This window comes from Oncorhynchus keta, chromosome 1, assembly GCF_023373465.1.
Source record: "Oncorhynchus keta strain PuntledgeMale-10-30-2019 chromosome 1, Oket_V2, whole genome shotgun sequence".
Taxonomy (NCBI): Eukaryota; Metazoa; Chordata; class Actinopteri; order Salmoniformes; family Salmonidae; genus Oncorhynchus; species Oncorhynchus keta.
Genome location: NC_068421.1, coordinates 73,511,285 through 73,655,463, shown reverse-complemented (window position 1 = coordinate 73,655,463; position 144,179 = coordinate 73,511,285). Strand labels below are relative to the sequence as shown.

At 40.8% G+C, this 144,179-nt stretch overlaps 4 protein-coding genes and 1 long non-coding RNA gene across 28 annotated transcripts in view; 2 read left to right on the top strand and 3 right to left on the bottom strand.

Moving 5' to 3' along the window:
• Window positions 1–14,351: 14,351 nt before the first annotated feature.
• On the bottom strand, window positions 14,352–28,973 carry LOC118393024 (volume-regulated anion channel subunit LRRC8D-like). Its single transcript, XM_035785165.2, has 2 exons — window positions 27,889–28,973; window positions 14,352–21,228 (listed from the first exon to the last, which is right to left on the bottom strand). Exons 1-2 carry the CDS (start codon window positions 27,956–27,958, stop codon window positions 18,686–18,688), a joined length of 2,613 nt encoding a protein of 870 aa, XP_035641058.1. The 5' UTR covers window positions 27,959–28,973; the 3' UTR covers window positions 14,352–18,685.
• A 13,405-nt stretch (window positions 28,974–42,378) lies between these two features.
• Window positions 42,379–125,795, bottom strand: LOC118393002 (volume-regulated anion channel subunit LRRC8C-like). 19 transcript variants are annotated; one of them, XM_052460695.1, is made up of 7 exons: window positions 125,651–125,795; window positions 104,320–104,462; window positions 99,280–99,663; window positions 48,102–48,709; window positions 47,543–47,864; window positions 47,100–47,462; window positions 42,379–46,793 (listed from the first exon to the last, which is right to left on the bottom strand). In XM_052460695.1, the coding sequence occupies exons 2-7, from the start codon at window positions 104,455–104,457 to the stop codon at window positions 46,227–46,229; spliced, it is 2,382 nt and encodes a 793-aa protein (XP_052316655.1). In that variant the 5' UTR covers window positions 104,458–104,462; window positions 125,651–125,795; the 3' UTR covers window positions 42,379–46,226. The 19 variants fall into 19 exon arrangements, with proteins under 19 accessions (XP_052316655.1, XP_052316658.1, XP_052316659.1 ...); XM_052460698.1 differs by having other exon boundaries at window positions 104,320–104,465; window positions 125,651–125,782; XM_052460699.1 differs by lacking the exon at window positions 125,651–125,795 and adding an exon at window positions 110,161–110,303.
• LOC127906949 (uncharacterized) lies at window positions 73,691–76,158 on the bottom strand. Its single transcript, XR_008063075.1, has 3 exons — window positions 75,818–76,158; window positions 74,068–74,251; window positions 73,691–73,963 (listed from the first exon to the last, which is right to left on the bottom strand). It is a non-coding gene; the product is annotated as an uncharacterized LOC127906949 (long non-coding RNA).
• Window positions 125,796–141,018: 15,223 nt separating the features above from the next.
• glrx2 (glutaredoxin 2) lies at window positions 141,019–143,875 on the top strand. 5 transcript variants are annotated; one of them, XM_035785056.2, is made up of 4 exons: window positions 141,019–141,371; window positions 142,187–142,256; window positions 142,333–142,509; window positions 142,936–143,875. In XM_035785056.2, exons 1-4 carry the CDS (start codon window positions 141,358–141,360, stop codon window positions 143,098–143,100), a joined length of 426 nt encoding a protein of 141 aa, XP_035640949.1. In that variant the 5' UTR covers window positions 141,019–141,357; the 3' UTR covers window positions 143,101–143,875. The 5 variants fall into 5 exon arrangements, with proteins under 5 accessions (XP_035640949.1, XP_035640968.1, XP_035640933.1 ...); XM_035785075.2 differs by lacking the exon at window positions 141,019–141,371 and adding an exon at window positions 141,405–141,432; XM_035785040.2 differs by lacking the exon at window positions 141,019–141,371 and adding an exon at window positions 141,439–141,647.
• A 153-nt stretch (window positions 143,876–144,028) lies between these two features.
• uchl5 (ubiquitin carboxyl-terminal hydrolase L5) overlaps window positions 144,029–144,179 on the top strand; it is a 1,000,928-nt gene continuing 1,000,777 nt past the window's right edge. For both annotated transcript variants that reach the window (XM_052460621.1, XM_035785027.2), the window contains exon 1: window positions 144,029–144,179. This exon is cut by the window's right edge and continues 67 nt beyond it. In XM_052460621.1, the coding sequence (XP_052316581.1) occupies window positions 144,171–144,179 (9 nt within the window). In that variant the 5' untranslated portion in view covers window positions 144,029–144,170.

Here is a 144,179-nt window from a genome sequence, read left to right as displayed (position 1 = left end):
TCTACTGGTGGTTTTGTCACAAAAACTGTTGCGTTGCGTTATATAGAAAATGGGCGCACTCTGATCTTGGCACATGCGCTCTAGCCAACACCTCGCAGACACAATGCGGGTTGGCGACCTACATTATGAGATTATTATGAATATTATTTGTAATTTTCAAAACGGCAGGCAAGCAACAATCATCATGTCACCAGAATAAGACCCTCAATATCTATTGGAAAGGAACATCAAGCTCATCACCGTGCACATACACCACCCTGTGACATTCATCATAACATACATTATTTCATCTGTAGCTAAACCAAGATAGAACACAGCCTGCACTTCCAATGCAAACAAATGAGTCACTGTGGGCAGAACAAGCAAGGAGGTGGGCAGAGCCAAGCACGAGCTAGCGAGATCCTATTAGCCCGTTCTAGCATTCATCTGCATATTTCCATTAGGGAAAACCTACTCTGTGAAGTGCGCTTGTGCAATATCTCAATTCGCCTTTGCACTCCTTTTAAACAACGCAAAAAAAACAAACATTTTGCAAAGGTTAAAGTCCACAAAACGTAGTTCCGTCTGTTCATAACAGATTCTAGTTTTGGGAACAGAAAACTGTATTGAGATCAAATGTTTCATTGATGAGAAAATTTGCAGAATGTCGGCGAAAATCCATCTCCTTCCACCATCTCCCACTGCCGGCCACTGGGCTTTCACTACAATGAGACAAATATTCCACCGGATTTATAAATGTGAAGCCTCCGGCTTGGCGTTTACAGTCACTACCAAAACTATTATTTAGTAGTGAGTGGAATCGCCAAGCGGAGGCTTCACATTTATAAATCCGGTGGAATATCTGTCTCATTGTTCTAGCTGTGCCGGCAGGCACAGTGGACGAGTCATAATACCCATAAAACCTAGCGGTAAAACCCGGGTAAAGGTTCCAATCATTTTTTCCCCGTTCATTTTTGCATCTCGAATTTCAGAAGTACTTCATATCAAGTCTGTGTTTCATGTAGCCATGTCAATTCTCTCAGACAAGGTGAGTTCTCAATATATTCACCTCAATTTACTCAAAAAAATGTGAAATGCTAATTAGAAACAGAGAAGACTGTAGCAAGAACACAAATTCCTGCAGGAAGCTCCTGCACATCCTCTATCACCGACACTGTCAGCTACAGTTCACCAGTGTGATCAGAGAGACCTTCGTGCCCAATCGATGAATTTGCATCCCCATTCTTGGTCTTTGCCTGCCACTGACTACACTTTAGCAGAGCAGTAGATCAAAAAAGCATTTTGCTTTACATAGACTTAGATACTTTTTGTACAGTATGTAGACTTTGGTGTCTATTTCAGACATTATGGCATTTTTCAAGGATGAGCATAAGAACATTAAAGGGGAGAACACCACTATAAGTCTGGCCATGTGGAAAAGTGCAGCTATTGCGAGGGGCAACTTACCAGTTTGGTCAGGGCCAGAATGAGGGGTAAAGTTTATCCTGTGTCGGAGAGTGTAGCTATTAGGTTAAGTTTGAGCATCTTAGCAATACAATGCTTTCTAATCAGCTATCAACATTCTACAAGGAAAGAGCCACTTAATAAATTATACTGTATATTCATTAATCAAATTACCCAAAATACCAGACTTCAGTTCTAGAATGTTGTCATTGATAAGAATTCATCTAAAAATCTATTGACATTCAAAATTGACCTTTTTTGACATCCAGCCTGTATTGTAGTTTCATGACCAGAGACAAATCTTCAAAAGGCACAGTATTCATTTGATGTGCTACATGCATTCCCAAGTTATCAATTACAAGTTTATGGAAAAACTGCACTTGTCCTCATGTGAAAATGACAGTTTATTAAATATTCTATAACTGTAATGTCATCAATCAAATCAAACTTCATTTATTATGGCACATTTCTTAGAACGAATGCATTTCAAGGCGTTTACAGTCGTTGGATGGAGTGTTGTCTGTAAAGTGGGGCACCGATAACAATAAGGACATCAAGGCATTACAAATGGCTACAGTGAATGATGTGCAGTGGTCAGGGCTTTAAGTCACAGGGTCTGGGATCCTGAGTGCACTGGATCAGCGTTCTCGTCTTGCCTCCTGTCAGTACCTGTTTTCAGGGAAGCCAATGGTCAAAAAATATTCCACATAGTTCATACAAACACATTAGCCTCCCAGAAAAGGTTATGTTAGATTGCTCAAATCAGCCAACTGAAGTCATGTAGTTAACATTATCATGGGCACATTGGGAATTTATATCTGTGATGTTCAGATCATTTGTTACACCATGTGTCTTACCTCCTGAAGGCCCCAGTCATCCCTGCCTGTACCTAAGTTCAATCACAAAGGCTGGTCTGAGTGCATCTCCTCACAATTTCATTCAGTAGTACAACACAATTCACATTTTATTTTATCATGGGCATACTATGAATATGTATATGTGATGTTTAAATTATTTCTTTGTTGTGTGGAGATTCATTTTATAGTAAATGCAGGGACGGTTTTCTTTTGCAATGGAAAATGGAAGCTTCCTGTGTATTTACATTAATTAAAGTAGTTAGCAGATGTTTCCGCTTAACTCATTTTGACCTTATACCAGGCCATTTTCAAATGTCATAGCACAGCATCATGCCACTTCTCCTCAAACTATTATTTAGCCAGGCGAATTTGTATGTTTGTTAGCCAACTAACCAGCCAGGTTAAGTGGAATGATTAATTCAAATCAAAGGACAACATTTAAATGACAACATTTCAAATTAACTGCCAACAAGAACTCAAAAAGCTCCTTTGCCCATGAGTATTTTTGATTTTCCTCTGGGTATAATAAGTTAAGAAAATAGAGAGAGAGAGATAGGGAGAGAATGTCTTAACTTGTTATACCCAGAGGAAAAACAAATATACTCATGGGCAAAGGAGCAACAGCTCCTCTTGCAGCCAAATAAGTATTCTCCTGCCATAGCCTGAGGGACACTTAATTACAACATCTGCATAGTAAGCAGTAACTTACTTATTATTGTTGTTATTACTATTATTGTTATTATTGTAATCATTGCAAATAGTAGAGGAATGGGTGGTAGGGGCGATGGAAATCATAATTTTATGATGGTGGTGGTAGTAGTAGTAGTAGTAGTAATGATGATGGTAGTTGTGGCACTAATGTAATGGTGAGGGTGACCGTTAGTTATAGTTTCATTTTCCATGTTTAGCCTTTTATATTTCTACTATTGACTTACCATTTTATTGTTGTTATTTTTTAAATGTATTATTATTATTTACTATCATTTTATATTATTATTCTTCATTATTTTATTACGATGTATATTGTATACATTGTTGCTTTGGCAATATTGACGCAATGTTTTTCATGCCATTTTGAGGCAGCTTGAATTTGAGGAATTATCTGGAATGTTCAACGAGATGATCAGGACAGTCTAGGGTACTATTTGCCCGAAGAGAAGAGGTATTGTGATGAGTTAAGACTGTACTTCTAATTCTAATTCTCAAGAGGAAAGTTATAACCCTCAGCCTTGAGGTTCTTGAGGAGGACCAACAGTGACAGGGGGATTGTCTGAAAGGAACTGACATGCAGGGATGTAGGATTAGGGGCACAGCCCAGCAGACCACGATTTATACATTTAGGTCCTATATGTTTGCTGTGTCAGGCTAGTTTGGCACATTTTATACTAGCCCAGTCTGTAAAGTACTAGACTCGGGCTACCTTAATTTCCATCCCTGCTGACTTTGTATAACTGACTTCACAGGTCATTTGATTAGTATTGTACAAAAGACGCACTTGTGGAACAAAGCTGTTTGTGTAAAACATTGAGTCCACAAGTCCTTTGTGAGCTAGCTGGCCAGCTCACAGTTCATCTACATTTTCCACAAGGTGACATGCTAGCTAATGTTAACCCACTAGGGCAGGAATATTTAGCTAACGGTTAGTTGCCTAGTTACATGAGCTCATCGCTAGTATAGTCAGACTTTCCCTCAGACCCCACTGGTAACTAGTCCACGAGGGAAAGGATATTCAACGTTAGCCAGTTAGTGCTAATTGCTAGCATGTCACCGCATGTAGGGAAACTGTCAGGGTTGGGGAGTAACAGATTACATGTAAGGGATTACAAGATCTGTTACTGTAATCCGTTAGGTTACCAGCACAAATATTGTAATCACACTAGATGATTACTTCAAGGATTACTTTTACATTCAGAAAGGAGGTTAGCGAAAAAAAATCTTTGACACTTAATATTAAAATCAGCATTTAAAAAATGGTGCAAATTTCAATTTGTTCCACCTGAGCGAGTCAGAGACCACTATACCAAATGTGTTTGATGGATCGTGGGAAAAGAGCAGAAATAGGCTGTTGTAGGGTACAGTCCAAGTTATGTATTTGGATGCCAACTGCTGTCGGCTCCAAAGATTATCCAACTTGAATAAACGCTTGGAGGTAAGGATGACAGTAGTGGTGTAGTCAGTCTACTGCGATACAGATATCGCTTGTTATTATCTAAATAGAGCATTGATGTGAATCACACTGCTATTCTCTCAACCACGGATTGTGGTTGTTGTGGATGAATGTTCACAAATCTAAATGTGTATTTTAACCCAATAATTGTTGAAATCAAAAAATGTAAACTGCCTATCAATCATTGTTTTTGAAACCAGTGGACAGTCAGTGAAAAATGCGCTTTTGCAACAGCTGCATAGTGTGAATCCCAGCCTATGGAATAAAAGTGGGATTTTTATTGTTCAATCTAATTCATGCTGATAAAAAGATTACATCCATAGACCTAATGGACACATGTTCAAACTCACACACTTTTGAAAGACTTTGAAAGGGGAAATATGTAGTTTCTACATCAATTTTTGGATTTATAAATGATATATATCCATTGATTCTTGAAAAATATAATTTAGAAATGGCTCCATGAGCTTAGTTCAACTATCACACTCCATGAGAACCCAAAATATAAACTTGTTTTTCTCTGATGTTGGTAATCATTGTAAATGTAAATAAACACTGTATTGCCTCATAACATGGTTATAACATAGCTCTGTCTATTAATCTGACAGCAGTTACATTTCTCCAGGCCCATCCCTCAGCTTTTTACCAAAACAGACGCAGGGCAACCGTTGTGTTATTGTTTCATCAATTGAATTGTCCTTTAAACAGCTGCATATTATCAAGATATCAAAGTGTCACCAAAAAATAGTTCAACAATTGGTTTATAGCAAATGAAGCATATGGCTTTCATTTTCAACTCGAATCAATGAGCCCAATCAGTCCTCCATGACAACAAAATCATAAACAGAGTAAGGCTGGCTAATAAATCCTTACTTTTGAGGTTATGCTCAGGTGAAAACAATTTGGATAATCTATACTTCCTTATTTCCAAGTCCTATACTTGAAGATCAAGGGGTATAACATTTATTGGAATGACTGGTATTCTGATATATCTTTACATTAATAACCAAAGTCTAATTTAATCGTATTATATGTAGTAGAAAGCAATGGGTTAGAAAAAGCCTACATAACCAACCCATAAAGTGAAATTTAACATCCATATATGGCCAGCTATGTAAACTAACAGATTTATCCTGCAATAGATGTGGTTCAATTGGTAACATACATTTTTGTCATCTTCTAATGCCTCTTAAGGGGAAAGTAATCTAAAAGTAACTGAATGTAATTAGATTACGTTACTAAATTTGGGTAATCCAAAAGTTACGTTACGGATTAAAATTTTGGGCAGGTAACTAGTAACGGATTACATTTAGAAAGTAAACTACCCAACCCAAACTGTGCAACCAAAGGATTTCATAGCTAAACCTATCTGTGGTGCAACATTAGCTAATATAACCAACTAGCCAACCAAGGTGTCTAACTAGCTATATCCTTTCCCTGGTGGTCTAACGTTAGCTAGCAAGTCACCTCGTGAAAAAGTATGACTACACAAACCCTGAGCTAACGTTAACTAGCTAGCTAGCTCACGAAGGACTCGTCAATAATAAGGTCACAACAGTCATTTTGCTGGTTTTCTTTTTACTTGTCAGGAAGGTAATATGCGTTGTTCACGTAACTACAGTCAGTGGTTATCTAACTAGTTAATATTCACAAGCACCTAACGTTAGATAACAACAGATTTTTTACCTAACCAAAATAGCTTGTTACCAGCTAGCAAACAGGTCTTACCTTATCACACGGCTCCAGCGACGCCTCTCGATTACAGAGGTTGGAAAATGATAACATGCGTGTGTGCTTATTGGAGTAGTGGTTACAATCCGCTACATAGCAAAGAACCATCCTTGCTTCAGATAGACAGAGAGCTAGTTCACTACAAATGGTAGAGGGATGAAATCTAAGCTTGTGACAGGATTTGTAGTTATGTGTGATAGCCACAACAGCGTCTAATTAGCGTTTCATTTTTTAGGGGTAAATACAGGCAAATATATTGATAAAAGATACCTTGTCCGAGAGAGATTTGCGCTGTTATCAAAACATCACGCCGGGGTAAGCCTACACGAAAGTCAAACCTTATATGAAGTAGTTCTAAAATCCCTGACAGTAAAGTTGTCACGGTCGTCATGAACAGGAGACCAAGGCGCAGCGTGGTAAGCGTACATAACTCTTTAATAAAAGAGAGAACACTGAACAGAACTATACAAAACAACAAAATGAACCGTGAAGCTACAGTATATGGCTAGTGCAGAACAGGCAACTAAACATAGAATAACAACCCACAAAATACCAAAGGAATATGGCTACCTAAATATGGTCCCCAATCAGAGACAACGATAAAACAATAAAACCCCCAGACATACAAAGAAAACCTAGACAATACAAAAACGAAACAAACCACCATCGTCCCACCCTGACCTAACCAAAATAATAAAGAAAACAAAGATAACTAAGGTCAGGGCGTGACAAAAGTGAATGGGGGAAAAATTATTGGAACCATTGACGGGTTTTACCACTAGGTTTTATGGGTATTATGACTCATACTGTGCTACTCAATAATATCAATATTTGTTCATATAGGCGTTTCCATCGTGTAATTCATTTTATCGACAAAATGATCCCACCTTGTCAAACGAACAAATTGTCTGCATTTCAAGTTTCCATCAGCTCAGTGGTGACTTTTCTCCTGTGTCAGGTAATTCATCCGCCTGAAATGTTTGGATCTAAAAGTGGTTTATGAAAGACATTGGATGTAAAGGCAACAAGAAGAGAAGCCATAATATCTGAAAAGTTTACTGATACTACCCATCCCGGATCCGGGAGCGTAATCATCGGCTGAAACTAATTAGCATAGCGCAGCGGACATAAATATCCCTAGAAAATGTTCCTATTCATGAAAATCACAAATGAAATATATTGAGACACAGCTTAGCCTTTTGTTAATCACAAAGGCATCTCAGATATTCTAAATATGCTTTACAGCCAAAGCTAGACAAGCATTTGTGTAAGTTTATCATAGCCTAGCATAGCATTATGCCCTGCTAGCAGCAGGCAACATTTTCACGAAAATAAGAAAAGCAATCAAATTAAATCATTTACCTTTGAAGAACTTCGGATGTTTTCACTCACGAGACTCCCAGTTAGATAGCAAACGTTCCTTTTTTCCAAAAATATTATTTTTGTAGGCAAAATAGCTCCGTTTGTTCTTCTCCTTTGGCTGTGAAATCAACCTGAAAAATGTGGTCACTACAACGCTGAACTTTTTTCCAAATTAGCTCCATAATATCGACAGAAACATGGCAAATGTTGTTTAGAATCAATCCTCAAGGTGTTTTTCACATATCTATTCGATAATATATCCACCGGGACAATTGTTTTCTCATTAGAAGAGATTGGAAAAATCGCTACTTCTGTACTTTACGCAAGATTTTCTGCGGGAGCCATCATGTGACCACTTGCTCAATACCTAGAAAGCGTAAGCTCATTCGTAGCCCATTCACAGCCATATAAGGAGTCATTGGCATGCAGCGCTTTCAAAATATGGGGCACTTCCTGATTGGATTTTTATCTGGGTTTCGCCTGTTACATCAGTTCTGTTGCACTCACAGACAATATCTTTGCAGTTTTGGAAACGTCAGAGTGTTTTCTATCCAAAGCTGTCAATTATATGCATAGTCGAGCATCTTGTCTTGACAAAATATCCCGTTTAAAACGGGAGCGTTTTTTATCCAAAAATGTCAATGTTTTTTTTTTTTTTTTTTTAAATGTAAGAGGTTAGAAACCACACATACCATACAGGTACTTGGTGAATGGTCAGTCACACCACTTCATGACAGCATATTCTGTAGAGATTACAAAATAATGTGTCCAGTAATTTGATTCCCTGGAACCACAAAGCAATCACACACTTATAAATATGAATTGATATAGACAACAACATTTGTGAATCTATTCATAATCAAGCTTATCTTTAAAGTAACTACTGTGTTTCCAGATTTCTATGAAATATGACCTATAATTCATTACAATATGAAATAGTATCCTTCCAATTTTTTCACATTAAGTATGTTAAAAAGCAGCTTTTCTGTGTTGGAATGTTGTGAGCGTACCCCAATAACAGAATGATGTGGGTGTACCCCAACAACAGAATGGTGTGGGCGTACCCCAACAACAGAATGGTCAAGCTTATTGTTAAAGTAACTACTTTGTTTCCAGATTTCTATGAAATATGACCTATAATTCATTAGAATATAAGTGAAATAGTATCCTTCCAATTTCTTCACATTAAGTATGTTAAAAAGCAGCTTTTCTGTGTTGGAATGGTGTGGATGTACCCCAACAACAGAATGGTGTGGGTGTACCCCAACAACAGAATGTGTGGTCGCATCCCAACAACAGAATGGTGTGGGTGTACCCCAACAACAGAATGGTGTAGGCGTACCCCAACAACAGAATGGTGTGGGCGTACCCCAACAACAGAATGGTGTGGGTGTACCCCAACAGCAGAATGGTGTGGGCGTACCACAACAACAGTATGGTGTGGGTGTACCCCAACAACAGAATGGTGTGGGCGTACCCCAACAACAGAATGGTGTGGGCGTACCCCAACAACAGAATGGTGTGGGCGTACCCCAACAACAGAATGGTGTGGGCGTACCCCAACAACAGAATGGTGTGGGTGTACCCCAACAACAGAATGGTGTGGGTGTACCCAAACAGCAGAATGGTGTGGGCGTACCCCAACAACAGTATGGTGTGGGTGTACCCCAACAACAGAATGGTGTGGGCGTACCCCAACAACAGAATGGTGTGGGCGTACCCCAACAACAGAATGGTGTGGGCGTACCCCACAACAGTATGGTGTGGGCGTACCCCAACAACAGAATGGTGTGGGCGTACCCCAACAACAGAATGGTGTGGGCGTACCCCAACAACAGAATGGTGTGGGCGTACCCCAACAACAGTATGGTGTGGGCGTACCCCAACAACAGAATGGTGTGGGCGTACCCCAACAACAGAATGGTGTGGGCGTACCCCAAAAACAGAATGGTGTGGGCGTACCCCAACAACAGAATGGTCAAGCTTATCGTTAAAGTAACTACTGTGTTTCCAGATTTCTATGAAATATGACCTATAATTCATTACAATATAAGTGAAATAGTATCCTTCCAATTTCTTCACATTAAGTATGTTAAAAAGCAGCTTTTCTGTGTTGGAATGGTATGGGCGTACCCCAACAACAGAATGGTGTGGGCGTACCCCAACAACAGAATGGTGTGGGCGTACCCCAACAACAGAATGGTGTGGGCGTACCCCAACAACAGAATGGTGTGGGCGTACCCCAACAGCAGAATGGTGTGGGCGTACCCCAACAACAGAATGGTGTGGGCGTACCCCAACAACAGAATGGTGTGGGCGTACCCCAACAACAGAATGGTGTGGGCGTACCCCACAACAGTATGGTGTGGGCGTACCCCAACAACAGAATGGTGTGGGCGTACCCCAACAACAGAATGTTGTGGGCGTACCCCAAAAACAGAATGGTCAAGCTTATCGTTAAAGTAACTACTGTGTTTCCAGATTTCTATGAAATATGACCTATAATTCATTAGAATATAAGTGAAATAGTATCCTTCCAATTTCTTCACATGGACAATTACTTTTAAATTCATCCATACAATGCTTGTTTTGTTTTGACAGAAAACTGAGGACAGCATACAGTAGGTGAAACATGATGTTCTTAGCCCTACAGTTGTACCTCCTCTACAATGTGCCAAGCCTCATCTTGATCTGGGTCTGCTTCATTGGAGCTGCTTTCCTCCTTGTCAACACCTCCTCCTCCTTCCCATATGTCAATTTCAAATGGATCCACTCCCTGGATATATATCACCAATATTTTCTATGAACAGAAATTCTACTCATACTGGTAAATGTTGTAGACCTAAAAACCATTTGAGCCGAGACCTGTTAAGTTAAGGACAACAACTGGAGTAAAGTGTTGAAGACAGGACTGCAGGGAGGTGAATTTCACAGGCAGCACAGTGGACCATCTTGATCTTTCTCATGTCGTCTTCCTCTGTCACTCCTGGTATAGAGGGACAGGCTACTGAAGGAATATTTCCATTACAGACTGATTGTGATCAGACTGACTGACTGACCATCTGATTGACTGGATTATGGATTTTGAATGGGGAGCTATAAAAGGACAGGCTCATTGTAATGGCTGGAATGGCATTCATGGGAGGGTTTTGAACACATCACACATATGAAAACCACATGTTGACTCCATTCAATTGATTCCATTCCAGCCATTACAATTACCATGTCCTCCTATAGCTTCACCCACCAGCCTCCTCTGACATTCACAATCCAGGGCCTGTGGGTATTCTGAAGAAAAGCCATACCATCATACCTTTCATGACTGCTTTTGGGAGCTCCTCTTTTGTCTGCTTAGACAATATTTTCCGAAATTTACTCAACTTGAACTCCTGTACAAAAAACATGAACAAAGAAATCCCAAATGAATACTAGGCATTGGAGAACCCTGGATTTACATGCAAAACCTTGATTACTCCCTTTACATTTGGCTTGCTTCCGGATATAGTCCAGTGTTTCATGATGAGATGACCCTCCGAAGTGTCTTTATTCTCAATGTTTTTATTAAAAATACTTAAGTCACTATTTTTGATGACGAAAATTAACTCTGTGATGATTTTAATAGTACCAGTCAAATAGTTCGCCTACGATGAAACATGCTAATTACCTCAGTTAGGCTACCTGTCTACATGCGTAGCCAGCAACTGGGATGATTGACACACCTGAACACCTGTGGGGCGGGCGGGACCACGCGTAACTTTGATTGCATTATTTGCTATATGGATTAAAAACAGATAATTCAGTTTTATTTGAAGAGAAACATATCTAAATAACAGTAGTGTCAGTGAAGTAAGATTTTAGATTTTGCCATGTAAATAGGCCTATCGACGAGGAAATAACCTGTATTAACATCATCTGCCCACACGATGGCACTCTGAGACAGTTCACCACTAGGCCTGCACTCCATCAGGGACTCCAATAAGCTTTTCTTATGTTTATTTGTTTATTTTATTTAAACTTTATTAACTTTTATGTTGCATCCTCATTCCCAAGAAAAAGTAGAAGTGCAGATCTGAGAACCCCATTCAAAACAGATCGATAAACTGATCATTCATTGAAATAATAAAAAGTAATATTGGTAACTACTGTAAGTGTCAGAAGATGAAACAGGTCAAAAATGTATTTCATTGCGTTTATTGTTCATTGAAAAACATCTCTTGCCTGTAATACATGATCTGAAAATTAAATTGACAGGTAGGCCTAACCAGGAGTAATTTGATTAGGAGTGGTTTGAGAGTGGTGCAGGGATTACATTGTTATCGTCTATCCTAATGGCATTAATCATTGTCAGGTACACAGTGTAATAATAATATTACACAATGACAGTTGTCAAAACGAATAGGATTGCATAACCTGGAATGATCTGTTTGGAAGGAAGTATGTAGTTGTAACTAATGTATTTTTGGTGGTGGTGTAAGTGGACTCAAATGTAGCTTCTGTTGGTTTATCAGATATAGAATAGATACATTAGAATATCAGATGGTTAAAAGACCAAATATTCTATTCAAATGCTTAAAATAATAATAAAAAAAACTAAAATGCAGTTGTTGTTTTTCAGCAACTGTGGAAATACTCCCTTTTTAAAACTATAGAATACTAAACAAAAAATAAAAGCACAATGGCTTCATATGAGACCCCATTATTATTTCTGTTGTTTACAAAACAATGCATATAATTTTTTATTGGAACTTAATCAAGTAATCATTCCCTGCCACACACACACACACACAAAACACACGCACATACACAGACAAGAACACCTAATTTATGGATTGTCAAACATTACAAGTCAGAAATCTAGCTTTGACTAGAGATGGTTGCTGAAGGCCATTACAACAATGAATCACCTGTATCCCTCATACTAACCTTCTGGTTAGACATTATTCTCATGATTTTAAATGTCAATACCTTGGTAAAAACATGTCTACAAATGTATACAATATAAAACAAGGAACAAACATTTCTCTCAAACAATTTTCAAAACACAATCATGGAGAGAATATAGTAAACATTTGGAAATGGTAATGTCATCACATTATTCCATATTAACACTATTAAAATGCAGTTCATCAATAATGCATCAAATATGTACAGTACCTGTCAAAAGTTTGGACACACCTACTCATTCACGAGTTTTTCTTTATTTGTACTATTTTCTACCTTGTAGAATAATAGTTAATAGATCAAAACTATGAAATAAGTTGTGACAAGGTAGGCGTGGTATTCAGATTATAGCCCTGGTAAATGGCCGAGTGCATATTTTGGCAAGAACAGCTCAAATAAGCAAAGAGAAACGACAGTCCATCATTCCTTTAAGACATGAAGGTCAGTCTATCCGTAAAATTTCAAGAACTTTGAAAGTTTCTTCAAGTGCAGTCGCAAAAACCATCAAGCGCTATGATGAAACGGGCGGCAGCGTAGCCTAGTGGTTAGAGCGTTGGACTAGTAACCGGAAGGTTGCGAGTTCAAACCCCCGAGCTGACAAGGTACAAATCTGTCGTTCTGCCCCTGAACAGGCAGAACAGACGGCCACTGTTCCCAGGCCGTCATTGAAAATAAGAATATGTTCTTAACTGACTTGCCTGGTTAAATAAAGGTAAAATTAAAATAAGAAAACTGGCTCTCATGAGGACGCCACAGGAAAGGAAGACCCAGAGTTATCTCTGCTGCAGAGGATAAGTTCACTCGAGTTACCAGCCTCAGAAATTGCAGCCCAAATAAATGCTTCACAGAGTTCAAGTAGCAGACACAGCTCAACATCAACTGTTCAGAGGAGACTGTGTGAATCAGGCCTTCATGGTCGAATTGCTGCAAAGAAACCACTACTAAAGGACACCAATAAGAAGAAGAGACTTGCTTGGGCCAAGAAACATGAGCAATGTCTGTGTAAGACACAGAGTAGGTGAACGGATGATCTCCGCATGTGTGGTTCCCACCATGAAGCATTGAGGAGGAGGTGTGACGGTATGGGGGTGCTTTGCTGGTGACACTGTCAGTGATTAACTTAGAATTCAAGGCACATTTAATCAGCATGGCTACCACAGAATTCTGCAGCGATACGCCATCCCATTTGCTTTGTGGGACTATCATATCTTTTTCAACAGGACAGTGACCCAACACACCTCCAGGCTGTGTAAGGGCTATTTGACCAAGAAGAAGAGTGATGGGAGTGCTTTATCAGATGACCTGGCCTCCACAATCACCCAACCTCAACCCAATTGATATGGTTTGGTATGAAGTGGACTGCAGAGTCAAGGAAAAGCAGCCAACAAGTGCTCAGCATATGTGGGAACTCCTTCAAGACTGTTGGAAAAGCATTCCAGGTGAAGCTGGTTGAGAAAGCCAAGCGCATGCGGAGCTGTCATCAAGGCAAATACTGGCTACTTTGACAAATATAAAATATATTTTGAGTTGTTTAACACTTTTTTGGTTACTACATGATACCATGTGTTATTTCATAGTTTTGATGTCTTCACTATTATTCTACAATGTAGAAAATAGTCTAAATAAGAAAAACTCTTGAATGAGTAGGTGTGTCCAAACCTTTGACTGGTACTGTACATGCTAATATTCTATCATTCTAATCTTTCGATGGTCCACATTGTTGATTGTTTCTGAGACCAAAGTAATACATTTTGATTTTGGGCTCCAAAAATTGAAATCTATACTTTGCAAGTGCAATCTACTACTCCATGAGCTTATCATCAAATCCATGCAAGACTGGACACCGTTGATTTGCTTCGCAATTCCTTTATTGAGTTGCAATTGTCATACCTTAACATTCAAAATAGTTTAACTACACAAGACTCAAATTAAAGGGAACGTTCACCCAAATATCTACGTTTGTCAGATGATACCATGCAACAAAAAAGTGGTATTATGTTGAGGTGAATCCATATTTAACCGCATCTGTTGTGTATAACAACCCAAATGCATTAGGAGATATCTGCAGGTCTGAATCCCAAATTCATGGAAAAGATATGTGCCGTATAACTAAATGTGCACCACCAATGGAATGCAAGAAAATAAGAAACATTTGACTGATTGAAAGGTGCAAAACAATTCAACCTGACCAGGCATGGCCTGCATCACATGCTGGTAGCCTACAACCATATCAGTGGTTGTTGGCTAGTTCAAATGCTTGAAACATATTGTGAAATCACTAGACATACGGGACATGGTTTTATTTGAGTATGAATGCGTCATAGGGTTACGAACATGTCTGCTGACAACAGTTAAATACTTTACTGACACATTTATGGGCAAAAGACTAGGATAGTAAACATATACATGCACAGTCATTTAGTTAGCAGCCAAGACCATATTATAGTACACCAATTATGCATAGGAGTTGTCATATCAAGTGTGCACATTTAGTTTTTTGCCCTAACACTACACAGCCAAATCAAATTATCAAAGCTTGATGATTAGTTGATTATTTGAATCAGCTGTGTAGTGCTAGTGCAAAAAAACAAACGTGAACCCCTTGGGGTCCCGAGGACCGAGTTTGGGAAACCCTGCAATAGTGTTTTATAATCATCCTTGTTGATGGATTCTTCAGTTTGTTCCGTGTGGTTCTGACAGTACAGTACTACCACAATAGGGGCATAGGCAGGCTTGTTGACTGGGTTGTCAAATTTGTCGGAGTTTAGTGGTTCCTTTCACACAGCTGCAGGTAATATACTGAATGAAATATACATAACAAAAGACCAAAGTAAAAATCGAGAGAGGACTCCCAAAACTGCCACATATAGTTACTGTCTGATGAAAACCTTAACATTGTTGTACATTTATTGAAAGCATTAACTCCCCTCAATGTACTCTGAACATTTCATGACAAAACAATGTATTCAAAATAGCTTGTGAAGTTTTATCTTCAAACACACTTTTCAGGGAATAGAAAAAAATGACCCTATTTACCCAATAACGAACATAGAATTATGAGAGGTTTCCATCAGACAGCCATGATATGGACTTTCCTGGATTCAGGTAAAACGTAGAGAAATGTTATGGAACACCGTTTGGGTCTTTATGTGTCAAAAAAGATACACGTCAAATAACACTATAAGCTTTTAAATTTGACATGTCAAATAACACAGTTTAATTGTAGAATGTTGTGTTGGACCGCAACTTCTGGGGTAGCTGGCTAGCTTTAGCTTGGTAACGTAAACTCACTCACTTTTGTACATCGCCCTGGTCCGTACAATTGACCTTATTTTAGCGCCCCAAAAATGTAATACTTCCAGATCAACTGTAATGTCAATACCATTGTAAAGCACAATTTCTCCCCTTTCCAACAGAATCAATTACATGACCCCCACACTGCCCGTTTCTGCATAATTCAAGAAGACAATGAGCCCCGTCAGGTCTTTTTAAAAATGGCAGGTGGGGAAGCGAAACTAATGCGTGATAGTGAGAAGGAGCGATGTGTGGGAAAATTGCTTTTTTTCACTCGATCTGTCCAACTTATCACCTTATCACCTCTAAAATGTAAATAAAACACTATAAAGACTTTATATAGTGTGTCATTACATACCTATTTGAAGGTTTGTGTCGATTTGAATCGGGTTTTTAGGGCGGTGCTAAAGTGATCTTAGAAGTAAAACAGCGGCTTTGAGAATGACGATCGCATGCAATGATGACGCAAAAAATGACAAGGTATCCCCCCTTACCCCCGTCACTGTCCATTTCTTGTTTTTAAAAGATGATAGAAGTGCTACACCTGGTGGAGAGAGATTGCAAGAGTAATTATTAGAGTAATTATTAGCTAGGTAGCCACTTGTTGTTCACCGATTACAACTGAACTTCAGTTCATGTAAATAAATAGCTAGCCAGCTACTAAACCCTGTTGCCAAAAGCTAACATTGTAAGCAGCCAGCTAGCTTCATTAGGCTCGACCTGACCGGGTTGTGTTGTGAAGCTAGCCTCAATAAGGATTAGGCACAATTGTGGAATTTGCGATTTGCCTTCAAAATAAAAGTACCTATTTGAAAGAATGCAGAAGGTTGCAATTGGAGGAATCAAGCCATATTTAGACTAGATCATGTTAAACAAGGTTGGAATGTGAAGCAATCAAATGGGGTATCAGTCTACTTAGTGACACCCATAGAACACAACTGTGAAGAGTTTACGCAAGTATTAGTGTTGTAGCTCTTATCGCAGGAGTGTGACTGTGTGAAATCACCTCCCTAGTCAGCCTATTGTGTGTATTGACATTCATATTGCACTGTACAACTTTACCTAAGGATTGGGGATCAATGAAATGGGGTATCAGTCTACTCAATAAATTTTTTCCCCAACATCCTCCTCAAGAGTTATCAGGCTCAAACATCCACACAGTATTATTTTTCCTATGTGTTCAATAATCATAGGTTGACAATAAATGTGTCTCAATTCACAGTTTCAGAGTCCCACAATAAGAGCTACGATGCTAATGTTCTCTGTGTGTCACTGAGTAGACTGATACCCCATGTCATTGATCCACAATCCTTAGGTAAGGCTGTACAGTGAAATAAGTATGCCCCAAATGAAATTCTAAAGTCTAATACATCCAGTGTGATTTCAACAAATTTTTGTCAAATTAACAAATTATTGTATTTTGTTGATTTTATATACCATTCCAAACTCATTTATCATGATCTATTCAATTATGGCATAATTCTACAATTTGTATTCATTTGCAACACTGTCATTGACATACTTTTATTTTGAAGGCTAACCGCAAAGTCCACTATTGTGGCTAATCCTTATTGTTGCTAGTTTCACATAGATGGGTCCGACTACCATTAATCAAATAAGAACTGTCTTGTAAATTAGGGTTATTTTAGATGATGATACCAAGCTATATAGTTAGCTAGCTAACTATAGCTACTGAAACAGATTGTCGTTTTGCTATGTTTTTGGGGAAGACATTGTTTGCATCCATGAGCTAGCTAGCTTTTTTATGACCAGCACTGTACTAGTATCATAGCATACGTATCGATGAATCGTTGTGACATATGAAATACGAGTGAGTGTAATCAATGTGTAATAACTACGCAAAACAAATTATGAGCACTTTAAATTATTATGTGACGTGCAGTCATATTCAGGTCCTGATTGGTCAACAAGCTTATTTTACACGACAAATAGTGTTATTTGACACGACAAAGTGTTATTTGACGTGCATCTTTTTTGACACGCACATTTTTTCCCCATAAAATGTTGCTATAAAACAAAGAAAACAAAAGAAAACAAACATAAAATCTCATCAGACCATGTATCCCTCACATCTATAAATTCTACACCACCATTCTCTGTTCCATAATTAAGAGGAGCATCCATTTTCCTCAGAACATTGACTAATCATTTTGTGGTCTAACACAAACATGGTCGTCATTCTAGAGCTAGCCCGTCACTCTGGAACCAGACCCTCATTCTGGAACCAGGGATGTAGTCATTACGCCGATTCTGTTGCAAAACATTTCTTAAACAGAAGCAAATGGAATGAAACGGGGAAGGACCTACCTGAATTGTCCAATAGAAACACTAGTTTTAGTTGCAAAATATTCTGTTTTGCAACTGTTTGGACTAATGATTACACCCCAGTCCATCATTCTGGAACCACCCAATCACTCTGGAACCAGACCATCACTCTTGAACCAGACCATCACTCTTGAACCAGACCATCACTCTTGAACCAGACCATCACTCTTGAACCAGACCATCACTCTTGAACCAGACCATCACTCTTGAACCAGACCATCACTCTTGAACCAGACCATCACTCTTGAACCAGACCATCACTATGGAACCAGCCCATAACTGTGGAACTAACCTACCATTTTTTTAACTAGACCATACTTATGGCTTTTTCCACAGTACCTGGGATCTTCTTTCATAATGAGTGATCACAGTGCCATTTTATACCCGTCTAAAACATAATGTTCTTTCACGACGAGTCAGCCCTGAGCAAAAACCTTTCTTTCAGTTAACTTGTTGTAATTACAAACATTGACTGTGGACAGTTGTCTCATTTTTGTAATCCCACTCCTGTATGGGTAAAGTGACTCTCACTGTCCTGCCACACTCACACCCCATTAGCAAAGGGCACGTTGGCTTCCTGATTGATACTCTCCTTGATCTCTAGGGGGAGTGAGTCAAACAGGTGGTCCTCCACCAACAGGCAGTTCCTGCGGAGGAGGTGACACTGGCCTAGCTGGGGCGGCAGGCGGTCCAGACAGTTTCCCTTCAGCTCCAGGTTAGTTAGCTGCACCAGATTGCTGATCTTCTCTGGAAGGACAGCGATACAATTGTGTCCCAGACTTAGTGTCCTCAGTTTGGTGCACTTAAACAGCTGCTTGGGTACTACCTCCACCTTGTTGCCTGTAATGGCAAAGTGCTGGAGGTTCTGCATAAAACCAATCTCCAGCGGAATCACCGCTATGGAGTTGTGGCTAATGTCCAGATACCTCAGCTTGAGCAGGTTAAACAAGGGTACGGGCAGAGATTCAAGTTTATTGTGAGAAAGGTAGAGGGACTCAAGGTTTTTGACATGGCTTATTGACAATGGAATGGTAATGATTTTATTGTGCCACAGTTTGAGGCAGATCAGCCTCTTGAGGTGCTGGAAGCTGATGACCTCCTCAATGGTACGAATGTTGTTGGATTTCAGGTCCAGCTCCTGCAGGTTGGTCAAACTGAAAATAGCATGGGGTATCCTCTCCAGTTCACAGTTGTGAAGCTCTAGTTCAGCTAGGTTCATCATTTTCTTCAAACTGTTCAGTACCAGGAGTTTAGTCCCATCATTGTGTACCACCAGCTTGATCAGGTGTGGAGAGAGATCTGTTATGTTGGTCGGGACCTTCGTCAAATTGCTTTTTAGATGCAGAATCTTTAGATGCCTCAGGTCTCTGAGAGATTCTAAACCGATCATCTTGTTGTTTTCAGAATTCAGATTCCCGACCAAGTACAGCTCCCTCAGACTTTTCAACAGGTACACCCAAGTGGGGATCTCGGCTACATCTGTAAACTTGACATGAAGGCACCGGAGGTGGTCACGAAGGAAACTGAACGCGGTCTGCTCGACTTTGGCAGGACAGTGGTAGAAGTGTAGCTCCTGAATGTTGATCATCTGGGAGATCTTGGCTGTTATCCTGGCCTCTGGGATCAGCTCCAGCTTCAGGATCTCCAGATCTGTCAGGTCAAAGACAGCGTCTGGCAAACCTGACAGCATGAAGAGATGGAGCTCCAGTTTGTCCTGAGCGTTGCGGGTTACATGCTGTCTCAGTTTCTCGAATGTCCACTCGTGATTCAAGCTGATCTCCCGCAGCTTGTTCTCACTGACTTCAGAGAGGAAGACACCAAAACGCTTAGAGTACAGCTGGTCGTACTGATCGACCATGTGCAAGAGAAACGCAAAGTCGTTCTTCACGTCAGGAATGTCACTGAAGCTACTCTCCTCTCTGACTTTCTCGAAAGAGTACTCCTTGAGAGGTCGTCGAAAGAGCCAGAAGAGAGTGTATATACAGATGAGGCCGTATATACAGACGAGGGAAATATAGCTGACAAGCAGCTTCCTTAACATGAATGCCATGTTATGTGTGCATTGGAATTTAGTGTATCCAGTTAAATGTTTTATGTCAGGCTCACACACATGGTCAAAGTCAATGGCAGCAACAAACGTCATTGTGTAACACAAGATCAAAATGAACTTCACAGTTTTGATCACTGTTTGGGCAACGTAGAGCTTGTAGATCAAATCACTGTCTTCCACGTGGGTACGGAATTTCCTAACCTTTTCAAATAGGGCCTTGGCCTGCTCTCCATCTTTATTGTCTAGTATGGTCATGCATGGGACTTCAATGACAGGCTTATCAGCAGTGAACTTGACCCCAGACTTAGCCAGCATCGGGGTGGACTGGTTAGGACTTCCCTCTTCACTGCTGGTTGAGAAATGTTTTGGCAGGAAAGGGGCACCAGTGAGCCTTTGCTTATTCTCCTCTGAGTCCTCACATGCCGTCTCAGATAATGCCTTGGTCGTCCAAGGAGACTCAAAACACTTCCCCAGAATCCCCACAAAATGCTCTATTTTCGAACAAGTCTTTGGATATTTGAACCAGAAGTTACTGCTGACCATGAGGACGATGGTGTGTATGAGAGCAAGGTATGGGAAGTATTTAGAATACCACGGCAGGGCGACATGGTAGCACATCTGATTGACAAAAACATATTGCTGAAAGTCCAGGTTTGTCCTGACGCCTGTTGGCAGAGGCTGCTGTCCAACACCACCAGAATGTGTAAAGTGAATCTGATGAACAACACTATCCGGTAGATCCTTAGTCACTCGGGGAGTGGCGGCTAGCGTCACCCTACTTCCTCCGTTCCCTGACCCAGAACCAGACCCCTCCGCTGGCTGCGGTGTTGTGAAGCCGCTGGGGTCCTCTGAAGCTGGTTCCAGAATAGGAAGGCAAACCACCTGGTCTTTGGTTAACTGCATGGTTCCAGAAAATATGGCTAGCATCAGCATGACGACGCCCAGGTAGTCCATAAAGACGTCCCACCATGGTTTCAGGATCCGATAGGTTGGCTGGATGTCATTCAGGGCGGCTACCTCGGTAAGAGTAAACATCACTGCAACAGAAAGCAGACGTATTAATTAAACAGTGACAAACATAATATACACATGATTTAACAAACAAGTGCAATTAAACCTTCTGAAAATGAATTAAGCCCAAAATGTTAAATCTGCAGGATTTACATTACATTAAATGTCTTGATTAGATTCACTATGGGTCCTAATTTGACTACATGCAAATTTGGAAAATCAGTCATCACTGATAAACTCAGATTTTTGCAATAATAATGCAGAACACACATCATTGAAGAAAAGAACAATACATCTTCAAAAACATGAGGCGGCAGGTAGCCTACTGGTTAGCGAGTTGGGCCAGTAATCGAAAGGTCGCCGGATCAAGCCGACAAGGTAAAAATCTGTCGTTCTGCCACTGAACAAGGCAGTTAACCCACTGTTCCCCGGTAGGCCGTCATTGTAAATAAGAATTTGTTCTTAACCAAATTGCCTAGTAAAGAAAAAAAATGGCATATGTCAACATTCCCTATTATGACTACGGTAGTATTTTTACAACATAGCCTAGAGGCTATCTGCCACTCATTCCTTTCATTACTACATGAACATTTGGGTTGGGACTGGCCAGGGACCTCAAAATACGATATTATTACGATACTTAGGTGCCAATACCATATGTACTGCGATTTTCATGATTCTATATATATTGCGATTCAATACTGTGATTTTATTGCAATTCGATGTGCCAAACATATTGCTCAACATACAGTGCATTCGGAAAGTATTCAGACCTCTTAATTTTTTCCCTCATCAATCTACACACAATACCCCATAATGACAAAGCAAAAACAGTTATTTTATTTTTGCAAATGTATAAAATAAAAAACTGAAGTACCTTATTTACATAAGTATTCAGACACTTTGCTACGAGACCTGAAAATGAGCTCAGGTGCATCATGTTTCCATTGATCATCCTTGAGATGTTTCTACAACTTGATTGGAGTCCACCTGTGGTAAATATAATTGATTGGAAATTATGTTGGAACGACACACACCTGTCTATATAAAGGTCCCAAAAACCAAGCCATAAGGTCGAAGGAATTGTCAATAGAGCTCGGAGACAGAATTGTGTCGAGGCACAGATCTGGGGAAGGGTATCAAACATTTTCTGCAGCATTGAAGTTCTTCAAGAACACAGTGGCCTCCATCATTCTTAAATGGAAGAAGTTAGGAACCACCAAGACTCTTCCTAGAGCTGGCCGCCTGGCCAAAATGAGCAATCGGGGGAGAAGGGCCTTGTACAGGTCGGTGACCAAGATCCCGATGGTCACTCTGACAGAGCTCCAGAGTTCCTCTGTGGAGATGGTAGAACCTTCCAGAAGGACAACCATCTCTGCAGCACTCCACCAATCAGGCCTTTATGGTAGAGTGGCCAGACAGAAGCCACTCCTCAGTAAAAGGCACATGGCAGCCCACTCGGAGTTTGTCAAAAGGCACCCAAAGGACCCTCAGACAATGAGAAACAAGATTCTCTGGTCTGATGAAACCAAGATTGAACTCTTTGGCTTGAATGCCAAGCATCACATCTGGAGGAAACCTGGCACCATTCCTGGGGAGTGTCGTGGTGGCAGCATCATGCTGTGGGGATGTTTTTCAGCGGCAGGGACTGGGAGACTAGTCAGGATCGAGGGAAAGATTAATGGAGCAAAGTACAGAGAGATCCTTGATGAAAACCTGCTCCAGAGCGCTCAGACTGAGGTGAAGGTTCGACTTCCAACAGGACAATGACCCTAAGCACACAGCCATTACAATGCAGGAATAGCTTCAGTACAAGTTTCTGAATGTCCTTCAGTGGCCTAGCCTGAGCTCGGACTTGAACCCGATCTAACATCTCTGGAGAGACCTGAAAATACCTGTGCAGCGACACTCCCCAAGCAACCTGAGAGCGCTTGAGAGGATCTGCAGAAAATAATGGGCGAAACTCCCCAAATACAGATTAGAGGTCGACCGATTAATCGGAATGGTTGATTAATTAGGGCCGATTTCAAGTTTTCATTAACAATCGGAAATCGGTATTTTTGGGCGCCGATTTTCAGATTTATTTAACTAGGCAAGTCAGTTAACAACACATTCTTATTTTCAATGACGGCCTAGGAATGGTGGGTTAACTGCCTTGTTCAGGGGCAGAACGACAGATTTTCACCATGTCCGCTCGGGGGATTCAATCTTGCAACCTTACAGTTAACTAGTCCAATGCAATAACGACCTGCCTCTCTCTCGTTGCACTCCACAAGGAGACTGCCTGTTACGCGAATGCAGTAAGCCAAGGTAAGTTGCTAGCTAGCATTAAACTTATCTTATAAAAAACAATAAATCATAATCACTAGTTAACTACACATGGTTGATGATATTACTAGATATTATGTAGCATGTCCCGCTTTGCATATAATCTGACTGAGCATACAAGTATCTGACTGAGCGGTGGTAGGCAGAAGCAGGCACGTAAAATTCATTCAAACAGCACTTTTGTGCGTTTTGCCAGGAGCTCTTCATTGTGCATCGAGCATGGCGCTGTTTATGACTTCAAGCCTATCAACTCCCGAGATGAGGCTGGTGTAACCGAAGTGAAATGGCGGACGGAAGCTATACTGTTACACTGGCAATACTAAAGTTCCTATAAGAACATCCAATAGTCAAAGGTTAATGAAATAAATATGGTATAGAGGGAAATAGTCCTATAATTCCTATAATAACTACAACCTAAAACTTCTTACCTGGGAATATTGAAGACTCATGTTAAAAGGAACCACCAGCTTTCATATGTTCTCATGTTCTGAGCAAGGAACTGAAACGTTAGCACTTACATAGCACATATTGCACTTTTACTTTCTTCTCCAACACTTTGTTTTTGCATTATTTAAACCAAATTGAACATGTTTCATTATTTACTTGAGGCTAAATTGATTTTATTGATGTATTATATTAAGTCAAAATAAGTGTTCATTCAGTATTGTTGTAATTATTATTAATTATTACAACAACAAAAAAATTAAACAAAACAATTGGCCGATTAATCGGTACCGGCTTTTTTGGTCCTCCAATAATCGGTATCGGCGTTGAAAAATCATAATCGGCCGACCTCTAATACAAATGTGCCAAGCTTGTAGAGTCATACCCAATGAGACTCGAGGCTGTAATCTCTGCCAAAGGTGCATCAACAAAGTACTGAGTAAAGGGTCTGAATACTTATGTAAATGGGATATTTCTGTTTTTATTTTTAATACATTTGCAAAAATGTCTAATAACCTGTTTTTGCTTTGTCATTATGGGGTAGTGTGTGTAGTAGATTGATGAGGGGGGAAAAAGCAATTTAATCAATTTTAGAATAAGGCTGTAACAACAACAAAAAGTTAAGGGGTCTGAATACTTTCCAAAGACACTGTATATCCGCTGCAGAGGGGCAAGAGAAAGCCATGAGAAAACGAGATTTGATCAGTGCTGATAAATTGGCTTCCTATTTAAAAAAGATGGAGAACAAGCTATGAAGAACCAGCAGAACAGCAGAGCTCTGCATTTTTTCCCATTTCTAAAGCTAATCGACATAGGCGTAGTCATGACATGTTCCATATAAAACTCTACTTTATTATCTAATCAAAAACGGTTTGTCATTACTGTCTTTGTTCTTTGTCTTTGCTTGTCTTCGTGATCTCTAGCTTTATACATACCCTTCATCATATGAAACTTATTTGGGCTTCGAAGTGACTAACCCACGCGTTAAGAACAAACCCAAAGCCTTACTAAAAACTGACAGCCAGATAGAAAAGATGGCAGGGGAATTAAGAATGTCTGTCTTGCAGAGAACTAAAAAACAAACAAAGGGTGGTCCCTAATTCTGTCCTTTTGAATAGAGACCTGGAAAGTAAAGTGAACAGTGAGACAATCAGTCACACGTTTGCTATAGGCAGAGTACTCTGTAGCTCATTTGTAATTATGTGCATTTAAGCTAATTGCGGTCTCAAACATCCTGTCTAATTGTACATATTGTCTTCAAATAAATACATACTTCAATATAATGACTATATCATCTGAGATCCTTAAATTCTGATACCCTATAGGATAATTCAACATTCATTCTCAAATGTCATTAATGGGTACCATCATCTTTTAACCTTTATAAATACAGTTTAGTCTCACTGAGTTCAAATCCATTTTGCAAGAGAAACCTGTCCAAGATGGCAGTAGTCTTGGAAGTGAACTGAATACACTTTCATTCATAATACTGTAGGGAAAGGCAGTGCAGTAAAGGGAACCTGGGTTTGCTGGCGTGAAAGGCAAACACCCTACAAATAGGGTTAACCCCCTTGGTGGGAATTGTAACATGGCTCATAGAGCGAGGATCGCTACACTGCCCCCTCCCAATGGTAATGCGTGTCTCCATGCTTCAACTACTCAGCCTCCTCACCAGTCTGGGTAGTGCGTTCCGATGGCCTCACAGCCGCCATCCCACTTCTGGGAATTGTAACATGGCTCATATAGCAAGAATCGCTACAATAAATTCCTCTGAGACCTGCTGTCCAGAGTGATGCACTTGGCCCATGTTATCACCTTCAGTGGTTCATCATTCATTCATCCAGAAGGTAACCTATCGACACAGCCTACAGGAATAGCATGCCACATATTCCCTAGTGCCGTCATAATACCAACATGACCAATGCCCTAAATGTCCTTCTGCTTACCACAAGACTAAGGATGTGTCCCAAATGGCACCACATTCCCTATATAGTGCAGTACTTTTGACCAGAGCCCTTTGGGCCCTGGTAAAAAGTAGTACACTATATAGGGAACATCTGTGTATAATTCCTCTAGCTAGCCTTTCTCCACTGCATATAAATGTGTAAAAGACAAAAGCAGAACCCACTGACACCATGCCAGAGAGAACTAGTGATTAGCACAATGCCCGTGTGTTTTTATGAAGGTCACACTTGCAAGCAGACTAGACTGTGGTTTAGTTTCAGTCAAATGTGGTTTGGGTGTGGATGCAAAAGTCAGGTTTCCACATCCAAATCTGCTCAGACAAAATGCTGAAATATAATGGAAATCAACTGGTACACGTTTCTGTACTTCAGAGGCAGTGCAAGTTGGGGATCAAGTTGTCGCCCTATTCCCTACACACTACCAGAGGCCCAGATGTTGGGGTTGCTTTAAGACGGAACTGAACTTGAGTGAGCAGAAATGTAGACAGTACACTGTGTAGTTGTCCCAGCTTCAAGATTTAGTGACACATTTGTTATCGTTTACCTTTATACATCGGTTGAGAACACTTATGTTGTTATAAATTGAAGCGTCAGGTAGCATAGTGGTTAGAGAGCTGGGCCAGTAACTGAAAGTTTGCAAGATCGAATCGCCGAGCTGACAAGGTAAAAATCTGTCGTTCTGCCCCTGAACAAGGCAGTTAACCCACTGTCCCTTGGCTGTCATTGTAAATAAGAATTTGTTCTTAACTGACTTGCCTAGTTAAATAAATGTGCAACTAAAGAAGACATATATTCCAAGTTCAAATAAACCACTATGCCAACTCTATATTTCCAGCTATATTGCCAGCTGTGCACAAGAGGGTTAAGACTAGAACAGCAGCTTGGAGGATTATGCCTAGTTATGTAGAATTTGGCTGGCATACTGACTGAAGACCTAAACTAACCTCAGTATGGACATTTTCCAAAGTAGGTCAAGTGCTGAAGAGCTATGCAAGTCACTAATTTGTCAACAGATAATGATTGGCATCTAAAACATCCAATCAGAGCACTCAGTAGACCCATTGACATGAAATTAACAATATGATCTCCCAATGGTGAGCATTATCACAGAGGAAGGCTATGGTTTGCTGGGCAGATCACTACTCTACCCAGCCTCTTGGTGTCAAGAATAGGCAACTGTGTTGTGCAACATGCCCATATTTTAAACTGAGCAAGCATATGCACTAGATTGTTGCATGCAATTGATTTATTCGGATCCCCATTAGCTTTTGCAGAAGCAGGAGCTATTCTTCCTGGGGTCCACACAAAAACATAAAACACGACAAGTAACAAAACACTGATAGGCAAGAGCAGTCACACAAACAAAATGTAATGAAAATCTGTTCAAAGCCTGGGTAGGTGAGAGGAGAAATTGACATTTGAACTTCAGAGACAGTAAAATATTCATTTTAGGCCTACCATGGATCCAATGTCTTATCCTGAATAAAAATAGAACTCCATGTCAACTATTTAGTTGTAAATATAGCATAGGCAGTACAATGCTGATGTAGTATTCACAAATATGTGGGACATATGTGGGATATGCAAAGCATTGATAGAGGTAGCCTATAGCGTTTTAACGCAAAGCATTGATAGAGGTAGCCTATAGCGTTTTAACACCAGCTGGGGCTTTGTCCCAATTCCACAGCATCCCACAATCAAAAGTGGCCATGTTTGCGGTAGCTACGCTGTTAACTGGGTTTTTCAACATCGTGGAGTTGATTAGAAACTCGTCTACACTACTGTAGGCTACTGTATTCACAAGCTGCTGGACCACATTTAAGGGCAGTAGTCCGATTTTAAATATGCCTTGTTTACATTGCCATGTGACAGAAAGGCTAAACACTGCATTATACATCAGCTACTGTAGGTTATATGGTTCCTATATTATGAATAGCTTCGGCTACTTACTGTGTTCCAAAATGGGATCAGTACGCCGACAACTGAAATTGCATAGGCTACCCACCACCTCCTCCGACATAGAACATAATGTTCACCAGCGCTACTGTAGGCTACATAGATTGAATGAAAAGTCCAGTGGCTGTACGTGACTATGTCGATTTTAAAAATGTTATAACACATAGCGTGGTAAATACATCGCCGGTTTAGTCGACCAGACTGGATATATCCCACAACATCATCGATGGCGCACTGAGCGCATGCACTGGCTCAGACTGGCTGGCACGGGATGCGCGTGGCCTCCAAATGTGACACAGCATTTTTCCTCCTCGCTATAGCATTTTGATAGCACTGCGAATGGATGATATCTTATCCAGCGTATTTGAACTATATCCAAATAGTATTAGTTCAATGCACATTGCCCAAGGTATTGGGATAACATCCACAAGCTATTTCTACGCGGTCCACTTGGATTCGTTTACCCCAAAATCCTGTAGCCCAATAGCGCATGTACGGAATTGCTCAATGCCGACTTGGGAAATAAATCTCGGCCATTGAATGTCCTGTTTGGGAGTGGAATGGTTACACAACATGCGTTCTATTTTCAATTTCAGATGTATAGTTTGTGCTTCATACGAGGTAGCCTACGGGAGATTCAATATTGCGCGCCTGAATCTGCATTGAAATATGTTCTGACGGGGCGAAGACAGTCTGTCTAAAACACCTCGAAGTACATCTCTCTTTGCGCTATGAGACACTTGAGTCTCGCCAGCCAGGCTATGGCGGAGGACGTTGAAAATAGAAATGGTTTTAGCCAACCAAAGATGATGGATAAATAAAGAGTTCAATCAGTCCGTTTACCATTGAATAAAAGTGTCACTTCCGGTCTACTTAACAGGGTGGGTCTCCCATAGACACCAATGCAATAGCAGCTGGGTTTGGTCTACATAGTACATTCTTCATTGACTTTCATTGAACCAGAAAAAAACAGCAAGTGGAATATTTCGATTCCTCTTCCGTCTCTGAGCCTAACGCTAGAGCGTATAGGACAGGTGTAGGCAACTAGATTCAGCCGCGGGATCATTTTTGTCGGAGCGGATGGTTTGAGGGCGGGTGTGATATGAGAACTCGATCCGGTGGAATACGATGATACGAGCGCATATTTCAGAGCGCTCCTTAAGCCACGCCCCAGTGGGGAGAACTAGGCATGTTGGACTGGGACACCGAAGATTTGTATTACTTAACCAAGATAGACCACAGCCTGTCGTTTCCAATGTGAACAAATTAGTCAAAGTGGGCAGAACAAGATAGGAGGTGGACAGAGCCAAGCACGAGCAAGCGAGATCCTATTGGCGGATATTTTTATATATTTAAAAAAATATATTTGACCTTTATTTAACTAGGAAAGTCAATGAACAACACATTGTTATTTACAAACCCTAACCCGGACGACGCTGGGCCAATTGTGCGCTGCCGCCCTATGGGATTCCCAATCACAGCCGGTTGTGATACAGCCTGGAATCGAACCAGGGTCTCTAGTGATGCCGCTAGCACTGAGATGCAGTGGTTAGAGCATTGGACTAGTAACCGGAAGGTTGCAAGATTGAATCCCCGAGCTGACAAGGTAAAAATCTGTTGTTCTGCCCCTGAACAAGGCAGTTAACCCACTGTTCCTAGGCCATCATCGAAAATAAGAATTTGTTCATAACTGACTTGCCTAGTTAAATAAAGGTAAAATATATATTTCCGTAAGGGAATGCCTCCTCTGTGAAGTGCGGGTGTGCAATAACTAAATTTGCCTTTGCACTCCTTCTAAACAATGTGATTTAAAAAATATATTTTCCAAAGGGTAAAGTCTACAAAACTTAGTCCACTCTGTTCATAACATATTGTAGTTTTAGGAACAGAAAACTGTATTGAGATGAAGTGTTTCATCAATGAGAAAATGTGCAGAATGTCAGCCAAAATCTGTGGTTATGTGTTGCCTAGTTATGCTAATATATTTGAGACCAGTGTATCACAGTTCATTTAGTCTTTGACTTAATAAGTCACATATCTTTGAGTAGTCAACAGGGAAACAACAGTGAACCCTAGACAGTTCGCAATAGAACATACCAGAGGGGGCATCATTTACTAGGTAACCTAAATTATTGGGATCGTCTGCTTACCACACGTCTTTGGAATAGGGTCTTGAAGTGTGAGTACTTTCTCTATAGCCATTATGGATATTGCCTGAGCCTGCTGGCCATTATTACTGGTATTGCCCTTTCCTTATTGAAATGGTGGATAAAGGAAGACTATGCTTTCATGTTCAATTAAAACACAATGAAGACATTGTTAGATAGAATGTATGCTTTTATACTGCCTGTATCTCTGTATTACAGCAAATCAATTAAAGATTCGTACAAACTGGATATGTGACTTCTTTCCCAAATTATTTCCTAAGGATTAAGTACTTTGTCCATTATCAGTTATTCTCTACCAACGCTAGATGAGGCTGAATGGCAACAACACCACACACAACTGCAATAAAACTAATTCATCTCATTTGTACATGCCTGTTCAGTCTGTTGAATATTTCATCAAGGAAAACATGGACAACTATACACAATAAAGGGTGTTAATCAAATAAAGTCATAGACAGGAAAAGTAATTTACTGCATTAATTATAGTCACAGCCTCTCCCCTTCGTTTGCTAAACTGAGTGAATGGGATGGAGATGGTTTACAATGGGCTGGGTGGGGCTCATGGCTACATAGAGCCATGACTACATGGAACTCTATTCCACATCAAGCAACTCATGCAAGCAGTAAAATCAGATAAAACAATTATAAAAACACACCTTATGGAACAGCTGTGATTGTGAATAGACACACACACAGGCACAGGCACATGCATTCACACACACACCCATGAAAACATACACATGGATTTTGTGTTGTAGATACAGTTGAAGTCTGAAGTTTACATACACTTAGGTTGGAGTCATTAAAACTCATTTTTCAACCACTCCACAAATTTCTTGTTAACAAACTATAGTTTTGGCAAGTCGGTTAGGATATATATATATATACTTTGTGCATGACACAAGTAATTTTTCCAACAATTGTTTACAGACACATTATTTCACTTATAATTCACTGTATCACAATTACAGGGGGTCAGAAGGTTACATACACTAAGTTGACTGTGCCTTAAAACAGCTTGAAAAATTCCAGAATTTTGATGTCATGTCTTTAGAAGTTTCTGACAGGCGTATTGACATAATTTGAGTCAAATGGGGGTGTACCTGTGGATGTATTTCATGGCCTACCTTCAAACTCAGTGCCTCTTTGCTTGACATCATAGGAAAATCAAAAGATATTATTCAAGACATCAGAAAAAAAATTGTAGACCTCCACAAGTCTGGTTCATCCTTGGGAGCAATTTCCAAATGCCTGAAGGTACCACATTCATCTGTACAAACAATAGCACGCAAGTATAGCACCATGGGACCACGCAGCCGTCATACAGCTCAGGAAGGAGACGCGTTCGGTCTCCTAGAGATTAATTACTTTGGTGCGAAAAGTGCAATCCCAGAACAACAGCAAAGGACCTTGAGAAGATGCTGGAGGAAACAGGTACAAAAGTATCTATATCCACAGTTAAACAAGTCCTATATCGAAATAACCTGAAAGGCCGCACAGCAAAGGAAGAAGCCACTGCTCAAAAACCGCCATAAAAAAGCCAGACTATGGTTTGCAACTGCACATGGGGACAAAAATCTTACTTTTTTGAGAAATGTGCTCTGGTCTGATGAAACAAAAATAGAACTTTGGCCATAATGACCATTGTTATGTTTGGAGGAAAAAGGGGGAGGCTTGAAAGCTAAAGAACACAATCCCAACCGTGAAGCACGGGGGTGGCAGCATCATGTTGTGGGGGTGCTTTGCTGCAGGAGTGGGACTGGTGCACTTCACAAAATAGATGGCATCATGATGAGGAAGGGAAATTATGTGGATATACTGAAGCAACATCTCAAGACAACAGTCAGGAAGTTAAAGCTTGGTCGCACATGGGTCTTTCAAATGGACAATGACCCCAAGCATACTTCCAAAGTTGTGGCAAAATGGCTTACAACAAAGTCAAGGTATTAGAGGGGCCATCACAAAGCCCTGACCTCAATCCTATAGAACATTTTTGGGCAGAACTGAAAAAGTGTGTGCGAGCAAGGAGGCCTACAAACCTGACTCAGTTACACCAGCTCTCTTCAGGAGGAATTGGCCAAAATTCACCCAACTTATTGTGGGAAGCTTGTGGAAGGCTACCTGAAACGTTTGACTCAAGTTAAACAATTTAAAGGCAATGCTACAAAATACTAATTGAGTGTACGTAAACTTCTGACCCACTGGGAATGTGATGAAAGAAATAAAAGCTGAAATAAATAATTCTCTCTACAATTATTCTGACATTTCACACTCTTAAAATAAAGTGGTCATCCTAACTGACCCAAGACAGAACATTTTTACTCGGATTAAATGTCAGGAATTGTGAAAAACTGAGTTTAAATGTATTTGGCTAAAGTGTATGTAAACTTCCGACTTCAACTGTATGTGGTAATAGAGTAGTGGCCTGAGGGCACACACTTAAAGGACATTTCCACCCCCAAACCATATTTTGGTATTTGTTTCATTAGTCCATTGTTGACATAGTCCCAAAATGTTTTGCTTGTCAGCAATCAAGATATGTAACTTAAAAAAAACAGAAATATTAAATATAATGTAATGTTTTTAAATGTTTGCAGCCGCTAATGGGGATTCATAATAAATACAAATACAACAGGCAGAATGTGTCCCAAAGGGCACTCTATTCCCTATAACTTTTCCTTGTATAATGCACTACTTTTGACCAGAGCCCTGGTCAGAAGGAAAGATGACTTTTCATAAAGATGGGGGGGAGGGGTTCAGTAACTTGAGGGGGAGCAGCAGGCAGGTAGCAGGTTGAGTGTGGCCAAGTGTTATTGGGCCAGGCACATCCAGGTGTCAGGCCACGGTGTACTCAGTCACAGTCTAAGAGCCTCAGGCCACACCTGTTTGATCTCGCTGTGATACTGTAGGCCTACTTATGGTACTTTTCTGAGTCAATTCAGGTATCATCATATATCCTGTGTTTATTTTTTTTAAGAAACACAATGTATTTAAATCTCTAGTTGAGTAAAATACATTTTTTTGTTCTGGTCACAAGATAATCCAGAAAAATGTGGTAAACAGTGCCACACTCAGGCAGAAAACTGAATGTTGGGCCTCCCGAGTGACGCAGCAGTCTAAGGCACTACATCTCAGTGCCTGAGGCATCACTACAGACCCGGATTCGATCCCAGGCTGTGTCACAACCGGCCATGACCAGGAGTCCCATAGGGCGGCACACAATTGGCCCAGCGTCGTCCGGGTTAGGGGAGGGTTTGGCCGAGGGGGCTTTATTCGGCTCATCGCGCTCTAGCGAGGCCTTGTGGCAGGCTGGGCGTCTGCCACAAGGAGTTTCCCTGGCAGATTTGGCTTCTACTTAGAAATACTGTAAGAGTAAATGAATAGATGACATTCACTGCCTATACACCTGTCTCCAATATAATCGCATAATTTACACAGACCCACCACGGACCTTCATGTGAAAAGGCGTCTGTTTTTTCAACAAGCTCAATGTATTCCAAAGACTTTTGGTAGCCTTGTAAACTATGTCCCCTTTGGTATGTTCTATGTTCTATTGCGAACTGTCTGGGACTCGTTGTTGTTTCCCTGCTTACTACTTTACTACTAGATATTCTACTTACTAATTCAAAAACTAAATTAACTGCAATACACTGGTCTCAAATATATTAGCATAACTAGGCAACACATAACCACAGATTTTGGCTGACATTCTGCAAATTTTCTCATCGATGAAACACTTGATCTCAATACAGTTTTCTGTTCCTAAAACATAAAAGTTATCTCTTCACACCGGAACATAATTATAATAAGTTGTACAGTGCAAATTGACCACAACTACAGTAAGACCAAAAACAGGGTATTGAAAATAACATTTTTCATACCTTGATTGCATTGACACACAATTACTTACTGTATTTCTCAGTTTTAATTAGTTGGAATACTTGGTGAACAGATTTCCTAACTTAAAAGCATTTTTTGCAAGAAAAAAAAAACTCAGTGGCAGGTTTTGGCCCTTGTAGCTAACCCCTGGTATAGACTATAGAGCTTGCAAGCTTGTAGTCCTAAAAACCGGAAATGAGGCCCTTCTTTGTTTCATTCAGCCCTTCCCATGTGGGAAATTCTTGGAGAAAGAATGGGGTTTTGGGATAAATACAGAAAATAAGATCTGAGGTTAACACAGGCTGTTCTATGAGATAATATCCATCCGTTAACATGACCTTTATGAATTATGAAGACTTTGTGCTTGTTTTGATTAGATAAATGCTTAATATTCACAAACAGTGACATTAGCTGATGAAGATCACATTAGCTGATGAAGAAGGCTTGGATCCTCTCTCCAAAAAATCTCACTCACACTGTGCCAAAATCATCTTTATCACTATCGGGACGAGGCTCAAACTCGGCAGTCGTCACCGCACCTGCCACTGTAGTTATCTCATCCTCACTCTAGTCATGTTCAATTTCCTTCTGCAGCACTCCATATTTACACTTAAAATGTTCCACTGTCTTCCTTTTTTTCCTGCCCACCTTCTTACCGACCCTGACTCCAAATCCGACAACCATTAGGGCGTACCCGCCATCTTGTCCCAAACCTCATTACATTCTCCCCCCAAACCTTCCTCTTCCGTCTCTGCTGGAGCGGCCATATACAGTCTTAGGGAGCTATGCACTTTTATCACAAACTTTCTGTTTTGATTGGACAGGAAGTGTATTTTCATGAAACACCTGAACAAACTTATCAGCCAATCAAATGCATGGGAATAGAAGGGCGGGCGCAGTGATTGAAAAGTAAATAATCCAATGAAACAAACAAAACCAAAAGTGAGGTGTGACGGTTGAAAATTACCAATCAAATGAAAGCGATTTGAAAACTCTGCCATAGATGCACACGGCGAGGCATGACGTGACCATGCCGCCGAGTTTGGTTCAGCCATAGGGTATTCCCTTCACTCCCATGTTAAAATTGCCTATTTTACTCATAACCCGACAATGGCTGTATTTTTAAAAAATAATTCTATAAACATTTAGGATATTCTTGGTTGGTCGTTTTTAACATACTTCCATGTTGTCTTAATCAACAAACTACATCATACCTAAAAACACTTGGGTTCTAAATGTAAAAATGTTAGCAGGAACAGATACTGTCGCATGGAATGTACATCAAGATTATCAGCCAAAGAGACGATTCCAATTGACTTTCTTCAGCTAGCTAACTTTAGTTAACTAACCACGCTTTTATAGCTAAGATGTCGAAATGATGTTGCATACTGTTTTGTTTGAACAATAGTAGGAGAAAAGACCACCAAATGAAGTTTCATCAACTGTCCAAGGACCAGGTTAGACGAACCTCATGGTTTCAGGCTATACGCTGCGAATATGATAGAAAGCTATGCGCTCCGGTTACTCAATACATTTGTGTGTTCGAAGCATTTAATTCACGGTAAGTCACTAGCTAACACTTGTTTGCATCTAACTAGCTATGTGTATTGCCCATGTAAACCTGGAGATTCCAACAAGTAGGTGTAGATATCGCCATAGGCTACTTTGGGCCATTTGGTAGGGTTGTCTGCACAGCTGGTCCACTAAGAAATGTCCTTGTTTTCCAAGAAAACATCAATTAAATGAGTTGCAAAATGAATAGGAAATATAGTCAAGACGGTGACAAGGTTATAAATAATGATTTTTATTAAAGTAATAATTGTGTCCTTCAATGTTTGCTTTTATCAAAGAATCCTCCATTTGCAGCTATTACAACCTTGCAGACCTTTGGCATTCTAGTTGTCAATTTGTTGAGGTAATCTGAAGAGATTTCATCCAATGCTTCCAGAAGCACCTCCCACAAGTTGGATTGGCTTGATGGGCACTTCTTACATACCATTCGGTCAACCTGTCCCACAACAGCTCAATAGGGTTGAGATCCGGTGACTGTGCTGGCCACTCCATTATTGACAAAATACCAGCTGACTGCTTCTTCTCTAAATAGTTATTGCATAGTTTGGAGCTGTGCTTTGGGTCATTGTCCTATTGTAGGAGAAAATTGGATCCAATTAAGTGCCGTCCATTGCAAAATGGAGTGATAGCCTTCCTTTTCAAGATCCCTTTTACCCTGTACAAATCTCCCACTTTACCACCACCATAGCACCCCCAGACCATCACATTGCCTCCACCATGCTTGACAGATGGCATCAAGCACTCCTCCAGCACCATTTCATTTTTTTATGTGTCTCATGAATGTTCATCTTTGTGATCCGAACACCTCAAACTTAGATTCATCTGTCCATAACACTTTTTTCCCCGATCTTCCTCTGTCCAGTGTCTGTGATCTTTTGCCCATCTTAATCTTTCTTTTTATTGGCCAGTCTGAAATTTGGCTTTTTCTTTGCATCTCTGCTTAGAAGGCCAGCATCCCGGAGTTGCCTCTACACTTTTGATGTTGAGACTGGTGTTTTGCGGGTACTATTTAATGAAGCTGCCAGTTGAGGACTTATGAGGCATCTGTTTCTCAAACTAGACACTCTAATGTACTTGTTCTCTTGCTCAGTTGTGCACCGGGGCCTCCCACTTCTCTTTCTATTCTGGTTAGAGCCAGTTTGCTCTCGTCTATGAAAGGGAGTAGTACACAGCGTTGTACGAGATCTTCAGTATCTTGGCAACTTCTCGCATGGAATAGCCTTCATTTCTTAGAACAAGAATAGATTGACGAGTTTCAGAAGAAAGATATTTGTTTCTGGCCATTTTGAGCCTGTAATCAAACCCACATATGCTGATGCGCCAGATACTCAACTAGTCTAAAGGCCAGTTTCATTGCTTCTTTAATCAGAGCGACAGTTTTCAGCTGTGCTAACATCACTGCAAAGGGGTTTTCAATTAGCCTTTTAAAATGATAAACTTGGATTAGCCAACACAACGTGCCATTGGAACACAAGAGTGATGGTTGCTGATAATGGGCCTCTGTACGCCTACATACATATTTCATTGAAAGAAATCTGCCGTTTCCAGTTACAATAGTCATTTACAACATTAACAATGTCTACACTGTATTTCTGATCAACTTGATGTTATTTTAATGGACAAAAAAATGTGCTTTTCTTTCAAAACAAGGACATTTATAAGTGACCCCAAGCGTTTGAACAGTAGTGTACATCTAGGAGAATTTTATAATGCAACAAAATCCTTTTTTTAAACTATAAAATAATGTTTCCCTGCCGGACAAGGATTGTCTAATTTTGAAGATTATCTGAGCTAATTTCCTGGTGGTGTAAATAATTGTAAATTATGTATTGTACATAAGAATATAGTATGTATTCTAAACACTTCTACATTAATGTGGATGCTAGCATGATTAAGGATAATCATTAATTCATTGTGAATAATGATGAGTGAGAGAGACATGAAAATCATACCCCCCAAAAAATGGAGAGTCACAAACTGTATTTAGTCCTTTGGTGCTAGGAATATGGAACCAAATACCATACTTTTGACTACCTTTAGTGAATTTGTCCAAATACTTCTGGCACACACACAGTTAAAGGTGTAATCCATAAAATGTCCTGTTGCAAATCCATCCCTTGACGGTAGACGACTTAAAACATTTTGGTTGTATTACATTGTCATCCAAAACCAATGTTGCATTGTTTGGTCTTCATAGGAGACTTAGGGTCATTTATTTTAGGCCTATATAGGTTAAGTAGCTTTCTCAACGGGATTGTTTTGGTAAACCACTCAAAAAAAAAGTGCCCTTCAGGCAGCTCTTAAACACACAGACGCTCCCCTGTGCTGCAGGGTAGGTTGATTCCTCAAGATCAAATGCACTGTACCTAGGAGCCATGGCATCTGCCTTTTACCCTATTTACAGAGGACCTGGTTCACTGCTTCCATGCTTACCAAGCCGTTAAACACATTAAATAATGCACAGACTTCAAGGACGCCACAGTACACAGACATGGAAATATAGAGCTATTCTTCTAACACCTGCAGCAGGTAGTGTTATGGTTGGTACATGTTTTGACAAGCGAAGAGGAACTTCAAGATTGTCTGGCCAGGTAGCCTACTTAGCTGCAATCAGTCCATGACAAGCTGTGAAATTTCAAGGCATTCTTTTCATACATCAGTGTCATGTTACATTCAATGACTGTTTTGCTTCTTTACCCACCAATTGAGGTATCTTTTGATTCGCGACCCACCATAGCGGTTGATTGATAAAAAAAAGCATACACTGACCAATTGGTATGGCTAATGCTGTGTCCTTATGCTGAATTTAAAAAAAAAATGTGAATTGTAAATTCTCAAAGATTATAGGCTATTATTTTAAAATATATACAGTACTAGTCAAAAGTTTGTACACATCTACACATTCCAGGGATTTTCTTTATTTTTACTATTTTATACATTGTAGAATAATAGTGAAGACATCAAAACTATGAAATAGCACATATGTAGTAACCAAAAAAGTGTTACACAAATCAAAATATATTTTATATTTGAGATTCTTCAAAGTAGCCACCCTTTGCCTTGATGACAGCTTTGCACACACTTGTCAATCTCTCAACTAGCTTCAAAAGGTAGTCACCTGGAATGCATTTCAATTAACAGGTGTGCCTTGTTAAAAGTTCATTTGTGGAATTTCTTTCCTATTTAATTCCTTCTCAATAAGTTGTCTTCCTTCTCAATCAGTCGTAACCGCTGCTCCTGAGTGGCGCGCAGTGGTCTTAGGCACTGCATCATAGTGCAAGAGGTGTCACTGCAGTCCCTGGTTCATATCCAGGCTGTTTCACATCCGGATGTGATTGGGAGTCCCATAGTGCGGCGCACAATTGGCCCAGTGTCGTCTGGGTTTGGCTGGGGTAAGCCATCATTGTAAATAAGAATTTGTTCTTAATTAACTGACTTGCCTAGTTAAATAACGGTTAAATAAAACATTTTTTAAAGAAAATTAAAAATTGTGACAATGTACTGCCAATATGGAACATTTCAAGAACTTTTAAAGTTTCTTCAAGTGCAGTCGCAAAAGGCATCAAGCGCTATGATGAAACTGGCTCTCATGAGCTCTCATGAGGACCACCACAGAAAAGAAAGACCCAGAGTTACCTCTACTGCGGGTCTTAAACCTTTGACCGGTAGTGTATGTTAGAATGAAATGCCGTGTCTCTCAACATGAGGGTGGTGTTAAGAAGATAGATTTCAATTTCTAATAACATGGAAAATAAAGTACCTATCTATCCTGTGGATGATTATTATCAATACTGTGCCTATATGCCATTCAGAATGCCACTATGTTCTCTGTAACATGCCCTTCATAGAACAAGCCATGTTCGTGGGCCAAACAAATGCTGCATAGCACAAATATAGCCATTGTCTTGGATAGTCTTAGATAACACAAATATAGCCATTGTCTTGGATAGTCTTGGATAGCACAAATATAGCCATTGTCTTGGATAGTCTTGGATAGCACAAATATAGCCATTTTCTTGGATAGCACAAATATAGCCATTGTTTTGGATAGTCTTGAATAGCACAAATATAGCCATTGTCTTGGATAGTCTTGGATAGCACAAATATAGCCATTGTCTTGGATAGTCTTGGATAGCACAAATATAGCCATTGTCTTGGATAGTCTTGGATAGCACAAATATAGCCATTGTCTTGGATAGCACAAATATAGCCATTGTCTCAGCTTGCCAGGAACATGGAACAAAGAGAGGTTGGAGCACTTCTGTTGAATGAACAAAAGCCAAAGTTATGTATCATTATTTTATTTGGGATGATCATTAAGAGTATTCAGTACAGATGTAGGATCTTAATTTGAGCCAGTTTGCTATAGCAGGCAAATAATCTTACAGCAACAGGAAATGTGAACTATTATGTGGATTTTAATTAATGGACATTTATGTTGGGTTTGATACATTTTTCGTAAGCGAAATTCAAGTCTGAAATTTTAAGTGGATATTACAAACTTCAGAAGTATTTTAAAAACTCAAAATACACTACAAGTTTAAAATGTCTTGGCTTCCACCATCTGTATAATGACAGCTCTATTTCTTTACATTAATAGGCCTACATGAAGGTTACCTCGGTCCTGCCCCTCTGAAATAATCTGCTTTGTCAATTCTTAATTATACAGAGTGCATTCATAAAGTATTCAGACCCCTTGACTTTTCCACATTTTGTTACGAAATACTTTTGTAATCCAACTTTAGGTATTAGTAAACGTTAATAATCTATCAAATTGATCACGGGGCGATGTGTATTCAATAGCTCCACGTCTTGAAATCATGTTCGGAAATTTCTCCTCCAAAACATCCTGTCGGAGACCGGAAGGAATGGGCTCTCTCTTACTCTTTTGACCAAGAAACAAAGCCCAGGCAATTGACAAGACTGGCGACATTGTGTGGAAGCTGTAGGACTTGCAATCTCAGCCCCATGTAATTTGCTTTCCAATAGACAATACATGCAAGTGGCGCATTGATATATTTTCCCGATTTTGGTGTTCAGTTTTTCTTCCGCTTTTCGATGAAACACACGTTATGTTATAGTCACAGCCGTGATTTAACCAGTTTTAGAAACGTCAGAGTGTTTTCTATCCACACATACTAATCATATGCATATACTATATTCCTGGCATGAGTAGCAGGACGCTGACATGTGCGATTTTTAACAGAATGTTCGAAAAAGTCGGCGGTAGGCTTAAGTGGTTTTCAAGCCCTATTCTAAAATGGATTAAATCGTCCCCCCCCCTTATCAATCTACACACAATACCCCATAATGTCAAAGCAAAAACAGGTTTTAATAGATTTTCTCAAATTCAAACTGAAATATCACATTTACATTAGCATTCAGACCCTTTACTCAGTACTTTGTTGAAGCACATTTGGCAGCGATTACAGCCTCAAGTCTTCTTAGGTATGACGCTACAAGCTTGGCACACCTGTATTTGGGAAGTTTCTCCCAATTTTCTCTGCAGATTCTCTCAAGTTCTGTCAGGTTGGATAGGGAGCGTCGCTGCACAGCTATTTTCAGGTCGCTCCAGAGACGTTAGATCGGGTTCAAGTCCGGGCTCTGGCTGGGCCACTCAATGACATTGAGACTACTGCGTTGTCTTTGCTGTGTGCTTAGGGTCGTTGTCCTGTTAGAAGGTGAACCTTCACCCCAGTCTGAGGTCCTGAGCACTCTGGAGCATGTTTTCATCAAGTATCTCTCTGTACTTTGCTCTGTTCATCTTTCCATCGATCCTGACTTGTCTCCCAGTCCCTGCCGCTGAAAAACATCCCCACAGCATGATGCTGCCACCACCATGCTTCACCATAGGGATGGTTTTGGCCAGATGATGAGCAGTGACTGGTTTCCTCCAGACTTGAAGCTTGGCATTCAGGCCAGATTTCAATCTTGGTTTTATCAGATAAGGGAATCTTGTTTCTCATGGTCTGAGAGTCCTTTAAATGCCTTTTGGCAAACTCCAAGCGGGCTGTCATGTGCCTTTTACTGAGGTGTGGTTTCCATCTGGCCACTCTACCATAATTGCCTGATTGGGGGAGTGCTGCAGAGATGGTTGTCCTTCTGGAAGTTTCTCCTATCTCCTATCCACAGAGAAACCATGGAGCTTTGTCAGAGTGACCATCAAATTCTTGATCACCTCCCTGACCAAGGCCCTTCACCCCCGATTACTTACTTTGGCCTGGTGGCCAGCTCTAGTAAGAGGTGGTTCCAAACTTCTTCCATTTAAGAATGATGGAGGCCACTGTGTTCTTGGGGACCTTCAATGCTGCAGACATTTTTGGGTACTCTTCCCCAGATCTGTGCCTCGACATACTCTTGTCTCGGAGCTCTACGAACAATTCCTTTGACCTCAAGGCTTAGTTTTTGCTCTGACGTATACTGTCAGCTTTGGGACCTTAAATAGACAGGTGTGTGACCAAATCATGTCCAATCAATTGAATTTACCACAGGTGGACTCCAATCAAGTTGTAGAAACATCTCAATGATGATCAATGGAAACAGGATGCATCTGAACTCAATTTCAAGTCTCATAGCAAAGGGTCTGGATACTTATATACATGTGTAGAACCTTTGCCACCTAGGAAATTTGTGTGACCAGACCTTCTCAAATAGTAATTGAGTACCCCTTTAGTAAAGAATTTCCCTCAGACACTTGAACATGGCTATATTCAAAGCACAACACTGCCACCTAGGGTGCAACTTTGATTCCACACACAACAACAATACAGTTGGTTTACTTTCTCTGAGGGAAACCAGGAGTGCAGCTATACATGAAATGGGATGCAACATGGTTTATAGGAATAGGATAACACAGACTACAAAATATTTGTGCCACATTTAAAGCAGCTGCCATCTGGCTGTTTTTATTAATCAACATGAAGAACCAAACACAGCAAAGATGATCTGATAAAAAAATATGCACAAAAGATATGCCTTTTTATTATCTTTCTCTCTTTACCATCTGTATTCATTTGGTTGGAATATTTAACATTAGAATATTACGCCCTAAATACAGTAGGGAAACTGTTTTTATAAATTACGATAGCAGCTAACCATGGCACCTTTGCAGTGATCCACAGCTCTGATTATGATACACTGTAATGTCTAAGGCGTGGACTTTATTGTCCTCTCTATCTATAAGGCGTGTGCAAGGGGTTTGTGGATTGTAATAAAAATATGTTAATTACAACATGGCTGGTCTTTTTTAGCTTGTGTAAACTGTGACTAACTAAAACTAGCTATCCCTCCTGATAAATATGGTCTTGACAAAGTTACAGCTGAGTCCACATTTCACTTGTAGCCAACTACACTGTTATATAAAGTACTTTCATTATCCGAGTACTACATAATATAGAGACTGAGTAGAAAAGTTATTTCAAAAAACATTTTAGTATATCTATTTTAGAATATCTTTGGACAGTAAATTAAGTCAAAATATGAGGCCGTTCAGGATAATACATTCAATATTTTGATTCTTGTATATATATTCAATCTTTCTGATTATAGGCCTACATTCTATCCAGTGTATGTTCATTGAAGCTTGTGCTAGACACTGCATAATACGGTATAACAAGTATAATAAATAACAATATCAATAATACAAGAACAAGCAATCCTGTTGTTGAGTTCCTCTGATAGACAGTATACCTTAGCCTGGTCCCAGATCTGTTTGTACTATCATTCCACAAACATTATGTTTGGCATAAGACACAGAGTACAAGGAGTCAAATCTTAGCACAAATAGACTGGTAGCCAGGCTAAGTATTAGTGATGCGCGGGTTGACTCATAACCAGCAGTCCCCGTGGTTATATGGGTTTAGGGTCATGAAATATTGTGCGGATGAAGGGTGGGTGGGTAGCGGGCGGCTTGATTAAAAAGAAAACAATACTTAAAAAATCTGTAAATGTAACATAACATTCTTGTGAAATGTATATCTATAGGCTACATTGATGTTTTTCTTTAATTATTTTAGGCTATCTGGCATTGGTGCATAAGCTTCATCTTTAGGGCCTATCTGTAGGCGCGCCAAATAGCCTACACGGCCAAAACCCAAATGCACTTGGGAATGGGCAGAAAAAAGTGAGCGTCTATCCATGGAGGCAAAAAGGACAATGTCAGACTTTAATTCAATAAGAGAAAAGCTGTGAAATGGAGAGTTGAAAATAAAGAGAAGAGAGGGACAGAAAAGTCATGTTTGGGAAAGAATTGGTGAAGTGGTTAATATTAACTCCTGCAGAATTAAGCATTTATTTAAGTAAAATGATACATCAAATAAATGTAAGCAAAATTTGAACTCGGGAACAAGAGTGGAGAAATTAGATTTCTTTCTTTCAGCATCTTGAGAGAATGTGAATGCGCAGTTAGATAGTGTCTGTACAGGTGATATCAGCATCATAAAAGCTGACAATAAGCTATTTCAACCACATAAAATATGCATCCAAGCTGAACTGAAATCTTATCAGAAACATGTTGGGTCGTTTTCACACTTTTCTGTTTCCTCAGAACCGGTCAAACTGATTTTGCACAGAGAATCTTTTTTACCTATGTCAACTAGATTGAAGCATTATTTCTATCAATGTATCACATTATTCTGGTGATCAAAGGTTTATTTAGTCTTCTAGGGCAACATATCGGCCAAATGACAAGTTGAATAACAGATAGCCTACAAAATGTTGGATATTATAACCAGAAACGTATCTAAATCAGGCAAAAAAGAATCCTGCACCCCCTGTCAAATCGTTCCGACATCTCACACTATCCTACAGCACATTTTTTTTATATAAGCAAGTTAGATTTTCACTTTATCACATATAGACGGGCGGTTGCGGATGGGTTATTAGCAATTGCGGGCAGGTGCAGATGAACAACGCCCCATTACAAAATATACCTTTCCTGTGACTAATTATATTGTTAAGAACCATTTCATTACATCACAAAGCTTTATTCCATTCTGACATGAAGTAACACTTAGACATATTACTCAAAACATACACCCACACAGCAAATTGGCCAGTGTTACCTGGTGTTGATTTTTCAGTGTAACATTTATAGTGTTGAGTCAGGAGTTAAATTAAATCTGAAATTAACACTCAGTAGTGTAAAATAACCCCAGTGTTAGTGTTTATATCCAATGTTAAGTGTGAGAATGTGATTGTGTCAGTTTTACTCCGTGGAGAGTAAAACATTCCCAATAAAACCATGCCCATCATTATCACATTTCCCAGCATGCTCTACTGGAGGTAGTCATTTTTAGGATTGTTTTTAATATCTGTGTTTTTGCATGTACTTTGATTGATTAATATTATGGTACACAAATACAATTTTTAAATAACACAGATTTTTCTCAACTAATCCAATCAAATGGATGCAATAAATGCAACTATTACTTAAATGGCTGTTCCAGTTGAAATGGTTTAGATAAGGGGTGGGAAACTCGGGCCCCGAGGGGCCTGATTGGTGTCACCATTTTGCCCTAGCTAATTTAGAACGTAATTAGTTTAATCAGCTGTGTTTGCTAGGGATGGGGGAAAAGTGTGACACCCTTCTGGATCCTGAAGACTGGAGTTGCCCATCCCTGACTTAGGTAGTCTCCTCACAATGTTCCTAACCCTTACAGTCATTCTGAATTATTAAAAATCTGTCTGGTTTCCTATAGGAATTACATCCCTTTGCAAGCCTGCATAATGTGACTTGCAGATGTGGCCTGTAAACCAGGATTGTCCTAGCACCACTGTTAGGGTAAAACTTGGCCATCAAAGTAAGGCCTTATATATTTAATGTATTGTCCTAAAGCATTATATTTTAATGATAACATTCACCTCTAGTGGGAAGTCCACAGGAGTGAAATTAATAAATTCAACAACCATATCTCTGTCACTAACAAATACTGTCATGGGTGGTAAATCTACAATTAACTTGAAAAGGCAAGGCACTGGGAAATTAAATTGGAGGTGTGGCTTAGTTGAGGCATGGCTTTAAATTCGTTGTTTTTGGCACCCATGAATGGAAGTGTTGTATCAGTTTAAGTGGTCTATGGTTATACTTGTTTAAGTTAGAATATGTCTTCTGCTAGTCCTGAAGTCTTTGTAAATACTTACATAATAACAAGTAGCATTAAAGACGTTATTATTATTGTAATCTCCTTAATCCAACACAAGCGACCTTGTCAACAGATACAGAGCTCTTTGCGTAATGGTTAAAAAATACTATATAAGGTGTTATTGCATAACACCATTAGTGTAAACTATATACACTTCCTAGTGTTAAAAATACTATATGAAGTGTTATTGCATAACACTAAAAGTGTTAATCATGTGGATCTTTATAGAAAAAATTGTCACTGTAAGTGTTGATTTAACACTGGAGAATTTGCTGTGCATGAATCTCACAATTTCCACCCCAGAACAGTATACTACTTAGAGTTTGATCATGATAAACTAAGTATACAGTAAAATCTACCATTTTGGTAGACTATGATTGTCAGATTAAGACAATATTGGCATTTTCTTTTTGCACATATAAGTAACTTGCTTTGTCCGAGCCAGATAGGCCCTTAGGACAGGAGCCAATCTCCTGTTTATGTAGTGTGAGGCAGCATGATGTACAAGTACACCCCCTGGACAGGATAGTAATGTATTGCATGGCCTTTTGCACAGATTCTGTAAGGCATTTCACTCAGCCTTCATTTTGTCTCTGATATCCGAAGGCAAGGTTTCAAACAGGACGTCCTCCACCACTAGGCCGCCACGCTTCAACGCCCGGCAGAACCGCAGCTCTGGAGGCAGGAGCTCAAAATGGTTGCCCTTCAGTTCCAGATGTGTCAATAGAACCAGGTATGAGATCTTTGGTGAGAGCAATGACAGCGTATTCTTGCCCAGCTTAAGGGTTTTGAGCTTCTTGCAAAAGAAGAGCTCGTCTGGGAGGTTCTCGATCTTGTTGCACGTGACAGAGAAATACTGAAGACTCTGTAGGACGCCAATCTCCGGCGGAATGAACCGGATGTCGTTGTTGGACAGATCCAGGTAACGAAGCTTGTTGCATAAGAACAGGTGCGAGGGCAAGATCTCTATCTTGTTGTGGCTGAAGTAGAGGCGCTCCAGGCTGCCCAGCTTCTTGATGTGCTCAGGTATGTAGCAGATACTGTTGTGCCAGAGTTTCAGGCACGTCAGCTTGTGGAGGTGCTGGCAGCTGACTATCTCCTCAATGGAGCGCAGGTTGTTTTCCTTCAAGTCCAACTCCTGTAGAGTTAAGAGTTATACAAATGTATTTTAAGTGTCACTCCACAATATTACAGGAATTGGCAATACATATGACATATTTGAAGTCAAGAAAACCCAGAACAGAGTTAGCTGGAGATGCACCTTTTTATGCCCTTTGCTCAACTAGGAGCTTAAAGTCATTACATATTTAAAAACCACATTGTGGGCCACTCAGTACCAGACAGTCATAGTACTGTATATCAAACCTGTAGGTTGACCATTCTAGATAGAGTTTGAGACACTGTAGGCGATCATAGCAGGCGGTCAAGGTACAGCATATCATACCTGTAGGTTCGTGAGGCTAAAGACAGCATGTGGGATGCGTTCCAGGTCACAGTGCACCAGCTCCAGTTCAGTCAGGTTCACCATCTTCTTCAGGTTGTTGAGCATCACCAGCTTGGTGCCATCGTTGTAGATGTACAGCCTCTGCAGGTGGCTGGACACGTCTACGATGGACTGGGGGATCTTTGTAAAGTTACTTTTGAGCGAGAGGGTCTTCAGATTCTTCAGCTCCCTTAGAGACTCCAGAACCACATTCTTAGAAGCGTCAGGACTCAGTGAGCCAATGAGATAGAGCTCCTCTAGATTCCGCAGATGATACAGCCAATGAGGCAGTTCCCTGCTGTCATCAAACTTTACCCTGAGCACCTTACATAAAGATAGAATGATACTTTATTATAAAAAAATAAATAAAACATGCCACACCAAAGACTACCAGAATAGCATACCTTAAGGTTATCCTTGAGGAAGGAAGTGGCTGTGGTGTGGCTCTTTAAGCAACACTGATACAGAGACAGCTCCTGGAGGTTTTCCAGCTGGGCGATGGAAGCTGGGATGGTTACGTTGTTGATGATCTCTAGCTTCAGGGACTGGAGCTCTGTCACCTCGAAGATGGTGTCCGGGAGTCCAGACAGCATGAAGAGCTGCAGCTCCAATCTGTTGTTATGGTTGGTCAGCAGTCTCTGACGCAGCTTCTCTGGTGTCCACTCGTGGTTCAGATTCAGCTGTTTCAGTTTGTTCTCACTGACCTCAGACAGGAACACTGCGAACCTGAGAGAAAGAAAGAAGAAGAATACGTTATTGTCTAAAGTAAACAGATATGCCATGGAAACTTCTTCTTTTGTCTTCTGCTTTATTCCAACCCCGAACGGTTGGAGCAGAGGGTAGCCATACAACTGCACCCGAGTGGTTTGTTTTACAATTGGAGTCATTACATACTTATCAACAGCAACGGAGAGCTGAATTACTTGAAACAATTTACAATTTCAAAAAATATATATTTGACACCTTTTGGAGTAGAGTGGGTCGTACTGGTCGATCATGTGCAGCATGAAGGCAAAGTCATTCTTCACGTCTGGGATGTCATCGATTCCTGTTTCTTGCCGCACATATTCAAAGGAGTACTCCTTCAGTGAGCGGTAGAAGAGCCAATAGGAAGTGTAGAGGCAGGTGAATCCGTACACAGCCACGAAGCACAGGTAACAGTACGACAACTTAGAGAACAGGTGGGCCATGGTGTGATTACAGGAGAAATGCTTATATCCCGTCATGTCCTGTATGTCCACACTGCACTTCACTGTGATCTGCACCTCAGAGACTAAAGCACTGTTATACGCGATGATGAGGAGGAACTTGAACACTTTGAGAACAGTCTGGCGAACATACATAACGTAGAGGATGTCCCCCTCTTCTACGTGCAGGCGGAACTTCTTCACCTTCTCAAATAGAGCTTTGGCCTGTTCTCCTTCCTTCTTATCCAGAGCGCTGGCTGTGGGCTTGTCCACTACGATCTTCTCTGGGATGGATTTGAGGGACTGGGTCTTCTCCAGGCTGTCCAGGTTCCCCTCTACAGACACGTTGAGGATCGCTTTGCTGGCACTGTTGTTCTTGTTGTCCTTGAATGAATAAATAAATAAATGTATTAATTAATGCATTTTATTTTAAATATTTCTAATATATCCAATTCAGGGCTGTTTCCCGGATACAGATTGAGCCTAGTCCTGGAAACAGAATTTTGAAAGGAGATTCTTCATTGAGTTTTCAGTCCAGGCCTAGGCTTTATCTGTGTCCAGGAAACTGCCCCATAGTTTCCTCAGCCATTCGACTACAACAATACATACAGTTGAAGTCGGAAGTTTACATACACCTTAGCCAAATACATTTAAACTCAATTTCACAATTCTTGACATTTAATCCCAGTAAAAAATCCCTGTTTTAGGTCAGTTAGGATCACCACTTTATTTTAAGAATTTGATATGTCAGAATAATAGTAGAGAGTGATTTATTTCAGCTTTTATTTCTCATCACATTCCCAGTGGGTCAGAAGTTTACATACACTCAATTAGTATTTGGTAGCGTTGCCTTTAAATTGATTAACTTGGGTTAAATGTTTCAGGTAGCCTTCCACAAAGTTCCCACAGTAAATTGTGTGAATTTTGGCCCATTCCTCATGACAGAGCTGGTGTAACTGAGTCAGGTTTGTAGGCCTCCTTGCTTGCACATGCTTTTTCAGTTCTGGCCAAAGAATTTCTATGGGATTGAGGTCAGGGCTTTGTGATGGCCACTCCAATACCTTGACTTTGTTGACCTTAAGCCATTGTCCATTTGGAAGACCCATTTGTGACCAAGCTTTAACCTCCTGACTGATGTCTTGAGATGTTGCTTCAATACATCCACATAATTTTCCTCCTCATGAAGCCATCTATTTTGTGAAGTGCACCAGTCTCTCCTGCAGAACATCACTCCCACAACATGATGCTGCCACCCCTGTGCTTCACGGTTTGGATGGTGTTCTTCGGCTTGTAAGCCTCCCCCTTTTTCCTCCTAACGTAACGATTGTCATTATGGCCAAACAGTTCTATTTTTGTTTAATCAGACCAGAGGACATTTCTCCAAAAAGTACGATCTTTGTCCCCATGTGCAGTTGCAAACCGTAGTCTGGCTTTTTTATGTAGATTTTGGAGCAGTGGCTTCTTCCTTGCTGAGCGGCTTTTCAGGTTATTTCGATATAGGACTTGTTTTACTGTGGATATAGATACTTTTGTACCTGTTTCCTCCAGCATCTTCACAAGGTCCTTTGCTGTTGTTCTGGGATTGATTTGCACTTTTCGCACCAAAGTACGTTCATCTCTAGGAGACAGAATGTGTCTCCTTCCTGAGCGGTATGACGGCTGCTTTGTCCCATGGTGTTAATACTTGTGTGCTATTGTTTGTACATATGAATGTGGTACTTTCAGGCGTTTGGAAATTGCTCCCAAGGATGAACCAGACCTGTGGAGGTCTACAATTGTTTTTCTGAAGTCTTGGCTGATTTCTTATGATTTTCCCATGATGTCAAGCAAAGAGGCACTGAGTTTGAAGGTAGGCCTTGAAATACATCCACAGGTACACCTCCAATTGACTCAAATTATATCAATTACCCTATCAGAAACTTCTAAACCCATGACATAATTTTCTGGAATTTTCCAAGCTGTTTAAAGGCATGGTAAACTTAGTGTAAGTAAACTTCTGACCCACTGGAATTGTGATACAGTGAATTATAAGTGAAAGAATCTGTCTGTAAACAATTGTTGGAAAAATGACTTGTGTCATGCAAAAAGTATGTCCTAACCGACTAAAACTATAGTTTGTTAACAAGAAATCTGTGAAGTGGTTGAAAAACGAGTTTTAATGACTCCAACCTAAGTGTATGTAAACTTCTGATTTCAACTGTACATTTATACACTGCGTGTACAAAACATTATAAGCACATGCTCTTTCCAAGACATAGACTGAACCAGGTGAATCCACGTGTAAGCTATGATCCCTTGTTGACGTCACTTGTTAAACCCACTTCAATCTGTGTCGATGAAGGGGAGGAGACCAGTTAAAGAAGGATTTTAGATAATTGAGATTGTGTATGTGGGCCATTGAGAGGGTGAATTGGTAAGATAAAATAGTTAAGTGCCTTTGAACGGCGCACCGGTTTGTGCCAACAGTTTTTCGTGTGTATCGTGTGTACCACCACCCAAAGGACATTTCAGTCAACATGAGATAACTGTGGGAAGCATTGGAGTCAACATGGGCCAGCATCAGCATCTCCGTGGAGGGGTGGGTTCAACTCAATATTAGGAAGGTGTTCTTAATGTTTTGTACACTCAGTGTACATAGAAACATATATACATTCATACATATAGTACATACTGTACAAACACATACCAACAATACCTTCTCCTCTGGGTTCTCTCCAGACACCTCAGACAGAGCTCTAGTAGTCCAGGGGGAGTCAAAGCACTTTCCCAAGATGGAGATGAAATGCTCTATCTTAGAGCTGGAGCCTGGGAACTTGAACCAGAAATTGCTGCACACCATAAAGATGAGGGTGTGTATGAGGACTAGGTAAGGGAAGTACTTGGCGTACCAGTGCAGGGCTTTCTCGTAGCACATCTGGTTTATGAAGCTGTACTGTTGAAGGTCCAGGTTGGTTTTCAGGCCCATCATCTCATGCACATCCTGCGACACTACAGGTGAGACCAGCTCGGTTTTATTTGGTAAGGGTATTGTTTGGTTCGCCATTGATATTCTCTGTGGAAGGCAGATGATTTTGTCCTGCACCACCTGAAAAAAAAGAAATGTGAAAAAAGACATTCACAATAAAGCAAGCAACCTTAATGTATGATGACAATAGAACTGTCAAACAAGACCCAATGATGGCAATATATACACAATATCACAATAACTGAGTAGTAAACAGTTCTGCAATATTGAAATTATTCACTGATTGTAATTTTCCTAAGATTTTATTCGGCACATTTATTTTTTTGCTCTTTTTTATTTTTTAATAATGAGCTAACCCACTAGGCAATTACATTGAATCAACATGGACTAGATGTTGAACTGACGTCTGTGCCCAGTGGGAAAGTGAGTACAATTTCCAATGAAGTATATTACAGTAACTTAGATACAACTTAGATACAATGATAATAAAAACAACAGAGGGGGATATCGGATGTTATTTCTCATGTCCTTCTGTGACAACATTGGTAGGACTGTGACTCAGACAGGAAATGACCAATTTGTGTTTTAGCCACCGCAGACTAAAGAGGGAGTCCTACCATTGCACTTTTATAACACTTACAACATTACCAATTTTCTACTGCAATTATAGACTGATCATGAATGTGGTGATGTATATACAGTTTTTTTTCTTCAGCTTTGTAAATATTTGCTTTTCTTATGAGCCAGACCAGTGATATAGCCTAAATACCATGTGGTTCCTGAGGCAGAGGACTCTGTCTGGAATTTTGTCTAAAGAAAATGCCTGATCAGCTGGAAAAGGGGAAAGCTCTCTCTCTTTTAATGCAGGACAGGAGAAATTAAAAGTCAGACTTGGTGAGTACAGTGTTGTGTCTTTGGCATCATTAAAAGTGGTGACTGTTATTTTATCAAATCAATTCTCTGTAATTATTATTACGTGATTCAACTAATAATGTAAATGTAATTAACTAGGAAGTCGGGGCACCACGGAAAATTTTCAGATTACAAAGTTGTAATTTTCCGAATATTACTTCAGATATTTTAATATCTGATCAATTAGTCTTCTATTAAATGAATTATTATTTACCTCACGTCAGTCTCATTCCAAATGTCGTAAATTGTTGGTTATCTGCATGAACCCAGCCTAAACTATGAATTATCCATACACCTGTCATGCTCGTCATAATGAGTAGACCAAGGCGCAGCGTGAGTAGAGTTCCACATATTTTAATAAACTGAAACTCACCAAAACAAAACAATAAAGCACAAACGAAACGTGAAGCTACTGGTGTGCACTCAGGCAACTAAATGTAGACAAGATCCCACAAACACAATGAGGACAATAAGGCTACCTAAATATGATCCCCAATCAGAGACAATGATAAACAGCTGCCTCTGATTGGGAACCATATCAGGCCACCATAGAAATACATTTCACCTAGATGACCCACCCAAGTCACTATCACGCCCCAACCAACACAGAGAATAAACAACTTACTATGGTCAGGGTGTGACAACACCAATTGGCTTAATCATTTATTTACTAACTAACTAAATAATCACAGAAATGCATGAACAAACAAACAGTAGATATTGCTTACTAACAAGGATAGGGAAGATTCCCAAGTGGGCTAAGCCGATATGACAGCTTGGTGGACAAAGGGAAGTGGGTGTGGACTGAGAAAGAAGCGGGAAAGACAAAAGGGATCACTATACACAGTATATACAGTGGGGCAAAAAAAGTATTTAGTCAGCCACCAATTGTGCAAGTTCTCCCACTTAAAAAGATGAGAGAGGCCTGTAATTTTCATCATAGGTACACTTCAACTATGACAAAATGAGAAAAGAAAATCCAGAAAATCACATTGTAGAATTTTTTATTTATTTATTTGCAAATTATGGTGGAAAATAAGTATTTGGTCAATAACAAAAGTTTATCTCAATACTTTGGTATATACCCTTGGTTGGCAATGACAGAGGTCAAATGTTTTCTTTAAGTCTTCACGAGGTTTTCACACACTGTTGCTGGTATTTTGGCCCATTCCTCCATGCAGATCTCCTCTAGAGCAGTGATGTTTTGGGGCTGTTGCTGGGCAACACAGACTTTCAACTCCCTCCACAAAGATTTTCTATGGGGTTGAGATCTGGAGACTGGCTAGGCCACTCCAGGACCTTGAAATGCTTTTTACGAAGCCACTCCTTCGTTTCCCGAGCGGCGTGTTTGGGATCATTGTCATGCTGAAAGACCCAGCCACTTTTCATCTTCAATGCCCTTGCTGATGGAAGGAGGTTTTCACTCAAAATCTCACGATACATGGCCCCATTCATTCTTTCCTTTACACGGATCAGTCGTCCAGGTCCCTTTGCAGAAAAACAGCCCCAAAGCATGATGTTTCCAGCCCCATGCTTCACAGTATGTATGGTGTTCTTTGGATGCAGCTCAGCATTCTTTGTCCTCCAAACACGACGAGTTGAGTTTTTACCAAAAAGTTCTATCCATATGATATTCTCCCAATCTTCTTCTGGATCATCCAAGTGCTCTTTAGCAAACTTCAGACGGGCCTGGACATGTACTGGCTTAAGCAGGGGGACACGTCTGGCACTGCAGGATTTGAGTCCCTGGCGGCGTAGTGTGTTACTGATGGTATGCTTTGTTACATTGGTCCCAGCTCTCTGCAGGTCATTCAGTAGGTCCCCCCGTGTGGTTCTGGGATTTTTGATCACCGTTTTGTGATAATTTTGACCCCACGGGGTGAGATCTTGCGTGGAGCCCCAGATCGAGGGAGATTATCAGTGGTCTTGTATGTCTTCCATTTCCTAATAATTGCTCCCACAGTTGATTTCTTCAAACCAAGCTGCTTACCTATTGCAGATTCAGTCTTCCCAGCCTGGTGCAGGTCTACAATTTTGTTTCTGGTGTCCTTTGACAGCTCTTTGTTCTTGGCCATAGTGGAGTTTGGAGTGTGACTGTTTGAGGTTGTGGACATGTGTCTTTTATACTGATAACAAGTTCAAACAGGTACCATTAATACAGGTAACGAGTGGAGGACAGAGGAGCCTCTTAAAGAATAATAATAATAATAATATATGCCATTTAACGCTTTTATCCAAAGCGACTTACAGTCCATGTGTGCATACATTCTACGTATGGGTGGTCCCGGGAATCGAACCCACTACCCCTGGCGTTACAAGCGCCATGCTCTACCAACTGAGCCACAGAAGAAGAACTTACAGGTCTGTGAGAGCCAGAAATATGTAGGTGACCAAATACTTATTTCCACCATAATTTGCAAATAAATTCATTAAAAATCCTACAATGTGATTTTCTTATTTTCTTTCTCATTTTGTCTGTCATAGTTGAAGTGTACCTATGATGAACATTACAGGCCTCTCTCATCTTTTTAAGTGGGAGAACTTGCACAATTGGTGGCTGACTAAATACTTTTTTGCCCCACTGTAATTATATTAATTGAAATGCTAATCCTTTGCACACAACGCTCACTCATTCGGGAATAATTGCAATTAATATATATTACGCCCATGTGTCGTTGTGATCTTCTCTGTTGGAATCCGTTCCATCTGCTGGAGAGTTAATCCGAGTCTCTCTCTCGCTTTCTGTTTCCCTGAAGATCAAAGTCGTTCATGGTTAGAATGGATACTTCAGAGTACCATTCAGAAATGTTGTCATAGAATAGATGTTTTGGCGGTTGTCTGTATTCTCGTCCAAGGTTTACATCATGTCTAGCTGCAGACTAGTAATTAGTATCTAAGATTTGCTCTTATTCTGTAGGGATCGCTAGTCTCAGGGTTTAACCATTTTCAGCCGTGTAGCCAATGCTCCACGTGGTATGGTAATTTAATAACTATTCGCAATCAAATCTCACGCTGTGGATTTGCTTAGTCTTGGTACTCAAACCTGTGCCACCTCAGCTTACACCGAGGTATGCGTAGTCTGAAGAGGATTTCCTCAGGAGGGGGTTTTATTCGTAACAATAGGAAAGGGCTGTTCCATGACGCCAGATCATGTCTGTGCTCATGGGAGTGGGACAATGACTTAGTTAAACTTTAAAAGGAATACAATTCTCTCACATTAAAGGTTTAACATCACATTACATCATTTCACAAATAGTTTCATCTTTACTCATTCATTTTATACAAGAATTAGATGCAAACACCATAATTGAGAAATGTACACATTCAGAGATATAGTTATGTGTTTCCTGTGATTGGTGAGGTCACCAAATGAAACACACTCAACATAACTGTCCTTTAAGTGTCCATGGACTCTTCCCACATTCTCACAAGTGGACATATAGTTTCATTTTCACATTTTGGGGATTTAGGAGTTCAGCCACATGAAATCCTTTGTTCACTCTGTGGTCTCTCTTTCAGCGTGGCCAGGGGGAGATAGTCTCCGCCAGGAATTTACCACCTGAGATAACAGAACCTGGGTGTAGGAGAGAGTGAGAGGGGGAAGCCACGATCTATATCCAGAAAGAGCCACGTCATGACAACAGAGATCAGCAGAATTCTACACACCCTGGTCATCTCTCTCTCTCTCTCGCACGCATGCATGCACGCACGCACACACACACACACACACACACACACAGACACACACACACACACTTCTCTTTCTCACTCTCCTGATCTCACTCTTGATCTTTCTCTTCTTTTACTTTCTCTCCCTCTCTGTCCTGCTCTCTTTCTCTCTCTGTCTTTCTTTCTCTCTCTCTCTCTCTCTCTCTCTCTCTCTCTCTCTCTCTCACCTTCCCCCTTACTGTTCATCTACATCCGGTAGCTACACTTGTGTGTGTAAAGCCAAAAAATGTCCCTTTGGCAGAGCCAGTGTTTACCTCCACTAATGTAAACTGAGACAAACAATCCCATAATGCCAGGAAATGTATTAATTAGGGACAGTGCTGTCTGCTTTGACTAGGCTGCGGTTCAGTTCACCATGTAAACTACCAATGTAAACTAATGAGGGTCATCAGATGGGTCATGTTTGGAAATCACCCACTATTTACAAACTGTGAATGCAGTTTTTCAAAATAGTCATTATTTTTTGTAGTGATCCTTCCCTTGTTTCAAGGGACAACACGGGATATTCTCACCCCAATAAACAAGTTCCTGTCAATGGTGTTTTGGGCTTTTCTAAAAATAAAGACTTATAATCTACAGGGGTTTATAAGAGGAGAAGGATAGCGGCTCGGGTTAATCCTTACAATTTCACGTGGAAAAACATGATTTCACATGTGTAGTTTCATGTTATCACATGTTGCTTCACATGTTATAACATTAACTTGACATATAATCATGTGACCAGATCAAAATGTGATTGTGGAACACACATGTGATCATGTGAAATTCATGTTTTTTTTTCCGTAAGGGAGGGTTCCACCCACTTTCTCTGCAGCTGGTCATGAGGGGAAGGGAAGTGACAGGCCACTGGTCGCTGGAATCATGGCTGTGTTCCAGATGGCTCTGGACAAAAGAAGTGCACTACGTATATAGGGAATAGGATACCATTTTGGATGAAGCCCATGTGTTTATGAAGACGTGGTGAGGCAGGCGGGGGAGACATTTTTGGTGGGCAGTGTCTATGTGAGTGTGTGTATGTGTGGAGTGCAGGAATGTTTTCCCCTTTCCGTTGGTAAACTTCCACTATACTGTGCAACTTACATGAACCCAACACTGGGCTGTTTGTGACTACAGGACAGGACACAGTAGATCTACAGAGCAGTGAATCAGCAAGTTACTTTAAAGACTAATATCTGCTATAACATCCTAACTCCACGGCACACAAGACATACTGTGTGAATTAGAACATATTTCTCATTATGACATCAATTCAACCACTTTTGCCCCACTAGGTATAGGACTATGCTACAAGATAAAGTTATAATGTGTATGCACCTTGTTCATTAGATAGTCAGGCCTTTTGGACACTCTGAGGCAGGGAAATCAGACATTGTGAGGTTTGAAGATACTGACCTTGTACTGTGTATCCGAACACTCATATCATGAGCATGATGACAGAGAGGTAGTCTGTGCACTAACCTGTAGGGTGCATCCGAACACTCCGATCATTAACATGACCACAGAGAGGTAGTCTGTGCACTAACCTGTAGGGTGCATCCGAACACTCCGATCATTAACATGACCACAGAGAGGTAGTCTGTGCACTAACCTGTAGGGTGCATCCGAACACTCCGATCATTAACATGACCACAGAGAGGTAGTCTGTGAACACATCCCACCAGGGCTTCAGAACCCGGAATGCTGGCTCCTGCTCTGAGAACTGCCGGAACTCCGTCACAGGAATCATGGCTCCCGCTGAGACAGAGATTTAGGGATTGTTTGCAAACAATGTATTTATAAACAATGTATAGCTTCAAAATATATTTAGTCCTTATATGTGCCAATCTTTACAATCAAAGCTCCATTTATGAATTTAAAAGTGGTTACATTTCTCCATCCCCATCCATTAGATTTTTATCAAACCAAGTGGCAGGGCTGCCTTTTGGTTGAAAAAAAAGTCTGGAAGCTCCATTTAAATGGCCTTGTCACTTTCCTGGAGGATGCTGACCTACTGTATATGTTCAACATGGCCAGCTTCCAGACTAGTAGAACACGCAGGGGGAATTATAGGGGGAAATGTAGCTAGCCTTCACAAGACAATACTTGGAACTAATAAGGTTTCCTTTGTGTGTGGGGTTTGGGTGAATTAAACTCTGCTTCCTGTCATGCTGTTAAACATGAAAAGAAACCATGTTGCACCTATACCTGCGTACATGAACATGTGTGTCAATTCGTACTGGTGATACGGTTAATGATTTGACTGTACAACAATTAACCGAGGCATGATTTTGGCAGTTGGTCTAGATCAAAACTTCATGGCTGACATACCCTAAACAATCTGCCTGTTGGATAACTGAATCATAACATAATATATAGAGCCATGCTAGTAGCATCATCAAGGCCTTATAAGCACCTCTCTCTCTCTCATCAACAACATCTGAGTCAGAGGAACATTCTTCAACTTTAAGAGAAAAGGATGTCAAATGTTTTTCCTATGATAATCTCTTATTTTGGAGAGTTATTTCTCAAAGCATGAGTATGATTCTACTCTGTTTGCACATTAATGAAAATGTAAAACAATACAACCAGAATAGTAACCCACTGGGCACAAACTGGTTAAATCAAAACTGATTACATATACAAAAAATCATGAAGGTAATGGATTATCAGGAATTTGTGTCTTTTTTTCACCCAACTTTTACCCTAAATCCAATAAGATGGTTAACATTTTTGTTGATTTCATTTTGACTTCACGTTAGTTGACAACTGAATCAAATGTAAAACAAAACTAGACGTTGAACTGACGTCTGTGCCCAGTGGGATAATAATAATAATATATGCCATTTAGCTGACGCTTTTATCCAAAGCGACTTACAGTCATGTGTGCATACATTCTACGTATGGGTGGTCCCGGGAATCGAACCCACTACCCTGGCGTTACAAGCGCCATGCTCTACCAACTGAGCCACAGAAGGACCACATTTACATTAGTTGGCCTATATAGTTTACTCTGTAAAATGTCACATTTACATGATAAAGTATGTATATAGGCTACTTATGTATAAATATATGTATGTGTATAGGTATGTATAAGGACACAACTAAATAATTAATTAATATATCATATTCTAGAGGTTAAACTTGACCTTGTTTGTTTGTCGATGGTTTAAATTTTGTTCTAAATTCATGTACAGTATATATAGTCTTCAGCACTAAACAACCACACAAGTGTATAGTCTATCAAAACATATCTCAAGAGAGCTACAGCTAAATATGTGAGACTTTTAATAACGCAGCTGCACTGTTTAGATAGAGCACCATGCTAGAAACAAACAACCATCTTTAACCAGAGTCGGAAAGCCTAAAACTTTGTCTCAAAGTCACAGATATACTGATTTTACTGTGGAAACTAGACCTATAGTGTCATCTATATTGTCCTTTTATTGTCCTACAACTGAACACACTGTTCCCTTGAGGAGTTCCTGAGATATGGAAATAATGCATGTGCGTACCTCGACAATAAGGGTGGAAGAAAGTTCAGGTTCAATACAATTATTTTTAACATGACACTTATCTTAACTGAGTTTACCAAACATTAGGAACACCTTCCTAATATTAAGTTGCCCCCCTTTTGCAATCAGAACAGCCTCAATTTGTTGGGGCATGGACTCTACAAGGTGTCGAAAGCATTCCACAGGGATGCTGGCCCATGTTGACACCAATGCTTCCCACAGTTGTATCAAGATGACTGCATGTCCTCTGAATGCCACACAAACACAGTCCATCCCTCAATTATCTCAAAGCTTAAAACTCCTTATTTAACCTGTCTCCTCCCCTTCATCTACACCAGTGGTTCCCAAACTTTCTATAGTCCTATACCCTTTCAAACATTCAACCTCCAGCTGCGTACCCCCTCAAGCACCAGGGTCAGCGCACTCTCAAATGTTGTTTTTTGTCATCATTGTAAGCCTGCCATACACACACTCTGCGATACATCTATTAAACATAAGAATCCGTGTGAGTTTTTCTCACAACCCGGCTTGTGGGAAGTGACAAAGAGCTCTTATAGGACCAGGGCACAAATAATAATATAATAATCAATCATTTTGCTCTTTATTGAGCCATCTTACATATAAAACCTTATTTGTTCATCAAAAATGGTGAATAACTCACCACAGGTTAATGAGAAGGGTGTACTTGAAGGGTGTGTTCTTTTGCCCATCTTAATATTTTATTTTTATTGGTCAGTCTGAGATACGGCTTTTTCTTTGCAACTCTGCCTAGAAGGCCATCATACCGGAGTTGCCTCTTCACTGTTGATGTTGAGACTGGTGTTTTGCGGGTACTATTTAATGAAGCTACCAGTTGAGGACTTGTGAGGCGTCTGTTTCTCAAACTAGACACTCTAATGTACTTGTCCTCTTGCTCATTTGTGCACCGGGGCCTCCCATTCATCTTTCTATTCTGGTTAGAGCCAGTTGGTGCTGTTCTGTGAAGGGAGTAGTGCACAGCGTTGTACGAGATCTTCAGTTTCTTGGCAATTTCTCACATGGAATAGCCTTAATTTCTCAGAACAATAATAGACTGACAGGTTTCAGAAGAAAGCTCTTTGTTTCTGGCCATTTTGAACCTGTAATCGAACCCACAAATGCTGATGCTGATACTCAACTAGTCTAAAGAAGGACAGTTTTACTGCTTCTTTAATCAGAACAACAGTTTTCAGGAGTGCTAACATAATTGCAAAAGGGTTTTCTAATGATCAATTGGCCTTTTAAAATTATAAACTTGGATTAGCTAACACAATGTGCCATTGGAACACAGGAGTGATAGTTGCTGATAATGGGCCTCTGCACACCTATGTAGATATTCCTTTTAAATAATCTGACATTTCCAGCTACAATAATCATTTACAACATTAACAACGTCTACACTGTATTTCTGATCAATTTCTAAGTGTAACGTCGTTCTTTGTTTGTAGAAAGAGAGTCGGACCGAAATGCAGCGTGGTGGTTACTCATGTCTTTAATGAAGAAAGCGATACATGAAATAACTATTACAAAATACAAAACAACAAACGGAACGTGAAATCTAATTACAGCCTATCTGGTGAAACTACACAGAGACAGGAACAATCACCCACGAAATACAAAGCGAAACACGGCTACCTAAATACGGTTCCCAATCAGAGACAACGAGAAATCACCTGACTCTGATTGAGAACCGCCTCAGGCAGCCAAGCCTATACAACACCCCTAATCAGCCGTGATCCCAAATACTACAAACCCCAATACGAAAATACAATAACATAAACCCATGTCACACCCTGGCCAGACCAAATATATAACGAAAACATAAAATACAATGACCAAGGCGTGACACTAAGTGACTTCAAACGTTTGAACAGTAGTGTAAGTGCTCCACAATAGTATGGGCTTGCCTGTCTTAGCCACTCGGTAGCTCACCATATAAGACGCTTCTAGCACCTTCTTATTAATGGTATCAGTTGCTTTCATACATGTCTTACTCGGAAGTCGTTGTTTATTCTCGCTCAAAGGGGTAGCCTAGTGGTTAGAGTGGTGGACTAGTAACCGGAAGGTTGTAAGTTCAAACACCCGAGCTGACAAGGTACAAATCTGTCGTTCTGCCCCTGAACAGGCAGTTAACCCACTGTTCCTAGGCCGTCATTGAAAATAAGAATTTGTTCTTAACTGACTTGCCTGGTTAAATTAAGGTAAAATAAATAAATAAAATTCTCGCTCATAAAACTCCTGTGGCTTGTTTTTCAAATTGTCATGTTTCGTTTCTAAATGTCTGCGCAAGAGTGAACATTTCCTGCGACAGAGTAACGGTTAATGTGATTGGATGTTAATTATTTGACTAGGCTACCTGTATTTGTGTAAGGTTTTGTATTTATTTTCTTAGTCAACCTTGTGTTCTGTTTCGTTTTGTTCTTGAACGTAGCCCTGTCTTTCATTTTTGTTCATTGATTTCACCTGTGTCAGTTACTCACCTGGTCTCATCAGCTCCTTATTTAGTTCAGTTCATTCTGTTTGTGCATTTGTGAGGTATTGTTCGTTTTGACTCTACTAAGCCTTTTCCTAGGTCGTTTGTGAGAAGCAGTTGTAGCCTTCAGTCCTTGCTTTGACTCACCTGCCTGTTTGCCTACCTGTGTATGACCATTGCCTGCCTGTGACCACGATTCCTGCCTTCTGCAAAGGTGAAATTAACATCTGCCGCACTCTGCGTGTGAATCTACACCTTTTTCTCCCTGAGTATTCATTACAATTTTTCATTGTGCTGTTATTTAGCTGAACACTCACCCAAATGTATAGCCCCGGGGGAAAATATAAATTCACTGTTTGAAAATGTGTTTAAAAAATGTGAATCACATTTTTATTTGGCATTTCCCCCGACGTCATTGTACCCCAGTTTGGGAATAACTAGTCTACACTGACTGAAGTGGATTTAACAAGTGACATCAATAAGGGATCATAGCTTTCACCTGGTCAGTCAATGTCATGGAAAGGACAGGTGTTCTTATGGTTTTGTATCCTCAGTGTATATTGTATAATACAAATGTATATGAAGGTCCAATGGGTATAAGGCATTAGTAAACACTCTGTATCGGTTTAAATCCAATCAACTATAGTGGGAAAAACTTTACATAGCCTTTGATCATTTTTTACAAATGATTCCTCCCTAGCCTTGATAAGTTGTTTGCTTTGTCAACTCAGTGAGCTGGCCTGGATGTCTGGGCCGCCTGGGTTTTATCCTTTGCCTGGCTCTTCCTGACAGGAAACTCTGCAAATCTCCAACACTGACTTATTGGGCCTGCCCAAAACAGACTATGACTGTGTCCCAAATGGCACCCTATACCCTATATAGTGCACTACTTTTGACCAGAGCGCTCTCGGGATACAATATATAGGGCATAGGGTTCCATTCGGGACAGACATGAATGTCTGGATAGATCACACCCAGTCCCCAGTCAGTCCCAAGGATAACACATCCTGTCCAAGATGGGTTTATTAGTTAGGAGGACCATGGAAAAACTTTGTAGAAAATATTAGACTCCAGGGTCACTTTGAGAAAATAGGGGTGATTGTAACAATAGGTCTTAAATGATAACAATAACGTCAGACGTATGTAAGTGACTTGGGACATATTTTAATAACTTGTACAATGAAAATCCCAAATATCTTATACTACCAGTATTATTCAACTACATACTGCATACTGCATGCGGAGCCTATCGGTTAACCTTAGCCGACTTCTCTTAGTTCACCTTCAAACCACATAATAGAAGGTAACAACATTGCATCTCTAGATAAGATTAAGATAAATATGACACCATCCCCAAAAAACTAAAAACTAAACATAAACCATTCCCTCTCCACAGGGTACTGAAAAGCTCGAGGGTTTAGTATTAGGGTGTACAGTATATGGCTAATCTATGGTGTGAATTATCTGTCTTCCATAAATAGGCACTCACACTGCTAACCAGTTATTCATATGGAGAATAATATTTAAGAACTATTTTTCATCTTCTTTCCTTTTTGGGAAGAGGGGGGAGGGGATGGAGGAATAGGTGATATCATTTTCCAAACTTGAGAAATTCCCAACACGTTTCATATTTCTAGCCTTTAAACAAAATAATAAAGCCTATGTGTGGGTTTAAATTTAATTGAGTTACAGTACATGGCATATGCCTAACTCAATGTTAGCATTATTCAGAGGCAGTGTCAGCTAGTGCAGGAGGCTCGGGTTACATGGGCTATAGACAGGACAAAGTTAAAATGTATATTTATATTGCTATGCAAACATGGCAACAATGTGTAGGCTAATTTACAGTAAAACCCGAATACAATGTAACGAAATATGCGCTATGAAAACAACATGGACATTTATCCTCAATCATGTAAGAATACAATAACAAAATGTGCCTTACCCTAGTGATATCCGCCTGACAGCCTAGATTCTATAGCGGTTTGTCGATGGGTGTTTTTTAGGGCAGCAGCGGCAATCATGTCCTTGTGGATCTGGTGTGGTCCTCAGCTTTCCGTTATTTCTGACTGCAAGCTAGTTCAGTGTTCCTGTTTGCGATGCACAAAGACTATAGCCTACTGACTGACTGACGCGTTCAGGGCGGGGACTAGCCGGTAAACGTTTAGGGCTAGTTTGAATTGAAGAGGGTAGTCCATAAATGCAGACGAAGGATATCAAGGAAAAGCTCTGTATTGAGGGACGGTCTAAGATCCCTCCCAATATGTTCTCCAATCTCATAAAGCATTTGGCTCAGTGCCATTATCCTCGCAAGGTGAGGCATTAAAAGGTATTGAGAACAGCGGTGCCAATCATTTTGACCCCTATCTTTTTGATAAATAAATATCACTTGGTAAACAAAATCTATTTCTCTGAGCAATTGTATTAGCATAAAATAATATAATTTTCCTATTTTTTTGGAGCTTACAATATAGCTCAGTATATATATTATTTATTTCATGCAGTTTTTTGACCATCTTCATCAAGGATGGAAAGTATACTGAAATATACTACTCAAGAAGAAGTACTGTTACTTTAATGACATTTTACTCAAGTAGCAGTACTATTACTTGTGTAAAACAAACTACAAGTAAAAGTAAAAAGTAGCTTCCCTTCCATGATCCATTTCCTTCCCTGGCTGCCTTTCCTCCTTTCCTAGCACAAATCTGTATGTAGCAAAGGATTTGTCAAAAATGGTGTTAATGTTACACCCTGATCTGTTTCACCTGTCTTTGTGCTTGTCTCCACCCCCCTCCAGGTGTCGCCCATCTTCCTCATTATCCCAAGTGTATTTATAACTGTGTTCTCTGTATGTTTGCTGCCATTTCGTTTTGTTTCTTCAAACCTACCAGTGGCTTTTCCTGTGCGCCTGTCTGTCATTAGTTCCTGTTTTCTAGCTTTCCTGGGTTTTGACCATTCTGCCTTCCCTGAGCCTGCCTGCCGTTCTGTACCTTTCAGACTCTGCTCTGGACTACTGACCTGGACTACTGCCCGCCCTTGACCTGTCGTTGGCCTGCCCCTTTGTTTTTGTAATAAACTTTTGTTACTTCGAAACTGTCTGCATCTGGTTCTTCTCCTTAGCCTTGACAGTTAACATTTGAGAGGAAAGGAAATTAGGAAAGGAAAGGTGAAAATGGAGCTGGAGAGGAAAGAAGAAAGGGATCTAGAAAAGGAGGGAAGAAAAGGGAGCTAGGACAGAAAAGGAGGAAAGAAAACACATCCCAGAAAGGATAGGAGGAATGGACAGTAGAATATGAGGAATGGATAGGAGGAATGGACAGTAGAATATGAGGAATGGATAGGAGGAATGAAAAGGAGGAAATTAAATGGAGCTAGGAAAGGAGGAAAGGAAGCTAGGAAAGGGATCAAGGAAGGGAAGCTTAGAATGTATAGGAAGAAAGGAAATGAGGAATGAAGATAGGAAGAGAAGCTAAGAAAGGAGGAAAGGAGCTAGGAATCAATTATAAGGTGACCTTGGAAAGGGAGAAAGGGAGCTAGGAAAGCACTGTTGGGGAGGGGAGGAAAGGAATGGGTGCTATCATAGGATGCAATGAAAGGGAGCTTGGAAAAGATTAAATGAAGTAAGAAAGGAAGCTAGAAAAGAAGGAACGAAAGGGAGCTTGGATAGGAGGAAAGAAAGGGATCTAGGACAGAAAAGGAGTTCACATGCATGTGGTAGGGATTAACTACGTCCGGTAGATGGCGATAGTAAGCTATTGGATTTAGTGGGTGGTGAGTTTTATCTGCTGAGTGGCTGCTGCTGGGGCTTGGTTTGTGGCCCTGGGTTTCTGCTGGATTATAATGCATTCCTATGGGATTTTATTTTTATTTTTTAGTGACATATACTGGGCAGGTTTGCTGTCCCATTCCTTAAAAGTTACAGAGTATATAATAGTATCTATTATTGTAACCAGTAGACTTCAGATAATACTAAAGAAAATGTTTAAGGGTTTGAATGTAAAACAAAACTTAAACGAGAGTGAAATCATTGATAAAAAATGTATTTGGAGCACTTTCTCACCACTTTCAAGGACACATAAATTATATATGCCATATCTCTTCACACCACCTCAAACATTTTAAGCAGTGTAATAGATTAAATCTGCATTGTTACTATACTTAGACATGTTGTATAAAGGACTTTTGTTCAAATGGGTTACTTACAGTACCAGTCAAAGGTTTGGACACATCTACTCATTCAAGGGTTTTTCTTTATTTTTACCCTTGTATACATTGTAGACTAATAGTAAAGACATCAAAACTGTGAAATAACACAAATGGAATCATGTAGTAACAAAAAAAGTGATAAACAAATCAAAGTAGCCACCCTTTTCCTTAATGACAGATTTCCTTCCTTCTTAATGCACTTTAGCTAATCAGTTGTGTTGTGACAAGGTGGGGGTATACAGAAGATAGCACTATTTGGTAAAAGACCAAGTCCATATTATGGCAAGAACAGCTGAAATAAGCAAAGAGAAACAACAGTCCATAATTTCTTTAAGACATGAAGGTCAGTCAATGCGGAACATTTCAAGAACTTTAAATGTTTCTTCAAGTGCAGTCTCAAAAAGCATCAAGCTCTATGATGAAACTGGCTCTCATGAGGACTGCCACAGGAAAGGAAGACCCAGCGTTACCTTTGCTGCAGATTATATGTTCATTAGAGTTAACTGGCAGCAGAGATTACAGCCCCCCAAAATACTTCACAGAGGTCAGAAACATTTCAACATCAACTGTTCAGAGGAGACTGCTTGAATCCGGCCATTGTGGTTGAATTGCTGCAAAGAAATCACTACTAAAGGACACCAATAAGAAGAAGAGACTTGCTTGGACCAAGAAACACGAGCAATGGACATTAGACCGGTAGAAATCTGTCCTTTGGTCTGATTAGGCCAAATTTGAGATTTTTGTTCTAACATGTCTTTGTGAAATGCAGAGTGGGTGAATGGATGTGTGGTTCCCACCGTGAAGCATGGAGGAGGAGGTGTGATGATGTGGAGGTGCTTTGCTGGTGACACTGTCAGTGATTTATTTAGAATTCAAGGCACACTTAACCAGCATGGCTACCACAGCATTCTGCAGCGATACGCCATCCCATCTGGTTTGTGCTTGGTGTGACTATCATTTATTTTTCAACAGGACAATGACCTAAAACACACATCCAAGCTGGGTAAGGGCTATTTGACCAAGAAGGAGAGTGATGGAGTGCTGCATCAGATGACCTGGCCTGCACAATCACCCGACCTCAACCCATTTGAGATGGTTTGGGATGAGTTGGACTGTAGAGTGAAGAAAAAGCAGCCAACAAGTGCTCAGCATATGTGGGAACTCTTTCAAGACTGTTGGAAAAGCATTAGTCATGAAGCAGGTTAAGAGAATGCCAAGAGTGTGCAAAGCTGGCATCAAGGCAAATGGTATGTACTTTGTAGAATCTCAAATAGAACTAATTTTGATTTGTTTAACACTTTTTTAGTTACTACATGATTCCATGTGTTATTTCATAGTTTTGGTGTCTTCATTATTATTCTACAATGTAGAAAATAGTAAAAATAAAGATAATCCCTTGAATGAGTAGATGTGTCCCCTCCCCAATTTTTTTGTTGTTGTTGTGATATACAATTGGTAGTTACTGTCTTACGGACGTGGGAGTGGCAAAGGTCGAGAGCCATACATCCTCTGAAACATTACCCCGCCAAGCCACACTGCTTCTTGACACAATGCTCGCTTAACCTGGAAGCCAGCAGCACCAATGTGTCGGAGGAAACACCATACACCTGGCGACCGTGTCAGGGTGCATTGCGCACAGCCCGCCACAGGAGTCACTAGAGCGCGATGGGACAAGGACAATCAGGCCGGCCAAACCCTCCCCAAACCCGAACGACGCTGGGCCAATTGTGTGCCGCTTCTCCCGGTCTGCTGCGATATGGCACCAGGTGTGTCCAGACTTTTGACTGGTACTGTATCTTCCTGCTGGATATAATGCATTCCTAAAGGGATTTTACCTATAGTGATGTGTACATTACATATTTCCTGTCAAATTTCCTCAAAGTGACACAGTATATAATATATTATATATCATTGTAACCAGTAGACTTCGGGGATGATGTATATACCTTTCTTGGAGTGTTAAATGTTATTTTGTATTTAATACTGGCTTTTCATCATTGTTGCGATCATCAAGGTAAACGCAAAGACCATGTGGTTTTGGCTGCTCCCCAAACCAATACAAACATTTTAATCTACACTACATGGCCAAAAGTATGTGGACAACCATTCGAATTAGTGGATTTGGCTATTTCAGACACACCTGTTGCTGACAGGTGTATACAATCGATCACACATCCGTGCAATCTCAATAGACAAACATTGGCATTAGAATGAAGCTCAGAAGCTCACAGAACAGGACCACTGAGTGCTGAAGTGCGAAGCTTGTAAAAATCATCTGTCCTCGGTTGCAACACTCACTACCGAGTTCCATACTGCTTCTATAAGCAATGACAGCACAATAACTGTTCGTTGGGACATTCATGAAATGGGTTTCCATGGGCGAGCAGCCAATGGAAACAAGCCTAAGATCACCATGTGCAAAGCCAAGTATCGGCTGAAGTGGTGTAAAGCTCGCTACAATTGGACTCTGGAGCAGTGGAAACGCGTTCACTGGAGTGATGAATCACGTTTCACCATTTGGCAGTCCGACGGGCGAATCTGGGTTTGGTGGATACCAGGAGAATGCTACCTGCCTGAATGCATAGTGCCAACTGTAAAGTTTGGTGGAGGAAGAATAATGGTCTGGGGCTGTTTTTTATGGTTCAGACTAGGCTCCTTAGTTCCAGTGAAGGGAAATCGTAACACTACAGCATACAATGACATTCTAGACGATTCTGTGCTTCCAACTTTGTAGCAACAATTTGGGGAATGCCCTTTCCTATTTCAGCATGACAATGCCCCCGTACACAAAGAGTGGTCCATTAGAAATGTTTTGTCAAGATCGGTGTGGAAGAACTTGACTGGCATGTACAGAGCCCTGACCTCAACCACATCGAACACCTTTTGGATGAATTGGAACACCGACTGCGAGCCAGGCCTAATCGTTCAACATCAGTGCCCGACCTCACTTATGCTTGTGGCTGAATTAAACCAAGTCCCCGCAGCAATGTTCCAACATCTAGTGGAATGTCTTCCCAGAAGAGTGGAGGCTGTTATAGCAGAAAAGGGGAGACCAACTCCATATTAATGCCCATGATTTTGGAGTGAGATATTCGACGAGCATGTATCCACATACATTTGGGACCATGAAGATCTGTAAGAGCAGGCAAATGCATTTTCACTATTGACCTATAGGGAGAGCTACAGGCCAACCTGAAAATTGTTGAACTGGCACTATCAGGTTTTGTTCAAGGTAAAAATACATATACAAGTATGCCACTTTTCACACTTCAAAACCAAATCGAACAATATGGCATTTTTGGGGAGCTTATTTACTAAACTATATATATATATAGATATTTGGTCATAGGCAATGTTTTCTCTAAACTGCGCGCAGCTCCCCGAGACTGCAAGAATAGAATAAATATGAATAAATATGAGCCCGCGAAGAGAAGCACGAGATTGAACTTCACTCAACGTTCTAGTTTTCCCCGTTAACACTATCGACTTTTCCCTTTACTGTGTGATCGAATCAACACAATATTAGCACATTTCAATGCAACATACCGAAGCAAAACGAACTATGCAAGACTTAGTATGTAAAACTAACTATGCAAGATATTTTATTTTAGGCACAACGCATCGGAGTAGGATTCTATTACATTGACATCCATACTCTACATAGACAGGTGCAGAATAACCAAGATGGCTTGTTTTGAGATCAAAGCTCATATCCTGTTCATGTTCTTTGCTAGTTAGTGAGTTATTAGCCCAGTTACAGACAATTTGTTGTCAGTAATCGGGAGTGATTGCTTCCTACAATAATTCAAAACGTTTACATATCTAGATATCTTTGAAAAGCGAGTCTGGTAAATAGCTTTCTGTCTTCAAGGAGCAGTGTTGTATTTTGAGACAGGTTTGAATAAACTAAATCGCCAATTGGCAGACGGTAGCATAATTCGTCTGATTCTCTGTAATAATGGTATGGGAATAATAATGCATTTTATTTTGTAAAGTGGTTTCTTGCATCAAACACAACATTCAGTCACCTCCTTGTCTGAACTACAAGTAGATTAACAGGTTAATGTTATTTGTTATTTGTTATTTGTTTTTCAAAAGTCATGGAATGTCATTGAACACCACACACTGCCTGCTATTGTAGACTGAAATAATTATGGGAAATATGGTCACAGGCTACTCCTAGTGCATGAGACGCAAGCCTAATTTATGCACGAGTGAAACAACTTTTCAGTATTGATTTACACCAGGGAAGGTAATTACTTGCATGTGTGTGCAGTTATGATGCAGATGTATGATGTAGTCTGTCCTATGCAATTGCATGACTCTCGTTTCAAAATTTAAAGTTATTGCATGCTGGCATGGATCAAGGTAATTCATGATTTATATATTCTATAACCCAAAACAAATGAATTAATGAATTTAAACACAAATCAGATTCATTTGACTTATTTGAATACTGTATTGGAGAAGTTTAGCATCTGAATCCATCTAACCACCTTCCAAAGTCAACATGTGCCAATCTAAAGCAAATAAAAGTTATGCAGTTTAAATTCGAGCCCTGTCCCAATTAATCAATCAATTAATCAGTAAAGTTGCCTTGTATAACATGTTAGTAGATTCTAAGGGATAGACAGCATTTGATAAAAAATATTCATATAAGTAGTATAATATACCAACTCAAGGATTCTATAAGATGCTCAATATAATGTATTGTCAGAGCCACTGAAATACTGTCACATACAAGCCATTGGCATTACCTGGACTGGGGGGGAGCATTGTTCACTGCAGGGAAGTCAAACCAACATAGCGTTTGCTGTACCTGTAGGGGGACCATCCTTTCTAACCCCTGCCAGGAGATCTCTTTGACCTGTCTTTTAAACATGAGTACAGCATGAGGTACTTGATTTCTGTCCTGCTATTAAAAACATTCAATAAGTGCTGCATCAGAGTAAGAATGGGTTCAATCATATTAATTCCTTACATAAAGCCCTGGCCTATTATGTGTTGCCTCTATAACAACTGTTAAAGACAATAGTGTATGGCATCTAAAAAACACTTTCCCAACGAGTTGTGATGAACTGTGTCACGCAGGAATAGGCCAGGGCTATCGTGTTTTGTTTTATGTGAGGATGCCTAATCCAGTGCCCACCCAAAGCTCGAACAAATATGGCCAGCACATTGTTCACAATAGCCGTGTTTACCGGCGCTGCAGAGTAATTGAGGAGAAGCCCAGCTAAATCTGGTATACTGTCCAGGCCGGACTCAAACCCACAACTCTGGCATTGCTAGCAACATGTTCAACCAACTGAGGTACACCTGACAAAACTAAACAAATAAAAAAATGGAGACATTTTTATATATCAAATCAAAGGAGATGAATACATTCGTTGACCCACTTTGCAGTGTGTCAAGCAGAGAGCGGTGTATTCTGTATTATGTTAGCCGTACATGTAACAAAATGAACATCTGGGGACAATACAGTTTGAGCCATTACACCGCTAAAACAACTAATAGTTTTATCCCATCTCATTTCAGAAAGGGCCCTGCTGGATATATGAGCCAAGGTGGTACTCAAAACCAATATAATTAACTATAGGTTATGGGCCTAAGTTGTAAAGCGATAAGGCATTAATAGTTCTCCTCCCTTGTTTTCTTCTGTGTTGAAACTTTAGTCAACACAGTTGCTTAAGACTCCACCCAGTTCCATATATATGGCACCCAAGTCATTTCCATGATGAATACTATGTACTCTACTCCTTCCTGTTTGAGGCATAAGACTACGTGTCCTCGCTGTGAGGGCCTCATCAAGCTCAAACCACAGCCTGGCACAGCCCAGCTCCCCCACCTACTGAACAACAAGCTCACCCACAAGCTCAGCCTGGATCACTTCCAAGAGTTCTTCAACACCATAAAGACCTCCAGTGGCACTTAACTACTGTGTTTGGAACTGGAGCCACTGTAAATATATAGTTTTCTGCATCGTACTGGCCAACTACTTGTTTTCTTTCTTGTTCTAAACAAATACCATCATGACCTCCAGTTGTGTCAGGTTACATACTGACTGCTGCTGGTCTACTGTCCATTGGTTCACCTCAGCTTATAAGAGAATAGAGTTTTACATTTAACATTGCAACCCTAAAGGACTGGTGGAGGAGGCACTCCACTTTACATGAGTTACAAGACAATAATATCCTAATGGAGTGGAAAATTCCACAGCTAATCTTTTCATGTGTAATAACTGATAACTAGTTATAAGCAGATATTAAACACTATTAAACTGCTTGAACCTCAGAACAGCCCGCCACTAGCTTGCGAGCTTCTAAGAAATACACACAAAATGTTAAAATACAATAGGTCATGGATTTCTGAATTAAAATATCAGTCTGTTTGGCTAGGTGGCAAATAGGCCAATCAAGTACCAATCGAGCAATGTATGTACTGATCATGCAATGTATGTTGTCCCGAGAATGGACAGTTTGATGAGCTGGTGATCTCTCTTCTCTGCATCTGAGGGCATTATGTACATCAACAGGGTACGGATATCATCAGCCTGAGGAAGGAGGAGGATGTGGTCAGAGGGAGAGTTACTGGGTGATAAGGGGTTTCCCTAACCATGTGTGTCAAAATATATTTGATGGGAATTATTATGAACAAACTACGTCCTTGTCAGACAGTTGTGTAACTAGAAAAATATAGCACATGCATACATTCACTATGTCTACCATTTTGAACAAAAAATTAATGACAGCTCTTGTTTATGTTGAAAATCAACATATAATACTCATAGTAACACTTTTCATTTCACATCTTTGTTATGTTCCCCAGTTTCTGTGTTGTGGTTTTGAATGTGTGTGTTGCAGGATGGCTTCCTGAAATTCCCACAAGCAGCTGATTGGTCGGCCTCAATGATGATTGGAGAGCTGACCCCGCCCCCTCGTCAGGATACAGGTGTATCCCATTAGACTCCTTCTCCAGCTATATAAGCCAGTGTTCAGTGGCTCAGAAGAGAGCTGAGGGTTACATCATATGTTGGTTGTTTCTCAGAAAGAGATTTGGTATGTACTATGTTAGTTGTTGCTGAGAGAGCTGATTGTTATGTGTTAGTTTGTTGCTCAGAGAGAGAGCGTTTCTTTAATTTCTTCAACACCCAGACTAGCTGCAGGGTGCTAGAGTGGAGGGAAGACCATAAAACACAAGTAAATAATTGTTACATATCCAACAAATAAGGTGAATACAATTGTTCCCTCAAGTGACAGCGAGGAAAGGAGGGGGAGAGGATATGATTTAACCTAATGACTTGCCCAAAAATGTATGACATCCAAGTGGTTACAAAGCTAGGCTTTCCACAAGGTCACATTGTGGGTGTTTTTCCATTGTATGTGCTGTACGGTTTTGTAAACAAAACAATCACACAATGTCTCCTAAAGCCTGATGGCACCTAAGCTGTTAAATATCCTAGGCCACAAGGTCACACGGTAGGTATTCTGTATCAGGTATGAAGGTAAGATGCAGATGCAGACAATGTCGAATTAACAATGGTTTAATAATCCAATAGGGGCAATAGACAGGCAGGGCTCAGTAAACCAGAGGTGGGTACCGGACGGCAGGCAGGCTCAGGGTAGGCAGAGGTCAATAATCCAGAGGTGGGGCAATGGTGCAGGTCGGCAGGCAGAGTGGTCAGGCAGGCGGGCTCCGAGTCAGCGCAGGCAAGGGTCAAAGAAAAGGAGAAACTGGGAAAAGCAGGAGCTGAGGCAAAACTGCTGGTTGACTTGACAAACTGGCAACATATTAACAGAGAACACGTGTATAAATACACAGGGGATAATAGGGAAGATGGGCGACACCTGGAGGGGGGTGGAGACAATCACAAAGACAGGTCAGACAGAAACAGATCAGTGTCAATTCTGTATGCATTCTCTATGTTATAAAACCATATTACAAACCGTACAGCATGTAAAACTTCTTCAAAAGCCTGATGTAATCTTTGAGTTGACGGACCCTGTATTAGGCAGCATTATGCAAACGGATGAGGCCTCCCTTGTCCTGTGCGTTAATGTCAGCCCTTTGCTTCTGGAGATACTCTGCCACCTCCAGGTTGTTGTATTAGGTTGTTGGTTGTTGTATGTAGCAAGCTGGTTTGGAGTGTTTATAAGGTGTTTTAGCCATTTTCAGAATGCATTGAGTTCAATAGCAATGTTGACAACATAACATGGATTGACAATTACATCAATAACTCCAATAATCCATTAAAAACAATACATTGGAGATTCTACAATTAAGGAAAGAGCGATAAAGGGTCCACATTTAAAAACCGAGGATCAACTCTTTTTAATGGTACAAAAAGTGAGTGACCAGCCATAGAAAATTTAGTTTACAAGAAGTGTAGATTAGAGAAATGTTACCATTCTCAAATTCACAGAAAAGGCTCTGGATGCAAGTCTGACATCCAAATAACTGTTATAAAGATATGCAATACAATGCAATGAATGCAATACATTTTTATTTACAAATGTTTGTAAAGTCATAATCTATTACAATCAGTGGCTAATGGCTATATCATAAATGTTGGCCCTACAAAACCTTCCTTAGTTTACTTTGATTGTGAGTTTTGTTTTCACATACACATGAAATTACCATGCATGATATAGTGTACAAAACAATGATTCATGTTGAATAGGCGTAAGCACTACATCCATATTGTCTCACATGCATGCACAGGTTATAGCTAACACATGGCTGATATTGTCTCACGTGCATGCACAGGTTATAGCTAACACATGGCTGATATTGTCTCACGTGCATGCACAGGTTATAGCTAACACATGGCTGATATTGTCTCACATGCATGCACAGGTTATAGCTAACACATGGCTGATATTGTCTCACATGCATGCACAGGTTATAGCTAACACATGGCTGATATTGTCTCACATGCATGCACAGGTTATAGCTAACACATGGCTGATATTGTCTCACATGCATGCACAGGTTATAGCTAACACATGGCTGATATTGTCTCACATGCATGCACAGGTTATAGCTAACACATGGCTGATATTGTCTCACATGCATGCACAGGTTATAGCTAACACATGGCTGATATTGTCTCACATGCATGCACAGGTTATAGCTAACACATGGCTGATATTGTCTCACGTGCATGCACAGGTTATAGCTAACACATGGCTGATATTGTCTCACATGCATGCACAGGTTATAGCTAACACATGGCTGATATTGTCTCACATGCATGCACAGGTTATAGCTAACACATGGCTGATATTGTCTCACATGCATGCACAGGTTATAGCTAACACATGGCTGATTGTGAAATGTTCATGTAATAGCAACCAGAGCTCTATGAACGTGAATTTATTTTCATGATTAATCTAAATATTTTAGCTGACGCTGGATGTTGTAGTATATAGTACCGCACACTTATACTATCAGTGACAAGCGCATAGTAATACAGGGTTGTCATACAGTTGGAAAGTGGTTCTGGTCTTGAAGCTATCGATGAATGAACATGTAATCTGAGGTCAACTAAGTAACTTCATTTGGTCCTTTGTAGCTGTTGGTAGAGCCTTGCAATGCCAGTGTAGTGGGTTTGATTCCTGGCACCACCCATAATAAAATGTCGTTAGATTATTATTATTTCGTATTTAAAGTCAAGCTTCACTAGTCATCTATATACCTACCTAGTCAATGAGTCCTCCAGTCATACGAATCCACAACATGGTCCGGTTTCAGAATTTCGTCGAGCACAAACAAAGGAGTTAACATAAAAACAGCTGCCAAGCTAAGGGGTAGAGGCTATATGGACATGCCTGGTGCCCAAATTGATGATGTATGTCGAATGGATTTGGTTCAGTAAATTGTCCTGACGAACACTTCTTAGCTAGCCAGCAACAATAGCATGGTGCGAGTTAAAACTTGTAAAAGAAAGTCTTTATTTCGATGGGCGAGGGAGAAATAACTTGCAGTATTGGTTCACCATCTAGAATCTGGATGTCACAGTACTGCTGCTCAAAGGGGAGCGTTTGCCCTGCAAGCCGGCAACACAACAACACGGGGCACAGTGTGTCCTTCGCTCCTGATTCCCACCTGCTGAGCACTGCTGTCCTGCAGTAACTTAAGAGGGAAGTAACTAGATACTGTAGCTAATATCAGGCCAGGGTGACAGGCAGCTAAAGCACATCTGTTGATTTTGTAGTCCGATAAGTTCCGACTTCGGGCAGACAAGTTTCAAATTCTCACTGAAGTTTCTAGCCACAAGCATGAACTAGCTAGCTGGGTAGGGCTCATCAAAGCAAATGACTGAACTGACTGAAACTAATCCTGGAGATCATCACATCCATGTAAACCCAGACATCCCACCTGTCATACATGGCTGCAGAAAGATTCGATAGGCAGTCATGGACAGAGTAAAAAGATCACTGAATCAGCTACTGGAGGCTGATGTCATAGGATAGACCATGTGACAGAGCCCACTGCAGGGTATGCAGTCACAGAGAAGATTGGGAAACTACGAGTTTGCTTGGATCCCCACGACCTGAACAAAGCTGTTCTCTGGAAACACTACTCCATCCCAACTACAGAGGACATGCTGAGTAATCTGATTGGAAATATATTCATCATCTTGGTTGAAAAGGAGCTGAGCAGGTCAACGTGACATTCAACAAAGAGAAGATAAAGTACAAGGTGAGCACTGTCAAGTTCATGGGCCACGTAATTACACTAGATGGCGTGAAAGCAGATGAAGGGAAGATGCGAGCAATAGCTGAAATGCAGCCAGCTGCTAACAAAGCAGCACTACAATGACTGCTGGGCATGATAAAGTATTTGACAGTACATCCCTGATGAAGCATCACTCACAGCATCACTACGACAGCTGCTACGCAAAGACGGCCTGGCAATGGCAGCACGAGCTCCAGGAAGTGCTGAAGAAGCTCAAAACAGCTCTGATCCCTGCTCCAACACTGAAATGATTTGATCCACAGAAACAACTCGTCATACAGGCCAACGTATCCAAAGACTGAGTAGGGGCGTGTCTACTGTCTACTACAAGAGGGACGACCGATCGCCTACGCATCAATGCCCAAGTAGAATAGGAGCTATTAACCATTATGTTTTCTGCCAAAAGGTTCCACCAGTATGTGTACGGGATGAAAGTGAACGTACAGTCCAATCACAAGGTGCTATAGTCCATACTCAAGAAGCCACTGGGTATAGCACCATCCAGACTCCAGAGGAAGCTCCTCCAGCTGCAGAGGTAGGACCTGAAAGTATCCTACACACCTAGGAAAGACATGCTGCTTGCTGAAACGCTGCCACGAGCGGTCGTGGAGAGTCAACACACAGAGACTGATGAAGTCACAGACGAGAAAATCATCTACACTCTGGAGGCAACAGACGCCCTTGATGAAGACATGCTGAAACAGCTCAACGAGGCAATACAGAAAGATGACATTACAACTGCTACAAGGTTCACGGGGAAGTTTGGCCACAACAGAGAAATCAGCTCAACCCAAGACTGTATCAGCACTGGTCAATCAGAGACACAGCAGCAGAACAAAACAGAGTTCTGCTTGCAGGAGACAGAATCATCGTTCCCAAAACACGGGGAACAGTCCTGCTACAGAAGCTTAACGGTGCTCATCGAGGAATGCAGCGCACAAAAGCTCATGCCAGGAATCACCTGTATTGGCCTGGAATCAGGCAGTATCAGCCCAAGAATCAGAAAGAGCTGCCACTCTCACATGACATTCCAGAGTTCCCTTGGCTGAAAGTGGCTGTAGACATCTTCAAGATCAGGGGTTACAGCCAATCAGCAGAATGAAAGGAGTGCACCCTAGAAATGGCATACAAAGCACTAATGGCATACCAAGCAATACAATTAGAAGCTTTACATCAGCCTGGGGTATTAAACTGACTCATTCAAGCCCTGGCTAAGCACAATCGAATGGACTGACTCTCCCCAGCACAGATCCTCATAGGCAGAGTACTCAGGAGCACTCTTCAAAGTTCCAGCAGAGTCCACCAACATGCAATACCACACTGCAAGGTATCCACACAACGCTGCAGCATATACTGTACAAGAATAGCAACACAGTCTCTTAGAAGAAACATATAAACATTTGGAACCAAGACTTAAAAATAACTGATACTGGCACATGGCATATGAGGGTGCAATGAGATAACAGGTGGGTTGGATGCTACTTTTCAAGTCAATCATTTTGAAAAAAATTATACTTAAAACCTGTAAATCAACCAATCCTCCATCATCAACACAATGGAAAGGCCAAGTGCTTTATTGTCCGAATGTTGAAAGTGTGTGTGGGCGACATAGAGAAATAAAATGGTGCCGTTTGAGACCATGTGACGGAAAGGGATGCGGGCGCTGGAGATGAGGTGTTAGCAGGTGAGTCTGGACAGGGGTGATGTTGTGGATGTTTGTGTGCATCTGTATGTTGTCATTTGTATGTGGGTTAAACCACTACTATAACAAAGGTGCAAAACCACTCCCAGAGCTGCAACCAGGTGCTACAGTGCACATGGAGTGTCCACAAGGATGGCATCCAGTTGTAGTCATGGCCCAGACAAGTGAGCCATGGTCTTACACCATCGAATCGTTATTAGGTCAGCAGTAGACGCAACATGAGACACCTGAGAAGCACACCAAGCAACACAACGTGTACACTGACTTACATTTCCAGAGAACACAGAGCTCTCATCCACTACAAGCACCACGCACACCAGAAATGGCAAAGAAATCAAACCACTGGTAAGGTATAAATCAGGTTTATTCCAGTGGTTAGAGCGTTGGGCCAGTAACCGAAAAGTTGCTGGATCAAATCCTCAAGCTGACATGGTAAAAATCTGTCGTTCTGCCCTTGAGCAAAGCAGTTAACCCACTGTTCCCTGGGTGCTGTGGATGTCGATTATGGCAGCCCCCCACACCTCTCTGATTCAGTTAAATGTGGAAGACACATTTTCTGTTGAAGGCATTCAGTTGTACAACTGACTACATTTACATTTACATTTAAGTCATTTAGCAGACGCTCTTATCCAGAGCGACTTACAAATTGGTGCATTCACCTTATGACATCCAGTGGAACAGCCACTTTACAATAGTGCATCTAAATCTTTTAAGGGGGGTGAGAAGGATTACTTTATCCTATCCTAGGTATTCCTTAAAGAGGTGGGGTTTCAGGTGTCTCCGGAAGGTGGTGATTGACTCCGCTGTCCTGGCGTCGTGAGGGAGTTTGTTCCACCATTGGGGGGCCAGCGCAGCGAACAGTTTTGACTGGGCTGAGCGGGAACTGTACTTCCTCAGTGGTAGGGAGGCGACCAGGCCAGAGGTGGATGAACGCAGTGCCCTTTCTGCTGTGAGAGGTCAAACCTCCACTAGTATCTTTGCTCCAGGAGACCTGTACTTGGTCTGTCGCTGCTGAAGGTGACATGCCGTACTCCAAAAACATATTTAACAGCCCTCTGTTTGACCCATTTCTGAGAAACCTCCTGTCACCAAAGCCAAATCTATAAACCGGAATGTCTTACCAGTCAGTACGGGCCATACAATGTGTGAAAATAAATGTTTAAATCCAACTTCTCCAGAGTTTACCGAATTCTAACCATATCTCCCTAAAGGTGCTCTGCCATCTGGGATCACGCAGTAAAGAGGCTCGTCTCATGACCTACTGAAGATACTCCTTCAGAATGACAGGCAAATCCATCAACCCTGTTAAGACAAGCACACTTCCTTCTACAACAGGAAACATTTGTCAACATTATCAGGAACATAAAACAGTAAAGAGTGTACCATATTAATGTCCTCTGATATTTCACAACTCAGACTTGGAAGAGGGCCTTTCTTGCATGGTATTAAATATTGATTTATATTAGAGCAGACTGTCTCCTGAATTACCTTTGTGATGAGCAGTGGTTCTCGGTGCTCTCTGCCTCCTTTGAGTGTGAATCCCCATGGAGCACCCCCGGAGAGCAGGACATCTACCAGCCGCCACCCCTCCCGGCCCCTCTGATCCATGTCTTCCGGTCTCTCCATCAGCCAATGGTTGTGATCGCCATCAGAATACCGGGGCTCACTCCTACTATCCAAGGTGTCCATGGAGCTTAGAAAAACTAGGTATCCCCTATGAGTTCTGGAGTCTGCTGTTTTTCTGTTCAACCTGATAATTAATTACAACCATCTGGCGTCCCAGGTCTAAATCAGTGCCTGATTAGAGGGGAACAATGAAAAAACCCAGTGGCACTGGCTTCGAGGTCCAGTTGAGTTGAGCTGGTGGTAAAGGTCCAACTCCACCAAAGAGTTAAGTGCCAGTAATCTCTGACTCTATAGCCTTATTCCTTCCATTCTCTCATGAAAAATCACTTTGAAAGAGAGCTAAATATAAATGTATATACTCTCATGAAAAGACTGAAAAAAAGAGAGAAGAGACATTGAAAAATATGGAACTGAATGTGAAAAGAATGCTCATTATTACAAGTGTTCTGAAGTGAACGTATGGAGAAAAAGTAAGCAGTTGAAACGTACCTGCAACAGAAGAACAGAGTTAAATCAAATATCTGTTTCACGCTGAATAGAAACATTAAGTTAGTATTTTATTTGAAATTATGACAGTTTGTCATGAATTTATTTAGCCAAAATAAAAAATTTCATTCATGTTTATTGATATCCTTAAGAGTGAAAAGGGGGTGTAGTACCGCACACTTATACTATTAGTGACAAGTGCGTAGTAAAACAGGGTTGGTATGTGGTCGGAAAGTGGTTCTGGTCTTGATGCTATCTATTAATGAAAATGTAAACAATTTGTGTCAGATAGAATGCACATTTTGTGGAATACTAGTGCCATGAAGTAGCAGCTTCTGAGGCAAAGAAGGCTAGTAGTGTTAACGTCTGACATATGCAAACCATTAAGGTTAGCACTTAGCTAGCTAGTTCCAGTTCACAGGAGACAATATTTATCACATTAATGTAGACTAGAAACAGGCCCAGTCCTGTCCATTCTGCTGCCCTAGGCGAGACCAACCTCCTCCTACCCGCCCAGGAAAACTAGAAAAGTCATACTAAGCAAAAAATGATGGTGAAAAGACATCTAAAAGGCATATATTCCAAAAACAGACATAAATTCTCCTTAGTTTCATCAGCTGTCTGGGTGGCTGGTCTCAGACGATCCCGCAGGTGAAGAAGCCGGATGTGGTGGTCCTGGGCTGGCATGGTTACACGTGGTCTGCGGTTGTGAGGTCGGTTGGACATACTGCCAAATTCACTTAGACGATGTTGGAAGTGGCTTATGATAGAGAAATTAACATTTAATTTGATGGACATTCCTGCAGTCAGCATGCTCAATACACACTCCCTCAAAGCTGGAGACATCTGTGGAATTGTGCTGTGACACAATTGCACATTTTAGAGTGGCCTTTTATTGTCCCCAGCACAAGGTGTTCCTGTGCAATGATCATGCTGTTTAATCAGCTTCTTGATATGCCACACCTGTCAGGTAAATTGATTATGTTGGCAAAGGAGAAATGTTCTCTAAGAGGGATGTAAACAAATTTGAGCACAGAATATTTGAGAAATAAGCTTTATGTACAGTTGAAGTCGGAAGCCTACATACACTTAGGTTGGAATCATTGAAACTCCCTTTTCAACCACTCCACAAACTATAGTTTTTGCAAATCGGTTAGGACATCTACTTTGTGCATGGCAAGTGATTTTTCCAACCGTTTTTTACAGATATTTAACTTACAATTCACTGTATCAAAATTCCAGTGGGTCAGAAATTTACATACACTACGTTGACTGTGCCTTTAAACAGCTAAGAAAATTCCAGAAAATTATGTCATGGCTTTAGAAGATTCTGCTTGGCTAATTGACATCATTTGAGACAATTGGAGGTGTCCCTGTGGATGTATTTCAAGGCCTACCTTCAAACTTAATGCCTCTTTGCTTGACATCATGGGAAAATCAAAAGAAATCAGCCAAGACCTCAGAAACAAATTGTAGACCTCCACGAGTCTGTTCCCTAGGATGAACCAATTTACAAACGCCTGAAGGTACCACGTTCATCTGTACAAACAATAGTACGCAAGTATAAACACCACGGGACCACGCTGCCGTCAAACTGCTCAGGAAGGCGACGCATTCTGTCTTCTAGAGATGAACATACTTTGGTGCGAAAAGTGAAAATCAATCGCCGAACAACAGCAAAGGACCTTGTGAAGATGCTGGTAAAACAGGTACAAAAGTATCTATATCCACAGTTAAACAAGTCATATATTGACATAACATGAAAGGCCGCTCAGCAGGAAGAAGCCACTGCTCCATACCCGCCATAAAAAAGCCAGACTACGGTTTGCAACTGCACATGGGGACAAAGATCATACTTTTTTGGAGAAATGTCCTGTGGTCTGATGAAACAAAAAATAAACTGTTTGGTCATAATGACCATCGTTATGTTTGGAGGAAAATCAAATAAAATTTTATTTATATAGCCCTTCGTACATCAGCTGATATCTCAAAGTGCTGTACAGAAACCCAGCCTAAAACCCCAAACAGCAAGCAATGCAGGTGTAGAAGCACGGTGGCTAGGAAAAACTCCCTAGAAAGGCCAAAACCTAGGAAGAAACTGAGAGAGGAACCAGGCTATGTGGGGTGGCCAGTCCTCTTCTGGCTGTGCCGGGTGGAGATTATAACAGAACATGGCCAAGATGTTCAAATGTTCATAAATGACCAACATGGTCAAATAATAATAAGGCAGAACAGTTGAAACTGGAGCAGCAGCACGGCCAGGTGGACTGGGGACAGAAAGGAGTCATCATGTCAGGTAGTCCTGAGGCATGGTCCTAGGGCTCAGGTCCTCCGAGAGAGAGAAAGAGAGAATTATAGAGAGCACACTTAAATTCACACAGGACACCAGATAAGACAGGAGAAGTACTCCAGATATAACAAACTGACCCTAGCCCCCCGACACAAAATATTGCAGCATAAATACTGGAGGCTGAGACAGGAGGGGTCAGGAGACACTGTGGCCCCATCCGAGGACACCCCCGGACAGGGCCAAACAGGAAGGATATAACCCCACCCACTTTGCCAAAGCACAGCCCCCACACCACTAGAGGGATATCTTCAACCACCAACTTACCATCCTGAGACAAGGCTGAGTATAGCCCACAAAGATCTCCGCCACGGCACAACCCAAGGGGGGCGCCAACCCAGACAGGATGACCACAACAGTGAATCAACCCACTCAGGTGACGCACCCCCTACAGGGACGGCATGAGAGAGCCCCAGTAAGCCAGTGACTCAGCCCCTGTAATAGGGTTAGAGGCAGAGAATCCCAGTGGAAAGAGGGGAACTGGCCAGGCAGAGACAGCAAGGGTGGTTCGTTGCTCCAGAGCCTTTCCGTTCACCTTCCCACTCCTGGGCCAGACTACACTCAATCATATGACCCACTGAAGAGATGAGTCTTCAGTAAAGACTTAAAGGTTGAGACCGAGTTTGCGTCTCTGACATGGGTAGGCAGACCGTTCCATAAAAATGGAGCTCTATAGGAGAAAGCCCTGCCTCCAGCTGTTTGCTTAGAAATTCTAGGGACAATTAGGAGGCCTGCGTCTTGTGACCGTAGCGTATGTGTAGGTATGTACGGCAGGACCAAATCAGAGAGATAGGTAGGAGCAAGCCCATGTAATGCTTTGTAGGTTAGCAGTAAAACCTTGAAATCAGCCCTTGCTTTGACAGGAAGCCAGTGTAGAGAGGCTAGCACTGGAGTAATATGATCAAATTTTTTGGTTCTAGTCAGGATTCTAGCAGCTGTATTTAGCACTAACTGAAGTTTATTTAGTGCTTTATCCGGGTAGCCGGAAAGTAGAGCAATGCAGTAGTCTAACCAAGAAGTGACAAAAGCATGGATTAATTTTTCTGCATCATTTTTGGACAGAAAGTTTCTGATTTTTGCAATATTACGTAGATGGAAAAAAGCTGTCCTCGAAATGGTCTTGATATGCTCTTCAAAAGAGAGATCAGGGTCCAGAGTAACGCCGAGGTCCTTCACAGTTTTATTTGAGACGACTGTACAAACCATTAAGATTAGTTGTCAGATTCAACATAAGATCTCTTTGTTTCTTGGGACCTAGAACAAGCATCTCTGTTTTGTCCGAGTTTAATAGTAGAAAGTTTGCAGCCATCCACTTCCTTATGTCTGAAACACATGCTTCTAGCGAGGGCAATTTTGGGGCTTCACCATGTTTCATTGAAATGTACAGCTGTGTGTCATCCGCATAGCAGTGAAAGTTAACATTATGTTTTAGAATAACATCCCCAAGAGGTAAAATGTATAGTGAAAACAATAGTGGTCCTAAAACAGAACCTTGAGGAACACCGAATTTACAGTTGATTTGTCAGAGGACAAACCATTCACAGAGACAAACTGATATCTTTCCGACAGATGAGATCTAAACCAGGCCAGAACATGTCCATGTAGACCAATTTGGATTTCCAATCTCTCCAAAAGAATGTGGTGATCGATGGTATCAAAAGCAGCACTAAGGTCTAGGAGCACGAGGACAGATGCAGAGCCTCGGTCTGATGCCATTAAAATGTAATTTACCACCTTCACAAGTGCCGTCTCAGTGCTATGATGGGGTCTAAAACCAGACTGAAGCATTTCGTATACATAGTTTGTCTTCAGGAAGGCAGTGAGTTGCTGCGCAACAGCCTTTTCTAAAATGTTTGAGAGGAATGGAAGATTCGATATAGGCCGATAGTTTTTTATATTTTCTGGGTCAAGGTTTGGCTTTTTCAAGAGAGGCTTTATTACTGCCACTTTTAGTGAGTTTGGTACACATCCAGTGGATAGAGAGCCGTTTATTATGTTCAACATAGGAGGGCCAAGCACAGGAAGCAGCTCTTTCAGTAGTTTAGTTGGAATAGGGTCCAGTATGCAGCTTGAAGGTTTAGAGGCCATGATTATTTTCATCATTGTGTCAAGAGATATAGTACTAAAACACTTGAGCGTCTCTCTTGATCCTAGGTCCTGGCAGAGTTGTTCAGACTCAGGACAACTGAGGTTTGGAGGAATACGCAGGTTTAAAGAGGAGTCCGTAATTTGCTTTCTAATAATCATAATCTTTTCCTCAAAGAAGTTCATGAATTTATCACTGCTAAAGTGAAAGTCATCCTCTCTTGGGGAATGCTGCTTTTTAGTTAGCTTTGCGACAGTATCAAAAAGGAATTTCGGATTGTTCTTATTTTCCTCAATTAAGTTAGAAAAATAGGATGATCGAGCAGCAGTAAGGGCTCTTCGGTACTGCACTGTACCGTCTTTCCAAGCTAGTCGGAATACTTCCAGTTTGGTGTGGCACCATTTCCGTTCCAATTTTCTGGACGCTTGCTTCAGAGCTCGGGTATTTTCTGTGTACCAGGGAGCTAGTTTCTTATGAGAAATGTTTTTAGTTTTTAGGGGTGCAACTGCATCTAGGGTATTGCGCAAGGTTAAATCGAGATCCTCAGTTAGGTGGTTAACTGATTTTTGTCCTCTGGCGTCCTTGGGTAGGCAGAGGGAGTCTGGAAGGGCATCAAGGAATCTTTGTGTTGTCTGTGAATTTATAGCACGACTTTTGATGGTCCTTGGTTGGGGTCTGAGCAGATTATTTGTTGCAATTGCAAATGTAATAAAATGGTGGTCCGATAGTCCAGGTTTATGAGGAAAAACATGAAGATCCACAACATTTATTCCATGGGACAAAACTAGGTCCAGCGTAAGACTGTGACAGTGAGTGGGTCCAGAGACATGTTGGACAAAACCCACTGAGTCGATGATGGCTCCGAAAGCCTTTTGGAGTGGGTCTGTGGACTTTTCCATGTGAATATTAAAGTCACCAAAGATTAGAATATTATCTGCTATGACTACAAGGTCCAATAGGAATTCAGGGAACTCAGTGAGAAACGCTGTATATGGCCCAGGAGGCCTGTAAACAGTAGCTATAAAAAGTGATTGAGTCGGCTGCATAGATTTCATGACTAGAAGCTCAAAAGACGAAAACGTCATTATTTTTTTTTTTTTTGTAAATTGAAATTTGCTATCGTAAATGTTAGCAACACCTCTGCCTTTGCGGGATGCACGGGGGATATGGTCACTAGTGTAGCCAGGAGGTGAGGCCTCATTTAAAACAGTAAATTCATCAGGCTTAAGCCATGTTTCAGTCAGGCCAATCACATCAAGATTATGATCAGTGATTAGTTCATTGACTATAGTTGCCTTTGAAGTAAGGTATCATGATCTCTTTCAGTAATGACAGGAATGGAGGTGGTCTTTATCCTAGTGAGATTGCTAAGGCGAACACCGCCATGTTTAGTTTTGCCCAACCTAGGTCGAGGCACAGACACGGTCTCAATGGTGATAGCTGAGCTGACTACACTGACTGTGCTAGTGGCAGACTCCACTATGCTGGCAGGCTGGCTAACAGCCTGCTGCCTGGCCTGCACCCTATTTCATTGTGGAGCTAGAGGAGTTAGAGCCCTGTCTATGTTGGTAGATAAGATGAGAGCACCCCTCCAGCTAGGATGGAGTCCGTCACTCCTCAGCAGGTCAGGCTTGGTCCTGTTTGTGGGCGAGTCCCAGAAAGAGGGCCAGTTATCTACAAATTATATCTTTTGGGAGGGGCAGAAAACAGTTTTCAACCAGCGATTGAGTTGTGAGACTCTGCTGTAGAGCTCATCACTCCTCCTAACTGGGAGGGGGCCAGAGACAATTACTCGATGCCGACACATCTTTCTAGCTGATATGCACGCAGAAGCTATGTTGCGCTTGGTGATCTCTGACTGTTTCATCCTAACATCGTTGGTGCCGACATGGATAACAATATCTCTATATTCTCTACACTCTCCATTTTTAGCTTTAGTCAGCACCATCTTCAGATTAGCCTTAACGTCGGTAGCCCTGCCCCCTGGTAAACAGTGTATGATCGCTGGATGATTCGTTTGAAGTCTAATACTGCGGGTAATGGAGTCGCCAATGACTAGAGTTTTCAATTTGTCAGAGCTAATGGTGGGAAGCTTCGGCGTCTCAGACCCCGTAACGGGAGGAGTAGAGACCAGAGAAGACTCGGAGAGGCTTGCAAGCCGAAGAACACCATCCCAACTGTGAAGCATGAGGGTGGCAGCATCATGTTGTGGGAGTGCTTTGCTGCAGGAGGGACTGGTGCACTTCAGAAAATAGATCATGAGGATGGAAAATTATGTGGATATATTGAAGCAACATCTCAAGACATCAGTCAGGAAGTTAAAGCTTGGTCGCAATTGGGTCTTCCAAATGGACAATGACCCCAGGCATACTTCCAAAATTGTGGCAAAACGGCTTAAGGACAACAAAGTCAAGATATTGGAGTGGCCATCACAAAGCCCTGACCTCAATCCTATAGAAAATGTGTGGGCAGAACTGAAAATGTATGTGCGAGCTAGGAGGCCTGTCAGGAGGAATGGGACAAAATTCACTTTATTGTGGGAAGCTTGTGGAAGGCCTCCCGAAAATGTTTGTCCCAAGTTAAAAAATGTAAAGGCAATGCTACCAAATACTAATTGAGTGTTTGTAAACCTCTGACCCACTGGGAATGTGATGAAAGAAGTAAAAAGCTGAAATAAATAATTCTCTCCACGATTATTCTAACATTTCACATTCTTAAAATAAAGTGGTGATCGTAACTGTCCTAAAACAGGGAATTTCTACTCAGATTAAATGTCAGTAATTGTGAAAACTTAGTTTAAATGTATTTGTCTAAGGTGCATGTAAACTTCTGACTTCAACTGTGCACCTTTTCTGGGATATTTTATTTCAGCTCATGAAACATGGGACCAACACTTTACATGTTGCGTTTATATTTTTGTTCAGTATATTTTTCTAGACATTGAAGTTAGGTTAATTTTAGTTTTTTAATGAAAGGTGAAAATACATATTATCCGGACGTTTAAATCAGGTTAATTTCCGGTTCTGAATAAAAGTTGAAAAGACATATTGAGTAGAGTGCATTAGAGTAAGGCAGGATACAATGCAATCAATGACTGTATATATGAATGGACAAAGCCATCGATCACGTGACACCATTCATTCCTATGTGGAGATTCAATTGTGCATTAAAGCCAAATGAAGTTGGTTAAGATGGCTTCTCATAGAAACATAACATGTGTAGTTTGAGATACTTCAGAAAGTGCCATTGTAGGCTAGCTCAGTGCTGCTCCCGCTCATTGAGTAACTCAAGTTGAAAGCCGACCAGGGTACTGCAGGCTGCCATTAGCAACTAAATCATAAATTATTATTATTACTTATTCTGTGTGAGGTTTTAAAATAATTTGTTCAAGGACATACATCGGATTAGATTAGAGGACTTTATTTGTCACATGCACAGGGTCGCAGAAGTAATTGCAGGGTACAGTGATATTCCAAGCTCCAACAGTGCAGGTCAAAAATATAATCTGGTGTATTATTATTATTATTATTAATAAATTATTGGTACCATGATTGTCTCGAAAACAAATTTTATTTACACGAAGATTGACCACTAATATTGACATTTTTCCATTCACTATAATGGGGGATCCTGTTTTCTGATAACAATGTCTGCAGTACAAAAGTTGTCCTTGAACTTCCGTGGTTTGAATGAGGGGGCAGTCGCTCTCCCCTGAATACGGTACTATAATCTACTGTGCTGGACTGTTGAACTATACTTTACTGTACTTTACTGTGCTCTATTGTATGTTGCTGTATTATACTCTTATTTTCTTTGCTGTAAATGTACTCTGCTGTGCTGTACTTTGCTGTCCAAATTTGTGAAACATAGATGTATTTATTTAACTAGGAAAGACAGTTAAGAACAAATTCTTACTGTCATTGATGTCTATGATTGGTTCGGTCAAAGGTTTGAGCCAAATCACGATCGGTCCAGACACACCCAAGAAATACCCACATCAAACCACACCCCCAAGCTAACTCACGTTTGGTTTCTGTCATGGGCCGCCAGCATTTCTTGAAGAGCAAGCCAAATAAACAAAGTGAAATCAGCAGGTGAAGTTCTCCTTTAACCTTTTACTGCAGTGGGCTGAATCAGGTTCACAGCGAGTGTTTTTTAGTAAATCTACTTTGAAACAAAAGTATACACCTCACACACATGGTTATGGGCTTAAAAAAAGAAGACACCTGTACCTTGTCAGATATAGAGTTGAAATGTATATAAAAATTCTCAAAATGTAGTACATCACAGATGACTGAAATATAACAACCCGTTTGACATAGAAACACTGGATGTTCTGTTTAAAAAAAATAATGTTTATTAATTCTGAAATTCTGAAAAATATGAATAACAGTCCGCCCATGAGGCCACAAAGTAATTCAACTGCAGGAAAGGGCTACAGATAATTTCCTGCAATTCTACACATTTTGCATTTTTCAATGATATCAGAGTCGAGAGTGACAAACAAAATAAGTTTACTGTAGGTCGGTGGATACACTAACTTACCAATCTAAAATATTTTAGCCGAACATGGGCTAATGGAGTGACTGTCAGTAACTGAAATAACATGAAAAAACAAGCGATGCACAACCAAATTAGAAATTGTATTATTCCAACTCTCCACAGTAGGTTGAGACCCTGAATGAAAACAAAAACAAAAGAAAGATGCCTTTACCTTTATTTAAATTGGTAAGTCAGTTAAGAACAAATTCTTATTTTCAATGACAGCCTAGGAACAGTGGGTAAACTGCCTGTTCAGGGGCAGAAGGACAGATTTGTACCTTGTCAGCTCGGGGGTTTGAACTTGCAACCTTCCAGTTGCTAGTCCAACGCTCTAACCACACCTGCACACGAACATCACACCTGGGGGAAAGGTACAGGATGGCAACAACAACTGCCCGAGTTACACCAGGAATGCACAATTCCTTCATCAGTGCTCAGACTGTTTGCAATAGGCTGAGAGAGGCTGGACTGAGGCCTTGTAGGCCTGTTGTAAGGCAGGTTCTCACCAGACATCAACAATATCGCCTATGGGCACAAACCCACCATCGCTGGACCAGACAAGACTGGCAAAAAGTGCTCTTCACTGATGAGTCACGATTTTGTCTCACCAGGGGTGATGGTCGGATTCGCATTTATCGTTGAAGGAATGAGCATTACACCGAGGCCTGTACTCTGGAGCGGGATCGATTTGGAGTTGGAGGGTCAGTCATAGTCTGGGGTGGTATGTCACCATATCATCGGACTGAGCTTGTTGTCATTGCAGGCAATCTCAATGCTGTGCGTTACAGGGAAGACATCCTCTTCCCAGGCTCATCCTGACATGACCCTCCAGCATGACAATGCCACCAGCCATAGTGCTCATTCTGTGCGTGATTTCCTGCAAGACAGGAATGTCAGTGTTCTGCCATGGCCAGCGAAGTGCCCGAATCTCAATCCCATTGAGCACGGCTGGGACCTGTTGGATCGGAGTGTGAGAGCTAACGCCATTCCCCCCAGAAATGTCCGGGAACTTGTAGGTGCCTTGGTGGAAGAGTGGGGTAATATCTCACAGCAAGAACTGGCAAATCTGGTGCAGTCCATGAGGAGGAGATGCACTGTAGTACTTAATGTAGCTCTGTGGCCACAACAGATACTGACTGTTACTTTTGATTTTGACCCTCCCTTTGTTCAGGGACACATTATTCCATTTCTGTTAATCATATGTCTGTGGAACTTGTTCAGTTTATGTCTCAGTTTAATCATATGTTCATACAAATATTTACACATGTTGAGTTTGCTGAAAATAAAAGCAGTTGACAGTGATAGGACGTTTATTTTTTTGCTGAGTTTATTTGAACCAAAACGACGGAATCTTATAGCCCCGAGATCTCGAGTTACTGGTAGGTAGGTATGTGTGGTTTATCTACAAAAGTAAAAAGGTACAAATAATAACACGCAATAATGTGCATAATTATGTGGCTGTTAACTTGTATAATATGAATATCAATGCAATGACAATATACAAATACAATGTAAATGAGTAAAGTCATACATAATTAGTGCAGCAATGCAACAAATCTCATGGCCAAGAGGCTGCAATAGCATGTGGCATAGAAGACAAAAGCTAGAGCAAGCTAGCGGTGGCTACAGAGGATAGCATATGGCAGGCAATCAAACAATATAAAGCTCACGAAAAGGTTTCAAGCAGCAATGCAATAGCCACAAAAAAAGAGGCCTTAATTAGCATAATATAAACAAATGCTCAAAAGGTGTGTAGTGATTTAAGGTGTGTCAATTAGCAACTACATGAAACAGATCAATTAATCAAAATGGTTACGTGACTTGGTGTTGGTACCATAGAGATAGTTAGAGGACGAAACATTGTAGATATCCCATTATGTCATCTGTGAGAGAACAGACTCCTTTCTGCGTTTGCAAACATTGCTGCACAAGGGTAACCGAACCTAGAAAGTGAAAAAAAATCTGTGAATGTGCCCTTGAGCAAGGCACTTAACCCTAATTGCGCCAGGGTCACCGTTGATAATGGCCATGACCCCACTCTCCGAGGGTGTATAAGGGGGAGTTGGGATATGCAAAAAAACATTTCCAAAAGGAAAAATATAACCCACCATTTATTATATTGGTTGCAGGACACGGGGGAGTTCTCATAGAGCACCAGCAAAAGAAGGCTCCATTTACATGTTGTTATGAGTACATTTCAGACTACTTTAGGATTCAAATTGGATTTTAAGACTCGTATGAATGTCCTGCTTAATATAATGTAAAAACTGCATTATACTTAAAAAGCTCAACTTCAACCAGTAAAATGGGTGTTCGCATTCTAGCTAACAACTGCTGGATCCAAATAGGTATTTTTGCAAAGGTCACAAACAAATATAATCTTAACGACTGTTCATGCAATAATCAAAACAACATTGTAAGCATACAAGAACCCAAACTAGGGTTTTTGTATAAACAAAAATGGGCGCAGTTGACAATGGGGTCTTTCTGACTCCAAGAATCCTGTGCATCCTTGCCTGATGTGAGTGTGTCATGTACTGAAGAGTGGACTATAGGCAGTGCCATTGAGGGTATCTCCATTTTGAAGTAGTACATTTTCTTCTTCTACTACTTGAAGTTAGGGCTGGGCATGGCCTAAAAATTATATCTCGATTTTTTAAAAACTTGTGGGTGATTCCCGATATATATATATCTTTAAATTTTTTAAAATGTTTTCTCTAAATATGCTTTGTTGTACAATTAATGGTAAAATACACTGCATTTTAAACAGTCAGCAAAATTATATTTAGGCTCAATATAAGCCTTCCACAAGCATAAGACCCACTAATAAATGCAGTATTTTATCAAAAACTACTAACAATGAACTATGTAACACTTATCGTCAAAAAATATTCTCAGACAAAAGTCAGATTCACTCCAATGTTGGTCTTTGGACTCATCACAATAGTCCCTAAAGAGTTAACATTGATGCATTCAAAAGACATTCATACTATACCAGCAGATGCACAGTAGCACATACGCTAATATGCTCAAATATGCTAAAAATACTTTAAGCATGCTTTCCAATGTGAGCTCACTGCCTCTATAATATCTGGCATGCTCACATGAGAGGGAACAGCTGTCGCTGGTCTACTTATTGTCCCCTATCCCACTCGCTCCACCCTCCCCGACCAAAAAAAAAAAAAGCCAGTGAGATATCTCCTTTCCCTACAGTCTCTGGGGCACCCCTTCCTGCAGGGTGAGGGCAATAAGTAGACCAGAGTGGCCCTGCCTCGATCAGGAAAAATGTGGGTGTGGGATGTTTCGCTTCTCTGCCGGAATAGAAAGGAAACCCTCAAACCTGCCGTTTTTGTACCTGGCCATGGAGCTGGTTAGAGGGCACACCTGTCATGAATGCCATCTGTCCTCAAGTGACCATAGAGATGGCTAGAGGACACAACTGCCTTGAATGCTTCTCTCCACTTTTACCCCACAGACTAGAGAATTCTTTACAATTTCCATTCTAGTATGCATTCTAATTTTCTGATTATAAGCCTGCAATCCATCCAGTTTATGTTGAATGAAGCGTGCTAGACAAACTGCACAATACATTACAGTGTAATAAATACAAGAACAAGCGATCTAGTAATTGATATCATCTGATGGACAGTATACCTTAGCTTGGTCCCATATCTGTTTATGCTATCATTCCACTCCTTGCCACTCCATGTCATGCAAAACATTCCAAGTACAAGCAGTCCAATGTTAGCACAAATCAATGACTGTATATATGAATGGACAAAGACATCCATCACATGACACCATTCATTCCTATGTGAAGATGCAATAGCGCATTGACCACGAAGATTGACATTTTTTCATACACTATAATGGGGATCCTGTTCCTGATCAATGCCTGCAAAACCGCAGTCAGCCATGAACTTCCGTGGCTTCAATGAAAGTGGGCATTTGTTGTCATCTGGCACAAATAGGCTGGTACCAGGGCGAAGTATACCTTGCCTGTGACTAATTATATGGTTAAGAACCATTAAATTACAACATAAAGCCATATTTCGTTCTGTTATATAGCAACACTTAGACATAATACTCAAAACATACACCAATGAATATCATAACTGTTCCCCATTACGAACTGAGGGTATAGTGTTTAGAGTTTGATCATGATGAGCTAAGTATACAGTAAAATCTACCATTTTGGTCGTCTATGATTGTCGGATTAAGACAAGATTGGCATTTTATTTTTGCACAGACATATAAATTGGCTTGTCCAAGCCAGAATGGCCCATATGGCAGAAGCCAATCTCCTGTTTATGTAAGGCAGCTTGATGTACAAGTACACCCCCTGGACAGGATGGCAGGGCCTTTTGCATAGATACTGTAAAGCATTTCACTCAGCCTTCATTTTGTCTCTGATATCCGAAGGCAAGGTTTCAAACAGGACGTCCTCCACCACTAGGCCGCCACGTTTCAACGCCCGGCAGAACCGCAGCTCTGGAGGCAGGAGCTCAAAATGGTTGCCCTTCATTTCCAGGTGTGTCAATAGAACCAGGTATGAGATCTTTGGTGAGAGCAAAGACAGCATATTCTTGCCCAGCTTGAGGGTTTTGAGCTTCTTGCAAAAGAAGAGCTCGTCTGGGAGGTTCTCGATCTTGTTGCACGTGACAGAGAAATACTGAAGACTCTGTAGGACGCCAATCTCCGGCGGAATGAACCGGATGTCGTTGTTGGACAGGTCCAGGTAACGAAGCTTGTTGCATAAGAACAGGTGCGGGGACAATATCTCTATCTTGTTGTGGCTGAAGTAGAGGCGCTCCAGGCTGCCCAGCTTCTTGATGTGCTCAGGGATGTAGCAGATACTGTTGTGCCAGAGTTTCAGGCACGTCAGCTTGTGGAGGTGCTGGCAGCTGACTATCTCCTCAATGGAGCGCAGGTTGTTTTCCTTCAGGTCCAACTCCTGTAGAGTTAAGAGTAAAACATTTTTATTAGAAGTGTCATTCCACAAAATTACAACAATTGGCCATACATATATTTTTTTGCAACCCTAGTTGTGCGACACTGTATGCAATCATAGCAGGCAGTTATAGTAAATCACGCCTGTAGGCTGACTACTCAGAGTTTTGAGACACTGTAGACATATCAGGCAGTCATAGTATGGTATATCATACCTGTAGGTTCGTGAGGCTAAAGACAGCATGTGGGATGCGTTCCAGGTCACAGTGGACCAGCTCCAATTCAGTCAAGTTCACCATTTTCTTCAGGTTGTTGAGCATCACCAGCTTGGTGCCATCGTTGTAAACGTACAGCCTCTGCAGGTGGCTGGACACATCTACGATGGACTGGGGGATCTTTGTAAAGTTACTTTTGAGCGAGAGTGTCTTCAGATGCTTCAGCTCCCTCAGGGACTCCAGACCGACATTCTTCGAAGCGTCAGGACTCAATGAGCCAATGAGGTAGAGTTCCTCTAGATTCCGCAGGTGGTACAGCCAATGAGGCAGCTCCCTGCTGTCATCAAACTTTACCCTGAGCACCTTAGATAGAGATAGATAGATACTTCATTAATCCCTGCATGGAAATTAAATGTCAACGACAACAGCAGACAAAATACACATGGGTTGTTCCAATAAATTGAGTGCCTTTTGAGTCCCTTTGATATTTTAAGTATAAATTGTACACAAATGTTGAATTTTAAAAGCATCCCTGAGTCGCCTCTACACTGTTGATGTTGAGACTGGTGTTTTGCGGGTACTATTTAATGAAGCTGCAAGTTGAGGACTTGTGAGGCGTCTTTCTCAAACTAGACACTAATGTACTTGTCTTCTTGCTCAGTTTTGCACCGGGGCCTCCCACTCCTCTCTATTCTAATTATACCAAGTTTGCTCTGTTCTGTGAAGGTAGTACACAGCATTGTATGAGATCTTCAGTTTCTTGGGAATTTCACGCACATTCATTTCTCAGAACAAGAATAGACTGACAAGTTTCAGAAGAAAGATCTTTGTTTCTGGATATTTTGAGCCTGTAATCAAACCCACAAATGCTGATGCTCCAGATACTCAACGAGTCTAAAGAAGACCAGTTTTATTGCTTATTCAATCAGGGGAACAGTTTTCATCTGTACTAACATAATTGCAAAAGGGATTTCTAATGATCAATTAGCCTTTTTAAAATGAATAACTAGGATTAGCTAACACAACATGCCATTGGAACACAGGAGTGATGGTGGCTGATAATAATGTAGATATTCCATAAAAAATCTTCCGTTTCCAGGTGCAATAGTCATTTACAACATTGACACTGTATTTCTGATCAATATGATGTTATTTTAATGGACAAAAAAAGTATATTTTCTTTCAAAAACAAGAACATTTCTAAGTGACCCCAAACCTTTGAACGGTAGTGTACATTCAACACCGAGGCGCATACGCTGATTACTCCCATAGATGCACATATTCCTTCAGGTTACAGACCATGTACAGTGCCTTCAGAAAGTATTCACACCCCTTGACTTTTCACATTTTGTTGTGTTACAGCCTGAATATGAACTTGATAAAATTGTTTTGGTCACTGGAATACCCCATAAAGTGAAATTATGTTTTACATTTTTTACAAATGAATAAAAAATGAAAAGCTGAAATGTCTTGAGTCAATAGGTATATACCCCCTTTGCTATGGCAAGCCTTAATAAGTTCACGAGTAAAAACATGCTTAACAAGTCACAAAATAAGTTGCATGGCAATAATTGTGTTTAACATTATTTTTTTCATGCCTACCTCATCTCTGTACCAAACACTTACAATTATCTGTAAGTTCCCTCAGTCGATCAGTGAATTTCGAACACAGATTCAACCACAAAGACCAGCCAGGTTTTCCAATGCCTCGCAAAAAAGGGCACCTATTGCTAGGCGTATCAATACTTCCAGTCACTACAAAGATACAGGCGTCCTTCCTAACGGAGTTGCCGGAGAGGAAGGAAACCACTCAATGGTGACTTTAAAACGGTTACAGAGTTTAATGGCTGTGATAGGAGAAAACTGAGAATGGTTCAACAACATTGTAGTTACTCCACAATACTAATCGAATTGACAGAGCGAAAAGAATTAAGCCTGTACAGAATATACATTTTCCAAAACATGCATACTGTTTGCAACAAGGTACTAAAGTAATACTGCAAAAATGTGGCAAAGCAATTCACTTTTTGTGCCGAATACAAAGTGTTAAATTTGGGCCAAATCCAATGCAAGACATTACTGAGTACCAATCTCCACGTTTTCAAGCATAGCGGTGGCTGCATCATTTTATGGCTATGCTTGTAATCGTTAAAGACTGGGGAGTTTTTCAGGATAAAAAACAAAAACAGAATGGAGCTAAGCACAGGCAAAATCAGAGGAAAACCTGGTTCAGTCTGCTTTCCACCAGACACTGGAAGACTAATTTACCTTTTGCAGGACAATAACCGAAAACACAAGGCCAAATCTACATTGTAGTTGCTTACCAAGAAGATAGTGAACGTTCATCAGTGGCCGAGTTACAGTTTAGACTTAAATCTGCTTACAAATCAAAATGGTTAACTAACAACGATCAACAACCAATTTGTCAGAGCTTGAATTTTGAAAAGAATAATTGGCAAAAAAAGAACATCTTTACAAATGTTAGAATTTTTCTTCTATCACGTATTTCGTGTAGACCGTTGACAAAATATGACAATTAAATCCATTTTAATCCCACTTTGTAACAACAAAATGTGGAAAATGACAAGAGGTGTGAATAACATTTGAAGGGCCTATAACTAGGCCTAGGACCTCTAGACAAAGCGAGTGCATCTATATCCATAGGTTAGTTATTGGGTTCATAACAATACTTTACTCCAAAAACACTACAGTAAATACTACAGTAATGTCATCAAAAACACTACAGTAAATACTACAGTAATGTCATCAAAAACACTACAGTAAATACTACAGTAATGTCATCAAAAACACTACAGTCCGTAAAACACTACAGAAATTACTATAGTATATACTACATGATAAACTGGGTGGTTTGAGCCGGAATGCTGACCCACATACTGTACGAGACAAAAACAGAATACAAAGTCAAGAAAAATAAAATAACATGCCACACCAAATTCACTACCAGAAAAGCATACCTTGAGTTTCTCCTTGAGGAAGGAAGTGGCTGTGGTGTGGATCTTTAAGCAACACTGATACAGAGACAGCTCCTGGAGGTTTTCCAGCTGGGCGATGGAAGCTGGGATGGTTACGTTGTTGATGATCTCTAGCTTCAGGGACTGGAGCTCTGTCACCTCGAAGATGGTGTCCGGGAGCCCAGACAGCATGAACAGCTGCAGCTCCAGTCTGTCATTGTGGTTGGTCAGCAGTCTCTGACGCAGCTTCTCTGGTGTCCATTCATGGTTCAGGTTCAGCTGTTTCAGTTTGTTCTCGCTGACCTCAGACAGGAACACTGCGAACCTGAGAGAGAGACCGAAAGAGAGAATAGAAGATTACTTTATTGTCCACAAAACAATGTAAAATGATGTGCAATGGAAACTTTTCTTCTGCTTTATTCAAATCAAAATCACATATATTTGTCACATGCGCTGAATAAAACAAGTGTAGACCTGAGCATGAAATGCTTACTTACAAGCCCTTAACCAACAATGCAGAGTATTTAAAAAGTATGTTTGAAAAATGTGCTAAATAAACTAAAGGAAAAATAGTAACACAATAACCCCTTCGAAGGGTTGGAGCAGAGGGCAGCTATGCATTAGCACATGACTAGTTTATTTTATAACTGGAGGCATTACATACTTATCAATAACAACAAAGAGATGAATCACTTGAAAGAATTTACAATTGTCTAATTTAAGAAAAAGTTTTGCACCTCTTGGAATACAGTGGATCATACTGGTCGATCATGTGCAGCATGAAGGCAAAGTCATTCTTCACATCTGGGATGTCATCGATTCCCGTTTCTTGCCTCACGTATTCAAAGGAGTACTCCTTCAGTGAGCGGTAGAAGAGCCAATAGGAAGTGTAGAGGCAGGTGAATCCGTACACAGCCACGAAGCACAGGTAACAGTACGACAACTTAGAGAACAGGTGGGCCATGGTGTGATTACAGGAGAAATGCTTATATCCCGTCATGTCCTGTATGTCCACACTGCACTTCACTGTGATCTGCACCTCAGAGACTAAAGCACTGTTATACGCGATGATGAGGAGGAACTTGAACACTTTGAGAACAGTCTGGCGAACATACATAACGTAGAGGATGTCCCCCTCTTCTACGTGCAGGCGGAACTTCTTCACCTTCTCAAATAGAGCTTTGGCCTGTTCTCCTTCCTTCTTATCCAGAGCGCTTGCTGTGGGCTTGTCCACTACGATCTTCTCTGGAATGGATTTGAGGGACTGGGTCTTCTCCAGGTTGTCCAGGTTCCCCTCTACAGACACATTGAGGATCGCCCTACTCTTCTTGATGTCCTTGAATCAATTCATGAATGAATGGATTAATGCATTTTATTTCAAATATATACAATATAGGGCTGTTTTCCAGGATACAGATTGAACCTAGTCCTAGACAAAACATAATTTTACACATGCACACACAGTAAATACATACAAGACATACAAACACATACCAACAATACCTTCTCCTCTGGGTTCTCTCCAGACACCTCAGACAGAGCTCTAGTAGTCCAGGGGGAGTCAAAGCACTTTCCCAAGATGGAGATGAAATGCTCTATCTTAGAGCTGGAGCCTGGGAACTTGAACCAGAAATTGCTACACACCATGAAGATGAGGGTGTGTATGAGGACTAGGTAAGGGAAGTACTTGGCGTACCAGTGCAGAGCTTTCTCATAGCACAGCTGGTTGATGAAGCTATACTGCTGGAAGTCCAGGTTCGTTTTCCGGCCCATCATCTCGTGCACATCCGGCTGCACAGCAGTTTTATTTGGTAAGAGTATTGTTTGGTTGTACATGGTCATTTTTTGGGGAAGGCAGATGATTTTGTCCTGCCTCACCTGAAAGAAGACAAAGAACAAACAATAACTCCGTAAACCAAAATTGTTTCTGTGAAAGTTCCAAGAACATTCGTTAGGTCACGACAAATGTTCTCATAACACAAAAACTGTCCAGTTGTGCTGATGATTATACAATGTTTGAATGTATTTAACCCTCTGTTTCCCGTCATGTCCTTGTTGGAGATTGTTTGTATATTATGTATTGGTGCGTGACAGGCTCTTGTCCCCACTTTTATTTATCTTGTAATTTTGGTTATGGAGTTTTGTTAAGTCTATTAAACAACTCCATTTATACCAAGTTCGATTCTCCTGCGCATGACTTCCCTGCCACCTACACACACGCTATTACAGAATCTCTGACCAGGACATGATGGGAAACAGAGGGTTAAATACACATGTAATTCATGGGATTGGAACCAGGTGTGAAGGAAGACAAGACAAAACCAATGGAAAATGAAAAATGTATCAGTGATGGCTAGAAGATCGGTGATGTCGACTGCCGAACACCGCCCGAACAAGGAGAGGGACCGACTTCGGCAGAAGTCGTGACAATAACTATGCACTCTCCTGATAGCTGCTGATAGCTGCTGTAAATTAGACAGTGCAGTTAGATGAACACAAATTAAATATTTCTACCCATATCAGATACTGTATGTCTATGTCCTGGGAAATGTTCTTGTTAATTACAAACTCATGATAATCACATTAGACTACGTTAGCTCAACCGTCCAGTGGAGGGGACACCAATCCCATAGAGGAAGATAAATAGGTTACATCGGCCTATATATTTCAAATCATATTGAAATAGATTCTACAGTATGTTCAATCAATTGAGTTCTATTTTGACAATAGGCTACGGTCTGTCATTTATGGTCCTTCTGTGGCTCAGTTGGTAGAGCATGGCGCTTGTAACGCCAGGGTAGTGGGTTCGATTCCCGGGACCACCCATACGTAGAATGTATGCACACATGACTGACTGTAAGTCGCTTTGGATAAAAGCGTCAGCTAAATGCCATATATTATTATATTATATATTATTTATGACTCGGTGTATTGCATGTGTAACATGTGCACAAGGATGTCCCCGATCGGTAATTTAGCGCATTCTTATTGGGTAAGCATTATAAGCCGCCTCAATATTTGAAGCCATATGTGGTAATATCTCTAGGAGCTGATCCGTCATCAGTATTGCAGCGTAAATCTAATGTTATGGTAAAATTTGAATGGAGTAAGCTGATCCGAGAGCAGCGTTGCTTTTCTTTTGATTTTATCAGTATCGACACATGGTCTAACGACACATTTAGCAAACATTCTCTCTATGTGGTATGTTTGGGAAACGCATTTTACATCTTTAGTTGTTGTAGGAATGATGCATCGTTAAAAACACTCGTAAGCCTAAGTTCCATTGTTATCAGGAAACCAGGCCATGTCTCATTTTCTGCTCTGACGTCACTGGTAGAGATGTGACTCAGACAGGAAATAACCAATTAGTGCTTTAGCCAACCGCAGACTGAAGAGGGAGACACTCACTCTAATGCAATACTGTACCAAAAAATTCATTTGTTATGCTTTGACCTGCCGTTGCATATTTTATAAACACTTACAACATATAGATATTTTTAACTATGGAGATCATAGATGAATCATGGACCCAAGTTGTGGTGATGTAATTATAGTGAGAAAAAACTAATTAAATGTTTTTCTTCTTCAGCTTCGAAAGGTTTTTACATAGATCCAGATCAGTGACATGTGGTTTATGGGACAGAGGAAATTAGCCTCATGGTTGTGCTGCAGCAGTACAGGGCAGGAAAGGAGAAACACAGTCAGGCCTGCTGAGTATAATCGCTGGAGAGGAGCAGCAGAATTATTTCTCTCCATATATACTCTCTCTCTCAATCTCTCATCTTGCTCACGTTCTCTCACTCTCACTATCCCTTTCCCTCTCACTCTCTCCTCTCTTACTCTCACTCATTCTCCTGCTCTGTCTCTCTCTGCCCTCCCCCCTTCTCTCCCTATATGTGGTAGCTAGCGTGTAGAGCTATTCATTGGCTTCTCTCTGTTAAAATGTCCCTTTGGTGAAGGTTAACACTGGTTCTACCAATCTAAACTCAGACACACAGTCCCATAAAGGCAGGAAATATATTAATTAGAGCGTGTACACTGTCTTATTTGACAAGGCTGCAGTTCACCAATATAAACTAATGGGAGTTATCACATGGGTGGTGTTTTGACAAACTGGTCCCAGGCAGTGGTGTAAAGTCATTTTTTTTGGAGTATCTGTACTTTTTATATTTTTGTACTTTTTCTCCACTACATTCCAAAGAAAATAATGTACTTTCTACTCCATAAATCTTTCTTGACACCCAAAAATACTCGTTACATTTTGAATGCTTAGCAGGACAGGAAAATAGTGTAATTCGCGCACTTAAAGAGAAAATACCTGGTCAGCCATACTGCATCTGATCTGGTGGACTCACTAAACACGAATGCTTTGTTTGTAAATTATGTCTCACTGTTGGAGTGTGCCCCTGGCTGACAGTAAATAAAAACTTAAATTGTGTCTGGTTTGCTTAATATAAGGGATTTAAAATGGTTTATACTTTTGATACTTAAGCATATTTCAGCAATTACATTTACTTCTGATACTTAAGTATATTTAAAACCAAATGCTTTTTTACTTTTACTCAAGTAGGAGTTTACTGGGTGACTTTCAGAGGAGCCTCTTAAAGAAGAAGTTACAGGTCTGTGAGAGCCAGAAATCTTGCATGTTTGTAGGTGACCAAATACTTATTTTCCACCTTAATTTGCAAATAAATCCATTAAAAATCCTACAATGTGATTTTCTGGATTTTTTCCCTCATTTTGTCTGTCATAGTTGAAGTGTACCTATGATAAAAATGACAGACCTCTCTCATCTTTTTAAGTGGGAGAACTTGCACAATTGGTGGCTGACTAAATACTTTTTTGCCCCACTGTAGATGGAGCCCCTATGGGCACTGGTCAAAAGTAAGTCACTACTTAGGGAATAGGGTTCATTTGGGATGCAGCCCAGAATCGTCAGATCGAGCTCCACCATCTCCAATTGATCAGAGTGGTGAAGAGAAGTGACAGGTTATGGGCAGCTGGAATCATGACTACATCCCAAATGGCCTCCTATTCTGTATTTATTGCATTACTTTTGACCAGTGCACTATAGGGAATAGGGTGCCATTTTGGACAAATCCCATTTGTTTATGAAGAGGGGGTGGGGCAGGCGAGGTGCCATTTTTGGTGCAGTGTGTGTTTCCCATGTGTTCCCCATGTGTTTATGAAGAGGAGGTGGGGCAGGTGGTGGGGGCCATGTTTGGTGCACAGTGTGGTCTGTGTGTGTTTGTTTGTGGAGTGCAGAAATGTCTTCCCCTTCCGCTGGTAAACTCGAGCCAGACTGCTGCTTGTATGAACCTAACCTCCTCGCCAGGCTTGAATTGATGGGAAGTAAAAAATTAAAAAATGAAAATCACCCATTAAAATGAATGTTCTATCACAGCATACATACTATTTTTTGCAGTGCCCAATTTATTCTTAGTTCGGGGATATAAAGTTTAGATTTGAAAACTTTCTGAAATTCCCAAACTCACTTCCTTGTTGAGCACATTACTTGCTATGCTCGCACATTGAAATCCACAAAGAGGGGGAGGTTCTAGATGGTGCTGGAGTGGAAGATCAGCCAATTAAAACCTGCAATGTTTTTTCCAGGCCTGCCATTGACTGCCATTTAAGTCCCATTCTGAGGCGCTCTGAAACCAGATGTCTCGCCAGAGAGAGCCCGCTGGTGGGTGAGATTAACATGAACCCAACATTGGGTTGTTTGTCACTGCAGGACCGGCCACAATAAAAGGTCTAGTGCTGTCACCCTAATTACTTCTTATTTACCATTTATTTTAATATCTGCTGTTCAGCAAGTCACTTTAAGACTTGATTTAAGCATTTCAACATATCTTGAATTATAGCTAGGTCGTACTAGCAGATGAAGTATAGATAATATATGCTATAAAACATGACTGTACTATACACAGAACATAAGGCAGACTATATGAACTACAAGAGTTAAACTTAAAATTACATAATTACAACCAGAAATCTGAAACATAACTTCAACCAGTTTTGACTTCTGGGTATAGGCGTATGCTACAAAATGTTTGGAATGTGTATGCACCTCATAGAAACAATTGCTTGTTCATAAATACTTTATTGGAAGAGATTTTGAAGCTGTCTGATGCTACTGACCTGTCGGGTGCATCCGAACACTCCGATCATTAGCATGACCACAGAGAGGTAGTCTGTGCACTAACCTGTAGGGTGCATCCGAACACTCCGATCATTAACATGACCACAGAGAGGTAGTCTGTGCACTAACCTGTAGGGTGCATCCGAACACTCCGATCATTAACATGACCACAGAGAGGTAGTCTGTGCACTAACCTGTAGGGTGCATCCGAACACTCCGATCATTAACATGACCACAGAGAGGTAGTCTGTGCACTAACCTGTAGGGTGCATCCGAACACTCCGATCATTAACATGACCACAGAGAGGTAGTCTGTGCACTAACCTGTAGGGTGCATCTGAACACTCCGATCATTAAAATGACCACAGAGAGGTAGTCTGTGCACTAACCTGTAGGGTGCATCCGAACACTCCGATCATTAGCATGACCACAGAGAGGTAGTCTGTGAACACATCCCACCAGGGCTTCAGAACCCGGAACTGTGGCTGCTGCTCTGAGAACTGCCGGAACTCCGTCACTGGAATCATGGCTCCTGCTGGGACAGAGCTGACATTTGGATTGCTTGCAAACAATGCATTTGTAAATAAACAATGTATAGCTTAAAAATATGTTTAGTCCTTGCGTGCCAGTTATTACAACCATAGCTCCATTTATTAATTTAAGTGTGGTGATATTTCTCCATCCTCATCCCTTTGCTTTGGAGCAAACCAAGTAGCAGGGCAGATTTTATTCCCCAACAAATTAAGGATTTTGCCTTTAAGCCTCCATTTAAATCCACTTGTCACTTTCTTTGAGGATTCTGACCTATACTTTCAATATTGTCACGTATACTCCCTCTCCGGCCTCTAGGTCATCAGGCTGCTGATTATCCCGCACACCTGTCACCATCGTCATGTGCTCCAGCGCCTCATGACACAACTGGACTCCATCACCTCCTTGATCATCTTCCCTGTATCTGTCACTCCGCTTGGTTCTTTTCTCAGGTGTTATTGACTCTGTTTCATGTCGGTGCGTTGTTTGAGTTTGGCGTGTAGTGTTTTGTTTATTTTTTTAAACACTCACTCCCTGTACTTGCTTCCCGACTCTCAGCGCACTCGTTACAAATATGGCCAGCTTCCAGACTAGTTTGATAACGTTAAAGATTTGACTGTACAACAACCACACTCAATAAAATGGTGTGATGTATCAATAAACTGAGGCATGATAAAAGCAACATGCATGCCTTGCCCACCTGAGGATGTCTTTTCCTGTGTTTTGGGGTGCCAAATCCACTTGTCAGTTAAATCTTGCTGGATTGATTACTCTGATTTTACTCCTGCGCCTCTTTCATACTTTTATTTGTGACTGTCGTTTTTTTCCCGGTAACATTACGACCTCAGAAATGTTTAAGTAATGATCTGTCAAAAACACCCCGGTAATGGCTGAAATGGGTTTCATGGAATACATTGGCTTAAAGTTGAATCTATAAGAACGCCAAAGCTTAGTCTAAGATTTAACACACCGTCTCGACACTTACTGTACATCACAAGAAAGAGAAGAAATAACTTTATTTTGATGGGTGTTCATTTGTGTAATTGAAAATAGGTACAATTTAATACAGTTGATACAGTTTGTCTACAAATTAGACAGAGCAAGTGTTTGGTAGTTGCAGCCAGGGACTTAGTGGAAGGGTAAATGCCATTTATGCCCCTTTTTATTTGTGAAATTTCATTTACTCGCCTTTTTATTGAGTTTATTATTGTTTACCCACATATTATTGCATTCCCGAGCATTTATCAATGGTCAGAACGCTAATATTATTGATTTGAGTTCTAATTACGCCTGCCTCTGCAAACGAATGGAATCATGATTACGTTATGCTTGTTATACTACAGCGACTGAAATGACTGCAACACTCAGAGCTGCAGTTAGTTTGAGTGTGTGGCAAGGAATAAGTTAGCCCTAAATATTTCAAAAATTAAAAGTATTGTATTTGGAACAATACACTCACTAAACCCTAAACCTCAACTAAATATTGTAAAAAATAATGTGGAAATTGAGCAAGTTGAGATGACTAAACTGCTTGGAGTAACACTAGATTGTAAACTGTCATGGTCAAAACACATTGATGCAGTAGTAGCTAAGATGGGGAGAAGTCTGTCTTTAATAAAGTGATGCTCTGCCTTCTTAACAACACTAGGTCCTACAGGCCCTAGTTTGTCGCACCTTGACTACTGTTCAGTCATGTGGTCAGGTGCCACAAAAAAGGACTTTTGCAAGAAAAATTGCAATTGGCTCAGAACAGGGCAGCACGGCTGGCCCTTGGATGTACATTTACATTACATTTAAGTCATTTACCAGACGCTCTTATCCAGAGCGACTTACAAATTGTACACAGAGATCTAATATTAATAATATGCATGTCAATCTCTCCTGGCTGAAAGTGGAGGAGAGATTGACTTCATCACTAATTTTATTTATGAATGCACCGAGCTGTCTGTCTAAACAACTGGCACACAGCTCGGACACCCATGCATACCCCACAAGACATGCCACAAGAGGTCTCTTCACAGTCCCCAAGTCCAGAAATGTCCATCGACTCCTGCCTTGTCAGACATCCCTCAAACAAACCCCAAAAAATTATATTTCAGTCAGGTGGCTAGCTAGTTCAAGGGCTCTAGCTACTGTTAGCCAGATAGCTAGCTGACATCAGCTATAACTAGCTGGCTAGAAGAAAGAAGTTTGAACCTAACGTTAAAAGGAGCCTGACCTAAGCAGGAGCAGTTGACTGAAATTAAGATAGCTATAATCTTAACAAAAGACAGGATAAATAAATCCTCATAACAGAATACATTTGCTTTACTATCCAGGTTTCCATCCAATCGTTTTATGCGAGTAAAGTACATTCCGGATTTAAAAAAATGTAATGACATGTCTGATGGAAACAGTACATTTTTGTTAAACTTTACAGATTGTTGACAAAACAAAATAGCCAGACAAGGTAGTATAGTATCTTTTTGTCTGGGTAAAATTAATTATGCGAGAAATGCTTTTAATGTGCAAATATTGATATAATAACCATCATATCGAAGTAAACTTAGAGTCATGTGATGACGTGTGGTCCTCCCACCCAGAGAAGTCTTATAAGGCTAAAGATGAAAAGAGTTATGATAAACTTAACACGGTGGTGAAAGTGCTAGGTGATGAGCTAGATGCTCCTGTCCAATAAACATTGAGGGTCTTATTCTGGTGACATGATCATCGATGCTTGGCTGCCATTTGACATATCTATATATATATATATTTTTTAATCAAATCAAATTTTATTTGTCACATGCGCCAAATACAACAGGTGGACCTTAGTGAAATGCTTCCTTACGAGCCCCTAACCAACAATGCAGTTTAAAAACAGAGAGAAATAAAAGTAACAAGTAATTAAAGAGCAGCAGTAAAATAACAATAGCAAGACTATATACAGGGGGATACCGGTACCGGTTAGTCGAGGTAATTGAAGTAATGTGTACATGTAGGTAGAGTGTTTAAAGTAACTATGCATAAATGATAACAGAAAGCAGCAATGGTGTAAAGGGGGGCAATGCAAATAGTCTGGGTAGCCATTTAATTAGATGTTCAGGAGTGGCTTGGGGCTAGAAGCTGTTTAGAAGCCTCCTGGACCTAGGCTTGGCACTCCGGTACCGCTTGCCGTGCGGTAACAGAGAGAGCTGTCTATGACTAGGGTGGCTGGAGTCTTTGAAAATATTTAAGGCCTTCCTCTGACACCACCGTTATAGAGGTCCTGGACGATAGGAAACTTTGTCCCAGTAATGTACTGGCCCGTACTCTGTCCTCTTTTTCCTGTAGTCCTCTTTTTCCTTCCACTCCTGCGTTGTCTTGGCTGTGTGCTTAGGGTTGTCCTGTTCGAAGGTGAACCTTCGCCCCAGTCTGACGTCCTGAGTGCTCTGAGTACCCAGTCCCTGCCACTGAAAAACATCCCCACAGCATGATGTTGCCAACACCATGCTTCACGATAGGGATGGTGCCAAGTTTCCTCCAGATGTGATGCTTGGCATTCAGGCCAAAGTGTTTAATCTTGGCTTCATCAGACCAGGGAATCTTGTTTCTCATAGTCTGATAATGCTTTAGGTGACTTTTGGCAAACACCAAGAGTGCTGTCATGTGCCTTTTACTGACGAGTTGCTTCCGTCTGGGCACTCTACCATAAAGGCCTTATTGGTGGAGATGGGAGAATCTTCTCGAAGGACAACCATCTCCACAGAGGAACTCTGGAGCTCTCTCAGTGACCATCAGGTTCCTGGTCACCTCCCTGACCAAGGCCCTTCTCCCCTGATTGCTCAGTTTGGCCAGGCGGCCAGCTCTAGAGTCTTGGTGGTTCCAAACAAATTTGTTTTAAGAATGATGGAGGCCACTGTTTTCTCAGGGACCTTCAATGCTGCAGAATCGTTTTGGAAACCTTCACCAGATCTGTGCCTCGACACAATCCTGTCTCTGAGCTCTATGGACAATGTTACTTGGTTTTTGCTCTGCCATGCACTGTCAACTATGGGATCTTATATAGACAGGTGTGTGCCTTACCAAATCATGTCCAATCAATTCTATATACCACAGGTGGACTCCAATCAAGTTGTAGGAACATCTCAAGGATGATGAATGGAAACAGCATGCACCTGAGCTCAATTTCGAGTCTCATAGCAAAGGGTCTGAATACTTATGCAAGCATTTCTTTTAAAAAATGGGTTTGCTTTGTCATTATCAGGTAGTGTGTAGATTGATGAGAAAAAAAATATATTCAATACATTTTATAATAAGGCTGCACCATAACAAAATGGGGAAAATGTCAAGGGGTCTGAATACTTTCTGAATGCATTGTTTATGGAACAATTTCTGGCTCATTTTTCCAAAGACCAGCATGAAACTCTTTCTAAAGACTGTTGACATCTAGTGGAATCCCTAGGAACTGCAATCTGGGAGGATTTCGCCTTATAATAAAAGTGACAGCCATTGAAAACAGTGGCAGGCTGAATTTTTAAATTTTTTTTAGATGGTTTGTCCTCGGGGATTCGCCTGCCATATCAGTTATGTTATACTCACAGACACTGGAAACTTTAGAGTGTTTTCTATCCAAATCTACCAATTATACGCATATCCTAGCCTCTGGGCCTGAGTAACAGGCAGTTTACTTTGGGCAAGCTTTTCATCCGGATGTGAAAATACTGCCCCCTACCCAAGAGAGGTTAACAATACATTTGTGGAGTGGTTGAAAAACGAGTTTTAAATGACTCCCACCTAAGTGTATGTAAACCTCCGACTTCAACTGTAGGTACAATCGTCCCAGCGACTCTGTTAGAAGGTGTGCCAATACCAGTAGGAGATGGATGCACAGAAAACATTTTATTTCACACACACACCAACATAGCAAGAGGGGACTGGTAATAGTGGTAGTGCTGGTGGTATCTGTAATAGAACAGAAGATAGAGAGTATGCATGTAGAATAGGCATAGAGAAAGATATAGGCCTCTGGTGACCAAAAGGCAATTTTAGCATAAGCAGCGCCATTGAGGGCATCCACCATTTTAAAATTGTCAAAGAAGTCAACTGGGTTGGGATTCCTATGGGTTGTAGCCTCATTGGCGCTGCCCATGCTGTCACAAATGCTATAATGGTACAGATATAAAGATGAGTCCTCTATTTTAAACATAACACTCAATATTAACAATATAGCAGTGGGCTAGCACGTTAGGCCAGGGGCTTGTAAACTAGGTACAGTACAAGGCATACAGGGAAGCTACAATTAGCAAGGCTAACAGCGATGGCTACCAGGAAAAAGAGCTACCATTGACCAAAGGACTGAGACAGCACACAGAATGGCAATATACAATAGCAGATAGCTTAGGGCTAGTATGCTATGTGACCATGCTATGTAAACAACAAAAGGCCATGGGGCAGCCATCACAACACAGCAGCCATCTTGAGGCCTATATGATCAAGCCTGGGGTGTATTCATTCTGCCAATTCTGTTGCAAAATGTTTCTTAAGCGGAAGCAAGCAGAATGAAAACGGGGATGGACCTACCTGAATTTGTCCAATAGAAACTAGTTTGGCTTTGTTTGCTTCCATTTGGTTCTTAAACGGTAAACGATTCCCATAATGACTACACCCCCGTAGACCTACTGGCTGGCCTAAACATAAACAAGCAGTTTTCAATACACCCACACCCAGCAAAGTCCACTTACTATATCATGGACGCACGCACTAACACTAGCGTGTCTTGTCAGAGTCCAGGGCTCTGGAAAAAGGTCAGTTGGGTGTGTCCCAGCTGTTGGTGTGCAGGGCAGACCAACAGAGAGCTCCTCACTCTGCCACTGCTTGCTGAAGACTGAGAGAAAGTGGCAGGAATTGGGTATCTGTGACCCCAGATGACTGGCTGTGATTGGCTGACCCCACAGTTGAATAAGGCAACCCTAGCAACCTGGCCTGGCAACAGAGGTGTGAAGTGCAAGTTTATGGCCCCTTAGGCTCCAGTGGGATTGGGGGGCCTACTTTGTGCAGTTAGAAGTCCCAAAGTTGTGCCTCTTTGTCCCAGTTTTTCTCTCTCTCTCTCTCTCTCTCTCTCAATTCAATTCAATTCAAGGGCTTTATTGGCATGGGAAACATGTGTTAACATTGCCAAAGCAAGTGAAGTAGATAATACATAAAGTGAATATATAAAGTGAAATAAACAATAAAAATTAACAGTAAACATTACACATACAGAAGTTTCAAAACAATAAAGACATTACAAATGTCATAGTATATATATATACAGTGTTTTAACAATGTACAAATGGTAAAGGACACAAGATAAAATAAATAAGCATAAATATGGGTTGTATTTACAAAGGTGTGTGTTCTTCACTGGTTGCCCTTTTCTCGTGGCAACAATTCACAAATCTTGCTGCTGTGATGGCACACTCTGGAATTTCACCCAGTAGATATGGGAGTTTTTCAAAATTGGATTTGTTTCCGAATTCTTTGTGGATCTGTGGGAAATATGTCTCTCTAATATGGTCATACATTGGGCAGGAGGTTAGGAAGTGCAGCTCAGTTTCCACCTCATTTTGTGGGCAGTGAGCACATAGCCTGTCTTCTCTTGAGAGCCATGTCTGCCTATGGCAGCCTTTCTCAATAGCAAGGCTATGCTCACTGAGTCTGTACATAGTCAAAGCTTTCCTTAATTTTGGGTCAGTCACAGTGGTCAGGTATTCTGCCGCTGTGTACTCTCTGTGTAGGGCCAAATAGCATTCTAGTTTGCTCTGTTTTTTTGTTAATTCTTTCCAATGAGTCAAGTAATTATCTTTTTGTTTTCTCATGATTTGGTTGGGTCTAATTGTGCTGCTGTCCTGGGGCATGTTTGTGTTTGTGAACAGAGCCCCAGGACCAGCTTGCTTAGGGGACTCTTCTCCAGGTTCATCTCTCTGTAGGTGATGGCTTTGTTGTGGAAAGTTTGGGAATCGCTTCCTTTTAGGTGGTTATAGAATTTAACGGCTCTCTGATCATTAGTGGGTATCGGCCTAATTCTGCTCTGCATGCATTATTTGGTGTTCTACGTTGTACACAGAGGATATTTTTGCAGAATTCTGCGTGCAGAGTCTCAATTTGGTGTTTGTCCCATTTTGTGAAGTCTTGGTTGGTGAGCGGACCCCAGACCTCACAACCATAAAGAGCAATGGGCTCTATGACTGATTCAAGTATTTTTAGCCAAATCCTAATTGGTATGTTGAAATTTATGTTCCTTTTGATGGCATAGAATACCCTTCTTGCCTTGTCTCTCAGATCGTTCACAGCTTTGTGGAAGTTACCTGTGGCGCTGATGTTTAGGCCAAGGTATGTATAGTTTTTTGTGTGCTCTAGGGCAACAGTGTCTAGATGGAATTTGTATTTGTGGTCCTGGTGACTGGACCTTTTTTGGAACACCATTATTTTGGTCTTACTAAGATTTACTGTCAGGGCCCAGGTCTGACAGAATCTGTGCATATCTGTGGTCCTTCTGTAGCTCAGTTGGTAGAGCATGGCGCTTGTAACGCCAGGGTAGTGGGTTCAATCCCTGGGATCACCCATACGTAGAATGTATGCACACATGACTGTAAGTCGCTTTGGATAAAAGCGTCTGCTAAATGGCATATATATCTAGGTGTTGCTGTAGGCCCTCCTTGGTTGGTGACAGAAGCACCAGATCATCAGCAAGCAGCAGACATTTGACTTTGGATTCCGCACCAATTTGTTGAAGAGGGTGGGGCTTAAGCTGCATCCCTGTCTAACCCCACGACCCTGTGTGAAGAAATTTGTGTGTTTTTTGCCAATTTTAACCACACACTTGTTGTTTGTGTACATGGATTTTATAATGTCGTATGTTTTACCCCCAACACCACTTTCCATCAGTTTGTATAGCAGACCCTCATGCCAAATTGAGTCAAAGGCTTTTTTGAAATCAACAAAGCATGAGAAGACTTTGCCTTTGTTTTGGTTTGTTTGGTTGTCAATTAGGGTGTGCAGGGTGAATACATGGTCTGTTGTACGGTAATTTGGTAAAAAGACAATTTGACATTTGCTCAGTACATTGTTTTCATTGAGGAAATGTACGAGTCTGCTGTTAATGATAATGCAGAGGATTTTCCCAAGGTTACTGTTGACGCATATTCCACGGTAGTTATTGGGGTCAAATTTGTCTCCACTTTTGTGGATTGGGGTCTCTCTCTCTCTCCCTCCCTCCTAGACTTCTAATCATTGCGCTAGTTAGCATTGGCTCGCAAAATTAACTTCCTTCATACTGGATGCAGAGAAAAATGGTATCCATGAGTTCATTTGACTCTGGGGAAGAAGATAAAGGGATCCATTGCCAAAATCCCAAAGTATTCCTTCAGACACAAATAGTCCAAACATATAATGTGCAATTTACTATATAAAGTCCATAGTTTCAGCTTAAAGCTGCAATATGTAACTTTTGGGTGACAGACCAAATGCACATAGAAAGGTGAGGTACAGATCTTCACATTACAGTCTATGAAGTGGTAGATGTGTTCTATGTGCACTATTTCTATGCATCCTGTTTTTAAGTTCAGTTTTTTTAAATCTTTTTTTACATTTCGTTTTTTATACCAGATTTAAACAGCTAAAAATAAAATACTATATTTTTTGTTGTTGCAGCAGTTTACATGGTACAATGATTATCTAATATATAATAATAATATAATAATATATATAATATATATAATTATCTACACTTGTATTGTCACATAAACTGAAATAAGGTGAAATATTACGTGCAAAACAAAATAATCAACCATAACTCATAACCCATAACTCATAACCCATAACACAAGGGTGAAAACAGGCTGCCTAAGTATGGTTCTCAATCAGGGACAACGATTAACGGCTGCCTCTGATTGAGAACCATACCAGGCCAAACACAGAAATACCAAATAATAGAAAAAAATAACATAGACTGCCCACCCAACTCACGCCCTGACCATACTAAAACAAAGACATCACAAAGGAACTAAGGTCAGGAACTAAGGTCAGAACGTGACAGTACACCCCCCAAAGGTGCGGAATCCGCAAAACCTGAACCTATAGGGGAGGGTCTGGTGGGCGATTCCGGCAGCGCCGGAGTAAAGGGTACATCCCACCAGGTACATTAGGGCAAATTGTGAAGGAAACATTCGCATTCATATTCCATTTTTCTGCAAGAATATTGTCAAATCTGTATACTTGGACTTTGATTTAGCTTTCCAACTATTAGTAGCTATATTATATGTTCAACATTTGCAAAACAACCAGTTTTCATAACTTCATAACTGAATATCCTCATAATGCCCAAAATGAAGGGTAGAAGCTACATGTTACGACTATTACATGGTTTCCAGATTCTCCAGGGAAGCCCAGCGCATTGGCTATCTAGCTAGCTTTGTTTGACAAAGATACAGTCATTCAAGTGATGGCCGCCCGTGTCATCGGCGTGCCATGAAGGCGTCGCTCTCTGACCAAATATGGTGTTCTATGGGATATACTATACCCCTAATGAATAAGTGAAGTCCTGTTACCTTCTAGTATCTCAAAGGAATAGATATGAACATGATTTGAATCTTAGAAACAATGTTTAGGGTGAGATTTTCAGATTCCTTTATTTGCAAATTGAACGAGTGGAAATACAAAATCAATCGTGCATGCTATATGGACCTTTTTAGAATATGAAAAATGAGTGTATCTAACAAAACAACACTTCATGTTATCTCTAGGACCCTTTGGATGATAAATCAGAGCAAGATTTCAGAATGTAAGTACACATTTCACCTTCAGAGGTGAATTTATCAAACCTATTGCAGTGAAAAAATGTTGTTAGGAGCTCTCCTCAAACTATAGCATGGCATTTTTATTCCCGCAGTAATAGGTACTGTAAATTGGACAGTGCAGTTATATTACCAAGAATGTAAGCTTTCAGACGATTTAAGACACTTCTATGTACAGACATTTGTTGTTACTCTAAAATCTGCGATCTTGACATAACGCGCTGAATGATTTACATCCGTCCCGTGTCGGGACGCCGATCCTTAATTAAGTATGATGCTACAAGCTTGGCACAGCAGAGAATCTTGTTTTTCATGGTCTGAGAGTCCTTTAGGTGCTTTTTGGCAAACTCCAAGCGGCCTGTCATGTGCCTTTCACTGAGGAGTGGCATCCGTCTGGCCACTCTACCATACTCTACCATACCTTACTTTAAGGAGCAGTTCTCTCTTTGTGGGTCTAACCCCAAGAAGTTCTGGAAAGCGGTTAAAGACCTGGAGAATAAACCCTCCTCCGCACAGCTGCCCATGTCCCTTAATGTTGATGATGTGGTTGTTACTGACGAGAAGCACATGGCAGAGCACTTTAATCACCGCTTCATTAAGTCAGGATTCCTATTTGACTCAGCCATGCCTCCTTGCCCGTCCAACATTTCCTCATCTCCAACCCCTTCTACCCGGCACTTCTCCCACTTTTTCCCCTGTCCACAACAAAGTTTCTCCCTGCAGGTGGTCACTGAGTCCGATGTACTAAAGGAGCTCCTGAAACTTGACCCCCAAAAAACATCTGCATCAGATGGTTTAGACCCTTTCTTCTTTAAGGTTGCTGCCCCTGTCATCTCCAAGCCTATCTTCAACCGTTTAAACCTGCCTCTCCTTTCTGGGGAGGTTCCCATTTCTTGAAAGGCAGCCACAGTTCGTCCTTTATTTAAAGTGGATGATTAAGCTGATCCTAACTGTTATAGGCCTTCTATTTGGCCCTGTTTATCAAAAGTGTTGGAAAAACTTGTCAATAATCAACTGACTGGCTTTCTTGATGTCTATGTTATTCTCTCTGGTATGTAATCTGGTTTCCGCTCAGGTTATGGATGTGTCACTGCAACCTTAAAGGTCCTCAATGACGTTACCATTGCCCTTGATTCTAATCAATGTTGTGCTGCTATTTTTATTGACTTGGCCAAAGCTTCTGATATGGTAGACCATTCCATTCTTCTGGGCCAGCTAAGGATTATTGGTGTCTCGGAGGGGTCTTTGGCCTGGTTTGCTAACTATTTCTATCAAAGAGTGCAGTGTATAAAGTCAGAACATCTGCTGTCTCAGCCACTGCCTGTCGGCAAAGGGAGTACCCAAAGGCTCAATCCTAGGCCCCACGCTCTTCTCAATTTACATCCACAGCATAGCTCAGGCAGTAGGAAGCTCTCTCATCCATTTATATGCAGATTATATGCAGTCTTATACTCAGCTGGCTCCTCCCCAGATTTTGTGTTAAACTCTCTACAACAAAACTTTCTTAGTGTCCAACAAGCTTTCTCTACCCTTTATCTTGTTCTGAACACCTCCAAAACAAAAGTAATGTGGTTTGGTAAGAAGAATGCCCCTCTCCCCACAGATGTGATTAATACATCTGAGGGTTTCGAGCTTGAGATAGTCACCTCATACAAGTACTTGCGAGTATGGCTAGATGGTACATACATCCTTCTGTCAACACATTAAAGCTGCAGGCTAAAGTTAAATCTAGACTTGGATTCCTCTATTGTAATCGCTCCTCTTTCACCCCAGCTGCCAAAATAACCCTAACTCAGATGACCATCCTACCCATGCTAGATTACGGAGCCATAATCTATATGTAAAGGGTGAGGGTGCTCTCGAGCGGCTGAATGTTATTTACAATTCGGCCATCAGATTTTCCACCAACACTCCTTCTAGGACACATCACTGCAATCTATACTCCTCTGTATACACGTTGCAAGACCCACTGGTTGATGCTTACTAATAAAACCCTCTTAGACCTCACTCCCCCTATCTGAGATATTTACTGCAGCCCTCATCCTCCACATACACCTGTTCTGCCAGTCACATTCTGTTAGTCACATTCTGTTAAAGGTCCCCAAACACACACATCCCTGGTTAGCTCATCTTTTCAGTTCGATGCAGCTTGAGACTGGAATGAGCTGCAACAAAAACTCAAACTGGACAGTTTTATCTCAATCTTTTTTTTTAACCTTTATTTAACAAGGCAAGTCAGTTAAGAAAAAAATCTTATTTTCAATGACGGCCTAGCAACAGTGGGTTAACTGCCTGTTCAGGGGCAGAACGACAGATTTTGTACCTTGTCAGCTCGGGGATTTGAACTTGCAACCTTTCGGTTATTAGTCCAATGCTCTAACCACTAGGCTACCCTGCCGCCCCATTCAAAGACAGTTGTGGCTGCTTTGCATTATGTATTGTTGTCTCTGCCTTCTTGCCCTTTGTGCTGTTATCTGTGCCCAATAATGCTTGTACCATGTTGTACTGCTGCCATGTTGTGTTGTCATGTGTTGCTGCCTTGCAATGTTGTTGTCTTAGCTCTATCTTTATCTGGTCTTGTGTTGTCTCTCTTGTTGTGATGTGTGTTTTGTCCTATATTTTAATTGTATTTATATATACAACCATTCAAACGTTTGGGGTCACTTAGAAATGGCCTTGTTTTCGAAAGAAAAGCACATTTTTTGTACATTAAAATAACACCAAATTGATCCGATATACAGTTTAGACATTGTTAATGTTGGAAATGATTATTATAGCTGGAAACGGTTGATTTTTATGGAATATCTACATATGTGTACAGAGTCCCATTATCAGCAACCATCACTCCTGTTCCAATGACACGTTGTGTTAGCTAATCCACGTTTCTCATTTTAAAAGGCCAATTGATCATTAGAAATTCCTTTTGCATTTATGTTAGCACAGCTGAAAACTGTTGTTCTGCTTAAAGAAGCAATAAAACTGTCCTTTTTTAGACTAGTTGAGTATCTGGAGCATCAGCACCTGTGGGTTCGATTACAGGCTCAAAATGGCCAGAAACAAAAAACTTTCTTCTGATACTCGTCAGTCTATTCTTGTTCTGAGAAATGACGGTGCGAGACATTGCCAATAAACTGAAGATCTCATACAACGCTGTGTACTACTCCATTCACAGAACAGCGTAAACGGGGTCTAACCAGAATAGAAAGAGGAGTGGGAGGCCCCAGTGCACAACTGAGCAAGAGGACAATGAGGTATCTGTTTTTCTAAAAATCTGTTTTCACTTTGTCATTATGGGGTATTGTGTATAGATTGCTGAGGATTGTTTTTTACTTAAGCCATTTTAGAATAGTCTGTAATGTAACAAAATGTGGACAAAAAAATATTAGAATAAACATTCTATTTCCATGATTCCAACAGTGAACCCATGTGTTTTCCTCTAAATCGTAAGTCAAATTGCAACATTTGGTTAAAAATAAGGCCCAGATTGCTTGCCCATATTGTGCAGCCCTATGTGGCAGTGTGTAAATTAATGAAAAGTATTACTTTTTTGGGGTTGAAGTTGAATTGAACAGTATAAAACAATCAGAATGGAGATCCCAATTTGTAAGTCGCTCTGGATAAGAGCGTCTGCTAAATGACTTAAATGTAAATGACTTAAATGAAAGACCCATTGAAATCACTTAGAATGTATGTGTTGCTACCCTAGGGTCACGCACTGCTCATAAAGCAAATGTACAACTTTTATTATTAAAAAACATAAAATATCATCATACTGTAAATTTTTGGGAAAATACTGTGATATAATATTTTGGCCATATCGCCCAGCCCTAATAGCATGTATAAGGAAGCAACTGAAGAATTAACAGATTTCTCATATTCTAGAAAGAAGATTAGCAAACTAGATGGTCATTGTTTGACAGTAATTTTCATTTTGTTCTTGAATGCTTCCATTTGAAATCAGGACAAAGAAAAACCATGATATCCATAGAAGGGTCCTTTGGAGGAAGGATTGTTGACATATATACTAAGTGTACAAAATATTATCCATGACACAGACTGACCAGGTGAATCCAAGAGAAAGCTATGATCCCTTATTGATGCCACTTGTTAAATCCACTTCAATCAGTGTAGATGAAGGGTAGGAGACAGGTTAAAGAAGGATTTATAAAGCCTTGATACAATTGAGATATTAATTGTGTATGTGTGCCATTCAGAGGGTGAACGGCCAAGACACAATATTTAAATGCCTTTGAACGGAGTATGGTAGTAGGTGCCAGGTGCACCGGTTTGTGTCAAGAACTGCAACGCTGCTGTGTTTTTCATGCTCAACAGTTTCCCTTGTGTATCAAGAAGTGTCCACCACCCAAAGGATATCCAGCCAAATTGACACAACTGTTGGAAACATTGTCGTCAACATGGGCCAGCATCCCATTAATGTGTATGTAGTCTTTAGCACTAAACAACTCTATCAAAACATGTCTCAAGAGTGCTACAGCAAAATATTTTCGTACATCAAGTAACACTAAAATTTTAGCACTTTCAAACCCAAAGATTTGATAATTTTGTTATAGTTGTTTCTATAAGCCAAAATATGAATTTATCTGTAGTGGGGATTTAGAGCATCCAGACCAGGCCTGGTCTAAGAGATGGCTTACTCTGGAGATTCCTTCAATATTTTTGTAATTACAAGACTGCTCTGAAACAGAGACCTTGGTCTCAGCATGACTCTGTTTTAAAATAAAGGTTCAATTAAAAACAGCTGCACTGTTTTAAATAGGCCACCATACCAGTAAAAAACAATCACCTTTAACCAGGGTTGGTCAGCGTACAACTGTGTCTGAAAGTCACAGACAGATTCTGAGTATTTCACTGTGGAGACTATACAGTACTACTAACATCTCTAATTGTACTTCACAATATCGAGTATGTTTACATGCAGAATAACAATTAGATGTTAAACTGATTGTAGCAGTAGGCCCAGTATTGAAAAAGTCATGTTAACACCTTACTTTGCTTATCTTAATTGGCATAAGGTTAAACTTTAAGTAAGCATAAGCCGATTAAAACATCTAGTTTAGTTCTAAGCAATCTTTCAAATTATTAGGACATGTAAACAGCTTAATTGGCATTCCAGCTGTGTATTTGATCTACACATATGCCAGCACCGTTGGCAAAGCCTCCCTTTTATGAGTGAAGTGATTTCGGAAAAACTGAAAGCATGCATCTTAGAAATAGTTTTCACATACAGACCTTTTATGTCCCAACTCAGAATCAAAAAGGTTTCGCAAAAATAACATGGTCACTGTGGTAGAATTTTTATTTTGATTGCCGATGTTCTGCATTCATCGAAAGTCCCATCAGGTAGCCTGATTTTTATTATATGAATTATATTAATCTGACAATCCACAATAATCATGTTATTATGTGTTTGCTCATTGTTTCTTTGAAGAGTTCATGAGTAAAAGGACCACCAAGTTAAGGAGTAAAAGGACTACCAACTTTACCCATTTAATGTAAAAGAAAAATGTAAAACTGCTATTGGGTCAACTATAGCTACTTGAATATAACGTTGAATCTCCCTTTCTCTTAAAATCAATGTATTAAGATGATTTGATGTTCATTTATTTTTTCACTGTTATTGTCCATGGATGCCGGTTACACTATAATACGTCAATTGTGCCAGCGCTAGATCACACCCAGTCCCCAGTCAGTCCCCAGGATAACACATCCTGTTCAATTTCGGTTCATTAGTTATTCATTAGGACCAGGGAAAAACACTGTAGAAAATATTGGTCTCTAGGGTCCCTTTGAGAGAATAGTGGAGTGAACTTGTAACAATAGGTCTTAAATGTTAACAATAATGCAATAACGTCAGACTTACGTAGGACAAATCTTTCAACAATAACTTGTACAATGGAAACCGGAAATATATTATAAGCTACAACTGGTAAATATTATTCAACTGCATAATGCAAACTGCTGAGCCTATTTTCTGATCTTAAAGCAGACTGTTATCCTTGTTCAACTTCAAAACACATACTATGAATGGTCTTTCCCAAAAAACAACAACCATAAACCATCCCCTCTGGACAGGATATTGACAAACTCAAAGGTGTTAGTATTAGGCTATACAGTATAAGGCTAATCTATGGTGTGAATTCTCTGCCTCGCAAAAATATACACTCATTCTGCTAACCAGTTAATCATATACTCTGTGACGCCATGGGGTGGAGAAACATAGGGGTAGGAAATGAGGAATAGGTGATATCATTATCCACTAGAGTAATCCCCACCACTTTCATATTTCTACCCTTTTAACAAAATAATATAGGCTAAGTGTGAGCAGTCAACTAATTGAGTTATGTGGTATATGCTAAACTCAATATCAGCACTCTTTAGTAGCAGTACCAGAGTGCAGAAGGCTCAGGTTACATGGGCTATAGACAGTAAAAATCTTTATATTTCTTAAAATAACATGGTCTCTCTGGTAGAACGTTTATTTCGATTTCCCGATCAAGTAGCCTATTTCAGATGTGTCCATGTAAACAGGATTATTAGGTCAATTGCTGTTCTTGCAACGGAGGTAAACATTAAAATCAAACTATCAAATGAATCTGACTATTCACAACAATCGTATTATTGTGTGCATGTAACTACTTATTCTAACGAAATATGCGCTATGTAAACAACATGGACCTTTACAATCAATCATAATACAATAACAAAATGTGCCTTATGCCTAATTCACATTGTATCTGAGCAGTCCGTTGCATGGCGCCGGATGTCATTCATTTCAAGGGGGACCGTCGCAACGGAGTCGTATCGCAATGTTTCAGTTGAAGGCTCTGTTGAGAAACGGATGCTGCATACATATCATTTTTTACAAACTTTGAGTTGTCTTTAGTGCAGCTAGAGTCCTTCAAAAGAACAGGAATTACCAAACCACAGAACAAGTTGAAAATGAGGTTTTCGGTGATGGCTTTAGCGAATAAGTAGCCATGTGTAAACAATTACCCATTCCTATAAGTGAACACTAAATTAATAGTAATGTTAAATAATACACTTTGGCTGTTAAGCAAATTACAGTACATTCGGAAAGTATTCAGACCCCTTGACTTTTTCCACATTTTGATACGTTATAGCCTTATTCTAAATAGCATCATAAATCTACACACAATATCCCACAATGCCAAAGCAAAAATAGGCTTTTAGAAATGTTACACATCTCATAAAAATTTAAAACTGAAATATCACATTTACATAAGTATTCAGACCCTTTACTCAGTACTTTCTTGAAGCACCTTTGGCAGTGATTACAGCCTTGAGTCTTTTTGGATATGACGCTTCAAACTTGTTTACGCCTGTATTTGGGGAGTTTCTCCCAGTCCTCTCCACAGATCCTCTCAAGCTCTGTTAGGTTGGATGGAGAGCGTCTCTGCACAGCTATATTCAGGTCTCTCCAGAGATGTTTGATCGGGTTCAAGTCCGGGCTCTGGCTGGGCCACTCAAGGACATTCAGAGACTTGTCCCGAAGCCACTCCTGCATTGTCTTGGCTGTGTGCTTAGGGTCGTTGTCCTGTTGGAAGGTGAACCTTCGCCCCCAGTCTGAGGTCCTGAACTCTCTGGAGCAGGTTTTCATCGGGGATCTCTCTGTACTTGGCTCTGTTCATCTTTCCTTCAATCCTGACTAGTCTCCCAGTCCCTGCCACTGAAAAAGATCCCCAAATCATCATGCTGCCAACACCATGCTTCACCATAGGGATGATGCCAGGTTTCCTCCAAATGTGAGGCTTGTCATTCAAACCAAATAGTTCAATCTTGGTTTCATCAGACCAGAGAATCATGTTTCTTATGGTCTGATTCCTTTAGGTGCCTTTTAGCAAACTCCAAGCAGACTGTCATATGCCTTTTACTGAGGAGTGGCTTCTGTCTGACCACTCTACCATAAAGGCCTGATTGATGGAGTGCTGCAGAGATGGTTGTCCACCTGGAAGGTTCTCCCATCTCCACAGAGGAACTCTGGAGCTCTCTCAGAGTGACCATCAGGTTATTGATGATTACCCTGACCAACGCTTGTGGTTCCAAACTTCTTCCATTTAAGAATGATGGACCACTGTGTTCTTGGGGACCTTCAATGCTGCATTTTTGTGGTACTCTTCCCCAGATCTGTGCCTCGACACAATTCTCTCACAGAGCTTTACGGACAATTCCTTCAACCTCATGGCTTGGTTTTTGTTCTGACAAGCACTGTCAACTGTGAGACCTTTTATAGACAGATGTGTGCCTTTCCAAATCATGTCCAATCAATTCAATTTACCACAGGTGGACTCAAATCAAGTTGCAGAAACATCTCAAGGATGATCAATGGAAACAGCATGCACCTGAGCACAATTTAAAGTCTCATAGCAAAGGGTCTGAATACTTATGTAAATAAGCTTACTTTGTTTTTTATTTGTAATAAGTTTGCAAAACTTTCTACAAACCTGTTTTCGCTTTGTCATTACGGGGTATTGTGTATGTAGGTTGTTTTTTGAATCCATTTTAGAATAAGGCTGAAACGCAACAAAATATGGAAAAAGTCAAATGGTCTGAATACTTTCCGAATGTACTGTATATTATATGACTGTTGTCTAACATTTTACTTTCTGGTAATGGTAATGACGTTTGTTTTTAATGATAATTATTAGGTGGCGGTCGCTAGCGACAGTATCTTCAACATAGCTTATAGATTTTAGCTACCTAGCCGCTCTGTAGGCTAGTGTGACTTGGCAGAAAGTTAGAGAAAGAAGTTAAGGAAAATGTAACTAAGTGAAACAACTTCTTGTGACTCCCCATCCCGGATCCGGGAGCGTAATCATTGGCTGACACTAATTAGCATAACGCAACGGACATAAATATCCCTAGAAAATATTCCTATTCATTAAAATCACAAATGAAATATATTGAGACACAGCTTAGTCTTTTTAAATCACCCTGTCATCTCAGATTTTCAAAATATGCTTTACAGCCAAAGCTAGACAAGTATTTGCGTAGGTTTATCGATAGCCTAGCATAGCATTATGCCTTCCTAGCAGCAGGTAACCTTGTCACAAATCAGAAAAGCAATCAAATTAAATTGTTTACCTTTGATGAACTTCGGATGTTTTCACTCAGGAGACTCCCAGGTAGATAGGCAAAGTTAATTTTTTCCCAAAATATAATTTTTGTAGGTTGAAATAGTTCAGTTTGTTCTTCACATTTGGCTGAGAAATCGACCGGAAATTGCAGTCACGAAAAATATTCAAAATTAGCTCCATAATATGGACAGAAACATGGCAAACATTGTTTAGAATCAATCCTCAAGGTGTTTTTCTAATATCTATTCGATAATATATCCGTCGGGACAATTAGTTTTTCAGTAGGACCGATTGGAGTAATGGCTACCTCTCTATTTTACGCGATAATCTCTCTCGGAGCCACCATGTGACCACTTACGCAATGTGGCCGCCTACGGCTATTCTTCAACCAGAAATGCGTAAAACTATGTCACAATGCTGTAGACACTTTGGGGAATACGTAGAAAGCGTAAGCTCGTTGATGGCACATTCACAGCTGAATAGGGACTCATTGGAACGCAGCGCTTTCAAAACCTGGGGCACTTCTGGATTGAATTTTCTCAGGCTTTCGCCTGCAACATCAGTTCTGTTATACTCACAGACAATATCTTTACCGTTTTGGAAACGTTAGAGTGTTTTCTATCCAAAGCTGTCAATTATATGCATATTCTAGCATCTTGTCCTGACAAAATATCCCGTTTAAAATGGGAACGTTTTTTTTCTCCCAAAAATGAAAATACTGCCCCTCGAGTCGCTCAGGTTTTAAATGAAAAGGTTTAATTTTGCAATCTCCCAAACCAAATGCGATCACTGACGAGAGACTAGGCTCTCCTCCATCATGTTCTGCATTGTGAGGCTTAGTCCCATGTGACTCAGTTGGTAGGTCATGGCACTTGCAATGCTAGGGTTATGGGTTCGATTCCCACGGGGGACCAGTACAAACAATAACGAAAATGTATGCACTCACTACTGTGTGTTGCTCTGGATAAGAGTGTCTGCTAAATTACTAAAATGTCAATCTTATGCTCTCCGTAGCAGAACAAGATTGTATGAAGATGATGTACGGTGTAATGAAATACAGTAAGTCACAATGTGTACAGGGCTCGTCCCTAGTGATGTCCGTCCGACAGCCTTGGTTCTATAGTGGATGTCGATGGGTGTTTTTTAGGGCAGCTGTGTTCTTGTGGATCCAGGCTGCGTTCAGTACAAAAAATCTGAATGCAACATTCAATTAAAACGGAAATAGTGCTGTTCTGAACAACTAGTTGAAAAATGGTGAGGGGTTGGGTTGTGGGTTGGGGAACACTGTCAGAATGGGCATTGCCTTTTAAATACATCACTCACTGCTTCAAGCCACACCCCGCCACAAGAAAGGGAAAGGGGTACTTAGTCAGTTGCACAACGGAATCCATTCAATCTAAATGTGCCTTCTGCATTTAACCATACCCCTCTAAATCAGAGAGGTGCGGGGGGCTGCCTTAATCGACGTCATCAGTGCCCGGGAGCTGTTGTTGTTGGGGGTTGACTGCCTGGCTCAAGGGCAGAAAGGCAGACTTTTCCACCTTGCCGACTCTGGGATTCGAACCAGTGTACCTTTTGGTTAATGGCCCAACAACCTAAGCCTACCGAAACCTGATTATGACAATACTTTTTGGGGGGGTTCAAGGTTATTGTCAATAATTGTCGTTACACTATTATATGATAGTCTATAATATAAGATATACATTTAAAAAAATAACATTCCCTCTCGACAGGATATTGACAAACTCAAGGAGTTAGTCTTAGGCTATACAGTATAAGGCTAATAATATATGGTGTGAATTATCTGCCTCGCATAATAAATAGGCACTCATACAGTTAACCAGGTATTCATATGGCCTGTGAAGCCATTTCACAACTACTTTTCTCCTATTTTCTTTTTGAGAAGAGGGGTAGGAGATGCGGGAATAGGTGATATAATTATCCAAACTTGAGAAATCCCCACCACTTTTCATATTTCTTGCCTTTAAACAAAAGAATAAAGCCAAGACAATGTGTGGGCATAAAACTAATTGAGATATGTGGTGTTTGCCTAACTCAATATTAACACTCTTCAGTAGCAGTACCAGCTAGCGCAGGAGGCTCAGGTTACATGGGCTATAGACAGGCGAAAGTTAAAATGTTTATCTATATCGCTTACCGGCAACAATGTGTAGGCTAATTTACAGTAAAACCCAAATACAGTCACAGATAATGTTACGAAATTTGCTCTATGTAAACAACACTGACCGTTACCATCAGTACGATAACAAAATATTCCTTACCCTTGCTGTTCGTCCGCCTATATGTACTGTTTTTTTAGTGTAACGGCAGCGATCATGTCATTATGGACCAGTGCTGCGTTCAGTAGGCTACGAAAAATCGGGATGCAACGTTCAACTTAACGGAAACGGTGCTGCTCTTTATGACCAGTTGAAAACCGGGGAGGGGTTGGGAACGCTTTCGGAATGGCTGCTTCCCTTTAAATACGTCACTAATTGCTTCAAGCCACACCCCGCCACACCCATCAAACCAAGCAAATGGAGACCTGTCGAAAGTCTGTTCAAGAACGTTGAAGATCGTTTTTTGGAAACGTGTCTTCCATTATAACAACCACGCAATATAGCAAACGTTTAATCTAACTGAATGCACCAGTGGTGTGTCCTCCGCTTTTTGTGAGCTAGCTAGTTCAATGCTAATGGAAAATTGCTTGTGGGGTAGACTGTTGTATTATCTGGAAGACCATCTCAGATTTGTTCCAGAAAAGGAAGGACTACTCTTGATTGGTTCCAGTTAGAAAGAATCAAAGCTTTGGCAATGAAGGAAGTGATGTCAATAGTCAAGGCGGTGCACAGACCTTTTGGGGGTCAAGTTCTCAAACAAAAAAGTCACCCTTTGAGAAATTATTATTTTAAATTAAGGGAAAGCAGCATGAGTTAAGTATTTAGCAAAAACGTTTTTGAACTGCAATAAATGCTGCACTTATTAACAATGACCCAACACAATTCCAGTCAAAATAAAATATTGTAAGAAAATACTGTAGCCATCCGTCACACTGTAAAAATAGAAAGTCTTAAAACACCATGATTGTGTATTGAAATCATGAAAGGTAGGGACTCTAAACTGAGATCTTGGGGTGTTTGAATGTAAACCCAATGTAAGTGGGATTACACACAGAATGTGTTTTAAAACAGAAATGCAGTACTCTGAAACACCAAGAGTGTTTTTAAGAAAGCTTTGTGAAAGCCCTTTTTGGAGTTTCATCGCATGTAAAAGGAAGCATAAAAACACAAACTGTGTTTCTCATACAATCAAAATACAAATGGTTTATAGGCTAAATGTTGATTGATGAGGCTCTATGGAGAATATTTTTTGGTAGAATACCACCTTTAATTATTTATGCTTTATTTTTGTGACGTTCTTTCAAAATCAAACCCAGAAGCAGACCAGGACAAGGAGAGTACGAAGGTGAGTATTTATTTACTAGTGAATGTGAATGGGTAGATATATCCAGGTGGCGTAGCGGGCAGCGGTGGTGAGTTGATGGGAGTAAATAGGTGGATCCAATGGGGTAGCGCAATCCTCCGACGACCAGGTGGGAATGGGGTAAATGATCCGGGTGAGTAACTGAAGACAGAACAAACGGAGGTAAGTTTAAGGCAAGCAATACGTAAAAAAACAACAAAACAAATTCTATCCAACTTGAGGCTGATACTATGGCACAACATACTGTTCATGGCTAACAATCCAGCAGGGAATGGATGTCAGGTCCGGGCTTATGAAGAGGAGAGATGATGATCAGGACCAGGTGTGCAGATAGCTGATGGGATACAGGTGCGGGTAATCAGAACTCCCAACTGGCTACATTGCCCGGCAACCAGACAGGGTGCGTTCCAGGACGCCGGAAAAAACACACCAGGACAGAACGCAGGCAATAAACAGACGCAGGAAACGGAATTCGTGACAATTTTGACAGATCAGAAACAGGAGAGGCAGTAAGATGGTACATTTCATAAACATTTTACCCACTCAACCACATAGCCACACTGTAAGAAATTATTCTGAGGTGAATTGAAACTGACACCCCAAAACATAAAACATACACTTGAGTGTACAAAACATTAAGAACACCTTCCTTATATTGAGTTGCACCTCCTTTAGCCCTCAGAACAGCCGCAATTCTTCTGGGCATGGACTCTATAAGTCGAAAGCGTTCCACAGGGATGCTGGACCATTTCGACTCCAATGCTTCCCACAGTTGTGTCAAGTTAACTGGATGTCCTTTGGGTGGTAGACCATTCTTGATACACACGGGAAACTGTTGTGAAAACCCATCCGTCATACACTGTAAAAATAGAAAGTCTTAAAACACCATGATTGTGTATTGAAATCATGAAAAGTAGGGACTCTAAACTGAGATCTTGGGAGGGTGCGCCTGGAACCTACTACCATACCCCACAATTCAATCTTTTGTCTTGCCCTTTCACCCTCTGAATGGCACACATACACAATCCATGTCTAAATTGTCTGAAAGTTTCCCACGCCAGTGAGGTTGGGACAGACAGCTGTTTTTATGGCGTTTCTATATATTGTTCTTTCATTCTGAGGCTTGGTTATTATCGAGGCCTGGGAGATTTTGGAGAATTTTTTTAAAAAGATATTGTGAGGACCTATTATCATTTGCAATGGATGTTGAAAAAATAAACTTTGTTGACTTACTGTGTGAGGTGAAGAAAATCTGAAAAGCTTAGCTTAATAGTGGTGAGTTAAGACACTCAGAAAACAGACATCCCCAAATGGGCACTTCCCTGCATTTGCACATAGCAGGCCAGGTAGGCCAATTTCTATGCATGCTCAGGTGTGTGCTTCCTCAACGTTATCAGGATAGAGAAACCAGACACATGCCCGTTGCACACATGGAGCACTCCAAACAAAAGACAATGCAAAAATTGACAAAACTCGTAAATGATGGTCAGGAAATAAACCAAAACTTGATTCTCTGTCATTAATACTCGCATTAACAGAAATTAATGTAACCAAATGATGGGGATTAACAATACATTTACTAGGCCTACTGGTGACAATAATGGGGCAGTGATAAAAATAAACAATCAAAGGGCAAACAATTCACACAATGAAAAAATGAATGCACGAGAATTGACGGGAGACCGTTGAGTGCATTCTGGAGAGCTGAGAGCATGCATTCTGGAATGGAGAGAGACCCACCATATCTTTGCCACACGTCTCCCCTTCTTCTTGTCTCAACATTTTAAATTATACTCAAGACACACAGAGCCGGCACTGGGCATAAGAATGGAAAAAAACAATGTATGTATATTTTTAAGATCTCAGTTGAGGTCTCAACTTACTGTAGAGAGTTAGAATAGTAGAATACACAAGGTGTTAGTTCGAAATTGGGTTGTGCATCATACATTTTCCCTTGTCATGTCAGTCACTGACAGTCACTGTCACGTTCGTATGTGTTTTCCTTGTTTTAGTGTTGGTCAGGACGTGAGCTGGGTGGGCATTCTATGTTGTGTGTCTGGTTTGTCTATTTCTATGTTTGGCCTGATATGGTTCTCAATCAGAGGCAGGTGTTAGTCATTGTCTCTGATTGGGAACCATATTTAGGTAGCCTGTTTTGTGTTGGGTTTGGTGGGTGATTGTTCCTGTCTCTGTGTTTTGCACCAGATAGGGCTGTTTTTGGGTTTCCAAGTTTATTGTTTTTGTAGTGTTCATGTTTATCCATGTTTATTAAACATGAGTCAATATAACCATGCTGCGTTTTGTTCCTCCTCTACTTCACCACAGGAAAACCCTGACAGTCACTCAATTAGCCATGTCAGCTAACAATTTTTAGATTGGTAAAGTAGTCTAGCCAGCTATCTAAACTTGTAGTAATCATGGCCTGAAACCTACCGGTCACACAGGGCATGTGCCCAGGGGCCCTGACCTTCAGAGAGCCCTCATTAATTTTGTTAGTCACTCTCACTCAGATATCATTAACATGGTGTAAGCTAAGGCCCCAAAAAATGGCTTTATAACTGAAAACATGTCTCTCCACCGCATGGCAAAATGAGTGTAGTCGCAGTAAATTAGCTGTAAAACTTTGAAATGTTTCTCTGTGCCCCATTGCAAAATGTAAATGTATCTCTCCGCCATCAAGAGGGGGAGAACACAAAAATGTTTTACCCGCAAGGTGCCCAATCAAATCTCGCTTAGGGCCCCGAAAAGGCATAGAGCCGGCCCTGAAAACACATTATTTTCACACATAGACAGCTCCAACTCAATAATCAGCTAGGCCTATTGCCAATAGGGGCTTGTGTTCGGCACAGGTAGAGCCCTATCTGTGCACGTGCCCAGGGCCGGCCCGCCCATTAGGGGCAGATTGATGAGGGCAGCAGTTTGACTGAATAAGACACACCTCCAACAACACATAAAACCAGTCACTACAACCAGTCACTAAAAAGAACAGGCGTCCTTCCTAACTCAGATGCCGAAAAGGAAGGAAACCGCTCAGGGATTTCACCATGAGACAAATGGTGACTTTAGAACAGTTTCAGAGTTTAATGACTGTAATTGGAGAAAACTGAGGATAGATCAACAACACTGTAGTTACTCAACAATATTAACTTAATTAACAGAGTGAAAAGAAGGAAGCCTGTACAGAATAAACATATTCCAAAACATGCAGCATTAAGGCACTAAAATGTGTCAAAGAAATTAATTTTATGTCCTGAATACGAAGCATTACGTTTGAGGCAAATTCAACACAACACATCGCTGAGAACCACTCTTCAAATTCTCAAGAACGCTGGTGGCTGCATCATGTTACCGGTATGCTTATCATCGACAAGGTCTGGGGAGTTTTGTAGGATGGAAATAAATGGAATAGAGCTAAGCATAGGCAAACTCCTAAACGAAAACCTGATTCCGTTTGCTTTCCAACAGACACTGGGAGACAAATTCACCTTTCAGCAGGACAATAACTCAAACACATGGCCAAATATACACTGGAGTTGCTTACCAAGACAACACTGAATGCTCCTGAGTGGGCTGGTTACAGTTTTGACTCGAATCAGCTCAAAAATGGCTGTCTAACAATGATCAACAACTAACTTGACAGAGCTTGAAGAATTGTAAAAATAATCAATTGCAAATATTGTAAAATCCAGGTGTGCAAAGCTCTTAAGAGACTTGCCCAGACAGACACACAGCTGTAATCGCTGCCAAATGTGATTCTAACATGTATAGACTCAGGGAGTTGAATACTTATGTAATCCAGATATATTTGTGTTTTATATTATATTTGATATATTCGGATATTCGTGCTTTTTATATATATATATATATATATATATATATATATATATATATATATATATATATATTATATATTATAATTTTTATTTTTTTCACATTCCACTATGCATATTTAGCGTAGATCTTTGACACAAAAAAGACAATTAAATACATTTTAATCCCACCTTGAACACAACAAAATATGTAAATAGTCAAGAGGGTATGAATACTTTCTGAAGGCACTTTGATAAGAAAACAAAAAAGAGCTTTGATGTAAATATGGCACATTAACAAACATCCTAAAACCAGGACAGGTCAAAGTAAAATGGACAATATGGAACGGAAAATCCGGCTACTCACAACTGCTGTCCATGAGGTTTACCCGTGGGCTAAATTGTCATGATAGTCAAGGTTTCAAGCTAGTATCCATAAATTTTGTGACGAGATGATTAAATGCTTTTGCATTTCCTAATGTGTAAACACTTAGATTCCCATTGCAATTAGGCTCAGGATAACTCCTGATAAAGTTGGGTAGCTGATATTTAGCTTAATTAAATAGCCAAAATTATTAGTCACAGGAATCAGGACTAATAAAGCCAATGCAACTGCCTGTTTGACAAATGGTAGGCCTACCACGTTGATGGGAAACACAACCAAGAAACACTCTGCGTGACCCTGATTCAGCCCACTGCAGTAAAAGGTTCAATTAAATGGAATGGGTAAGCTATTGGTGGGAGAATATATAAATTAATAATGGATTTCTTGTTTGATCAAACTGCTGTTTCAGCAGTGGAAGAATGGTCAAGCTACACTACCTGATCAAAAGTATGTGGACAACTGCTCATCGAACATCTCATTCCAAAATCATGGGCATTAATATGGAATTGGTCCCCCCATTGCTGTTATACCAGCCAACACTCTTCTGGGAAGGCTTTCCACTAGATGTTGGAACATAACTGCATGGACTTGCTTCCATTCAGCCACGAGCATTAGGTTGGGCCCTGATATTGTGCCGATTAGGCCTGGCTCGCAGGCGGCGTTCCAATTCATCCCAAAGGTGTTTGACGGGGTTGAGGTCAGGGCTCTGTGCAGGCCAGTCAAGTTCCGATCACAACAATCACGAAAAAAAGTTTCTGTATGGACCTCGCTTTGTGCACGGGAGCATTGTCATGCTGAAACAGGAAAGGGCCTTCTCCAAACTGTTGCCTCAAAGTTGGAAGCACAGAATCATCTAGAATGTCATTGTATGCTGTAGCGTTAAGATTTCCCCTCCCTGGAACTAAGGGGCCTAGCCCGAACCACGAAAAACAGCCCCAGACCATTGTTTCTCCTCCACCTAACTTTACAGTTGGAACTATAGAGTTCTCCTGGCATCCGCCAATCCCATATTCGTCCATTGGACTGCCAGATGGTGTGATTCAGTACTCCAGAGAACGCATTTCCACTGCTCCAGAGTCCAATGGCGACGAGCTTTACACATCTCCAGCCGATGACTGGCATTGTGCATGGTGATCTTAGGCTTGTGTACAACTGCTCGCCCATGGTGACCCATTTGATGAAGCTCCCGGCGAACAGTTCTTGTGCTGACGTTGCTTCCAGAGGCAATTTGGAACTCGAATGTGAGTGTTGCAACCAAGGACAGACGATTTTTACAAAATACGTGCTTCAGCACTTGGTGGTCCCGTCCTGTGAGCTCGTGTGGCCTACCACACAGCTGAGCTGTTGTTAATCTTAGACATTTCCACTTCACAATAACAGCACTTACAGTGGACTGGGGCAGCTCTAGCAGGGCATACATTTGACAAACTGACTTGTTGGAAAGGTAGCATTCTATGACGGTGCCACGTTGAAAGTCACTGAGCACTTCAGCAAGGCCATTCTACTGCCAATGTTTGTCTATGGAGATTGCATGGCTGTGTGCTTGATTTTATAAATCTGTCAGCAACGGGTCTGGCTGAAATAGCCAAATCCACTTGTAGGGGTGTCCACATACTTTTGTATATATAGTGTATCTCTAGGAGCTGATCCGTTGTCAGTATAGAGGAATAATTATAATGCTAAGGTAAGATTTGAATGGAGAAAGCTGATCTGAGAGCAGCCCTGCCTGTCTTTCGATCCTATCAGTATCAACCCAATGTCGGGAAGTAAAACAGCCATCACTAACACAGAGAGGTTGCTGCATACAGACTTGAAATTATTGGCCACTTTAATAAATGGATAACTAGTCACTTTAATAATGACACTTTAATAATGTTTATATACCTTGCATTACTCATCTCATTTGTACAGTACAAGTCGGAAGTTTACATACACCTTAGCCAAATACATTTAGTTTAACACAATTCCTGACATTTAATCCTAGTACAAATTCCCTGTCTTCGGTCAGTTAGGATCACCACTTTATTTTTAGAATGTGAAATGTCTGATTAAAGTAGACATAATGATTTACTTCAGCTTTTATTTCTTTCATCACATTCCTGGTGGGTCAGAAGTTTACATACACTCAATTAGTATTTGGTAGCATTGCCTTTAAATTGTTTAACTTGGGTCAAGTGTTTCGGGCAGCCTTCCACAAGCTTCCCACAATAAGTTGGGTGAATTTTGGCCCATTCCTCCTGACAGAGCTGGTGTAACTGAGTCAGGTTTGTAGGCCTCCTTGCTCGCACACACTTTTTCAGTTCTGCCCACACATTTTCCATAGGATTGAGTTCAGGGCTTTGTGATGTCCACTCCAATACCTTGACTTTGTTGTCCTTAAACCATTTTGCCACAACTTTGGAAGTATGCTTGGGGTCAGTGTTCATTTGGAAGACCCATTTGCGACCAAACTTTAACTTCCTGACTGATGTCTTGAGATGTTGCTTCAATATATCCACATAATTTTCCTTCCTCATCATGATGCCATCTATTTGGTGAAGTGCACCAGTCCCTCCTGCAGCAAAGCACCCCCACAACATGATGCTGCCACCCCCGTGCTTCACGGTTGGGATGGTGTTCTTCGGCTTGCAAGCATCCAACCTTTTTGCTCCAAACATAACGATGGTCATTTTAGCCAAACAGTTAATCAAACCAGAGGACATTTCTCCAAAAAGTACGATCTTTGTCCCCATGTGCAGTTGCAAACCATAGTCTGGCTTTTTTATGGCGGGTTTGGAGCAGTAGCTTCTTCCTTGCTGAGCAGCCTTTCAGGTTATGTTGATATAGGACTTGAGTTTAACTGTGGATATAAATACTTTTGTACCTGTTTCCTCCAGCATCTTCACAAGGTCCTTAGCTGTTGTTCTGGGATTGATTCGCACTTTTCGCACCAAAGCACGTTCACCTCTAGGAGACAGAACGTGTCTCCTTCCTGAGCGGTATGACGGTTGCGTGGTCCCATGGTGTTTATACTTGCGTACTATTGTTTGTACAGATGAACGTGGTACCTTCAGACCTTCAGGAAATGGCTCTCAAGGATGACTTGTGGAGGTCTACAAATTGTTTCTGAGGTCTTGGCTGATTTCTTTTGATTTTCCCATGATGTCAAACAGAGTCACTGAGTTTGAAGGTAGGTCTTGAAATACAACCACAGGTACACCTCCAATTAGCCTAACAGAAGCTTCTAAAGCCATGACATCATTTTCTGGAATTGTCCAAGCTGTTTAAAGGCACAGTCAACTTAGTGTATGTAAACTTCTGACCCACTGGAATCGTGATACATTGAATTATAAGTGAAATAATCTGTCTGTAAACAATTGTTGGAAACATGACTTGTGTCATGCACAACGTAGATGTCCTAACCGACGTGCCAAAACTATAGTTTGTTATCAAGACATTTGTGGAGTGGTTGAAAAACAAGTTTTTATAACTCCAACCTAAGTGTATGTAAACTTCCGACTTCAACTGTATTTCAACAGTTTTTTATACCATCTATTGCACTTTGCCTGTGTCGCTCTGTCATTGCTCACCCATATATTTATATTTATATATTCTTATTCCATTTCTTTACTTAGATTTGTATGTATTAAGTAGGTAGTTGTTGTGGAATTGCTAGATTACTTGTTAGATATTGCTGCACTGTCGGAACTAGAAGCACAAGCATTTCGCTACTCTCGCAATAACATCTGCTAACCATGTGTATGTGACCAATAACATTTTATTTGAGTAACTGATCACATGTAATCAGTTACATGTAATCTGATTACAAAAAACAAACTTTATTCAGTTACGTTACCAGCAAAAATATTGTAATCAGATAACAGATAGTTTATAAAAACTAGATGATTACTTCTCGGATTGCGGAAAAATACATTGACACCCCACTGGGCACACACTAGTTGAATCAACGTTGTTTTCACATAATTTCAATGATGTTACATCGAACCAACGTGGAATAGACGTTGAATTGGCGTCTGTGCCCAGTGGGACCTTTCTGTTTTCTCTTATGAAATTAAATTCAGCATTGTAAAAAGATTCAAGTTTAAGGTTGTTCCAATCTTTTTAAATTCAGCACACAATGCAAATAGTCCGGATAGCCATTTGATTACCTGTTCAGGAGTCTTATGACTTGGGGGTAAAAACTGAGGAGCCTTTTTGATGAGCGAGCCTGCAGTAACGTAGCAGGCACAAAAAAATGCTGCAGAAAAATTGATACTGTGAGATTTATAAACGTTTAAAACCATGACTAGAGAGACTGTCAACAAATACAGCAAAGAGCTGCTGTTTTTATGAGTGAGTTCATGTTTAAGTTCTTACTCAGCACTATTAACACTTTGTATTCAACACTTTTATAACCAATAAAATGCGCGTTCTTCCTATTTCCACTCAGCGCTACAACAAGCAGTGCAGCAGTAATGAATGATTAGGAAAGTGTATCTATAGGTTTGCGTTGTTGTTATTATTAGTGTCGTAGACATATTTGGTCAATCATATTTCACAAATACCGGAGCATGTGAGTTCAAATAGACTTTTTATTACTTCATAATAAAAGCTGAGCTGGATCACAAATACTGCCTTCCAGTCTTGGCACAAACTACTTATACATTTGTCTTCCTTATGTCATACTCATAGTAACTCCTCTTAATGGTTCACCTCTGGCATTTAGCCACCATTATCATATTGCCTTCATATTAGGACATTCAACCTGTAGAGTCACAGAAATAGTTTCATGCATGTAGGACCATAGCAACAGACCGTGGCACTCTACAGGATTAACCAATACATGACATCCTGCTGACTTCACTGAAAGGGGAACCCCTGTTCTGGAAAAAAACCAAGAGGTATAACCATAGTTGGCCATAACAGTTACAAGAATAACCATGTGCATGTCTAACGGTGTCCAATGACCTAGAGCACATACAGAGTACTAGTTTTGCTGACTCCTTCTGAAATAAATAATTGCCACTTAAGTACTGAAAAATTCACAATATTAGCGGCTTAGGTCTTTTTTAATATCAAGGAATATTTCACTTTCTCTGTCCATAGGAGTAACAAAATGAATTTGTGCATGTGGCAGAAATAATGTGGTGCGATTCGAGTTTCGCCATCAGCTGGAAGACGGTGTCACTTTCTGGTCAGTGTCAGTGGAGGAAAGGGATGTTGAGAGACGGAGCCTCAGTCTGCTGCTCTCTCCCTCCGCTGAGACTGACCATCAGATGCATCACCATCGGCCCAGTAAAATAAAAAGCAGTGACTAAGAACCATCGGGTTCTTGGTCACTGACCAAGGCCATTCTCACCGATTGCTCAGTTTGGCCGGGTAGCCAGCTCTAGGAAGAGAATTGGTGGTTCCAAACTTCTTCCATTTAAGAATGATGGAGGCCACTGTGTTTTGGTACCCTTCCCCAGATCTGAAACTCGACACAATCCTGTCTTGAAGCTCTACGGACAATTCCTTCAACCTCATTGCTTGGTTTTTGCTCTGACATGCACTGTCAACTGTGGGATGTTATACAGACAGGTGTGTACCTTTCCAAATCATGTCCAATCAATTGAATTTACCACAGGTGGACTTCAATCAAGTTGTAGAAAAATCTCAAGGATGATCAGTGGAAACAGGATGCACCTGAGCTCAATTTCGAATCTCATTGCAAAGGATCTGCATACTTATGTAAATAAGGTATTTCTGAAAACATTCTAAAAATCTGTTTTCACTTTGTCATTATGGGGTATAATGTGTAGATTGATTAGGGAAAAATAATTGAATACATTTTAGAATAAGGCTGTAACAAAGTGTGGAAAAAGGGAAGGGGTCTGAATACTTTCAGAATGCACTGTATACAGATGGTTCAAAGGATCCAGTTAGTGATAGGGTGGGGGCAGGGGTGTATATCCCAGATTTCAATGTTAGAGTATCTAAGCAGTTAACTGATTATGTGTCACTGTATGCAGCCGAGTTGACGACAAAGATTATAGGTTTTAGATGGGTGGAGGAGGTCAAACCACTCAGAGTGGGGATCTGCTCTGATTCAGCTGCAGTGTTGAGTAGTGTGAAGACTGGCAGGTCAGATAGGGGAGACTTGTTTATGGAGATGATGGTGATGTTAATAGGATTGGAGGGGATGGGAATGGTGGTAAGCTTTTGCTAGGTTCCCGTCAATGTGGGTGTGGAGGGTAATGAGAAGGCTGATGTGGTGGCTAAGAGTGCTGTGAGAAGAGAGGGGGTAGATATTCAGGTCCTGTTGGGCCGCAGGGAAGTCAAGTCCTTGATCCAGGCGAAAGGGCTCGATCTTTGGCAAAGGGAGTGGGATGCTAGTAGTAAGGGGAGGCAATTTTATCACGTGTACCGGTCAGTTAAGGATGAGGCAGGGAGTATGGGATGTAGGAGAGATGAATTTGTGTGGAGTAGAACCCTGTTAGGGCACACAGGTTTGAATGCCAAGTTGTGAATGATAAGGAGACATAAAAGAGATCTGTGTGATGAGTGTTTAGTGGAGGAAACAGTGGAGCATGTGTTGATATTTTGTGAACTGTATGACATAGATAAATCTAATCAAATGTTATCTATCACATGCGCCGAATACAACATGCTTAATTACAAGACTTACAAGACCTTAACCAATAATGTAGTTCACAAAATAGAGTTAATAAAATATTTAATAAATAAACTAAAGTAAAATCTAATCCATCAAAAAGTAACACAAGAAATGTACATAACAATAATGAGGCAATATACAGGGAGTACCGGTACCGAGTCAATGTACAGGTAATTTGAGGTCATTTGTAAAGTGACTATGCATAGATAATAAACATTGAGTAGCAGCGGGGGGGGTGGCCTGTTTCTCTGGCTGGCCAGAGAAACAGACTCCTCACAAGTCCTCAACTGGCAGCTTCATTCAATAGTACCCGCAAAACATCAGTCTCAATGTCAACAGTGAAGAGGTGACTTCGGGATGCTGGACTTCTAGGCAGAGTTCCTCTGTCCAGTGTCTGTGTTATTTTGCCCATCTTAATATTTTATTTTTATTGGCCAGTCTGAGATATGGCATTTTCTTTGCAACTCTGCCTAGAAGGCCAGCATTCCGGAGTCGCCTCTTCACTGTTGACGTTGAGACTGGTGTTTTGCGGGAAATCCAGGATTCAGTTGCAGAGGGAGGAGCTTTGTCCCAGGGTCCTTAGCTTAGTGATGAGCTTTGTAGGCACTATGGTGTTGAACGCTGAGCTGTAGTCAATGAACAGCATTCTCACATAGGTGTTATTTTGCCCAGGTGGGAAAGGGCAGTGTGGAGTGCGATTGAGATTGCATCATCTGTGGATCTGTTGGGGCAGTATGTGAATTGGAGTGCGTCTAGGGTTTCTGGCATGATGGTTTCGATGTGACTCATGACCAGCCTTTCAAAACACTTCATGACTACTGACGTGAGTGCTACGGGGTTGTAATCATTTAGGCAGGTTAACTTCATTTTCTTAGGCACAGGTGGTATGTTTGAAACATGTAGTTATTATAGACTCGGTCAGGGAGATGTTGAAAATGTCATTGAAGACACTTGCCAGTTGGTCCGTGCATCCTGTGAGTACACATCCTGGTAATCCATCTGGCCCAGCGGCTTTGTGAATGTTGACTTGTTTAAAGTTCTTGATCACATCGGGTACGGAGAGCGTGATCACTCAGTCGTCCGGAATAGCTGGTGCTCTCATGCATGTTTCAATGTAGCTTCCCTTGAAGCGAGCATAAAAGGCATTTCAATTTAAATCAAATCAAAGTTTATTTGTCACGTGCGCTGAATACAACAGACCTTACAGTGAAATGCTTATTTACAGGCTCTAACCAATAGTACAAAAAAGGTATTAGGTGAACAATAGGTAGGTAAAGAAATAAAACAACAGTAAAAAGACAGACTATATACAGTAGCGAGGCTATAAAAGTAGCGAGGCTACATACAGACACTGGTTAGTCAGGCTGATTGAGGTAGTATGTACAGTACATGTAGATTATGGTTAAAGTGACTATGCATACCTGTATATGATGAACAGAGAGTAGCAGTAGTGTAAAAGAGGGGTTGGCGGGTGGTGGGTGGGACACAATGTAGACAGCCCGGTTTGCCACTGTGCGGGAGCACTGGTCGGTTGGCCCAATTGAGGTAGTATGTACATGTAGATGACTAAGTGACTATGCATATATGATAAACAGAGAGTAGCAGCAGTGTAAAAGGGGGGGTTGGGGTAGGCTCGTGTCACTGGGCAGCTCGCGGCTGGTTTCCCTTTGTAGTCCGTAATAGTTTTCAAGCCCTGCCACATCCGACGACCGTACGAGCCAATATAGTAGGATTCAATCTTAGTCCTGTATTGACGCTTTGCCTGTTTGATGGTTTGTCGGAGGGCATAGCAGTATTTCTTATAAGCGTCTGGATTAGTTTCCCGCTCTTTGAAAGCGGCAGCTCCAGCTTTTATCTTGGTGCGGATATTGCCTGTAATCCATGGCTTCAGGTTGGGAAATGTACGTATGTACGGTCACTGCGGGGAGAATGTCATCGGTGCACTTATTGATGAAGACGGTGACAGAGGTGATATATTCCTCAATACCTATGGATGAATCCCGCAACATATTCCAGTCTGTGCTAGCAAAACAGTCCTTTATCGTAGCATCCACGTCATCTGACCACTCCCGTATTGAGCGAGTCATCATGGTCAGATTTGACAAATGGAGGGTGAGGGAGAACTTTGTATGCATCTCTGTGTGTGAAGCAAAGGTGGTCTAGTTTTTTCCCCCTCTGGTTGCACATGTGACATGCTGGTAGAAATTAAATCAGTTTTACCTAAGTTTTCCTGCATTCCTGCAAGTCCCCGGCCACTAAGAGCACCACTTGTGGATGAGCATTTTCTTGTTTGCTTATGGCATTATACAGCTCGTTGTGTGTGGTCTTAGTGCCAGCATCGGTTTGTGGTTGTAAATAGATGGCTACGAATAATATAGATGAGAACTCTCTTGTTAGCTAGTGTGGTATACAGCCTATCATGAGGCATTCTACCTCAGGCCAGCAATACCTCAAACATTTTTTTATATTAGACATCGCGCACGAGCAGTTACTGACAAATAGACACACACCCCCGCCTCTCGTCTTACCAGAAGTAGCTGCTCTGTCCTGCCGAAACACTGTCAGCTCTATATTATCTGTGTCGTTGTTCAGCCAAGTCTTGGTGAAACAAAAGATATTACAGTTTTTAAATTCCCGTTGTTAGGATAGTCTTACCTGTAGATTGTCCAGTTTGTTTTCCAATGATCGCACATGGGCCAATAATACAGAGGGTAATTTACTTACTCGTAAGCGAATTCTTAGAAGGTACCCTCCTCCCCCACTTTCTCCGAATTTTCTTCACGCTGATGACGGGGATTTGGGCCCCGTCACGACAAAGCAGTATATCCTCCGTGTCGGACTCAATAAAGAAAATAATCTTCATCCAGTTTGAGGTGTGTAATCGCTGTTCTGATGTCAAGAAGCTATTTTCGGTCAGAAGAGACAGTAGCATCATTGTGTACAAAATGAGTTACAAACAATGTGAAAAAACTAACAAAATAGCACAGTTGGTTAGGAGCCCGTAAAACGTCAGGCATCCCATCCGGCGCCATTAATCTTAAATTGAGAAATTGCATGAAAATGTTAGAAAGGCTGGACAGGGTTGGGGTTTGGGTAGTGTAGTGGGGGAGGGAAGTGGTGTTCAGTGCTCTGTTTCACTTTCTTAGAGGAACAGGACTCATGAGGAGAATTGAATTTTGGTAGGCCGTGACTGGCCTCACACTCCAGTAGGTGGCGGTGAATGCACATTAAAAGTTGGATGCGATCTGCCAACCCAATCTCAAAGAAGAAGAAGAAAAATTACGTTTTTTTCACCACCAAATATGGTAGTGAGAGGAAGTCCAGTCGCAGGTTGTGGGAGAGGATGGAACTTGGTGAAACTGGGCCGACATTCTGCTAATCGATGAAACATCTGATATCAATATATTTTTCTGTTCCCAAACCTAAAATATGTAACGAAAACAGTGCACTAATTTGTAAAGACTTGACGGTTTGCCAAAGTTAGTTTTTTTTAGAAGGAGCGCAAAGTCGAATCGAATTTGTGCACAAGCACATTTCACAGAGGCGTTCCCTAACATAAATATACAAATACACGCTACAACGCACCAATAGGATCTCGATCGTTTGTGGTTGGCTTTGCCCACCTCCTTGCTTGTTCTGCACACTACGCTTCATTTCCTCCCACTGTTATTGACACAGATGAACTTTCTTGGGTAAGTTAAACATATCTTTGACCCACCCCTCTTGTATAATAATGCACTTCCGGTAGTCAAGGTAAGCATGTGCGGCCAATTGTAAAATCGCAAACAGAGCAAGTGGAGGTAGTGGTCACACAGACACGCTAATGTTTTTCTACACTACTGAGTGTATATTAGCCGCATGTTCCACCTCGGCCAACCGTTTGATTCTATGTTATTTGCGGTTTCTTTGCTAATGATGTTAGCGCGAGGAGGACTCCTGTCCAGATTCGTATGGAACGGTTGCCGAAGGTCACTTTCCCTGTTATTTAACATTGAAATGCCAATATTAAATAATAATGTCAGTATAATATAATGTATGTAGGCAGCCATGTGTTATTCTTTTTAAACTATCGTAATATATTTGAACGGCGAAACTTGAAAGCGAGCGAATCAAATGTGACCAACATGCTAATGTTTACGAGTGTCGTGAAAATAGGTAACGTTAGCTAACGTTAATTGATGGTTGTGATAATCCTTATCCCACCGCAAACTAATCCTTCAGATTCAGCCAGTGCCTTGCTGTGAATGTTCGACGGGTTGCTAGCGATCGCTACAGATAGCTAGTTGACATCAGAATGGACACAAAATACAAACTGAGTCTCACCTGTTTGATTGTTCTATTATCACTGATAATGGGGATAATATCTTCTGCACACGCCTTGAAATGTTTAAGGTTATTGCTACAATATTGTCATTGATGGGTTGGTGCATGTCTGTTTCGGTGCTTTAGCTAGCTATCTATTTACTGACATAACGTTGGCTCGTTAACAACCTGTGTGTCCTTTCAGGATGGGAAACTTCACATCCTTCAGCTCAAGTGGTCTGTCAAGCACAACAGCATGTGGTCAGTTTCTACAGGTAAGATTTAACATTTTTATTCCATGATTCTGTGTGTGTTGGTGACTTGGTCTGACATTGATTTTCTTCTCTTCAGGAGGTGGTGTCTCATAACTGCATTGTCATATTTTCCAAGACCACTTGTCCATATTGCAAAATGGCCAAAAATGTATTCAATGAAATTGGTGCTACATACAAGGTGATAGAGCTGGATGAACACAATGATGGAAGACGACTACAAGAGGCCTTGGCGCAGATGACCGGTGCCAGAACAGTATGAAACAACCTCATGTTTATATCATGACCAATTTGCATTCCCCAATCAATTTTGCCATGGTGTTTTACATTGCTATCTCACATATGCCACTTTAGCTTTAGTATAATAGATCATTCTCTGTAACCCTCAAAGTGAAAAGTAGGTTGTTGAGTGAGGACTGTTCATGTTTTACCCTAAATGCCATATGTACACTACATAGATGTACAGTATGTATCTGCTGATTCTACTGGTGAGTCTGACATTTGACCTGACTGTATGTTGCTATCTTGTTGTTGATAGCAATAGCACTAAGTTAACACAACTGGCACCAGACCAGTAGGGACATTGTTCTTATTATTATGCACACAGAGAACAGCTGAACTGAGCTCTAGTTTAATGAGCACCATTTAGTGTTATTTTTAATGGGGTTACTTGTGGTTACAGGTTCCGAGGGTCTTCATCAATGGAAACTGCATTGGAGGAGGCTCTGACACAAAGGAACTACACCAGAAGGGAAAGCTGCTGCCTCTGATAGAACAATGTGCCCCGTGCTGCGTGAAAATTAACACTGAAGGCTCGGGCAGCGGACAGTTCGAGTCCACCAAATGACTAACCGTTCTAATTCTCACTGTAATTTATCCTGTGTTTATTTAATGTTTCCTCGACTTTGTGTGATACATTATATCTATCTATCTATCTATATCTATCTATATGGGTTCTATGTGGTTTATTTACCAAGATGCACACTTGTTATCGTCACCCTTCGTCTACATTCAGGGAATGTACAGTATTTTAATTAATTAAATCAAATCAAATGTATTTATATAGCCCTTCTTACATCAGCTGATATCTCAAAGTGCTAAACCCAGCCTAAAACCCCAAACAGCAAGCAATGCAGGTGTGGAAGCACAGTGGCTAGGAAAAACTCCCTAGAAAGGCCAAAACCTAGAGAGGAACCAGGCTATGAGGGGTGGCCAGTCCTCTTCTGGCTGTGCCGGGTGGAGATTATAACAGAACATGGCCAAGATGTTCAAATGTTCATAAATTACCAGCATGGTCAAATAATAATAATCACAGTAGTTGTCGAGGGTGCAGCAAGTCAGCACCTCAGGAGTAAATGTCAGTTGGCTTTTCATAGCCGCTCATTAAGAGGATCTCTACCACTCCTGCTGTCTCTAGAGTTGAAAACAGCATGTCTGGGACAGGTAGCACGTCCGGTGAACAGGTCAGGATTCCATTAAACTCCACAATCTTTTAACGGAGGACTGTGCCTAATTATGTGTATGCCTGTGAAGTAAGAAATACATGAACTGGTTTAACATGGTACTGGTTAAAATTATGGTAGCGCTTCATAATAAAAGAAACAATGTGTTACTTGTTACAATGTGTTATTTTTTAGTAACGTTGTGGCAACATTTGAAATGCCCAATGGAATGACAACTATATATATAATAGTATGTAGAAAATAAATGTAGGCCTATGATGACAAATAATTTGCACAGACAGCCCCCCTTGCGCGATTTGCACACGAGTCCTGTTGAAAGACATGCCGGGAGATTTCGCTTGAACACAATTTACGCAGCGGATTGATTCATTTTACTGGCTAACTAGCCACTACAGATATAGGCTTGTCTACTGCAATACAATTACTTGCCCTACGGTTCTTGAAATAAATAAAAATGACTGGA

What these genes read in the sequence shown, in the direction of transcription:
- LOC118393024 (XM_035785165.2), bottom strand. Translation starts at nt 27,958, where the DNA reads ATGTCGGAGGAGGTGGTGGGTAGCCTATGCAATTTCAGTTGTCGGCGT. An exon ending in TGATCCCATTTTGGAACACA is followed by an intron (nt 21,229 to 27,888) that starts GTAAGTAGCCGA and finishes TTTCTGTTGCAG; the next exon opens with TGATGTTTACTCTTACCGAG.
- LOC118393002 (XM_035785089.2), bottom strand. Translation starts at nt 57,657, where the DNA reads ATGATTCCTGTGACGGAGTTCCGGCAGTTCTCAGAGCAGGAGCCAGCA. An exon ending in GACCCACTCTACTCCAAAAG is followed by an intron (nt 47,865 to 48,101) that starts GTGTCAAATATA and finishes TCTTTCTCTCAG; the next exon opens with GTTCGCAGTGTTCCTGTCTG. An exon ending in TTAGCCTCACGAACCTACAG is followed by an intron (nt 46,794 to 47,099) that starts GTATGATATGCT and finishes TTAACTCTACAG; the next exon opens with GAGTTGGACTTGAAGGAAAA.
- glrx2 (XM_035785040.2), top strand. Translation starts at nt 141,538, where the DNA reads ATGTTCCACCTCGGCCAACCGTTTGATTCTATGTTATTTGCGGTTTCT. An exon ending in GTATGGAACGGTTGCCGAAG is followed by an intron (nt 141,648 to 142,186) that starts GTCACTTTCCCT and finishes GTGTCCTTTCAG; the next exon opens with GATGGGAAACTTCACATCCT. An exon ending in CATGTGGTCAGTTTCTACAG is followed by an intron (nt 142,257 to 142,332) that starts GTAAGATTTAAC and finishes TCTTCTCTTCAG; the next exon opens with GAGGTGGTGTCTCATAACTG.